This window comes from Spermophilus citellus, assembly GCF_964194105.1.
Source record: "Spermophilus citellus genome assembly, chromosome: 6".
In the NCBI taxonomy this organism is placed as follows: Eukaryota; Metazoa; Chordata; class Mammalia; order Rodentia; family Sciuridae; genus Spermophilus; species Spermophilus citellus.
In genome coordinates this window covers 99,306,395-99,413,758 of record NC_138187.1, presented here as the reverse complement: position 1 = coordinate 99,413,758, position 107,364 = coordinate 99,306,395, and the positions used below count along the sequence as shown (strand labels likewise).

The following is a 107,364-nucleotide window of genomic DNA, read 5'->3' as shown; positions in this document are numbered from 1 at the left end:
CCGGGTGGCAGCCCCTGCCTAGTGTAGATGTCTACCCCTCACAGTGCCACAGCCTCAAACCCCAGCATCCAGGGTCTGCAGACATCAAACTGCTGGGAAGCTGGGATTGCAGCAGCGAGCTGTGAGAAAACGGAAGTGGGGCGGAGCTGAATGAAAGTTCAGGCCAATAGCAATAGGATTTTGCAACCTCATTAGCATAAATTTGGACCAATAGCATTGCCCCCAGACTAGCACACTAGTAGACTAAATCCTACTTTACACTAGTAGAATAAATCCTACTTTAGACTAGTAGAATAAATCCTACTTTCACATGTGTAAATTTTGTTCTTTGGATTTGCCAGATGAGAACCCAGAAAGAAGTTGGCACAGCCCTCCATTCAAAGCTGCCACGCGCCATTCTATGGCATGCATTCTGGCTTTGCTGAACTTATCCTGGCCACTGAGTCGGCAGGCATCCCTGCTGTGATCAGCTAACACCCAAGGGGGCTTTCTCAGCTGCAGAGGCCGGCAGCTTGCACAGACCCCCTCTGCCAGCAGAAGTGCAAAATCAAATTTGGTCTCAAACTCTGGTTTCAGTGTTATGAAGGTGATGGACACCTTCATCCGGTGGGCGGGGCTGAATTAACCAATGCCCTGGAATGAAGAGCCCAGGCAAGACTGTGAAGAGAAGGCTTCTGAGTGGTGTCTTCCAGGTAGACTGTGTGAAGAGTATTAAAAAGGAAAGGTCAGGGGCACAAAGAGACAGAAACAGTGAGCCCCAAGTTGGAGGTTGGTGAAAGTAGGTTGGGTTTTACATACAGTTGCAACAGTTGCAATTCATGTTTGTCTTTTAAAGGGACTTGATTCGAGATTTTAAAATTAGGAGACTTCACCCAAAAGTATGGATTTCTAATGTCTCTTGAAAGGTTGTTTGTGAAAAATGCTTCTAGCAATATTAGGCCTGAATCTTACAGCAAAATGCTGTCGAACCCCAGTGGGCTATGCCCTAAGCCAGACACCCTCAGTCCACAGGTGGGTCTGCATCACCTTGCTCTGCCCCCTTGCCCTCCAGGTGCTCAGTTCTGTGCTCCCCAGGGTGTGTGGGAGGTGAGTGGGTCATGAGGGCGGGACTTTCATGAATAGTCCTTGTAAAAAAGGGGCACCTTCTTCATCACTCAGGGTCATGGGGAGAAAGCACCCTCTCCAGGCACCACCTCTGCTGGAGCCTGTTCTTGGGCTTCCCAGCCTGCAAAACTTGAGAAATGAATTGTGTGGTTTATAAGCCAGTAGTTTGCAACATTTTGTTATGGTGGCTGAAAAAGACAAAGACACATGGTCTCTGTGGTCCTTCGAGATGTTACCCTGTCTTACAGGGTTTTGAGGTTCCAGTGTGTCAGAGTGCAGGTAGGTAGATAGGTGGTGGCAGGTGGTGCACATGTAAAAATGACCTGGTGGGTGAAGCGTGAATGTGTGCTAATATTTTTGAGAAAAGATGAGGTTGATAGGTAAGGGCCACACGTGAATAACCCTTTCAACTCAACTTTGACACATAAACTATAAATAAAGGAGTGTGTGCCACACACCCCATCAGGCAGTGTCTTCACAAAGCACATGAATGAAACTATGGGAAGGAGCCCGCCGCAGACATCTGTCTAAACATTTCACAAAGGGCAAAGCCAGGCCGATTACACACCAGGGGAGCAGGTGGAGGGTCCCATCTGGGACTGTCCAAGGGAGCCACTGCTCATATAATTAGCTAATGGAATTGAGAGCAGGATGCTTTCAAAAGAGATGTGACCAGATCATCAAGCAAGCATCAGCACAGACAGCAAAGAATCAATAAGCAGGCTGTTTCTGCTCCCCGACCAGGGTCGGGCAGAGACAGTCCAGTGTGAATTTCTGATGAAAAGCCAGTCAATAGAAAAGTTAAAACTAAAAATAGACATTCTTTTAATTTTTATGGGAACTGAGAAATGTACATGATGTGGAGGGTTTTACTAACATTAGAATTAATAATAGATATTTGCAGGAAACATCACATAGTTACAAACAGCTCAACCACAGGGAATCCTAAGACTCTTAAGGCTCCTATCAGGTTGTTTTGTACTTTACTTGCTACTAAGAAATCAATCCAGAACCATGTGTGTCCAATAACCAGGCTGTTTGGGCCTCAGGCCTTACCAGTCCATCCCTTCCATGAATGAGTTGGGAAAGTGAAAGGCTTGACAGGCAGCCTCCTAGCAGGCTGCTGAAGGATGGCCACTGGGCCACTGGGCCACTGGGCTCTTCGACTTAGTCAGCTGCCTGCCAGTCAAGCTGTTATGTCACTTAGCATACATTGAGTCACTTATAAATCATGGAAATTCATTTCTCACAGTTCTGGAGGCTGAGAAGTCTGTGATTGGGGTGCCAGCATGAGTGGGATCTGGTGAGGGCTCTCCTCCATGTTGCAGATGTCTGTCTTCTCACTGAGACCTCCTGTGGTGGGAAGAGAATGAGTTGCTCTCCTGAGTCCCTATCGCAAGCACAGTGACGCCACACAGGAGCCTCCCAAAGGCTCCATCTCCTAACACCAATGCCCAGGAAATTGGGAACTCAACATAGGAATTTTGAAGGCTGGAAGCACTCAGACCATTGCCCCAGCCATGGTCATGACCACACTGCATTGAAAATCCACCTTGCACCCAGTAGCTCCTAAATACAGGCAGGCATGAGTTATGCTCACGGGTCCACAGATGACTGTGCTTTGGTGAACAAAGCTGGGCTCTGCCCAGCAGCTCTGCTGTAGACACAGCTCTGCCTGGCCATGACTATGGGCTGTGGGGTTCAGGTCTGTCCACACGTATGTTTTGTAGCCAAGACTGAAAGAGCAGTAGTTATAATAGAGAGTGGGGTTTTGTGGTGGGTCACCTGAGTGCAAGAATCATGCCAAACCATCCAAACACATTTAAGCACACTGCACATCGCACTTCATTGGCCAAAGCACAATCATTGTCTTGGGGAAACTGAGCTAGCTTAGTGGGCAGGAGGTGAGTAACTAAATGCTGAACTATCTGCCAGCACATCAGTTTGGAGATGGGAAAGAAGGAGAGGGAGGGTGGAGATTGGACCTATGGTGGTAGAGGACACTGTGGCAGAAAGACATTAGATGTCAGAAGAAGCCCACAAAAGCCAGGATGTCCTCTAGCTGTCCCACAGTGTCACTCAGAAGAAAATATCTGCAATGCTCATTATCTAAAAGACACAACTGCCCCCAATCGGGCTTTGTTTTTATAGAATGAATTGTCTCATTAATAAACCTGGCTTTAAAGACTATAGGTAGAGTCAAGACTCCCATGTTTATGGCTCTATCTGGCCTCTCAAATTCCAAAGTCCAGGACCTAATAGCCTAACCTTCACATAGGATATGTACCTCAAACTAATGACATGGCTCCCCAGCTGCCAAACCTTGCAACCAGTACATGGGTCCCTGCTGAGAAGCTGAATGGCAGAGTGGCAGTTGGGGGGCGGGGGAAGGAGGGGACAGACTTGGGCACTATGCGGTCACCTGCTGCAGAAGTCCACTCCATTCAGTGCTGCAGCTTGGAATCTGCAGGCATAGACCATCCTATGGCCTCAGCCTCCAGTTTCTGACCTGCTACTAAAAAGGGACCAGGTCAGAAGCCCTGCCCATTGAGGGTCAGACCTGAATGAAAGTTGGGACTGAAAATTTGGCCAATATTAGTACCTTTCCAAACTCTAATTAGCATAAGTTTGAACCAATAGCGGTGACCCAGGGCTATGTGAATCCCTAGACTATTGTACTCTGAGGGAGAAAATAGATTTTCTTTTGCAATGTAGAAGTTCTGCTCTTCAGTCTTTCCCACTCATTCTGGTGTCTGAGTTTTATTCTAAGTTTGTGAGACCGAGAATTCAGACAGAAGAAACTAGTGGTGAGCTACTGAGGTCTGCTGTAACACGGAAGGGCACCACCATGAACAGCGGCAAGATCTCTTGGTTGGAGAGGTCTGTAGCTTGTGTAGACCCCTCTTGCCAACAAAAGCAGTAAATGGAGTTTTATTTCAAAACTTGGATTTCACTAACATCTGCAAATAGCTCTCGATTTCCCCCTGAATGTGCTATTCCCAAATCTTCTCCATCTTAGGAAGTGTAGCTTTATCCTTCCAGTGGCTCAGTAGCAAATATTCAAAGAGAAGCTTGAATTTTCTGAAAGTTAAGACAATAAACATAGCAAGGGGTTTCTCAACATGCAGAAAAAAACTCCGAAGGCAGAGTTCTTCAGAAATAGGAAGACAGAAAGAAAGGAAGGAGAATAACAGAATGCAATATTACAAGGATGCTTAAAGGGAAAAAGAAAAAATCTAGATGCCTTGCTCAAGATTCTTCACCCCATGATGGGCTTTGATTCCAGGTATGAAGCATTTATTTGCAACACAAATACTGTGTTTAGCTAGAGCTCACACAAGCACCATCTCAGGCTACAGCTGAGTCCTTCCTAGAAGAGTTCCCCATTGTGAAAGAGAACAAGAATTGTGTTTCTTTCTCATTAAAAGAATGAAAATAATAGGCCTTTAACACTTCTGGGAATGAATTCTGTGGTGCATAAGCCATTGTTAATTAAATATCCAGTGCTAATGTACTGCAGATCTTGGAATAGTAGAGGACCTGACAGTGCACCTCAAATGTCACTATGTAAGTGGTCACGTGACCTCTCCATGTCCATTTTGTTTCCAACACCAGCATAAATGACATTTTTTCCTAAAGGACTCAGGTAGCAAATCTCCTGATACAATGGTAAATGTGGGCTGTTAGCCACCACGATACTGTCTGTTCTAGTGCATTTGGAAGGCTGTAGGTAGACTAGGGAAGCAGGGGGTTTCCTAAAACTCTATGAATACTTTTTAGCATTTTCCAGTTTTATAGACTACACTTTTACATGTACTGCCTCATTTGGTCCATACAACAACCCTACAAGACACCAGCTCTATTCTAGCAATAGATATGAAGTTTCTGAGAGATTAACATGCCAAGGTCACCGTGCTGGAGTTCAGCAGAGCATGTTGATTGGCTGTCTATGTGCCCACAGGTGTGGGTAGACCATGGCTGGGCATCTCTCCTTAAAGGGGGCCCAAGATTGTCCTCTTTCTTCAGCAGTAAAGTCAAGAAAAATGAGAAATGGCTGATGAGCATCTCAGTCTTGTCCCCTTTTGGAGGAACTTCAAAAGACAAAGAAAAGAGGAAGGACCTTCCCAGGGAATGCTCAATAGACAACGTCCTCTCAGACTCCTGCCACCTGGGCAGCAATAGGCCCCAGGACCCGATGGGGAACTGGGAATGTGCTGCCCCAAAGGTTGCTCTGCATAGTGACTGGAGTTAAAGGCACTTGGAAAACCACAGGAGATGTAATTGCCTTGTGACAAATGCCTCCCTGGGCCAGAGGAAAACAGCTTTCTTATCAAAGACAGGAGCCTGAGGCCAAGGAATTTTGCACTTTAAAATGACTCTTGTTCTGTTAGCTTGAATTACTTTTTCATAACTTGTGTTCTCTGTAGTACACCTCCAACCCAAGCTTTGGGTCTCCATTTCCCTATGAAAGCTTCCATGCCAAGTTGAACTTGTATTAAGTAATTGTGTATGCTTTTCTCCACTTGATCTGATCTGTCAATTTAATTCTCAGGCTCAGATGAAAAACTCTAAAAAGGTAGGGGTAAAATTTTGCTTCTCCTACCTGGGTGAGAGCAGAAGTCCAGTGTAGGCCAAAAGGGTGCCCTGTCTGCAGACTCTTAAACATATACATGTCATAAGATATGCACACATGCCAGAATGAAATATACATACCAACATATGTATACATTCACCCCTTACATCCTGTGCCCTTGGCTTCTGTTCCTGTGCATTTAACCATTTGCAAATCAAAAAGATCTTTTTAAAAATTGTACCCATAGTGAACATGTACAGGCTTTTGGGGGCAATCATTACCTCAACATGGTATAACAACTATTTTCACAGAATTTACATTGTGTTAGGCTTCTATGTCACCTAGAGATTATCTGAAGCACGTGAGAGGATACGCAGGTTATGTGCAAGCACTGCACTCTTTCATAGACAGGGCTTTCACAGACAGATGCAGTATTGATGGGGATCCTGGAAGCAGTACCCTTGGACATCAAGGATGACAAAAGTGGCCTCTCTGCAGAGTCTCACATAAGCTATTTCCCAATTTTCTATGATGAACCTTGGGATTCCACCCTGGGCCTGCCATTTACTGGCTAGGTAACTTCTGGCGAGTGTTTTGCCTCCTAATACTTGTTTCCTATGAAAGGCACCAAGGCTTCAGGGACCTCTCACTGGTGCCCTACTCTCTTGTGAGCCACTTCCGAGGACTGGCCTTCAGGGCAATGTTACACAACACTTTCAGCTCAGGGGTGTCCACAGAAACTCATCCCGAAGCACACCAAAGTCCTGCATGACATGTTCAGTCTCAGTGCTCAGAAGAATGATTACAGGATGACAGCCACACTAAGGTCCCCTCTGCTGACCCCACTGGCAAAAAATGGGAAGAGTTTATAAGAGCTTATCAAACTCCATATAAAAAGATTTCGCAATCAGGAAACATACACCATTTATTTCTCTACAAGAAAATCCAAAATACACCTGGGGGTTGGAAATCAGTGTTGTATGGAGGAAAGAAGACAGAATATTAGCTCCCTCGAGCCTTTGCACATCTCAAGGTGTTTTCCTGATAAGAACAATCACTTTTATGTAGCACAGTGAGAACGGTTAACCATCAGGATCAAGAAAGTTCCAGGTAGGGCTAAGCTTCATCAATCCTTCAAGGATGTTCTCTTATACCATTAAAATAAAGGTATTGCTTTGACACAGAGCCATGTGTCTCCATGGAAACCTGCTCTATTGCCTAAGCAACTAAGGACCCGTACTGGCACTGTTAGATTATTTTAATTTTTTTTTCAGAAAATTCAGGCCTACTTAGGGAAAAAAAATCACACTTCTCAACTCAGTTCATACCCTACTTCATTATTCCCCTGAGTCACATTTAAAATTTCTCATTTTACTCAATAAATGCAATGAAAAATCAAGGCTCTAATTGATCTTTTGAGTTAGGTTGCTTTATGTAATAACCAAATAAATATTAAAGGAGCTACACTTGCCAGAGCATTTTACAAAGGCTCTGTTTGATGAAGTCCACATGTTTTGGTAGTCTATCACCCTTCAAGGGATACAATGGTTATTCAAGTGCCTGAAACAGAAAAGCCCTTTCAAATTGGAAAGAGCCCACAAGAAGCGTCAACAGCCTCAACTCACATGGTACAGGAAGGTTGAGTAAGACAATGAAGGAGGATTGTGTGTCTTGAATATCTAGAGTACAATCAGGAGAAGCTGCCCTTATGTTGACAGTCAGGGGCTAGATGTTCAATATCCTGAATAATCAATACCTAGAAAGAAGGCCCCTGTTAGGGACACGACCAGGACCGTGGCCTTTGCACATTGTATGGTCAGGTTAGAAAAGCACAGTGCAGGTGCTTGTCAAACACACAGGAGGACTGGAGCCCAGGAGATGGCTCATATCTGAATGGCAGACTTTGGATTCCAAGGATCTCAGCAGACTCAGATGATGGGCTAGGGTGGACAAGATGGAGGTCATCCTGTCAATATCGTGTTTAATCACTCTTGTGCCTTTCTCTTGCTGTCCTGAGTCTCGGTGTAGCATCAAATATCCTCTGCACTGGAAATTTACCAGAGCCCATGGTTGAAGACACCAGCCCCAGTGGTCCCAACAGACCAGACTCAGCCATCTGTCCCTATAGTCAATCAAAGAGAGGAGAGGTGATGAGGGTAGACAGATGTTATCATCAGTGTGGCCGAGCCTGGGATAGCTACACAGGGGGAAGGGACCAGAGATCTGTCTCCAAGGGACTGACAGAAAAGGACAAAGAGAGGGCTGGGGCATGCATGACTGGTAGGGTGGCCTCTTGGTCAGGCCATGGTCTGGTTGGTCCTTAGCACTGTTCTGAGAAGCTCTGGAAAGGCCAAAGCACTTAGGGGGCGATTCAATTTCCATTGTGGGGGGACTGCTCCTGCTGGGGGCGCTACTCCCACTCTGGGGGAGCTCATCAGGCGTGATCTGTTCTGCGAAGCTCACTGCTACTCACAGTAGCAGTGAAGATGCTCATCAGCCAGGCTTGAAGTCCCTGAATCCAAGGTAACTGCAGAAAGAAGCAGCTCAGAGAATAAAAGCTCAGAGAGGCAAATGGAGTCAGGAGGGACACAGTGGAGGGGTCTGGCCAGTGCTGGGTCCTCCTTTAGAACCTAGTCTGTGTTTTAAATGTGGTGCCAGGGTTAGAACCTGGGGCTCAGGCACACTAGGCCAGCCCCTGCCCCAGCCTGCCCCTCATTCTATGCCAGCCCCCAGCCTGAGTCACCTCCTCAGCCTATGTCCTGTCTCATTCCAGTCCATGCTCAATTCATCTCAGCTACCTGCCGTCCTCAGGTCAGGTCCCTAACATTCTGTTTCTGCCCCTGAGTACTATAGTCAAGTATTCATGTCCCTGTCCCACAAACCCAAAGGTCACACCTGATTCCAGACCTTTAATCAGGTCCCTAAGGAGCTGATTAGTCCGAGAGGGTGAAGTGTGATCAGTGTCCTTCCAAAGGAGGCCTCAGAGAGCTGCCCTGCCCCTCCACCTTGGAAGACACAGTGAGGAGGCACCACCTGTAAACCAGAAAGTGGGCCTCACCAGACACTGTACCTGCCAGTCCTTGACCTGGGACTTCTTAGCCTCTGGAACTGAAATAACTTTTTTTTATTTGTTTGTTTTAAACACTGAGAATTGAAACCGGGGTACTTAACTACTGAGCCACATCCCCAGCCTTTTTATTTTTATTTTGAGACATGGTCTCACTAAGTTGCTTAGGGCCTGGCTAAATCCCTATGGCTTGCATCAAACTTGCAATCCTCCTGCCTCAGCCTCTTGAGTTGCTGGGATCACAGGCATGCACCACCACCACTGTACCCAGCTTATAGTAAGTTTTTGTTATTTATAAGCCACCACCAGTTTATCATATTTTTGTTCTAGTAGCCTAAGCAGGGTAAGATATAGCTGTTGCTTCCATCTGAACTCTCTCTCTCTCACCTATTTCTAAAACTTCTATTCATCCTGTTGAGCTCAACTCAGAAGATTTCTTTTTCATGACTAGTCTTCCAAATTCAAATAAGTGCCAAGTCTGCCCAAGAGTCACCATCTCATGCCACCTGGCAGCAGAGGCCCTGGAAACTTTGCTCTCTCCTCTTACTAAGGTTCAAGTTTCCTAAAGGCAGGAGTTGCTTCAATCATGCAGACTCCATTTCAAAAAAGTGTTTATGAAACAAATAAATGACACACATGAAAGGCTCTGTGTGTGTCCAAAACAAAACAGCTTGAAGAAAACAAGATGGAGGGAAGACCTAAGGCTCAGCGGGTGCCCACGATGTGGGCACTGAGAGCCAATGTGAACATGGTGAGCCCTGCCAGAGGGCCTGACAATGCACCAGCTCCCAAGTGCAAGGCCCTGTTATCCTAGATGAGTTGACGGGAGAGCTGGAAGAAGGGCTGTAATGGGAGTCGGGGCCAGGAGGGCTCTGCGTGGGGGTGTCCTCACGCTGAAACTCCTCTAGTTGCTACGGTTCTCATGCCTATGGGAACTGAGAAGCTGGAAGCCTATGTCCCTTATGGCTGGAAAGGGGATAAGACTGGCTAGAAAGGGACAACCTCATATTAAGTGAGAAATAATACAGTGTTGGGAGGCTTAAAGGAGGTGATGAGGAGGGAAGAGGGAGCAGCAGTGTGAAGCCACAGTCACTCAGGACCAGGGTGGCCAGCAGCCTCCTGCTGGGCAGCTGTGCTTTCTGGAAGCATCATTGTTATGCTCCAACTCCCTCTTTCTTGTATGGGAAAGAAATTAGCTTAACACAGTGAAGCTAGAGTCTGAGACAGAACTCAGTTCTTCATCTCTGCTACAGGAGGGGATCTGTACGCTGCAGGCCTCTGCACCTGAAGAAAGCCAGTTTTATTGTGAGCAGCTGTTCTAGTCTGCTTTTCACTGCTGTGACTAAAAGACCCAACCATAACAATTGCACAGGAGAAAAAGGTTATTTGAGGGCTCACGGTTGCAGAGTTCTCAGTCTATATACAGCCAGCTCCATTCCCCAGGGCTCCAGGCGAGGCTGAACTACAAGGAGAAGAGTGTGGCAGAGGGAAGCAGCTCACATGATGAATAGAAAGCAGAGAGAGAGAGAGAGAGAGAGAGAGAGAGAGAGAGAGAGAGAGATTGAGAGAGAGAGAGAGAGAGAGAGAGAGAGATATCTCCACTTGCCAGATATGAAATATGTACCCTTTGGGGCTGGGGATGTGGCTCAAGCTATAGCGCGCTCGCCTAGCGTGCGTGTGGCCCGGGTTCGATCCTCAGTACCACATACAAACGAAGATGTTATGTCCGCCGAGAACTAAGAAAAAATAAATATTAAAATTCTAAAAAAAAATAAAATAAAATATGTACCCAGAAGCCATGCCCCCAATGCCCACCTCCTCCAGCCATACCCCTCCCTTCAGTTACCACCCAATTAATCCCATCAGGTGATAATTTACTGGTTGGGTTAAGGCTTTTGTAACCCAATAATTTCTTCTCTGAATCTTCTTGCATTGTCTGGCACGTGAGCTTTTGGGGTACACCTCATATCCAAACCATAACAACAATTCATCATGGCAGGGGAGGCACCAGCATCAACTCTGATAATCAGAGCCAGCAAAGCCAGATCTTTCTCCCCTGTCTGCTATAGCCCTCAAGAGGAGACTGTGCCCTCTAGCATTGCAGCTGACCCCAGAAGCTCAGGCCACTTTCTAAATTCTTGTCTTGCAAATCCATGGAATAATGGAAGGCAAGAGAGAAAGGAGTAGCATTTATTTGATATAGCCAGCAGGTGTGGCTCCTGCCCCCAGGTTAAATTCTAGAGGGCTTGTCTAAGATGAGGAATGGGCCTAGACACAGGGCCATCCCTCCATACCCTATACCCTATCCTTTGTCCCCAAAGAGACAGGTATTGACTAAGTCATAATTTAGCAACTACAGACACGAATGGCCAGAAGATAAGATTAACCAAACATAGGCAACAGCAACACTGTGAATGAAGACAACCAACCCAGGACAGGAAGATCCCAGCAAACCTAAGTCAGTAAAACCAGGTCTGATTAACACTTGCAGAAGAAAGAACAGGCTGCTCAGCCACCCAGCTGAGTTCTGGGTCCTCAATATTGGCTCTTTTTTAAATACATATATGACAATGGAATGCATTACAATTCTTATTACACATATAGTGCACAATTTTTCATATCTCTGGTTGTATATAAAATATATTCATACCAATTCATGTCTTCATACATATATTTTGGATAATGATGTCCATCACATTCCACCATCATTGCTAACCCCCTGCCCCCTCCCTTCCTTTCCCCCTTCCCCCACCCCTCTGCCTTATCTAGAGTTCATCTATTCCTCCCACGATCCCTCTCTCTACCCAACTATGGATCAGCCTCCTTATTTCAGAGAAAACATTCAGCATTTGGTTTTTTGGGATTGGCTAACTTCACTTAGCATTATCTTCTCTAATTCCATTCATTTACATGCAAATGCCACGATTTTATTCTCTTTTATTGCTGAGTAATATTCCATTGTGTATATATGCCACATTTTTTTTTATCCATTCATCTATTGAAGTGCATCTAGGTTGGTTCCATAGTTTAGCTATTGTGAATTGTGCTGCTATGTTTACACTGATGTGGCTGTGACTTGTAGTATGCTGTTTTTAAGTCCTTTGGGTATAAACTGAGGAGAGGGATAGCTGGGTCAAATGGTGGTTCCATTCCCAATTTTCCAGGAAATCTCCCTACTGCTTTCAAAATTGGCTGCACCAATTTGTAGTCCCACCAGCAGTGTATGAGTGTACCTTTTCCCCCACATCCTCACCAACACTTATTGTTGTTTGTCTTCATAAGAGCTGCCACTCTGACTGGAGTGAGATGAAATCTTAGAGTAGTTTTGATTTGCATTTCTCTAATTGCTAGCGATAATGAACATTTTTTTCATATATTTGTTGATTGATTGTATATCATACTCTGAGAAGTGTCTGTTCAGGTCCTTGGCCCATCTCTAGGGTATATAAAGAACCCAAAAAGCTAAACACCAAAAAAATCAAATAACCCAATCACCATTGGCTCTTCTGACTAGCTTAGGTCCACATGCCACAGAGTGGCCTTACATCACCTCTGATGTCACAGTAGCTACTGGGACCTGTGGGAAGGGAGGTAGGTGTGCTTTGCTAAGAGAAGAAATAAGTTAGTTCAACTTCTGTGCTGGCAGGAATGGAATTCCTGCGTAACAAGACACCTCTCTGAGCAGCATCCCCACTGCTATTCCCAGTCATGGTTCTAGAAGTGCTCACAAATGAGTGGATGGCCACACAATTGAGGATGCACCCAGAGACAGAGGACATTTTGCAACATTAAACAATTTATGATACTCTTAAGAGTGTATGCCTAAGATCTAGGTCTAACATGAATGAGCTGTGACACCAGTCTGTTCCGCTGGCAGCCACATAAACTTTATACAATAAGCTTGTAAATAGTTATATTACCATACAAATAGCTATAAGTATTTAATTGAATTTTCAGAATATTAAATACAGCTCCATAATAATGATGATCTATTGTTTCATAGACATTGCCGTTCCTTTTGTCTTTTAGATTTTAATAGATAAATTTGACTATTTTAGCCTAATTACACCGTGAAAGTAAAAACTTTAATTTTTTCCAATCATTCCATGTTTACTTCAATTTACATTTTTATCAACTTGTACTCAAATCTTTTCTATATTCAAAATTTTTCTACTTGCAGCACAATTATGTTTACCCTATAATTATTTTAGATCTCCATACAAATTATGTAAAACTTTCTTTTAAGAACATAATTAATACTTTTTCTGGAATGAAGGCAAGAAAAATACATTTTATAGCGTAAATATATGCTTTTGAATAAGTTATTTTACTATTGAAATATTGCTGACCTATTGACAAATGCAGTATCAGATATAAGTAATAATAATTGAATAATTTGAGACATTCAATTGAATCTTTTGCAATTTAATCATATAAAAACCATATCTTAAATATATTTTTAAATGTTGACCTTATGACAGCACATTTATCAAGGTAAAGGACAGAATATGTTTTATTTTCACCTTGAGTCAACTCTAAATATTAGGCATGATAAAATATGGATTTCTGTTTATTCTCTTGCCTCAAAACTGATTAGATGAGCTGAAATAATTTCAAATAGTTTTCTAATCCTTGTAAATAAAGAGTTCACAATTAGAGATTCTTGCATAAGAATTTTAATTATTACTGTATGCTATATATAAGAGATAAAACTTAAAGAACATGACACAGTGGAAAATAAAAGACTGAAAAGAGATACACTAAGGAAAAAAGGAAAGTAGATGAGATAGTATCAGTTAATGAAATTTAAGACCAGAAATAGTAATGGAATAAACACAGAAAATTCCTTGTTGAAAATAAATTATTATAACTGTATTAGTCTATCTCCCATTAATTATAACAAGATACCTGAGAGCTGGTAATTTGTAAAGCAAAAAGTTTATTTAGCTAACAGTTTAATAGGCTGAAAATCAAAGAAGCATGGCACTTGAACAGGCAGGGGCCCTCTGGCAGCCTCATAATGAAGGATGGCAGCTTGGTAGGAGCATGCATGAGAAGGAGCAATCACCTGCTGAGACAAGAAGCCAGAGAGAGACTCGGGGAGAGCCAGGCTTGCTCTTTGGTAACAGCCTTCTCAAGAGAAGTAACCAGGGACACTAATTTCTTAAAAGGACAATGCACCAAATAATTTCATGCCCTCCTACTAGGCGCCACACTAACATAGCCACAGTGGAGATCAACTTTCTAACACCTGAACCCTTGTGGGATATGCTCAACCATGTCCAAATCCCAGCACTAACCATAGGGAAAAAAATTATATATATAAATTACACACACACACACACACACACACACACACACACATAAATACAGAGTCCTAGTGCTATGTTTTAATAAACCTCTCTTAGTAGTCAATGGATATTTTAAGAACAACAATGAAAATGTGTGTGTTCTGGGTGAATAGCACAATATAAGCTTAGTCATCTACATGGATAGAGGGAAGATGGTTGGATGGATGGATTTATACATACTTATAAAAGTAGATGATAGACATATAGATACTTATGTAGTAAATAGATGACAGAACCAGATAATATTTCAAAGCACAAATGTCACCAACACTCACAGATGAAGTTGGCATATCAGTTGAGAAAGAATGGAATATTTACAACTGGTGTTGAGATGGTTAGACAAAGAATTTATTTCAACTTAAATAGGGAGGATTATTTAGGACTTAGCAAGCAAGGTCCTAGGAGAAGAGGTGGTTGTGAGAGAAGGTCCAGGCAGAAGATCCCCAGGGGACAGCGGGACAGACTCTAGTGAGAAGTGCTAGGAGAGTCTCAGCAGTGAGGCGGCCTGAAAGACATTGCCTTTGTTCCTGGGCTGGTGTCCACCACCTGCTTGCCCGTGGACAGGCCAGTTGACTGAGAAACAAGGTGTTCAGGCAAGGAAGTTTTTTTTTTCAACAGCCAGTTGGTGGAGAAACTGGAGGACTCACTTTTGTTAGGAAATCCATCTTGCTGAGAAGCTGGTTTGGGCGTGGTTTGTCTAGGGGTTCACAGGTGTTTCTAGACTGGCATGCCTTCCTATAGCCGGTGGGCAGGTGCTGCACCTCCCAGGCTGACCACCTGTTCACCTGGCCCTCTTCAGTTCGGCAGATCTCAAAGCCAAGATCATTATTTCCCTGGGCTCTTCCTTTCAACTGATTCATTTGCCCCTGTGCAGTTCCTGACACACTACACAAGGGACAGGCTAGAGGGGTAGCTGTCCCTGATCACCAAACTCACAAGAAAACCTTCTTAACCCAACTCCTATGGCCAAGTAGGGAGTCAGGCGTGAGATCTGGCCTGCTGCTCAGCTTTACCTGCATGGTCCCAGGACTTCGCACTCTGCTCTGCTCCAAGTGTCTCCTTTGTCCCCAATCTGAGAAGCAGCCACTTGGGCTTTATCTTCTTGCCAGCTCACTAGCTCAGTGAAGGTCCCTTGGAGTCTCACAGGAAGAGCATGCTACTGTCTTCTGTGTTTGTTTACAGCCCTGGGCCGAGAGCTTGGTATTACCATTCATCACATTTCGACTCCAGGGTTGGTATCTGGCTCTCCCCACCCGACTCTGGATAAGTCAAAGGCAAGGACTGCATTTCTTTGAGCTGCATTGCCCTGTACCCCAGTTCAATATTCCATGAGCATTAGTGACATTCTATGGCCTTCCATAAGACTCCGTCATGGCTGGTGGGTCAGGTGAGAGTCTGTATTAAGCAGTGCAAGTCCTCTTTTCATGGTGTTTCCTGTCTTTCAGGAAATAGCAAGTGTGTCTAGGTCTCTTCTAAGTGTAATTACAAGGTATCGTACCCTGCGGAATCAGTGTCTGTTGTACAAAGCCTGAGTTGTGAGGGAGCTCCAAAGCAGCTTGAGGGCCAGGACTTGGCTGGGCCATCGTGTGGCCTGTATTGGTGGATGGCATTTTGTGTCTGTCTGCAGTGGATGATGTAAGTGGATTTATAGGAAGAACATGCAAGCTGAGTGGGGTCGAGGAACAGCAGGCTCCTTCTGCCTCCAGACTCCCTGCCTTGCTTGCCCACCCTCAGGCTGCAGTAGCAAGCAGTGAGCAATCCACGTTCCCAAGAGGCCAGCTCTGCCCTAGTGCTGGCCATTGGCATTCCCACTCACTCTGATGAGAAGGGATGACAGAGGACTAGGACCCTAAATATATAGACAGTCTAGGAATACCCTAATCAATTTCTGCTTTTATTTTCCTTCTTATGTATGTACAAGTGTGATAATGATAATAACCATGCTTAAACACATTTATGTTTTACTAAACATTTAAGATAAAAATTCTGGGTAGTAAAAAAAGCATTGTGCTGCATCTAATTGGCAATTGCTTTTCCTTTCCTGGTGGTATATAAATATGATCCGGCTTGTGATCTGATGCAACAGCAGTCTGTTTGTAGGACTTCCCTTCCCTCAGCCTGGGATGAATGGGCTGTGCAAGGAAGCATACAGACTTGCTGTTTGTCCTGCCTTGTCTTCCTGCTGGAACACACATTCCACCAAAGCAAGGGTTTTACACCTATTGCTCTCGGACATCTCCCAAGCTCCTGAAACCTGCCTGCATGTAGTAAGTGCTCCATATATCCATCTTTGATGGCTCAGTGAAATCCTTATGTGCTAGACACCATTCTGTGTGCTTTGCATGGATTATTTGCCTTAACAAGAGACCTATGGTTTATGTTTTTATCCAACTTCTCTGCTGAGGAAACCAATGCATATGAAGGCTCAGCAACCTGCCCAAGGTCCCATAGCTGGACATAGTTAGGACACGAGCCACATCTGGCTCCATAAACTGTTCTTCCCCACTACACTTGGCTGCAACTAATGCCTGTGCCCCTTCTTCTCAGTTCAGGCTCTCACTCCATTTGATGCATGCTGTGAGACAGCTCCGATGACCTTTTACTAAATGATGAATGTTGTTCACCCTCTGTACAATGACCTTCTCAAGGGCAGACACCTACCCTTGTTTGTCTTTATCTTCAAGGCCTAGCATGGAGACTGGCCCTGTGCAGCCTTCATGTCTGAACCAGAGTGGCTCTGAGTGTGGAGCTGACGCATGAGAGGACAGGCAAGGTCTGATTGGCAAGGGACTGACAAGACACAGCAGCTCAGGAGAGGCTGCTCTGGAAGCAGACTGCTGAGTCCAGTCTTGAACTTACTGGAGTGATGGGAAGAAAAGCAAGTGGAGATATGTGCTAGGAACCTGGGAGAAGAAAACTGGAGCAAAGCTTCTTTTAAGGATCAAAAGATTCTTTCAAGTGTGTTCCACAGGAGTGTTAACTGAAGCTCTGAGCGTGATTAACTCACCAAGGAAATAGGAATTCAGAAAAAGAGCAGAATCTCTCTAGTTAATGAGAAGAAGTATAAAGAGAGATCTGAAAGTTTCTCTGGAGCAGTCAAAGAACTCTTCCTCCGGTTTGTGTTCCAAGTAGGTGTCTGTGGCAACGGCTTTGTAAAACAGTACAGATTATAAATAAAAGTCTGTGGGCAGCAACAGCAAAACAACACATTCATTTTCAGTGCTACTGGGTCTTTCTGGCCCTGCCCACCAGCAGTTCGGGTCTACTTAGTTCAGACTAGAGAATTCCAGTTTCCTGAGGAAGGCCTCCACTCCCCATGAGACCTCTCCTGCCTCCTCCCCACTCCAAACCCAGCCTGGGAGATGATGCCCTCTCTTGGAACAGCACATCTGAAATTTCCTAAGGCACTCACATTCTTTTACTGGTTCATAGTCTTTAACATTTTTAAGGTGAATCTGGCCTTTGCAATTATCCAGTATTCATTATTATTATTTTTTCTTATGAATACCTCAAAATTCCTCTCTTCTAGTTGTCTCTGTTCTGTTGGTTAAATCAAGTCTCCCAACTGATAGACTACAGATTTCCTTAGAGTATGGTAGGGAACATTATTGCACTTCTTTGACCTTGGATAATATTTTTATCATCTGTGCCTTAGGCCTACCACAGACTAACAAGAACTGCTGAGCTGCCTAGGTGGCATTTAGCACTAGAGACTATTGACTTTTGACCTTGAAGAGCACATAAGATGCTACATTCATTAACAATTTAGTAATCACACTATAAGTGTTCTCTATGGCCATTATTTTCACCTTCCTGTGAATCTATTCTAAAGATGACACTTCTTAGGCTAATTATTATTCTATTTGTTTGAACATTGAGACATGCTTTCATATAGAAAAGTTGAACACAAACACAATTTACTTAAAGAATAATTATAAAGCAAATACCTAGGTCCAGAAACAGAACCTTGTCCACACCTTGAAGCTCCATATGCCCCCTCCCTGATCACATCTCTCTTTGTGAACTAGAAAGAAACATTTGGAATAATCATCTCTGTGCCTTTTTTTTTTAATGGTTTTACTGCCTGTGCATCCTAAACACTGTGATTGAATTTTGCCAGGTTTTGAGGGTCACACAGAAGGAAACTACTGTATCTATTCTTTGGTTGACTTGCTCCTTTCACCTGTTATTGTAAACCATGATAGTTGATCTTTTTCATTGTATCATACTTCATAGCATGACTGTGGTAAAATTTATCCAATTACTGATGTAAGTTTTGGGTTGTTTGCTGGTTTTTGCTATTACAAATATACATACACACACAAGGGAGTCATTAGAATTGCTGAGCCATAATAAATACATGCCTTCAATTTTACTTGATAATGCTGCTGTTTCCCAGATTGTACCAGTTCATGCTGCCACCAATGTATAATGATTCTCCTTGCTTCATCCTTATTAAAATGTGTTGCTGTCAGACTTTTCAATTATTCTTTGATCAGGTGTGTATCTGTTAGTAGTGCATTGTGATTTACATGCTCATTTCTGTGGTTACTTAAAGAGGATGTTGGCCTTTTCATATATTGATCATCCTTTATGGTATTATCAAATGTTTTTGTACCTTTTTTTTTTGAGAGAGAGAGAGAGAGAGAGAGAGAATTTTTAATATTTATTTTTAAGTTTTTAGCAGACACAACATCTTTGTTTGTATGTGGTGCTGGTGATCGAACCCCGGCTGCATGCATGCCAGGCGAGCGCGCTACCGCTTGAGCCACATCCCCAGCCCTCTTCTGTACCTTTTTAAAATGAGGATTTCTTATTTTTACTGGTTTGTAGGTGTACTTAATATAAGTATTAATTGTTATATATCTTTGAAAAATTCTCCCGCACAATAATTTGTCTTTCCACTTACTTTATATTGGTATTTGGTAAACAAAAGTCATTAATTTTTATGTAGTTGAATATATCTCTCTTTTCCTTTAAGGCTATTTTTTTTTACTCCAAAGTCATAAAAGTATTTTCTCATACATGGTTGTGTAATTTATCTAAAATCCTTGGATTCAGAAGTATTTGGAATATAGACTCTTTGAATATTGGAAAGGTACTACTGAACACAGAATATATATTCTATAAAACTTTCAACAACAACTGGGACCCATAATAAAACACATTAATATTTCTACATCAAAACATACACATAATGACCTAAGTGATGCATAAATAACAACTATAAAGAGCCCTGTTTAGCTTTAAGTCATATTTCTCATCAAATGAATTCCAAAGAGTTTGGTGCTTCCAAGGTTTGAAGATTTTTTTTTTTTACTAGTACAAGCTATGGTAGCCTTATACAGTAAGAGTGAGATTGCTCATTTTGAGGAATTTACTGATGAGGCTGGTACCTGGAATTTGCCTGTAGAAAGATTCTTTACTATTATTTCAAATTATTGAAAGACTTATCTACTTGTATCAGTTACTTATTTTTCCTGAAATCTGTATATTCATCTGATTTTTTTTTTTTTTGCATTTGCTTATAAGATCCTCTAACCTTTGGATGTCCATAGATCCAGTTTCATTACTGATAAAAGTTAATGTATCTCTATTGTTCAGTACTATCAGATGTTAATTTTATTAGTTTTTCTTTTTGGAAAAAATCAATGTTTTTTAAGTCTATTAAATGCAATGGTATGCTAGTGAATTTGCTGCAAACATAGCAGAAACAAAATCTTGGCTTGTCTGTTGATTTCCACAGAGTGAATGTTGTCCTCATGGGAAATTCCAAGCAACTTGTCTGCTGTCACTGAACATGGAGTTGAAAAGAGGTGTGCGTGACTGAGAGGCTGGCTCTGTCCACCACTACTTGTTTCCCATCTCATTAATTTCTGCTCTTCACATTACTTCTGTGCTTCTACTTTATTCAGTCTTATTTTTCTCACTTGTTAAAAAGGGATATTTAGCTCAAGACATTTCAGGCTCTTTTCTAGTGTACTATAAGTACTATAAGTGTATATAAGACTATAAATGTGTTAGTCCTGCTTTAGCTTCAGTCCACAGACATTGCTATTGAATTTATTGTTCAGTTCAAAATATTTTTTCATCATTATTGACTTTGTCCATGGACTCCATAATAACATTTTCACAGTTCATGCTCTCTAGCTTAATAGCATTATGTTAAAAAAAAAACTGAATTATTTCAATCTTTAAAATTTGTTGGTAATTTCTTGGGAATCAATCTAACAAAAGAAGTGAAAAACCTCTACAATGAAAACTACAGAACACTAAAGAAGGAAATTGAAGAAGACCTTAGAAGATGGAAAGATCTCCCATGTTCTTGGAAAGGCAGAGTTAATATTGTCAAAATGGCAATACTACCAAAATTGTAATGCAGATTTAATTTAATTCCTATTAAAATTCAATGACATTCTTTATATAACTAGAAAAAGCAACCATGAAATTCATTTGGAAAAAATAAGACATCCAGAATAGCCAAAATAATCCTTAGCAAGAAAAGGGAAGCAGGAGGCATCACAATACCAGACCTTAAACTATACTACAGAGCAACAGTAACAAACACAGCATGGTATTGGCACCCAAATAGACAGGCAGACAAATGGTACAGAATAGAAGACACAAGAGACAAACCCACATTTATACAGTTATCTCATACTAGACAAAGGCACTAAAAACATATATTGAGAACAGATAGCTTCTTCAACAAATGGTGCTGGAAAACTGGAAATCCATATACAGCAGAATGAAATTAAACTCCTGTCTCTCACCATGTATAAAACTCAACTCAAAGTGGATAAAGGACCTAGGAATTAGACCAAAGACTCTGCACTTAAAAGAAGAACAAGTAGGTCCAAATCTTCATCATGTCAGATCAGGCCCTGACTTCCTTAACAAGACTCCTAAAGTGCAAGAAATAAAATTTGAAAATCAATAAATGGGATAGATTCAAACTAAAAATCTTCTTCTCAACAAAAGAAATAATCATTGAGGGGAAAAAAGAGCCTACAGAGTGGGAGCAAATTTTTACCACATGCATATCAGATAGAGCACTAATCTCCAGGATATATAAAGAACTCAAAAAACTTAATACCAAAAAAACAACCCGATCAATAAATGAGCTAAGGAACTGAACAGACACTTCTCAGAAGAAGATATACAAGTGATCAACAAATATATGAAAAATGTTCAACATCTTTAGTAATTAGAGAAATGCAAATCAAACTACTCGTAAGATTTCATCTCACTCTAGTCAGAATGGCAGTTATCAAGGATACAAGCAATGATAAGTATTGGCCAGGATGTGGAGGAAAAGGCACACTCATACATTGCTGGTGAAACTGCAAGATGGTGCAACTACTTTGGAAAGCAGTGTGGAGATTCCTCAGAAAACCTGAAATAGAACCATCATTTGACCCAGCTGTCCCACTCCTCAGTCTATACCAAAAGTACTTAAAATCAGCATACTACAGTAACACAACCACATCAATGTTTATAGTAAACTGTGGAACCAACACAGATGTATATATACATAATGAAATATTACTCAGCATTAAAAGAGAATCAAATTATGGAATTTGCTGGTAAATGGATGGAGTTGGAGAATATCACTGCTAAGCCAAGTAAGCCAATCCCCCAAAATTAAAAGCCAAATATTTTCTGATTAGTGGATGCTGATCTGTGATTGGGGGGGGGGGATAATGGAGGAAGTTTGGATTGGGCAAAGGGGAGGGTGGAGAAGGGTCAAGTGGGTAGGAAAGATGGTGAAATGAGATGGACATCATTGCCCTAGGTACATGTATGATTGCACGAATGGTGCATCTCTACATCATATACAACCAGAGAATTCAAATGTTGCACTCTATTTGTGTATGATGAATTGAAATGGATTCTGCTGTCATGTATAACTAAGTAGAACAAATAAAAAAAAGGTATGGATAAGAGACAACATAAGACATCACAGGACATCAGATATCAAGGATGGGTGATTCTTATCAAGCCAATTTAGCAGAATTCTTGCTGAAGCCAGGTTAGTAGGGAAAGAGGAATAAGACAGAGGGAGGCCAAGGTCAAGGCCTAGTGGAGAAGAGGGCTCACAACTAACTAAAGTTTGCTCAAGGGGAGCCTTTGTTCCCTCCTTCTCATCTCACAGGAAATAAAGTCTCCAAAGAGGCCAGGGGAAAGTTGACAGGGTAACCCAACTGGGGCTGTAAGGGTAGGGAGACTCCATCGCAGGATGTCATACACATACATGACTCTCGTTTTCCATTTGTTAGCTGGTTATGAGACCCCATTTCCTCCCAGTTACTCTGGTGGGTGTATTTTCTTCCTGTGGCGGCTGTAATGAATTACCACAAACAAGGTGGCTTACAACAACAGAAATGTGTTCTCTTGTGGGCCAGCACTCTGAAGTATGCCTCCCTGGGCTGAAATAAGGGTCGGAAGAGCCACCACTCCCTCTGCAGGCTCTGTGGGAGAATCCTGCTCACCTCTCCCAGACAGTGTTCCCAGGCTGTGGCCACAGCACTCTCATCTCAGCTACCTCCTCACAAGGCCTTCTGCTCTCATCTCCTCCACCTCCCTCATAAGAATAGTGATTGCACTTAGGGCCCACCTAGGGAATTCACGCTAATCTGTCCATCTCAATTACACCTGCAGGGACTTCATGATCTTAATCAAATCTAGAGGTTTTATAGATTTATTTGCAATAAAGTGATCATTGAGGCTTTAAAAAAAAAACATTTTTTTTTTGTTGGCAGTTAGTTGCAAATAGCCAAATATATAGTCAATTTTGGGGACATCTCAAGTTTGCTTTTAAGAAAAGGTAAATTCTGGGGCTAGCGATGTGGCTCAGAGGTAAGACCCTTGCATTCTCGGGGAATGTTCTTCTGAACACATTTGTTACGTCAAGTTTGTAAATCATGTTAAGTTTTCTATAGCTTGATTTTTCTCTTGCTTGCCTTAACATTTACTGAGAAATCCCTATGAAATCTCCACTTTGACCATGTTTTTCTTTGTGTTCTGTCAAGTTTAACTTTCCATGATTCACAGTACGTGTTGCTTTGTTACTCAATAAGAATACCTTCTGAGAAACGCACTATTGGGCGACATCATTCTTGTGTGAACATCAGAGTGTACTTCCACTATGAAAGTCGCAGTGTCACTTGGAGACATATGCAGTCATTAAGTGAAACTTTTCATTAGGTACATATACCTCTTAAATGTATTTTTTCTAGCATGGAAGGCTTCCAGGATCCTCTCGCCCTCTTTGAATTCCGCGGGCGGTACTGAGACGACACACCTTTACGGAATGACGCCAAGGTGCAGGCACGCCCAGGCTCAGCTTCCACAGGCCGGCGGGCCTCGCCGCGGCTCCGTGGCCCAACATCCCGCAAGGACCCGGGCACCCTTTCCCGCGCCGGGGAAGAGATGCGCCGACCAAGGGCAGCGCCGGTCTTGCTGCCGGGTCCCGCTTCCACCCCAGGCCGGGAGGGGGCGCTCCGGCGCGAGGACACCGCCAGACGCGGGGTGAAGAGCCGCGTAAGCCCGCTCGCCGCGCCCTCGCAGGCCGAAAGTCCCCTCAGGGCAGGGCTCGGAAGTCCCGCCCCCGCGCACGGCGACGGCAGCACGGAAGTGCCCTTCTAACCCCGGCCGTTCCGCCGCGAGCTGCGGGTAGTGGGCTAGTCGAGCCGAGCCGGCGGCGCACTTCCGGGGGCGTAGCGCTCGCGCTTCTCCGCCGCGCGTGCGAGGGCCCGGCAGCTCGGCATGGCGGCGCCCTCCAGGAAGGAGCGGCAGGCATGCTGGGGCGCGCGCGACGAGTACTGGCGGTGCCTGGACGCCCACGCCGAGGACGCGGCCCTCTGCCGGCGACTCCGCAGCTCCTTCGAGGCCAGCTGCCCCCAGCAGTGGGTGAGTCGCCGGCCCGAAGGTCACGGCATCCAGATACCTGGGCTGGGGCGCGAAGAGTGCGCGCAAACACCCCCGGGAGCTACTGCTGGGCGGGGCCCGATGTGAGCGTGTAGACCGCTCCGGGACGACGTGAGCGTGCAGACCACCCCGGAGCTACCCCGGGGCTGTGGACTGGCGGGAGCGCGCAGACCGCCCCGGAGCTATCCCGGTGCTGGGGCCTGACGTGAGCTTGCAGACCACCCCGGGGCTGTTGACAGGCGGGAGCGTGCAGATCGCCCGGAGCTCCCTCGCGCGGGGGACGGTAGTGAGTTTGTAGAGCGCCTCGAAGCCTCTGTGGGTTCTCGGACGTTAGCATCGTGGACTTCTCGAGGCTCTACTTCAGGAGCATTGCTAGACGACGCAGACCTGCTGTCAGTGCCCCTCCGAGCAGCGCCTCTGTGGCCCTGCAGCCTTGCAGCAAGCGCTCCCCTGCATGCTGTCAGCATCCCTGCTCTGCTCCATGATCTTGAGCCCAGGCTGTCTGAGTTAGCCTGCCTCTTGGGTGTCCGCCCTTGCTGCATGTTCCCCTTTGCTCTCTTCTTGGTGTCACCTTGTTGAGCTCCTGCCCAGCTGCCACAAAATAAAAGCTGAAAGGTTTTTCCCAAGAGGCATGGGAGAGGGCCTTCTTCCAGAGACATTTCTTCTCTTCCACTGTAATTTTCCTTCTATTTGGGGGGAAGCCATGTTGTGTCTAGAGTAACACAATAGGAAATAAGTCTCAGATTAGCCTAGCAGTTGAGCAGACAGGGAACTTGCCGGTAAGTCTCCTGATCCCAGAATCTGTCTCATGTCTTAGATGTCCCAGCAATCCAGGTGAAGAATGATGAGGACCTGCTCTGTACAGGGACAGTGATAAATGTATAGCTTTGAGAGAAGCTCAGTTGGAGAGGGGCTAAGTTCTGGCCTCTTGGGGCTGACAAGACAGTAGGACCTCTAAGTGGAATTGTATGTTGTGTGGTTGAAGATAGGACCTGAGACTCCATGCTCTTAATTTGCCACAAAAACATGAAGGACATGATCACCTTCATTTGGTATCCTTTCTGTAACAGCCACCCTAGACTACCAGGGATAAGTCTGTAGTGCCGCAGCATATGGACATGTTGTAGCCAGGGAGACACACACCAAAGGACAGAAGCATCTCACCAAACAGGGAAAGAGTTACTGAAGAGTTTAGGGGAAAGATCAAACTTGGGTAAGTTTTAAATGAAGCACTTTTGATGGTGTTGGAGCAAAGCAGAGATTGTGTATGAACAGACCCTCATCATCTCTGGACTGAGAAGGGGACTTGGTAAAGACTGAATGTCAAGGGGCTAGGATTGTAGCTCAGTGGTAGAGCACTTGCCTAGCATGTGTGAGGCCCTAGGTTCAATCCCCCTCCCCAAATGATTGAATATCATTTGCAGAAGTCCCATATTTGAAGCTTGTGCCTGGGGTGCAGATCAGGGATGCTTCTTCATTCTTACTGAAAAAATGTTAAAGTGCAAACTTGTGACCCCCTATGATTTTAGAGAACAGGGTTTCTCAGTGAATAAGAAAGCAGCGCTCAAATCCTAAGACTCAAGTCCTTTTGGATGTTGATGGCTGCAGCCCTTCCTTGGGAGAAACACTTGCTTGACAGCTGTTTCTCAGTTCTATCCTGTGGCTTGATACCAGGCATGGTAGATTTCCACATTCTCAGTCCACTCTAATATTTGCTCTCAAACTCCACTAAAATATTTAAGAATTAGATCCTAAGAAAGGCTTTCAACAAAAGAACTAGTGCTGTCTGGTCGGCCTCATGGTACACACGGGTGGTACTCTGCCCCTGCCTTGCCTGGCAGCAGCTCAGGTATACGCTGTGGCAGTTTTATGGCAGCCACATTTGCTTCCTTGGCCTGCATTTTCTACTTCTAGGATTTTGCCATGTCAAAATATTCTTCAGTGGCTGGGGTTGTGGCTCAGTGGTAGAGCACTTGCCTCACACATGTGAGGCCCTGGGTTTGAACCTCAGCACCACGTAAAAATAAACAATAGAGGTATTGTGTCCATCTATAACTTAAAAATATATATATATATATATTCTTCAAATTCACTATGAAAAGAGGAAAACAAAACCAAATCATCAATAAACTTAACTTTTACCCTCAATTTAACTACTCATAGTTCATAAATGTAATTTTCATATGTCTGTCTCAAGTGTTTGTTTCTGGACGAGTCATTTGTGGGTGATAAACATTAAACTTAGAACCACCCAGCATTTCAAATCTGAAGACTTCTAGCCTAAGCCAGAACTTTGTGGACTCAGACTGCTGGAAGACTCTCAGGTTGTACAGTCCTGTAGAAGGTTCCTGGGCTAGCCAGAGAGCAGGGTCTTGAGCCCCTGAAGGTCTAACTCACCTGTTACCCCACTTCTCAGGGGCTCACTCCCCAGATCACTGACTGGTTCCAGAATACAAATCCCTTTGCTGTTTCTGTATGGATTTATAATGAATAATTTGTTGCACTTAAATCTGCTTTTGCTTATTAAGCTGCATAACTTGCCCTAAGTTAAGCCTTTTTCATCTCAACAGATAAAATATTTTGATAAAAGAAGAGACTACTTAAAATTCAAGGAAAAATTTGAAGCGGGACAGTTCCAGCCTTCTGAATCAACTACAAATTCCTAGGAACTTCCTGAACTTTTCATAAAGGTTGAAATTATTCTTTCTGGACATTAAAAAATGCTATGTTGATTCTGTGACACTAGTAGTTTGACATGGCATACATCAGTACTTGTTCGCTGTGTACAGTACTTCATGACAAAATTGGACAAGTAACAGAAGATCCATGTTTCAACTATGAAGATTTGAAGTACAGTGGTTTAAATATACCTAGTTCTAATTTAGTAAGAAATTTATTTTAAGAAACTATTAAAACCAATTATAAAAACACATTGATCTTTTTTTTTTTTTTTGAATAGATGATGAGTAGTGGGGAAATATTTACAATGGATATTATAAATAGAAGCTGTCACTCTATGTTCCTGGGAAGCAACACTTGAATATAGGCATTACAGCTTGAGGTTGGAAAAGGTTGAACTCAGAACACACAGGTAAAATGTAAGAGCCATCTATTAGAAAACCTGCAGCTAATGTTATACTAGATGATGAGAGAATGACTGTATTCCTAGTTAGTTCAGTGAGGCAAAAAAGGAAATCAAAGACAGATCAGGAAGGAAAAAATAAAGCTGGTTCTATTCACAGCTGATATAATTGAGAAACACTAAAGAATGGGGAAAAAAACCCCGAAAAGGTATAATACAACCTAGAGACAATATTTGTGGATAGCATAGTTAATGAAGGACTTATATATACAAAATATAAAACCAAAACCCCCTTTTATGAAAAATCATCTGGGCATGGTGGTGCACACTTGCAATGCCAGCAGCTCAGGAGGCTGAGGCAGGAGGATCACAAGTTCAAAGTCAGCCTCAACAGTTAAGATTGTCTCAAAAGCATCTGGGGTCGTGGCTCCATGCTTAAGCACCCCTAGGTTCAATCCCTGGTGCCAAAAAAAAAAAATTGGTGGGCATATTATGCAAATAGATACTGAAAGATAATATACAATGGGAAGTAAACATGAAAAGTGCTCTATTATTAAATATTAGAATAATGGAAATTAGTACTTCCATGATACATCATCACTCCCCTCTTAGAATGACTTTGAAGTTGACAATCCTCGTGCCAACAGGAAAGTGCAGCAGTTACTCATTCCCTGCAGTGGGAGTGGGACCTAGGAAAGCCCCTCTGGAGAGCAGTTAAGAGTGACGGTGACCCACAATCCAGCAGCCCCACTCCTAGGTCTTTCACAAATGAACTGCAAATTATATAGGGATGTTTGCTTAAAGCAGCTTTACTCATGCCCAGGTCTGGGTTTCTAACACTGTTCTCCAGTGAATTGTGCCAAGGCTCTTAGAGATGTCCCACTCCACCAAGGAGAGAGATGAAACAGACCTAGAGCATCATGTAGTGCCAAAGAGTAAGGCAGCAGTAAGAACAAGGTCCCAGGAGCCTGCTGAGGACACAGGATGTCCACACTGATAGAAAAAAGAAGTCTTCTCTAACAAGGAATTCCACAGGTGAATAGAGCACCAGCAGTACATGCCACAGAAGTAACTGCTGCAGGCAGTGTCCATCCTGAACACAAACATCAGTGGTGGACAGAACAAAGAGACATTAATAAGTAAGTACAGTTGCGACTTCTCATATGACCATTAAGTATGCAGGAAAAATCATGACTTTCCCAATTAATGCAACTACTTCTAAAAAATAAATCTGTTTGCTCAAAATGCAATGATTCAGCTGTGAAATGTAAACTGTTAATGTTTAATGAAAAACTCCCTGTATTCCTGTCAAGGAAGTTTTTGAGAAATTAAATTAAAATCTAGAGAAGAAGAATTAATGTTAAGAAGACAAATTAGTGCTTAGTACTGGGCAACTTGTTCTTGTTCCTGTGCACAATAGTGTGTGCTCTTACTCTTGTTTGATTAAAATTAGGAGCCTCTTTTTTCAAGTTAACCGCTTGCCGTAACCGTGGCACCGGTTCCAGTCAGTAAGTCAAGAAAGAATTGGGGTTGGGGATGTGGCTCAAGCAGTAGCGCGCTCGCCTCGCATGCGTGCGGCCCGGGTTCGATCCTCAGCACCACATACCAACAAAGATGTTGTGTCCGCCGAGAAATAAAAAATAAATAAATAAATATTAAAAAAAAAAAAAAAGAAAGAATAGTCAAGGTATAGGCCAATAGTTTGGGACATTTTTAACTATTATTAAAAGTTAACTAAGCAGAAATAGCTCAAAGCAAAACATGAACTGAAAGGAAAAATGCTTGCTTATACATAAGCCAAGATACATTCTTCTATTCTAATTGTAGCTACGTAATACTTTGTTTCTTTGACTAATGATTCCTGTTTTGTAACCACAAAGTACTGTGAGCCTGCCAAAATGAAAAGTATACATGATTAACTTCACAAGTAAAGATTGGGATTCAGCACCTTCACTTTGGTGTCTGTGTTGTTTCTCCACCCCTCCTTTCACCGACTCCTCACCATCCGTTCGTCTCCTGAGACCCCCTGTTGGAGCTGGACTCCGACATTAGAGAATTTTTAAAAATATTTATTTATTTTTAGTTTTCGGTGGACACAACATCTTTATTTTTTTTAATGTGGTGCTGAGGATCGAACCCAGCACCCCGCGCATGCCAGGCGAGCGCACTACCGCTTGAGCCACATCCCCAGCCCCCAGGATGTCCTTTAATGACTGCCACAGTCTTGACAAGAGCCACAGACTCCAGTGCTCCCCCTCCACGGGGAGCTTGCTTCCCCTACCCTTGAGGCAGGCTGGGCAGAGTGACTTGCTTTTGACAAAGGCATGGAGAGGGAGAGAGCAAATTTAGAAAACAATGCAGCAGAAGAGGTCTTCACCAGATGGAAATGATGGAGGCGTGAGCCCGCCCCGCTGCCACCATGTCTGTCTAACCTCATGGCAGAAGAGGCCCCTTCACCTACTCTTAGAACCTGTAACCTCCAAGAATATGCCAGACAAACCCAAATCCTGGGACGTTTACAAAACACTGGACCAGCACTCTTCAAAATAACACTTAATGTAATGTGTATCCAAACCAGGAAAAGGACAGTAGTGGAAAACAGGAAACTGGACTCAAGTCTGCAACTTGGTGAAGAGCATCTCGATCAACACCAAGGTCCTAATTCAGATGAATGCACTGTGTTTTATAAGATCACTTAGGCATCACAGTGAAGCAGGTATAAGGAAACTTCTGTGCTATTTTTGCAGTCCTTCTGCAAAATGAAAGTTAGTTTCAAAATTATAGAAGAAAAAGTAAATATATGGGTATGAACTAGGAAATTTGTTACTAAAAGACCCAGATATAATTGAAGGTGATTGCTGGATGGTGATATATGGTTACTATTAAATAAGAAAGTCAAATTACCAAATTAAAAAAAAGACAGAAGAAGCCCACCAACAAACACTTGTGAACTTCATTCTCAGCTTCAGCAGCAATTTGGAGGAGTCATTCGAGTTCTTTGCGTTCTCGTTTGTAGTTTTCTCAATACATACTATTTCTAACCATTACTTCATCTCTCTGAACAAAGATGCATTTGAGAAATTTCCTAAGAACTTAATATGAATGACTATGGCCTACTTCATGGTTTGTGAACTTTACAGGGAAGCTGGCTTAACATCTTGCCAGACAAGGTAGGGAAGGCAGAGTACCGCAGGAGGCCAGACTACCTTCCTCCAGTGCCTTTGCCTTGGTTTCCTGCTTCGTCCCCATGACCTCAGGGTTCCGGTGCTTGGAGGTGAGGGCTGTTCAATTCTGCCTCACTTTGAGTGCACTTTGTATTTCTGATGATACTAACTTCTAGAAGGACTTTTTTAAAAAAATGTTTTATTTTCATAATTATGTAAAATGTTTTATTAATAAGCAAAATAATGTATCTATATAAAGATTTATCAAAGGAGAAAATATATAATGATATATTTAAGGCACATGAACAAGTTTTTGGCATTAAATTGCAAGAACAAAAAAAAATTCATATCCCAATAAATGTCAGAATCTCTTTCATTATTCCAAATAGTTTAAAAAGCAGTCAAGAGGCACCGTGACCACCGAGATAAGGCACAGGCTTCACGATGAGGTTCCTGTACGCCTGAGCAGCTGCTGCCTGGTGTACTCCCAGATCAGCAGGGCCCCGCTCACGTGCACGTTCAGTGAGCGGATGACGCCCTGCTGGGGAATCTCCACACACACGTCCAGCTGCTGTAGAAGGTTGGCAGGAATGCCTTCCCGTTCATTGCTGAGGGAGGAAAATGCAAAAGATCTGAGTTTTCTGACAATAACAATTTTTTCCTGGTTATTCTGACTGTTACCACATCAGACAGACAGATGAAGGAAGTGTGGTTTCAGGAAATAAATAAGACTAACAGAGACCTACAGGTCAATTCTGTGTCCTCCTGACCCTCCTAGACAGGTGAAATAAAAGGAAAACTAGGGGGTTTCCATCAACATTCCAGGCCAAAGGCACAGCTGAAGGGCCAGGAAAACTGCCAGATGAGAAACACATTCCAAGGGCACAGGGAGGCCACTCACCCCAACAGGAGCAACGACTTCTCAGGGAAGCAGAACTGGGCCAAGTCTGAGCTGTGGGCAGTCTGCTCCACGCCAATGACCATGTAACCTGCTGCCCTTTTCTGTTGCAGATAACCAGGGAGCTGATGCGGCTTCACCTGAATGTCAGTTTGTAAAGAGCAGAAAATAAATCAGTTACAGCCCTGTGTGGAGTAAAATGAAAGTTAACAAAAAACCTCTTAAATTAGTTAAAGGTATTTTTAAAGGAAAAAAAAAAATTACAACTATATATATTTTTTAAGAAAACCCTCCCAACTCACAACTTTATAAGAATCATTTCTAAAGCAAGAGTGAGCTGTATCAGGATACATTTTACTGAATATTGAATTATTGATGATTTCTAAAAATAAAACTGTGAAATATGGAAAACAGAGTATTCTTTTAAGTATTGTTTTTAATCTATGAAAGGCTGAATTCCTACAAATTCCTGCAGAAGGCCTGCCTAACACATAAAGACAAAACACTGCACACTTCCCCAGTAAAAGTTCAATAACAGATTACTTTCCACCCACCTCCACCAGAGGAAGCCACTGTTCAGCTGAGACACTGAGGTGCTGAAACTGCTTGTCACGGACACAATGAAGGTTGCTGACCACCAGCACTGAGGCCCCGAACACCTCACAGGTCCGGCACAGGCCTGTACAGAACACCTGTGTCATCCAGATGGTCCCCAGCATCACACCACACTCATCAGATCCCACTGCTTCCCCAAAAGCTCTCAGAGGGCTAAATGTAGAGGACACAACCAACAGGCAGAGGACCAGAGTCCAGGTCCAGAGATTTCAAGCAAACTACCTGGAAAACCATGGTTTACCTCCTAAATTAGTTGGTTTATCAATTAGCGAGGCCACTACAATCAGTCTGCTGATGGACTTTCCAAGTTTGGCAGCACGGTCCTGGAGCACAAGCTCCAGGTCTGTGTCGAGGAGGTCGTGTCCCCACGGGATGATCTTCTTCTGCACATCAGCCTGCTCAGAAGGGCCATCTGCTTCCCTTGAGCCAGTGCCTGGGAAGAGAGAGGACACCAGGGTCCACGAGTCAGGCCCAGTGTCTGTGTGGGTCAAGGAGCACCCACTGAGACCGACCTGTTCACTGACTGACTGAGAAGCTGCTTGGATCCAAACATGTCACCATTTTCAGTAGTAATTCTTGGATTTCAAATTCAGCTCTACTAATCAATATATTATGACATTTCATAAAAACAGAAGATATACTATGGTTCACATTTTCGCATATACAAAATTGGGAAGCAATTTAGAATCATAGTTGTTTAATATTTTTTTCTTAGAGGTAAATAATGGCATATTTTACAAACAAAAACATAATATCGAATTGGAATTTTTATGGAAATATGTTCCTAAAAAGAATATAAATGAAATTTTTTTTCTTAAATTTCACTAGAAGTACCTGGGGTAACTTTCTCAAATGAAGGCTGTGCCATAAAAGAATCACCTCTTGACTCAACTGCTGGGCACCAGATGTCATTAACCTATCTAACTTCAGGGTCTGCTCGAGACAGGACTGAGTCCATGCTGGAGCTCTTCCTTTGTCCCCCCAAATGGACCACCAGCCAATGAACAGTCGTTTGCTGGGGATGGGGCAGACGTGCAGGAAACCACGACAATCCCAAGGGCATGCTCACACAGGAGGGATGAGTAGCGTCCATGGCAGGAGTCAGACCCAAGGGCCCAAGGAGGGAGGTCACAGCTTCCAGGGGAGACAGAGCTGTGCATGTGCAGATGTGGAAGGAAAGTGACCTGGGCATCAGTAAGTGCTATGGCTTAGCTCAGCCTGCACCAGACCACAGGCTCTACCTGTCTGAGGTGAGGGATTTATTCTATACAGAGGAGCCCCTGGGGCATTTGAAGATGGAGGATAATGGCAGTGATGTTGTTTGATTAGAGAAATCCCTCTTGGGAGTGATGTTGGGAAGCACTGGGCTGAGAACGGACACAAGGCTCGTGCACTGGCCATGGTGGAGACAGTGAAGTTGGAAAGTCCTCACCACAGGGGGTTGGAGGGCAGGAGAAGCAGCCAGCTGGCTGAAGCTCCACCACCAAGGCTGGGTGGTGGGTGGATGTGGCAAGAGGAGACCAGGAAAAGAATGACAGAGTGACCATTAATAGAGGGCACAGAGAGGAGGCGAGGTGGACAGAAAGTGGAGTCCAGTCTGGATGTGCTGAGTTTAAAGAGCTTGAGGAACAGCGGGCTGCAGAGGTCCAGTCAGCTCAGGCCAAGAGACGGAGGACTGCAAGCAGGTAGCTCAGAGGGGAGCTTTCAGAAGTGGCCATTGGTGAAGCGCACAGGGAGAGCACTGAGCGCGATGACCAGGCCAGAGACCTCAGAGACGAGGAAGACCACAACACAGATGCTCTACTCCTGGAAGGGGCAGAGGAGATCCATATTGTGGTCCTTCTGGAAACCTGATTTTTACAGATACAGAGCAGTGAATATTAACCAACCACCTATTCAAGAGAACAGGGAAGCTGCTGTCTTGCTGCAGCCAAGCTGCCTCTCCCCTGGAAGACTAGGTCAAGGCCACACCACACTCCCACACTTCCACTGCTGCACCAAGGTGGGCAGACAAGAGGCGTCACCCACCCCTGCTCTACGTGACAAAACCAGTGAATTCATGCACAAACAGGGAAATAAGGAGAAGCAGCTCTCTACCTGCGTCCTGCTGGGACCAGTCCCCGGGATTTAGCTCACAGAGCGGAGTCCGAGAAAGGCACCACAGGGGCCCTGAACCTGAAGGGACATCTGTGAAGCTGGAAAATCTGTCAAGGGTGATCCACTCCTCTTCAATGACGCCTGAGAGCCGTGGGAGGGTGTAAAAGATGGTCTGGAAACAGAATTGTAAAAATAACAAAGAAACATGACATGTCAGCAGCAATACTCTGTCGTTACTGATGTGCTCTCCCAAGCCTTCTGATCTGGTCAGAGCTCTCATTACCAAGCGATACTCAGAACCTAGATTCTGGCCTCCCACGTTCCTCAGCTGTGTGGCATTAAGCAAGTCGGAGCCTTCTGTCTCTAGGTCCCCATAAAGTGAGGACACAGTCAGATTCCAGCAGCAAGTGAAAGGGCTCAGGACCTGCACAGGGGCTGCTGGGCACAGTCACACCTGAGCAGCCCCCCTGCAGCCACTGACCTTTTGAAAGAAAACCCAGCACAGGGGTGCTCACCACAGGGAGGTGTCAAGGGGGCGAGGCCCAGATGCTGTGCAGCTCAAGTAAAACGCTGCCTTGGGACAGCGCTCCTGTCCTCAGGAAAGCTTTTAGCATGAGCATGGTTTTCTGGTGCCACCACAGCTGTGCAGACTTAACTGGCATCCAGACCACAACCGAGTGTGTACCAGGTCGGTACCAAGGCCCACTCCACACAGACCAGACCATTCATCAGGTCACATACAGTCATGACCTGTGTGGCAGCAGGAGGCAGGGGCCAAGGGACCGAGGGATACCACAGATGCAGCAGTCCTGCTGGGAACCTGACCAGAGGAGGCTGACAAGGCCAGGGAGGCCAAAGGGTCCTTCAGGAGACCTCAGGCAGCCCCTCAGGCACCAAGGGATGCAGAGCAGAGGGGTGTGAGACACAGGAACAGCCCTGACAGTACTGGGAGTGAAGCCCCAGAGGATGCTCAGGAATATTCTCCAGTGTGTGGCTCTCAATATGCAGCTCTGTGTTTAGAGGCCAGTCCATGGGTAATCCAAGGATCACTGGCGTGCACACTGGCTGAAGCTACTGACGCCGACCAGACCTCCCAGGGAGTAGTCCTAAGTCCAAGGACTGAACTCCACACAGCACATTATAACTAGAGCTGCAGGAGGGAGAAGATGCTATGCTTTGTTCAAAGTTAGTGAATTACACAGTGAATTAATTATATTAATTGTAAGAATTATATTAATTGTAAGATCGTGGGTCTTAAAATTATATAAGGACTTTCTGTTACAACCAGTGAGGGGGTACATCATTTGCTCTACAATTTTAATTACCCAGACCTAAAATATGCCATGAATGAAAGAACAGATATTTTCCTTTATTACCAGGGGGCTTCCATTCAATAAAAATCTCACCTGCACCTGCTCTTACTCACTGCCTTTTAGGAATCTGCTCTGATTTCTGTTTAGAGTTAGAGTTTCCCTTCCAGGACTTACAAGCCAGACAGGCACATCCCACTGCTGAAGGGGTCTGCAAGCAAGCCTGTTGCCTAAGGTGACAGAATCCTACTCAGGAGTCAGGAGGCTGAGGTGACTGGGAGGACAACTGGCCTAGTCTCCAAAGTTTCCACAGGTGGCATCAGGCTGAAGTCACAGTAGGCCCCTACAGGCGGCTTTCTCTGCTCACCTCCAGACAGTAATCCTCCAGGGGGTGAAACGTGGCAAAGAAGAAGTGGTCCTGGATGCGCTGCCAGTTCTTCTTGGCATTCCTAGGGCAGGGAGCAAGGCATGAGGCGCAGTAAGGGACCAGACGACTCTGCAGGGTCGCACCGTGGGCAGGCGAGGACTGTCACTGTCATCCAGGCTTATACTGCAGCTGGCTTCTCTGGGACCAACCTACTTCACAACGCCCCCCTCCTTTGGCCTTGTTGGGGATAGACCCAGGGCCTTTGCATGCTAGGCGAGCCCTCAACACTGAGCACAGGCCAGGCCATAAAATCTCACATTTTAAAATGGAGCTCAAAGACAAACAGAGCAATTAAGTGACCTTCAGTAACCTGAGAACTGGGGGTTCAACTTCTGTTCTGAGAAGTAGGTCCCTGAGCCTTAGGTGCAGTCACCATCTAGCAGAGCAGGAAGGGGGTGAGAAGCCTCAGGTGGTCTCAAGCAAGGTGGGAAAAGGACCTCTGCCACTGCCTGAGGATGGGAGCCCTCTGGGGGGACCCTTTTCTCCAGGAGAAGCAGCCATTCCACAGTCGTTTCTACTCCTCAGCCCCACCCACTGTCCAACTGCACTGCCTTTGTCACACTAGACACACAGAAAATGAGCAGGGCTTACATCGCAGCCCATCGGTCAGGTTTTAAAAGGCAAAAGTAGAGGTAAGAAGAACAACACAGAGAGACTCAGTTTAAAGTCAGGATCATCAGCACCAAAACCCACAGCAATTCTGGGACCTCTTGCTGGCAGGCCTCATCCGCCTGGCCAGGCGCCTCCTCCGCTCCCCAGCACTGCAGCCAGAGGCAGACCAGGAGGAGGGAGCACCTCCTCCCACTGCCTCCTTCCAGGGCTCTCCAGCGGTGCCAGGGAAATTGACATTGCCTCCTTCCCTCTGCTCTGCGCTGGCCCACCAGCTAACTATTCAAATCAGGTCCAGCATTAAAACAGAACCTCACTACAGTTTCCTTCAGAGGGGTTTCGGGGATACGTCATGGCACTGCCATGTGATGGAATGTTAGGTGCTGTTGGAAGAAACACTGATTTCCCAGCATTACGGAGAGGAAGACTCAAGGACAAGGACACGAGGTGCAGGCTAGGCAGTGTCCAGGGTGGGAGTGGGACCAGAGCACGGTGCGTGTCCAACCACTTGGGGCTTGCTAAGCTACAGGCCCCAACCCCAGCGCCCTGCCTGTTGTCCTGGCTCCTGGGTGAGCGCTTGGTGTGGAGGAGATCTTAGACGAGCCAGAATGGGTGGAACTGGCGGGGCAGAGGGCAGAGGGCAGAGTCTGCGCACAGGGAGCGCACAGGGAGCAAGAGGCCCTAATGGTAGGCAAACCAAGGTCCCGCTGCAGCTCCACTTGGCCCGGCTCCTGGGCCTGTGGCTGAATGTAATCCAAGGAGCGGGTGCCCGCCAGGCCGGGCCTCTTCCGTCTCCCCTGGCTCTGGTAGAGCAGCGAGTGGCCATCCTTACCCTGCACCATGCATGCTCTCCACCTGGCTGAGACTACACTCTATGAGAGCCGTCCACGCGTCACACTCCTCCACGCAGAGGGCTTTGCACACTGCCCAGACCTTCTTCAGAGCTATCAGAGCATACAGCCGGATGCTGAAGTTGTGGCTGAGACCCCACTGCAGTGCAGTGAGGAGGGCCTGCTTTAGTACTTGCCTCTGGAAAGAAAGGGAGACTCTGTGAGAGGTACACAGGTGGGCAGCTCGACCCCAACTGAGGGAAAGGTGGACACATGGGGAAATTGTCCCCACGCCCCCGAAGCGTCTGCTCAGTGCCCTCCTGGGTACATCCGCTCACGCATCAAGCCTACCCAGGAAAACAGGCGCTTTGGGCTGCCTGTTGTCACAGCTGCGGCATGTCCCCTACCCCAGAGTTCCTATGCCAACCTGACAGAGCTACAGTGCTGTAGCTAAGCTGGACTGAGGACATAGCAGCTCCTGTAGGAGCCAACTTGGTGACTCTGATGTGCCCCTAAGTGAGACCCCACAGTGCCGCTCTCCCTGCTCTGGCTTCTGAGCTGTATGTTCCCTGAAGGTGACCTTAAACCACATGGCAGGCATGTCCGTAAGAAGAGGAGAGAACAACGAAATAGTGTCAAGTGTCCTGTGGTCTCTCCCTGTGAACTCTAACCTCACGGCCTAGGAACAGAGCACAACACCACCCTGAATTCTGAATCACCTGGTTCCACTAGTCAATGCTGACAGCCACGGGGACCAATGTACCTTAATGTGGAAGCAGACCCCAACTTTTGACACACCAGAAGCTGCCTGGATGCTCCCACCACACGCTCCCCAAGCCATCTAGACACACTTGCCAGGTGCCCGCAGCTGAGATTCTCGGGAGCTTCTACTACTGAGGCACAGCCAGAGCCACCAGGTGCGTGGTCAGCCCAGGACCACGCCCTGGCCCATGGCTCCTGAGCAGGGCTGAGGCTTTCTCAAGTGTCGTCAGCACTGCACTTCAGAGACACATGCATGGTCACACCACCTGCACAGGGGTCTCCCCCCCACCTCCCGTGAGCAGCACTGTGATGAGTGCTATGTCATCACAGCAGGGGCAGGGCAAAACTCAGGAGGAGGTGGGAGGACACTGAGGAACTCAGTGCTCAGAAAACAGAGTAACAGTGATATGCAGAGAGCAGGTCCCCAGGCCAAAAGGAAGAACAGCTCAGGCCGGGAGCATGTGGGAGCCGAGAAGCCGGCGCAGGCTGCAGGACCAGGCCACTCACTTCAGAGGGAGAAAGCCAGCAAGTGAACCCCACACAGGATGCCACTTGGCAATTGGGAAGGCAAAAAGGGAGCGCAGAGTGCCAGCTACCATGCCTATCCTGCTCAGGGGCACCCGGCACACACAGTGACACCTAACTTGGGCAGCACTGCGAGCCCCCTATGAGGTACACAGACAGCACTGCTGGGTGCACAGCTCAACGGGGGTCACCCACCCTCACAGAAGTGGCTCAGGCGAGGCAGACGTCCCAGAGCAACACACCCACACAGGGCCTCCCTGACCTCAGGACCCACACCTGCTGCTCCCTGGGCCCTGGCCATTGGCTCACTGTCCTCTTTGGGGCCTTATTCTTAATCTTCTTCTGGGAAGGGTCCTCCCGGCCACCCCCACCCCCATAAGGAGTTCCTCTGCAGAAGTCCTTGTCAAACACCCCACTCAAGGAAGGCAGCCCGTTAAAGAACCCTCACGCTGCCAGGCTTGGGCATACTCCTATCCTTCCAGAAGCTAGGAAGGATGGCGAGTTCAAAGCCAGCCTCAGCAACAGTGAGGCATTAATTAGCTCAGTGAGACCCTATCTCTAAATAAAACACAAAGTAGGGCTAGGGATGGGGCTCAGTGGTGGAGTATCCCTGAGTTCAATCCCTGGTATCCAGATATACAAAAAACCTTCATAAAAGCAAAAACCATCCACATCAACAGAATCACCACTAATGTGACTACAGATGTGGTGTCTACTCAGTGTGCAGGTCAGTGCTAAGGTCTCACTGTGGTGCTGTGTACATGCCCACCGAGCCAGTGGAGGGACAGGGACAATTGCAAAACTGCAAAAAACACTTTACACCTCAACACTGGTACAAATACACACAGCACCTGTTTTGAAACTCAAGTTTAAAATCTTCTTACAAATAATATGAACTTACCTTTTCTGGAATATTTTGAATGATAATGTCCAAATGTGACAAAACAGATAAAAATGTACAAATACTTGTTTTAAGTTTTTCTTCACCCTGAAAGAGAATTAGATAAATGACCACAAGCGTCCTGTGAGCTAGGACTCGCCAGCCCAAGGGGGACTCTGCAGGGGAGGACAGCATGGCCTATGCAGGGACAGGATAGAAAGCCAGACAGGACAGGGCTCCCTGGAGCCAGGGTTGGTGCACATGGCCCTTGGAAGGCAGGCACAAAGCCTGTACTGCACAACCCTGAGGTGGGGCGAGCCCAGGGCCCGCCCTGCGAAGGCCTGGCCTGCAGGGTAGGAAGGGCAGCCTCAAGAGGAGGGGACTTGGGAGCAGGAAGGAGATGACCAGGGGAAAGGAATAAGAGAGACAGAGACTTGGCGGCTGAGGCAAGGCAGAGGTTGCCAAGGGCGGGGCGGGGCAGGGCAGGGCCGGGCCCTAGCACCAACACAGTCAACACGGCACCATGGGAGACTTGAGCTGTGGAGAAAGGCCACAGAGGGTGCAGTGGCCAGCGGGGACCTCCCAACAACGGTGATGTGGGCTCAGATGCCATCAGTGATCCTGGACTGAGGGATGCCAGATAGACTGGAGAGAAAAGTGACCTTGGGCAGGAGGACCAGGCTGGAACCTTCCCTGTGGAGCGTCAGAGGACCAAATCCTCCATCTAAGGAAATGACGGGTAGTTTGAAAACTCAGGAAAGTGTCACAGACAAAGTTCCTGTTCTGGTGGAACAGTCCAAGTTCTAGTGCCAAGATGTGGTGCTTACATGCCACAAAGACCTACACCAAGGAGACTGAGTACTGGGGAGGCCCCTTCCTTTAGGAGCCATACTCCCCGAGATCGAAGGGGAGGGTGTTGTCTAGAAGAGGAGTGGAGGGAGGCGCAGTGGCCTGCATGCAGGACTGGCCCAGGACCATTAGAGGCCTGAGTGGTGTGCAGCTCCTTGGTGGCCCCAGGGGACCCAGCCTCCATTCTGCCGCCTCTGCAGGCCCCTCCCCATGGAGGACACTCATGTGACTCCATACTACAAGCACAGGGGACAGACACTGATGGAACACTGCCTGTCAGCAGGCATCCTCAAGGTCAGGCTACCCCAGGAGGGACACAGAGTGAGGCTCTGCAGCCACCAAGGCTGACCCTGCTATTCTCTGCAGCTGGGGTGACAAATGTGAGCAGAAAGGCCATCTGGAAGTCCCTGCAGGCACACAGGGCCCTAGCACCAACCCAGTCAACACGGCCCAGAAACACCAGAACACTGCTGCCTACACTGGGAGGCTATGGAGAGTCCCCGCAGCAGAAAACCCAGGTATAGACATGGGAGGACACAAGAGAGGCTGGAGGCTAGGAGGTTAGGAGGCCAGGAGGCCAGCACTGGGCCTCCACCACTCACCCCAACATGGTTCCCAAGAGTGGCTTCAAGAAAGAAGCAGCGCTGAGCATCGAGGGAGGGGGCAGGAGAGACACAAGTGGGCTCCTGCTTTCCTACTATGGTCACAGGCAAAATGTCCCTACGGAGGCACGCACTTCATTCCTCATCATGCTTTACTCCAACAGCACACAAAGATGGCCTGGTGCCTAGCAACTGCACGGCACCGTGTCCTCACTCCTTAGCAACAAGCATTTCCACTCTTGCCATTTTGGAATTAGACCGGCACTCAAACAGAAACCGTGGCACAATCGGGGTGGACTCCAGGGACTGCTGTCTCCTCAACTAACTCAGAGTCGGCCAGTAGTTTACCACGCCAACATGGCAGGGCCACCCTGGGTCAGACCAACAAAGACAGCAGCTGAGACCATTTCCAAATTTAACACGTTAAACATTTACTTACATAAGAAAAACAATCCCAGAACTTTGGAAGAAACTGAGGGAACTTATGAAGAATCAATATAATGATCCATTCTATAAAATATTTTATAGATGCTTGATTGTTGATAAAACCAGCTTGGAAAATCTTGTCAATAATCTCATTCAAGAAATTCTGAGGAAAAAATAAAGTTCACAAATTCAATGGCTATGTTATTAACTTTTTAGCAAAGTCCCCACTTTATAGAAGGCTTAGTTATTCATAAGTGACTCATGGACTCTCTACCTCTCCAAAAACCCTACAGAGTGTCGCTGCAGTGCCTGTGCCCTGCAGGCTACATTAGTTCTATGGGGCAGGCTCCTCTGTCTGTAGGTTCCAGGGCAGGGGAAAGAAGTGATTACAGGGCAGGCCTGGTAGGCCAGGGAAGGCCAGGGAAGCTCAGGGGTGGCCTCTTACCACTGCTGCTTCTGGCCAAGTCCCTGAGCTCCAGACCCTCCCACACTCTCCAGCCTCTCTCTCCAAGACTGCTCTTCTGTCTGAGTCACGGTACACTAAGGGGCCGGTGGGGAAACAATTCTCTGTCTATATAAGCATGTTAAATATAACATGTTTTACATCTCCTTACGGAAGAACATCTTATTTTAATATGACTTCTACTTGGAAGAGGAGTAGGAGAGTCATGTTAAGCCCTGAGTCTGCCACAGCATCGGGCATGGACCCTGGAATGGGACTCGTCTGGATCTGGCTCCTCCTGCTCACTGGCTACGTCCCTGGGGCAGGCCGCCTGACCTCTGAGCATCCTCACCTGTAAGACAGACATCCTTATGGCCTGCCCTGAAAGTCTGTTGTGACAGGTAATGAAACCACAGATAGGACCTTGAACTCCCAGCAATGGCTGCTCAGGACACAGCGGCCCTCTCTTCCTCAGGCCCCACCTACTGAATTCCCCCACTGCCATCTTTTGGGGGGGCCCTCGTCATTCCAAGAAGAAACACCCAGTTAGCTGTAAAGCTGTAACGCTCCTTTAGATGCACTTCTGTGCTGCAGGAAGTGGGGCACATGGTACTTTGAAAGACAAGTGCTACTAAAAGGCCTACAATGAGGTCAGCAGCTCCCGCCCACTTCCACCTGTGCCACCCCAGAGGTCATTGCTAGCTAGGTCCTCAAAAGTTCATCCAATAAACTCAACATACTGTCACTGAAACATTCTCATAGACAGAAGGCAAGGGTTCATAAAATTGTAATAAAAAGGCTCAGTGATCATGCCTATAATCTCAGGGACTGGGAGGCTAAGGCAGGAGGACTGCAGATTCAAGGCCAGCCTCAGGACCTCTGTGAGGCCCTGTCTCAAAATAAAAAATAGAAAGGGCTTAAGTTATGCTCCACATATGTATAATATGTCAAAGTACGCTCTACGTCATGTATATCTAAAAACAATGTAAAAAGTGATTAGGTAAAAAATAAGTAAAAAAGGCCGGGGATGTGGCTCAGTGGCAAAGGGCCCAGGAGTTCAATTCTCAGTGCTCAAAAAAAAAAAAAAAAAAAAAAAATCTAATAAAAAGAGACTGAGTAGATCCATATACATACTTTTTTTTTCCCCCAAACAATGAAGAGAGGATGGGGAAGATCAGGAAACCAACCTTAAAGTCTAAGGGAATTGTTTGCATTCAAAATGTATTGTTTTGTTTTGTTTTTATGGCCACAGGTCACCTCCACTTTCTCATACTAACAAGCATCCCCTTAACAAGAACATTAAGCAAAGAAAGAAAAACGGATTACAGTCCACTCGAGAGCTGGCTGCTTCTCAGAGAAGTGGGCAGCAACTTGGGGACACAGACTGTGGTGGAGACCCTGGCCTCCACTTAGCTGGTTTAATGTGTCCCCACTATCCCTGAGATTGAGGGGAAAAGACCCCACAGGAAACAATAACCCCACCACTGCTGCCATGAGCCTGGCTTCAAATGCCCCAGCAATGCTGAGCTGTGAAAGGAACCAATGGCAGAGGAGATGTTAGCAGTTAAAATGCTACTTTGAAAGGTGAAGGGAAAACCTGCAGTGAGGTCATGCAAACCACTGATGGCTGGTCCCTAAAAACCCGCTCACGGGCGCCTCTGCTGGAGCCTCTCGGGGAACTGCCAGTCCATGTAGGAAGTGGATGTCTAAGCAGATGGGCCTGCTCAGGTTTCCCGGGTCGCTCTGAGAGACACTCATGTGAGCGACAGTGTGAAGCCGGCAGTACCTGGTCAAACCTGGGGAAGAGCGTGAGTAGCACCTGCCATATCCGGTTCTTCACCCGGTGCTGGAGAGAGTTCTGGTAGTAGCGGGCTCTGGACTGGGACACCTGCTGGTCCTGGGGGCAGGGAAGGCAGTGTTAGGCCAAGGAGGAGCTCGACACTACCGAGAACAGACCAGAAAACTTCAAACCGAAGAGGTTCTGGGGACACAGGTCATTGTCCCTCCAAAAGCAGTTAGGAACATAAGAAAGACACAGAATGAGAGCAGACTCCTAAAGCATCTACGTGGCCTCAGCTCACTCCACTTCCCCTCCGCCATTCTCCCTGCATCCCCATTCCTGTCGCTTTGCTGCATGCCCTTTGTCGTGCTGGCCACCAACAACGGACCCCAAAGGCCCTTCCTGCACACGGCTTTGCACCTTGTCCTCACGCCCTCCCACCTGGCGGGTGTTCATCTAGAGCTCAGCCCAATGTCCCTTGCAGGAGCCTTCCTGGAGCCCATCTGCACAACTGACCATGGGTCACAGTATACTTCTTGTTCCACCTGAGAGCACACCTGCTGCCTCCCAGCATGCATCTGTCCAGGCCACTTGCTCCACAGAACACTGTGTGCATACAGCACTGTAAACACAGTGGCCATCAGCAGGCTCAAGGAACCAACCCGAAGTGAGACCGTGACAGCCAACACTCCGCTAAGAACACAGAATGCCAACCTCATGCTTTCTCCTGGTACAAAATATCCAGAAACACTGAGTAATGCTGGACTTTTCACTTGTTAAAAACAAAGAGAAATAAAGCATATTTACTTTGTCCAACAGCTTGATTGCAAGATCCTCCATGAATGACTTGTGGGCCGTGTTCGAGCAGTCTAACAGACACAGGAATTTGATGGCACAGACCCTCACATAACAGTCTTCCCTTTTAGTACTAAAAACATGGAAGGGTGAACTATGTTACTATGTTTTGATAACAGAAAACTACATTAACTTTTAGTTTCAAAATGCCATGACAAATATCAAATCCTCCCCTAAGTCGTCTAAGATCAAGTGGCACATGCTTAATGACAACGCTCCTAATTCAGGAACAGCAAAAGGTAACAAGGAACACGCCAGGGGGAGTGTGCACACCAGGTATAACCTAGCACCCCCCGTCCAGCTGGCCAGTCACATCTCTGTAGACAGACAGACTTGCTGGGGACATGCAAGAGATCCAGGAAGCTCCACTCTAGAGCAACACAGTCCTGGGTCACCATGGGCACAAAGGCATGTGCATCTCCTACAGGGTGGAGAAATGTCCTACATGACCCATGCATTCAGTCTCCAAACACAGAAAGATAAACTAAGTGAAGTTGTTAGCGGTATTTCCACATTGCATTTTAAGATATAACATGAGTAGACACCATTTTAACAGCAAAGCAGCTGTGAAGCAGAAATCCATGGGACTGGCAAGAACCCGCCCAAAGCCCCACCTATCACTGCACTGAACAAAAGCGAAAAGAACCAGACACTTGAGCAAGAGTGGCGAACGACGCAGCACCGCAGCGCTCAGAGCAACATCTGCTCCGGACAACTACACAGCCACCGCTGGGTGTCTGAAGCTCAAGATCCAAGCAAAAGATCTCCTTTGTAAACACGTAATTATTAGAAAGCAATGGGAACACATGAAACTTGGAAAAAACGTTTTATGGTCTCCAAAAAGTCAGTTAAAAGGTTAGACGAGAATCTCATCAGAGATCAAAACCCTGCAGCCCAGACTCACTCACACCCAGCGTAGCTGGGCACACTTGTCTCCAACCCGTCAATCATACCTCTGCTTGTTATTAGCAGGCGTGGTCCCAGCACCCAGGCTGCTCTGTGGGTGCTTCTGTTTTTGCATACAACATTTTGACTTGTCAAAATGGTGAACTTGAATAATTGATACATTCACTCACAAAAAGAAAGATGTGAGGAATAAAGGATTTAGACTGACGGCTATCCAGGCACCCAGAGGAGGGGCCGGGCTTTTAAATTCCCCAACACCACTTGCTCACTGATACTAGACTTTGTGCTCCATTTTAAAAAGCTTATTAAATTTTAGAAAATGTTAAAGCTGTGAAGTAAATACATTAGCAAGAAAGATGATTTTTCCTTCTCTCTTTTTTCTTTGTGGTTCTGGGGCTAGAACCGAGGACCTCACCCATGCCAAGCAAGTGCTCTACCCAGATGCAGTTTCTGATGTGCCATTGAGGCCTTGCTCCACAGCTTGTCACAGAGCAGATATCATTTATCAACTCGACAAACATAGCACATCTGCCGTCTGGTACTAAATCTGGTGACCCCACGTATGCTAACACACAGGGACCTGCCATACTTACCTCTCCATGACAACATTGGCTGCACAGTCATGTCCCAGACTCTCTATGAAGGTCTGTACATCTTGAATGAGTCTTTCCATAAGAAAAGGGAGAAAGATCGAGTTTAAATTAAAAAATAAATTAAAAAAATCCCAAAGTCCAAAAGTGAAAGCAGCTAATGCTCTACAGTCTTCTAAAGCCTCAGAGCAAAGACTTGTACCCACACAGGTAACGGGATGTCAGGACCAGCTGCAATGATAGCTCTTTACCTCTGATCACGCCTGAACACAGTTCCAAATGTACACGCCTCCAGGATGAGTTCACTGTAGTGCCTGGCGCTGGACAGAGACCCCTGGAGCCCGCTGGCAGCAGACACCAGCCATGACTGGCAGCAGTGACTCATCAGTGTATTGAAGACCCCGGTTTTTACAGCAGACATTTCAATGATTTTGTACATAATCTGAAACAAAATACAATGGTGACTTTATCCTTGGATTGAGTTTAAATAAGTGTTGCTAAAAACTGTTACTTAAATGGGTTCTAATGACAGTGTCAACAGAATCATACTAGTATAAAAAATTTAAAATTCATTATTTTTAGAATAACTTTGCAAAATGGTCAATAATCCCAGAATGCTAATTTTTCATTTCTCAATAATAAAGATACATAAAATTTGCTGATGAGGATACTCGTTCAGAACTCAGGGAAACAAGTGCCCCAGGGAGCAGGATGGGGGAGACACCTCTCTGCACTGTTGGATTCCCTTCAGATTTGGCCACTGGCTTGGCTCCACCTGAGGCAGCCAGGACCCCCATGCAGGATGGGGCCTTGAGCAGGGGACACCAGGACCCCAGCAGGATACACTGCAGGCCCTGCCTCGCAGCGCTGGTGTAACCTCTGCTGTCCCTGTACTCACCCCTCTGCACATCGGGCATCAGCATAGGTTACTGATGATGCCCAATACGATGTAAATGCCACACAAACAGGTTACACTCTCCTGTTTGGGGAACAATGGCAAGAAAAACATCCGCATGTTTAGTACACATGCAGATTTTCTCAGATCTTTTAAACCTACTGTTGGCTGAACCTGCGGATGTGGAGTCTGTGGGCAGAGGGCTGGCAAGACTTCTCCAAGCCAGAGTCTTTTTAAATTTTTGGTTCTGGGAATTAAACCCAGGCCCTCATACATGCTAGACAAGCACTCCTCCCTAAACCCAGAGAGACCTTCTGCTAGATCAGATCCAGCGGAGTATTTCTCCAAGGAAATCCCAGCAGGACAACACGGACAGGTAGTGCCTGCGGTCCATTCCCCAGAGAGACGTGGGAGCACAGGGCAGCCCTGCTCAACGCCAGGCACTAGCTGTCCTGCAAGAATGTGCCACCAGGTCACAGTGTCCCTTGAGAAGGGACACCTAGGTTTTCAGGCAGATTCCCCAATTCCCAAGTGACCAGCTAATTCAGGATTCCAACACTGTGTAAACCAAACACGCTGGCAAGGCAGTGAGAGTCAGGTTTCCTCATCCTGCAACATTTCGGGCCCAAGAACACATTCTGGACTCATGGTCACACCTCAGTCAACCAGCAGTCACACACATACAACTCCTCCCCCGTGCCCCATCGTCACATGCATTGAAATGAGAAAGTCACCTCTTTTATCCTGAAATATGCCTGGCCCTTGGTTTTTGCAGCAGTGGCGAGAATGGTATTATCAAAAACAAACTGAACGAAAGCTCTCAAGTTGGGCCAGAACGTCAGCTGGGTGTTGCTCAAGGAGGTCAGGACTCTCCAGGCCACGTCGAAGGACTCCACACAGAGCGACTCGGAGGAGGTCAGCAGCTGGGGGAGGGAGATGAGGGCGACAGAGCACTTAGCCTCGGACCCACGCTGGCCCCCTGCTACTCTGGGTCATGCCACTCGCTCACCTGGGGGACCAGAGTCTTCATGCAGCAGAACACGGGTAAGACCCGGGCAGAGGGCAGAAGAGAGAGGGCGTCCAGCGCAGCGCACAGGATCTGTGTTGGCGTTCGCACAGAGGGCAGTGAGGGCTCCAGCTTGTCCCCTTCTGCAGCTGGCTCGAGGGGGTGGCACCGTCTCAACAGGAAGGAGAGGCAGACCCACTGATCGTGGACATACTGGGCTACAATCTTCCCCCATCCTTGGCAAGGCGATGACTCCTCAAAAAAACTGAAAGACCCGCATCACTTCGGCAACCCAGTCTCCCGTTTCTTTCACATGCAGTACGCTATCCTTATGAAGGGGACACAGACCTTGTGGTCTGAGTGTGGTCTGTCCCCAGCAAAACCCACGAGGTAGCTCTTTGGTCAGCAGGGAGGTGGGGGGAGAGGCATGGGGGTCCCCTCAGAGCTCATGAGTGGACCAGTGCTGCTTCTAGCCTGGGAGCAAGTTCTTGCTCTTGAGGAACTATACTGGTGACCGCACATAGGTCCCCACAACAAGGCTGTCCTCGTGCTCTCTGGTCCAAATCTCTGTGCTCTTCTGGTCTCTCCGCCATTGGTACGGCAGCATGGGGCCCAGCATGCACCCACACCATGTTCTTAGGCTTTCCAGTTTCCAGAGCCACAAGCCAAAATAAACTCCATAAACTTCCCAGTCTCAGGTTTTGTTATAGCAACAGAAAACTAACACAAACACAGCCATCGTCAAACATCGTGTCTTCTTATACACAGGCAACCTCATAAACCTATTTTCCAACTACCTGAAAGTAGACACTTTCACAACTTTACACGAGTCCCTGGGAACTAAATGCAGAAATCAACACGTTATAGACATGTTCACCCCAGAGGAAGCCCCCCACCCGTCCCACATCACCCTGGCATGTGGGCACTCTCCCGTCACCTCGATGACAGCAGAGGTGGGTTTGAGGTGCCTGGACCTACCTGCTGCTCTCTGGGTCCTCTGCACAGGGCTTCTGCAGAGTCTGGTTAAGTGGAAGAGTGCAAAGCAACCTTTCCAGGGGCCCCATGTCCAGGGACTCCTGCTGCAGGTCCACTATCTCGCACACCCTGGCCAAGGTGGCCATGCTAGCCACTCTCTGGATCTGACGAGCAAGTGTGGGCTCCTGCAAGGACAAAGAAGCAAGCCCCCAGTGAGGACCTATGCTGCCAGGCTGCCCAAACCCCTGCCCCCCAGCAGCTGGACGTGGGGAAACAAAAGGAAACCAACACCCACCACCCAGCGACCACTGCTCCTGACAGGCATGAGAAGGCAGTGCTCCAGAGGAGGAAGACGGTGACCTCAAGAGGCAGCAGCACACACCAGGGCAGGATTGGTGCCCCGCGACCCCTTCCTGCCCACTTGTGTCTGCACACACTCCCAGGGTGCAGTCTTCTTTTACTATACTCTGATGCATTTTTTTTTTAAAGGGGTCCAAATCACAAGTCCTTCCCTTGGTCAGCCACGGGCACAGCAGACAAGAGCCAGGCCCAGGACCCACAGTGCCAGGGCCTGTACTATCAGCAGCACCAGCAAGGACAGGCCACGCCCGAGGTTCCCCACCTGTGAATTGGGGACAATGATGGGATCTACTCTACAGGGCTCTGTAAAGTGTCTCACGACTGGGTTATTTCATGCAGAACACCCGGGTCTCCACACGCATGAATACGAGGTAGGGACTAAGATGGCCTGGCTGCTTCACACAGAGAAGGACAAGATAGTGACCAAGCAGCGGGTTCAGGAGCCTGGAATCTCTAACAGCCTGCAGGAAGTAGAAAGCTGAGGTCAGAGGATCCTGGGGGCTCCAGGGTTGGAAGCTGAAGCACTGTGTGGAGTGGCATCTGCAGAGCCTGGCTGGGCTGCTGCAGGGGACAGGCCGGTGTGCTCTGGCCTCCCTCGGCCCTGGATTGCAGCACCTGAGATCCATGCTAGCAATGGTGGGCTCTGTGTGGTTGCAGCCCATGCTGGCTGCTTGCCAGAGCCAGCACTCCACTGCTCTGGGACAAGGGCTTGGCTTCCATAGTACTGTCACCTGCAGGCACTATTTTAACAACTAAGACTCAGCAAATATTTTCTGTGACTTCAAAATACTGCATAACAAGAGAACATGCATACCTAGTGTGACTTGTCAATAAAACTTGAATCTAAGAGATTACCTGTCCATTGTCGGTCTCCTGAAGGTGCCGAATGCATGCATTCTTCAAAGGAGAAATAACTCTGCAGATAGAGGCACCCGCTTTCCACCCCAACTTCAGCTGGAGATGTATGAGCTCAGTTAAGACCATCAGGTACAAGTGGCAACGGTCGAGATCTGAAACCTAGGACAAGCATTAAAACACACGCAGGCGCAGCCGTGTGGACACACAAGCAGTACAAGCCGGTCTCCTTGCAGCCTCCCAGGCCTTGCGCACACTAACTGCACGCAGCTCTCAGCCCACTTCACCAGCAAAGGCATCATCTGTCCGCACACCCACACGAGACGATATCCTGCCAAGCTATGCGCACGGGACTGCTATGCTGTGTTCAAGGTAAGAACACGAGGCTCACACACCAGCTCTGCGCCCCGGGGCCAGCTACCTGACCTCCTCAAGCCCAGCATCCTTAGCTACAGGTGGACAGCAATACCTGTCCATCACAGGGTTTTAAAACAATGAAGTGAGAGAAAGTGGTGGCCTTAGTCATTATTACAACCCAACAGACTCCACAGGAAGTCTCCACGGCACAGAGTCACCTGTCAATCTAATCTGTTTCCACTGAGCAACTGCCTGGCGCTTTGCTGGGTGCCAGGAAGCAATTCCATGGAGGAAACAGTTGTTGCACATGCTGCAGAATAAAGGACGAGGAGTGGGATGTGTGCTGGCGCGACAGTGGCAGGGGGCAGTGCTTCCTCTGGGAAGGGGCCTGGAGAAGCTCCCAAGAGGAATGATAGGGGCTTTGGCTCTCACCAGGCACACCAGAGAACCTCAACTTGAGCTGCCCGATGTGGGGGGCAGAGGGCAGTGCAGGGTGGAGACAGGGCCTCCTGTGCAGCTGCAGTTGGGGACGAGAAAGGAGGCAGTGCCCAGCTCTGGAGAGCACCAGCTCCAAAGTCCACACAGCAGAGGATGGACGTTCCACCAAGAAAGGGAACCAGGGGCTCAGGGGAGTCGAGAGAAGGATTCACCATCACTAAGGATGGGCAGCCGTCTACAGGTGGCCAGCAGCAGCCCACATGCCAAGATCAGGTCAACAGACAGGGACCTATTGGCTAGGGTTAGGACAGGGCAGTCACAGACAATCTCATCATGTCTGTCGCACGGAGATAAAAGCCGGATCAGAACAGGGTGGAGTCCACACACAGCTCATGGGGGTGGAAGGCATGGGACTCAGAAGGCCTGGGCAGTGAGGGGCAGGGAGGGGGGCTGAAAATCCAGAAAAGACCAGTAGCACAACACCCTCCCAACAGCGCAGGAGTGGCTGGGGGCTGCCCGGTGCTGTGGGCGAGGGAGGTCAGGAGCAGCCCGGGGCCGGGCACAGGCGGGCATATCCAGCGGGCAGTTGCACAGCTGCCCCATCTGCCAGCCCTGTCCTCCTCCACGCAGGGCTACGTGTACCATCGCAGATGGCCACCCTTCCATAGTATCCCTGTTAGGAGGCCACCTTGTGATCTCATTCGGTCATGAGATGCCCAAGAACTGTTGTGACAGCAGGCAGTGCAGGGCCGAGCCATGGGGATGGGGACAGGAGACAGCAGGGCATCCACTGAGCTCTGAGCTCCTACTTCACTGAGACGTAACGCCTGGTTTATTAAAGAGTAAATTCTCAAAAGACTTAAGCACTATCATAAAGAGAGTTGACTTTTTAAAAATCTTTGTGAGTAAACGAAAATAACATTAAGCCTTCCCTTTCTCAAACTGTTTTTAGCTTGTAATCCAAATATAAGCATTTAGGTTATGTAAAGGGTGCATGACAGGTCTTCTGTGTAGGTTTGAAAATTTCCAATAACAAAAAGGTAAAAATATGGGGCTGGGGTTGTGGCTCAGAGGTAGAGTGCTCACCTCGCTTGCATGAGGCACTGGGTTTGATCCTCAGCACCACATAAATATAAAACAAAGATATTGTGTCCACCTAAAACTAAAAAATAAATATTTAAAATAAAAATAAAAGGCTCTTGTCCCCCCATAAAAATAAAAACCCTAAAACAGTAATAACAACACTGAGGATAGTAAAATCATATTGGTGCAAAACTTATAGTACTATTGCTGCCTCATTAAATGCCCTTTGGAAATGCAGACGTGGGGTGCGTGACTTACAACTGTGGGTAAACACCACCCCCAGCTCTGTGCCACAAACCCTCGGGCCTACCTACCAAACCTGTCTGTCTACTTTTTCACACTTGTTCACACTGGAAAGCGCTTAACTGGACTCTGAAATAAAAGTCCTTTAAGTAAGTACATTTTCTCACTTTCTCGACAACCTAAACTTTAATTTACTTCAACATTTGTCCCAACAGGTGTCAAACAACAACAAAAACGAATGGACATTTCTATAAAATCTGTTATTTTTCAGACTATTCCTGAAAGGGAAAAACTCTACTATTTTTAGATGTCCTGGAAAGAACTCACTCTGTAGAGTACAGAGAGAGCAAAGACACAGCGATCACAGAGCAGCCTGAGTTCAAACCCACCGTTCCTAAGGCTCCCTGTAGCTCAGAACAACCAACAGAGCTAAAAAAAATAACCAACGCCCTGGCCCCAACACTATGGCCACCCATCCATAGTAGCCCTGTTAGGAGGCCAAACCAGATGTGCACATTTCAACCACGATGCACCATCTAAAACGACTTTCCTGAAGCCCTGGAAAGTAGACAGGTGTACTGTCTCCATTTGTCAGGTGAGGAAACTGAGACTCAGAGGAGCTACATAGCTGGCCAGGTCATAGACCATGACACCAATGGAAGGACGACAAGGAAGCTCCAAAAACTGTTTTTGCTGCTTCTTGAGAAACTATCATGTGAAGGCAATTTTTCTCCTCGGGTTAATACAATGACTGCCTGTGGGAACATGAAAGGAAGTACAGGTGGGTTACTCACAGTGCGAAGCTCATCCATGGTGAGTCTCCTGAGAATGAACTCGGACACGCTCTCTGAGGCGGACATGAGGAGGCTCTGCAGAAGCACGGACACCTCGTCTGTAGGGAAAAGCATCTGGCTACAATGACAGAAGTAAGAGCCCTGAAACAGAACACCGGTACGACCCAGGGTAACCTCAATTGACAGTACTTTCCTGTGCTCACTCCTGCCCCAGCGACCATCACCAAGGAAGGACAGCCCTTAGCAGGATGGCCAGGGACACGCCCCTGAACACTGAATACAGCTGTGAGCCTAGGAAAAATGCTCACGCATCCTCAGGGCAGTACACAATTCAGAAAGAAGTGACCCTAATGGTCAGGGAGCCCACTGACACCTCCTTCTGCTCATCTATGATTGCAACAGACCCAGGAGCAGCAGGAAAGCAGTGCAGCAAGGGCTGCAGTGAGCTCATCAGAGGATGAACAGAGAGACCCAGGAAGCAGAGAGCCAGTGCTTGGGAGGCTCCAGAGCGGAGTAGCCTGGGAAGTGGCCACTAAGCTCTGTGTTCTTGCTCACCCATGGCAGGTGCTGCACCGCACACCACAGATTCCAACACCGACCAACAGAGACCTCACCACCCAGCCCCAGCAGGGCCACAGGATGGGACAGGTGAGGGGCAGCTCCAGAGAGCACTCTGAGGGGTAGAATCAACACCCACAAGAGCTGGGTAACAACGCGAGGCCAGGACCTTCCCGGGTCAAATGGCTGCTGAGCAAAAGCAGCATTTGTAGCAGGACTCAAATGAGACCCATGGTCCAAGACCATGACAGTCAAAACAGCAAGGGTAAAGTGCAGAACTTTCCCAGGAGACCAGAGAGTTTCAGCTCACAGGAAGGACCATCTACAGACCATACGAAACTGTTAAAGTAGCTCTTATAAAAATGCTTCCTCAAGCAATCAGAACACTCTTAAAACAAGTAAAACAGAAAGTCTCAGCAGATAAATCAAAGAGATACAGAAATCTTAAGACTGGGAAGTGTAATAACTGAAACAAAAGAAGAGACAGGAGTCCATGAACTTAAAAATAAGTCACTAAAAATATACAATCTGAGAAACAGAGAAAAATATCTAAAAAAAAAAAGACTCTCAGATGCCTATGGGGTATAACAAAGATCTATCACTCATGCCATCAGGGACCAGAAGGACAAGAGGAATAGTGTGGTGCTGAAAAAGTATTTGACTTAAAAAAAAAAAAAAAAAACTTCCGAAATGTGATAAAGGATATAAATATACAGACTGAAAGAGATCAGGAGATTTCAAAAGGATAACCTCCCCTCCTTAAAGGACTCCTACCAAGATACCTAACCACATGCTGAAAACTGGGGATGAAGCAGTAATGCTGGAAGCAGAGAGAAATAACACAGGAGGGAAGATTCTGAACCACCCTAGAGACCAGAGGCCAGCAGCTCAACAATTCAACCTGCTGAAAGGTAAGATCTGTCAAACCTACAATTTATACCCAGCAAAAGTATCCTTTAGATAGGAGGTGAACAGAGAGATCCTCAGATGAAAGAAAACTAGTATTATTCATTGCCAACAAACGTGTTCCAAAAGAAATGCTACAGGAAGCTTTTAAAATAAAAGGGCTTCAATGCCATAGGGACACCTGAACATCAAGAATGGAAGGAGAGCAAAGGAAACCTGCAGGCACCAGTGAATAGCACCTTCTTCTCTCGAGTTCTTTAAAATGGCTGATGGCTAAAAGCAAAGATAACACCATCTGAAACAGCTCTGCACAAACGTAAATAGGAGGCCACTGTAAAGGGGATGGGGGTGGGAAGGAGCCTATATAAGGTGGGAAGTTCCTATATTCATTTCAAGTGATTAAATATTAATTCGAAGTACACTACAAAAAGTATGTACATTGTAATTCTACAGCGAGCACTAAAATAGCTGAACATTTAATGCAAACACAATAGTAGGACAAACGGAAATGGAATACAAAATATCGTAATGCTCAAATTGACCAAAAGAAGCTACAAGAAAGGAAAAAGAAAAAATTTTAAAAACATAAGGGAAATAAACAGAATACAAAAAATAAAGTGACAGACCTAAATCCTGACACAAAAATTATTAGATCAAAAGCAAATGGGCAGCCCTGCCCAGTGGCATGAGCCCAGAGTCCCCACTCCTTAGGAGGCTGAGGTGAGAGTACCACGTGGACCCAGGAGCCAGGGGCCAATCTGGGCAATGCAGGAGAACCCACTCCAAAAAAAAAAAAAAAGAGAAAAAGAAAAAGAAAAATATAAAGAAGTGCAAATGATCTACATCAATTAAAAGACAGAGACTATCAGGGTAGATATAAAAAATCAGGCCCTTACCACATGCCGTCTGTAAGAAATCCACTTCAAATACAAAGATCTAAATAGAAAAGAAGCCGTAAGAGAATCTACCTCATGAATTCTAATCCAAATACGCCGGTTCTATAAAGCCTCAGACAGAGGCTTTATAAAAAGGAAAAGGAAACCACAGAGTCAAACCCAGGCGTGCCCAGGGGCAAGTCTGTAAGGACACTGCCACGAGGCCTGCTGGGAGAGTCCTGTCTTCACACTGGTGCTGGGAAGACTGAGCGTTCACCTGCCCACCTGCTGGAAAAGGAAACTCATGAAAACACCCCCTCTTCACCCTGAAGAAACCAACCAAGACGCCCACAGGCTCGGACGGGAGACCCTGACAAGCAAAGATAACATCATCTCAAACAGCTCTAGTGCAGCAACAACAACAGGAAAAGGCTCCTTTCTTGGGCCTCAGTGAGGAGTCCCCATGACACCAGCAGCACCGATGAGCTCAGTGCAAAGTGACGAGGGAGAAGATACAAGAGCAGGAAGCCTGCAGAGCAGAGACAAGCCGTGAAACAAGACGCCCCAGGCTGGGCTCTAGCTTCCAGCCATGGTTCTGAGCCTGAAATGGCTCCGGAGTCCCCTGCTGTGTCCCACGCCTGCCACGTGCAGGGCCAGTGCTGCACGATGCTCCTGTCACAGATGACGGCAGGGCAGAGGAAACCTGGGGATGCCAGGTATTTCCGTGGCCTAAGTGGGGTGGCTCCCTGGGTGCGACACACTCAAAGCCCATGGAATAGTACAGTTTTTAACATCTCAATCACACCTCGATGAAGTGGTTTTAAAAGAGCATCAGTGTCATTAAAGAGCACCAGCATAAGTGGGAAAAACCTTTTCTAAACTGTATGCAGGTGAAAAGGAAAAGCCAAAGCAGGGTTGTGGAGGAGGCCTGAGGAGGCAACAGGCCAGCTCACCCAGGGCGGGCCCAGGGCCCAGGTGGTGCGGTCACCGTGTGTCCAGCACACATGACCCCACACGCTCACTTGTATCAAGCATTGCCAGGACTTTTCAAAGCGCAAGACCTCACCCAGTGCTGAGAACCCAAGGATAAACAGTCACTGTCAGGACACGTTGAAAGGATCAAATTGATTCCTTGAAGGAGCCAAAAATCTGACAAGTGACTGTCGAGTTCATAGCAGCTGGTTTTGCTCCCATTAGAGAGGATATCAAAATTTTGATACTAGACTCAATATTTCATAAACATGCGTTCAAATCTAATCATATCAATATCACTAACTTATATTGATATATATATAAATATATATATATATCAATGAATTTTTAAACAGTAAATTTCTAAAATTACAAATGCAATTGGTCAGAAAAGGTTGGAAGCTGAGGTTCACACATCAAAACTCTCATCTCTGAAGGCCACGAGGTCTCCGCTGTTGCCCGTACATCTTAGCCAGAGTGGAGCAGTGTGCTCGGTGCCTTCACCTACACCACGTATTTTCTACACCATTAGAAGCAAAGCAAGCGCAGGATCACCCCCTCACTCACACCTCAGCCTCCTGCTTCCCACAGCATCTAGCTTGGTGGCAACTGGAAACAGACCCTGATAACCAGATGTGACAGAGTGACCATTTTCAGTGGTCTGGAAATTAACGAGCAAAAGCATAAGTTTTTTAAAAAAGCAAATGAAACACTGTAACATGCAGCGTGACCAGTACCTGTCACTCACTGGAGCCCAGCTCCCTGTTGCCCACACCCCCAGGAGATGCTCTCCTTCTCCTGAATGCAGCGACCCGCCGAGCAGGACACTGTCCTCACCTTCCTGGGCGCTGGAGCCCCTCAACGTGCACGTGTGCAACAACATCAGTAGCAGCTGGAGACACCGGTCAGTCTTGGGCACTGGCACGTAGGCATTTGTACCGAACTTCATCAGGGCTCCCAGCAGGGGATCCAAGAACAGCCTCAACACGTTCTGTGTCCTCTGCTTTTCACTACACGTGAAAAAACATGCCCAAGTCAATCACCTCCAAAGCATACGGGTTATTTCCCATCTGTACTCTGTGGGGTTGGTTAGCCGAGTCACATACAAGGTCACCCTGCAGATGACCAAGTACCCAGTACCCACAGTGAATCTCTCAGTCTCTACTTTCTCAATTATAGTGATTCTCTAGAGCAGAAAGCACAGGGCAGGACCACGGCTGCCACCCCCAGGCCCTGGGGAACCTGTACCAGCTTAGGCATAAGTCATCCTGAGGGCCTGCTTCCATGACACAGAGAAATAAGACACAAACTAGTCAAAAAGAACAGATGTGTTTAAAAAGTACAAAAGAATTGAGGTGGCTTTATCCTTATTATCATTTTTTAAAATTATGTATTTTACAAAGGAGTCAGATCCAGTAATGCCTCCCCCAATCTTACGGGGCCTCCCACAGCCCAATCCTCTAATGCTGGTAGAAAACCAGGGGTTTTTACCTTCTCTAGTTAAACATTAAAATGTTAAATTTAATTTAGTGTTTAACTTAGCAACCTAAAAGCACCAGTAAGTCCCCTTTCCTATGTACTGACTGTTAATTTTAAACACTTCTTCGGAGTGTTACCAATGTCGTGGCCCAGTCCCAGGACCAGCTCTACACGAGGCACTGAAGAGCCTGAACACGCGTCAGATGTCTGATGGGTTCTTGTCACCAGGTCCATTACCTGTATTGGGCCTTCTTTCCTTCCACATCCACCGCCAGCAACACCATCGTGGCCGTCAGCCGGGCCTCTAGCCCATCAGGCATGAGGCCGCCTTCTCCTGCTGAGGGACAGAAGTCGAGGTTTGCAAGACATTAACAAAACCTTTCAGAGACGCGGCTTCAGAGGCAAAACAGCTAAGTGATAGTTCCTTCTCATGTTTATATTAGAGCAACAGCCATGGCCCGTGAGGGTCAGTATCACATGCTCAGGGTGAAAACAAAACCAACTGCACGAGTGCTGCATGCCTCACACTGATCTGCGCACCGACCACACCATGGTCCCCATGCCTGGGAACCTACAGGCAGCACGGGAAGAAAGCTGCAATCACACGCTAGGAAGGACACAGAACCAGAACCCCGAGAAGAGGAGCAGGTGCCACAGCAGGGCACTGCCCTGGAGGGTAGCAGGAGCAGGCTCCCTGAAGAGCAGGCTCCGCTGACTGGATGGCTGAGAAGGACCAGCTAGGTGGGAAACAAGACCTCCAAACAAGGAGAGCGGCCAGGGCTCCGCAAGGGAAGGGCCTGCCCATTCCAGGACACAGCACGCCCAGCAAGCCACCATGGTCTTGGTGGGACCAGGACTCCCAGCAGAGGAGTCTGCCCTCCAGGAAGCCTCTGAAGGCAACCCACACAAGAATGAGGGGAAATGCTTAAGGTAGAAATTAGCATTTGAAAAGATTTCCCCAGAGAAACAGAGCAAGGGTGAGAAGAGGCAGAGGGGAGGCAGGGCGGAGGCCCAAAGGCCAGGCTGCAGGCCTCCACCCACCTCTAAGGGCCTGACAACTCTCAAGGAAAAGCACAACAGAGAGAAATGTTCCAAGAAAGATAAACTCATGCATGCTGAAAGGATAATTATCTGATCATTTAAGACCTATGCCATGATCAGATTAGAGAAATCAGCAAATGAAAATGAGCTGGTTTGAGACAAAGGAAATTTAGGACACATTAAATTCAAAGATGCAATTTTACCAAATTATCGCTAATGATATTAATGAAGGCGAAGCATTAGAAATGTAAAAAGAATTCTAATTAAAGAGCCTGCTAAGACTCTTTCTCTCATACTGTCCTCAAAGAAGGGGTCTTTATAAAACTGCTCTTCAGTGGCTGGGGATACAGCTCTGTGGCAGAGAGCCTGCCAGGCACCTGTGAAGCCTGGGCTTGATCCCCAGCACGCAAACACAGACCAAATCCTGGTCTTCACTAAGTATGTGATAAAAAGAAAAAAATTAACAACACCATCCATTCAAAAAAATTTTCTCTAAAACTGTTTCTTGTAATCAGCGCATGCTAAAGGGAAACTCTGAAAACAAGAAACATCAATCTGTGTCCACATATTTTCCATTACACAGATTCCAAAACGTACGTCTAGCTCCAGGATCAGTGCTGTAGAATAAATTAATCCATTTAATTTATTGCGGAGCAGCCTAGGCATCCAGCAATGGATGAAAAACATATGGAATACACACTAGAGTTTTATTCAGCCATAAAGAAGAATGAAATCATGTCACTGCAGGAAAATGGACGGACTTGAGACCATCGTGTTAAGTGAAATGAGTCAACTCTGACCATCAAGGGTCACATGTTTCCTCTCATGGGCAGAAGCCAGAGAGGAAAAGTAAAAGGGGAGTGGGGGTCATCAAAATGGAAGGGAAACCAGTGTAGGAGAGGGGGAGGAGGAAGGGAGGAAAGGAACACTGGGGAGGGAACTGGCCACATCACATTGTCACACTGTGTGAGGACAGATCCCACCACTGTGTACAGCTACAATGCAGCCACAAAAAATATGGGGAAAAAATTACCATATATGAGAAATAGAAATTATTAATGAAAAATAAAGTGTCCTTGTGTCCAATTCCTACTGTGGTGACTCAGCAGCTTCTGGACGTCTGAAATAGTGTGACATCACAAGTCTCAGAACAGCTGAAGTGTAAACAGGGGGCAGAACTTCTGCTACTCACACGATCAGACTGAAATTCAAGTTCAACATCAGCAAATCATCACACATTTGCTTCAGAATCTGAGAGGCCAGTGAAGCTCTCTTGGAAAGCATCTGGCTCGGTCCACACACAGCCCTCAGACTCACCTTCCCAGGCAGGGGACCTCACGTACTCCTGGACGAGGTTCTTCACGTATGTGGCCAAGGATGCCTCCTGCAGGCCCTGGGAGCTGCTGGCAGAGGGTTGCCTGAAGTACAGCTCGTTCCCACGCAGCCAGTCACAGAGCTGGGAGGGGACACGGAATAGATGGCTTAAGCCTACCTGAACACAGCCTTGCTGGTGTCCCTAAGCCAGCTTCTTTCTTCCATAATAAACTGAGCGTAAGTCCTCAGTACAACGGCCCCGTGACGCTCTCAGGGGACAGCGCAGGACTGCATACAGTCTACATGCATTGTGCGTACAGTTGGTGGCTCAGTCATGAGACACAGCTGACCACCTGACACGACAGTGTCTGTACCACTAACACAACGAAGCATCCCACACAAAATGTACCTTCCGAGAAAGCATTCTTAAACAATGTCTTTATACAAAATAGCACATTATATAAAACAAATCACAATCGTAAATTAAGACTCATTCCAGCTTCCTATATGAAAATAAGAACTTTTATTTTTGAAAGAATGTAAGAGTTGATGAAAATTGTACCTAAAGTTTCCTACCCTTCTCACAACTTATTTACCATGTGTACGTATTAAAAAATACTGACTTAAAAGAGAAATGCCATTGCAGCCCTACTCCATTACATCTCTTAGAAGTCCAACAAAAATAAAAGTCACAGGATTTCACAATTAATCTCTGATCAGATGTAACTGTGAATTTGAACATTAATCAATATGAATTTAAATGCGAACTTAAATATGTTTTTACAGTGTCTTTCTTCATGTACACTTCAATAAATGAGTTCAAATATGAAGGAAGTAGCCTGATGTGGTGGCACACGCCTGTTATCCCAGGAGGTCAGAGGCTGAGGTAGGAGGATCATAAGTTCGAAGACAATCTCGCAACTCAGCAAGGCCCCAAGCAATACAGTGAGACCCTATCTTTAAAATTAAAAAAATAAAAAAGGGCTGGGGATGAGGCTAAGTGTTTAAGAGCCCCTGAGTTCAACTCCTGGGAAGGAAGGAAGGAAAGAAAGAAAGGAAGGAAGGAAGAAAGAAAGGAAGAAAGAAAGGAAGGAAGGAAGGAAGGAAGGAAGGAAGAAAGGAAGGAAGGAAGGAAGGAAGAAAGGAAGGAAGGAAGAAAGGAAGAAAGGAAGGAAGACAGGAAGAAAGAAAGAAAGAAAGAAAGAAAGAAAGAAAGAAAGAAAGAAAGAAAGAAAGAAAGAAAATGAAGAAAATAATTATGTAATCAATCTCCCTTTTAAAAAGAACATTTAAAATATTTTTTGCATCTGTTAAGGGCATCCAAAGTTACATGTAAGAGAGGCAAAATAACTAGATTGTTGACAATAATAATAATACATTACAAAGTCAAGGGTACAGCCAGCTTGACCTAAGACATACTCAGGCCAGGCTGCGGGTGTGGCCTGAATGTGCAACAAGGGTTCCTTTGACAGAAGCGTGGACCCCACTGGGGCAGCCCTGAGAGGGTGGGGACTCTAAGAGTGGGGCTCAATGGAAGGTGACCAGTCAGCAAGGCTTCAATGGTATCAATCTCATGGAGTGGGTTCTCATGACAGCAAGCTGTCACACAGCGAAGCATCGCACAGAAGTGGCCCTTCTGCCTGGGCCAGCTCCCTTTCCATTCCTCTACCATGTTCTAACAGACAGAGGGGCCTCTTCAGAATGCCAGAACCACTCTGTCTGGACCCTCTAGCCACCAGCACTGTGGGCCTAAAAACCTCTTTGTAAAGTACACAGCCTCAGGTATTGTATTTTGTTATAGCCACATAGACAATTCAATACATAAACATGTACTGATTCAGTATATTAAGTACTTTCATTATTAAACAAACAAACAAACAAAAAGAATAAAATTTGGTTCCATCCACAAGCCACCAGACCATAAGCATCCAAGGACAGCCACTATGTTTCTCTTGCTGCCCGGCAGAATGCCTGGCGTACAGAGGAGGGTGGTAAATAGTCCTCAGTAAATGAATTCAAGGTATCAGGAGATCAGCAAAGCCAGCTACAGGAAAGTGAGAGGAGGAGGAGGAGGACGGAAGCAGATGTGAATGGATTACAGAACCCAAAATTAAGTGGAGCAAATAAAGACCTGGATCCTTAATAAAAAAAAAAAAAAAAAAAACATAAAACAGAAAGGCCTGGCTTGTTGAACCAAAGGGAGGACAAGTAGCAGCAGACACTTGGACTCAGCCCAGGGATACATGCGCTTTCCCACTCCCACCTCACGCTTACACCAGACGGCAAGATGAACTCAGGTGGACTAGAGCCCACAGTGTGCAAACCAGACCTGCCAACTGCAGGGCGAGGCCTATGGGGACACCTGAAGAGACACTTCGACCATCAGACCCAAGGACAGGAGACTCGTTTACTGGGTATCTGAAATAAACCACTGCCCCTCACTCAAGTTTTTTAGGTGCAAGGGGCTAAATCTTAGGCCTTATCTTTTGGCAGTACATGATAAAATACTTATAGATGAAATAAAATCTGATAGGATTAGACTCAGAATAATTAAGAGAGGAAAGAAGAAGAGAGAGAGGTCATAGGTGAAGAAAACTGGCCATAGCAGTGATGGCACTGGATGATGACAGACACATGAAAGCTGTTAGACTCTTTAAGGATTTTTAAATTTTCCTAATAAAAAAAAAAAGTTAAGAAAAAAAATGAAAACTAGATGAAGAAGTGTCCAACCTCAACAGACACAAAATCACACTGAGATGACCTTTCTCTTCCACTGGCCTGGAGAAAGTTCAAGTGTCCAAAGAGAAACCCAAGCAGTCTGCAGTGGATGGCACAGCAATACCCAATGATACCCAGGCCCTCATCCCTGGAAACTGTGACTGTCACCTTCTGGGAAAAGGGTCTCAGGCCATAATTCAGTGGAGGATTCCAGTAAGGAGCCCTGCATTACCTGACGACCCCCTGGCTCTCATGAACACCAGGCAGAGACCTGAAGATGCTGGGCTGCTGGGCTGGGAGGGGAAGGGCTGCAGCTCTAGAAGCTGGGGTGAGGAGATGATTCTCCCCGAGAACCTTGGTTTCAGCCCATGAAACTGACTTCAGACTTCCAAGCCCCAGCAGGGAGTGAGACAAACACATGCTATCTTCAGCCACTCCATCTGTGGTAAGAAAACTAACACACATCCATGGGGGACACATGGCCGCACCCCCAGAACCACATATGCACTTCACCTTACCAGCAATCCCACTCCTAAGAACCTGTCCTACAGGCAGATCTGCAGAAGTGAACAACAAGATCACCTAGGCACCTTCTCTGTAAAAGCAAAGACTGGTCAAACAGGAGCCCAGGATTGGGGAGCTGAAAGAAGAGAGCACAAGGACCCAGGGGACACTACACATGCACAGCATGAGAAAGGCCTCTGCATGCTGACTGAAACTCATGAGGGCGCTTTAGTTAAAGTCTGAAGGGTGGCACGCAGAGTCTGCATCAGAAGCTACCACTTCTTTAGGGACAGGCAGGGCAGAAGAGCAAGAGCAGCAAGATGTTCCTGGCCAATGATTTCAATCTTCAAACCATGGAGATTCATTACCTAGTCAGGCAGGTGAAGCTGAGTGTATAAAAACAAACTAAGAAAAGTTATTTGCAAGATACATAACTTATCAATACCCTCAATATTAAAAAAAAAAAAAAAAACATTTATTCAAGTAGAAAAAAAAAACACTAAAACCCCTAAAAGAAAATGCAGGAAGGATGAAAACAGACAATTCACAGAGGATATACGAAAAATAAGAAGCATGAGAGTGTCGAAAACACAAGGAATCAGAGAGAGACAAATGACAATGATAAGTACCATGCTCATCTACCAGTGGTGAGAACTCCCAGGGGGAGGCGTGCAGGCCTGCGGGCTGTGTGGTGATGTGGACACGCACCTCCAGACCCCCAGGCTCCGCTCTGTCCTGCAAGAACGTTAAGATGCTGAGACCCAGCAGTGCCAATCCTGCGAACCCACCCTCTAGAGAGGTGTAGATAAGTCAATGCCTGTGGGAACATGCCATGCTCAGTATGTTTATGAGAGCAAAAACTGCAGCCAGTCCAATGGAGAGCTGATTCAAAACCAAAATATTTCATTAACTGAATTTTTAAATATCACAACTTAAGATTATTAGCAAAATGCCAAAATACTCAGATTTATGAAAACAAAAAATAAAATTCAAAACCGTGCAATCTTAATTACTGTAAGAACATCTTATGTAACAATATATTAATTCATCTTTTTAAAAATACACAATTAGCCAGGCACAGTGGCACACAACTGCAATCCCAGTGGCTCGGGAGGCTGAGGCAGGAGATCATGAGTTCAAAGCCTTAGCAAAAACGAGGCACTAAGTAATTCAGTGAGACGCTGTCTCTAAATAAATAAAATACAAAAAAGGGCTGAGAATGTGACTCAATGGTTGAGTGCCCTTCACTTAAACAAAAAGCAAGAAAGAGTACATATGTTCATGGGAAATAAAATTAAGGAACAAAGCAAAATGTATGGATTCAGTTTGACAACAAACATTACAGGTGGTTTTTGTTTATTTACATGGTTCTATATTTTTTCTAATTCCATATAATTAGTTGCATCACGATAAAGACAGTGAATTCTAGTGTTTAAAGCCCTCTCACTGACCCTCCTTAATTCCAGTTGATCCACACACTGGGATCAACTCATCCTCCTGTACCCGAGGCAGGTTTGTCACACCTCCTGTCACACCATCCAGGCAGGTCCCTCATTCCTCTCCATAAATGATGGTCACAACGGCCCTCAAAAGGAAATCACTCCTCCTCAGTAGTCTCTTAGGCACCGAACAGACATGTTTTAAATGTATGGTTCCTACCCTTAAAAGAGGTAGAACTCAAGCAAGTATATAATAAAAAAGAGCTAAAATCAGTAAATTAATAGTGTGAATTAAGTCCCATTTAAAAAAAAAAAAAAAAAAAAAAGAGGTGGTGGCGGCAGCCAAGCCTTGCAGCATCCCCTGAAAACAGAGGTGGTCAGAGAGGCAGCAGGGCCTCCAGGCCAGGAAGGTCGAGGACTTGTCCTCTCGCGGGGCAGCTTCCCAGGAGTCTGGACCATGCAGGGGAGGAGAGAGTCTAACACTAGGACCTAGAGTCAGGAGAATTACCAATGACCCCAATGTCAGGTCAGGCCAGGGCTACTACCTGAGAGAACTGAGAGAGTCTCCCTGCTGCTCACGCTGTGGGGCCTGACGTGGCCCAATTCTCATGGCACCTGGTCAAGGACCCTCCCAGCTCCCCTGCAGGCAGCCCTCCCCCACAGCCCCAGCTCCACTCGAGGACCACACACAGAGCCACAGAGTCCCTGCTGGCAGGCCACAGGGTGATCCTGGCATCCTACCCACCAATCAGGAGCAAACTCAGAAAGTGAGTTTATAAAGCGTCGAAGCGCTCAAGTGTGGTCTTACCTCTGTCCACAGCAGAGTTCCTCGTCCTAAGGATTCCTCCTGTCTCAGAGACATGAGGAGTGCAGAGACATCGCAGAGGGACACTTGCTCCTAGGCAGGGAGTTTGAAGAGTACTGTTTAGTATTTGTAAGTGAAAGGGATGACCATGACGTGACCTGGTTATGGTAGAGCATCTCCAGTTACTCACTCTGCACACGGGCCTCCCATCCCCAGGACAGGGTAAATTCACCAAAGTTCCCAGGGCCCGCAGAGCTACAGCCTACTGAAGGTGCGGGGCCAGGCTGCTGCTCCTGTCCACAACCACACCCTGAGACAGACCCACAAAGGGAATTTGGAGGGTCACTTACCACGTCCACCAAACGCAGAGCCGCCTGAAGTAAATAGCACTGTGCTGCGCCCCGCAGCAGGACCTGGTGTGTGACCATGGTGCACCGAAGAACATCCCTGCCACCAAACAAAGAGGACCCTTCCACACCCACCACCTAGACACAGGGCAGCCCTTTCCACATTCCAAAGACAATGCTAACCATCAGTGACTACTGATATAACTTTACAACTTCAGTATGAAACAAATCTCTTCTAAAAATAAGACTAAAAATGAAGACGCTTTTAAAGTATGAATTTTACATTTTTTGAAACACACTCTAATCAATATTATGCATTGATATTTTATCTTTAGTTTTATACTTACCAATAAAAAAAATCTTGCTGGCCTTAAAATGGTCAAAGTCCAAGAGCACATATCTTGTACCCGTTTAAAATTAGTAATTCATGAAACAAAGTGAGCTCAACTACATAGTGTAAAATCATTGACTGAGCCACATGCTTTAGACTAGAGGACAGGGAAAAACATGGACAGAAAAGGCAAACGAACAGTCCTGTACCTGAGGGCCAGCAGCCCTTCCACTCCCAGGGCCTTGCACCGCGGGACACTCGCCAGAGCCCTGGACAGAAAGAGCACAGGCACCGCACACCAGTGCCTGCTTGTCATCTTCTGAAGGAACCTGAGCAGAAAGCCACCTGGAAAAAGGGGGAAAGGGCGTCTTTGTCAAAGAGTACCAGGAAGACACTCAGTGCCCTAAGGTACGAGGGAAACACAATGCCACCCCACAGGTGACTCCACACCTGCGAGGACAGCGAGGGTGGCGGGCTCCAGAGACCTGAGGGCACCCGGGGAGCGTGGAGTCTGGACCTGCGCACGGGCGTGCCAACAGAGCAACCACCTGCACAGAGTGGGCTTCTCCAAGACACCATCAGCGTACCCTGTGACCCCACACCCAAGGGAACCAAAACAACAGGCACAAACCATGCAAGTGACAGCCAGCCAACCAGGAGATAGACAAGATGGGCACTGCCCACATGGTGGCATGAGCTAACCGTGGGCAGGAAGGGTGACATCTGCATGAACCTCAGAAACATGGCTCAGGGAGATGGGACGCCTGGCCGCAAGGTCCAGCTACAGCAGCAGAGTGGCTGGCGGCTGCCGGGAGCTGTGGGAAGGAGGGGGGGAGGCCTGCTACCAGCATGGAGGTCACTTTGGGGCTGATGGAACACTCTGGAATCAGATAGGGTGGCAGTCGAACAAGTGTGAGGACAACCAACCACACTTGTTGGTTAATTAACAACACAGGACTGAGCCTGTGAAAGGGCCATTGAGAATTTCAATGAAGCTGTTGTTGCTTAAAAAAAAATGATAATAATCCATGTTCTTTCAGTTTCCGTTTCCTTCCTATCTAGGAAGATGAGACACCCACAGCACCATGGAGACGCGGGTCGCCATGCAGGTACACTTTTTGAAAAAACTAGCAGTAAGGCTTCAGCTGGGGGGAGCGGGAGGCTGGCCTGACCCTGGCCTCAGCAGCACACCTTCCTCATAGCTGTCCTACTGCCCTGGACTCCGACACTTCTCTCCCAAGACTCAGGGATGGTGCTTTCCTTCCTCCTCCTCTGGACTGAGGGGGGTTCAACCAAGGCCCTAGGGCCATGCAGTTAGTGACAGTCACCATTTTCTCAGATCAGCACCGTAGAAGGACTTTAAGAAAGCTCAGAATTGCCCATGGGGGTTATACGTATTTCATATCTTCTAAAGTAACCAACACAAAACTAGATATATTCACAGAAACTGTGACTGCAAAAAACAAAAAAAAAAAAAAAAAAATCACCAAGAACTGACCAAAGATTTCAACTCTCTCTTCTGGGCACACCAACCAAGTTCATGAAACCTCAGGGTGTGGCCAACCTTCACTCAAGACGCCAGGAGACAGTGAGTTGCCTCACGCTCATCCCACAGACTTACCAAGCCCAGCTGAGCCATGAATGCCAGGCACCCTGACCCTACCTGGTGGCACTGGGGTGTGGCCCATGTGGGTGGCTGGAGGCCAGACACTACAACTAAAGCAGGGGTCCAAACTGAATTCTCCATCAACTGACTGTTTTAAAAAAGCAAGCGAAACCACTGACTTTCTGTAAAACTTATAATAATGACTGAAACAGACCGTGTTTCCCTTTCTCCTGAGTTTTAAAACTGAAAGAATCATTGGTCATCTGGTCATCTGGCTTGCAGATTAACTACAAAGGACAAAAAAGCATCCCACAGCCTGGGTCAACTTCTAGCTCACGGAGCAGGACTGAAGGAAGGACCTGAAAGCACAGCATCCGGCTGCTCGGCCAGGGACGCCCACGGTACCTGCGCCTGCGATGCTCACTTCCTTGGGAAGAAGAGCAAACCCCCAATCTGAGTGGAAGGTGGCTTCTAGGACACAGGTCTCCTATAAAACACATGTATTTTTTCTTATCTTTCTAAGCCAGTGTCAACTGCAGGAAAACGGCCACAATGGATATTCTGTTCATAAGTGTTCTTTACAACCAGGGCCTGTCGTTGTTCCATACAGTTCACTAATCTTGAACTGAAGAGCAGAAGGTCACAGAAGACCACCAAGCGCAGCACCCCCACCTCACAAAGGCTGATCATGCCAGCACCTCAGTGCCATATCTGCCAAGGCAGAGCGCCTGCTGGCTTAGACAGATCCTGGATGACCGTGACCAGTGGCTCGTCCTAGAGAGCACCAATGACAGGTAACATGGCAGTGCACACACCAACAAGCTGATAACATCAAGAAACGGATGAAGTGTTCGAAAGTTGAAAAACCTCTTTTCTGACACATACTCTTTATTTCTTCTGGAAGAAGAGAAACATAAGTGACTAAAAACTTCTGTAACTTTAATCCCAATGGAGAACCACTTCCTACCAGCTGGCCTGGGGACCTACAGACAAAGAAGGGAGAAAAAAATATATTTAAATCCACTTACAAGTGAGTATATGCAAACCAGTCTACACAGACTTCGGCCCTAGAGTCTTTCTACGCTAACATGATCAGAAAACCTGCTTTTTCTGAACCTGCCCTGAATTCTTCAGCGAAGTTCTGAGGCTGTTTCTGGTTACAGAGACGGCAGGGCTTGTGGGAAGGTGGGCAGCTGTCACGCCCCGCTAGGGAGGCAGGACCCACCAAGACAGCCTCCACTTGGCCCCTGTACATCTAGCTAAACGGCCCCTTGAAAAGCAGTAGCCTAAAATGGCAAATGTAAACTCTATTTTATTGCTTCCAACATTGAATTCAATGACTTTAATTTTTAGGCCTGAAATTAAAAAAATTCATAGCAAAGACAGACATCGGTAATAAATGACGTCTGCTAGAGTGTCTAACTCTTGGCGTCTGCTGAAGCCACGTTTCTGCTCCATGCTTCTGCCAGGAGCACTGTCTGCTAACTGGACCCTGCAGCGCTGGGAAGAGCTGTGTCCACTCCTGGCAGCACTGAGACTCCCTCGCTGGCCTTCCTGCTCCTCAGCTGTGCTCAGCTCAGAGCACACCCTACAGCAAAGACTTGGGCAAAGACTGAAGCTCACCAGCACATCAAACACTGCCATGCTCCCTTAATACTTACACACAGACACTGAGAATCAGCACAACGTGGCACTGACATCAGAAACTTTTACAGAAACTGGCATGGGGGGGTTCTGTTTAGCAGCATACCAAACAGAACACTTGAGCTTTAAATTTTGTTAGTTGACATTAGAAAGACACACAATTCAAAAGCAGGGCATTTTAAGACATAATTTAGGAGAATAGATAATTCTTCAAAAAACAAGGCCAAGGCACAACCCTGACCAACACTACTCACAGCTAAGTTTCTCAAAAGGTAGAAGTGGCAAATAAGTGGACATTTTATGAATTGTGACATTCACTGTCAAAGGTGGAAAGGAAAAAGGTCAGAAGTGACCCTGCAGTTCTGGACTGAAGTTGGATATACTGGAATGAATCCATGGTTCTTAGGATGGACAGACAGGTAAATGGATGGGTGGGTGGATGGATGGATGGACAGACAGGTAAACAGGTGGATGAATGGATGGATGGGCAGATGGGCAAATGGATGAATGGACAGGTGGATAAATGGATGGATGAACAGATGACAGATGGATGAATGGATGAATGGGCAAATGGATGGACAGGTGGATGGATGGATGGATGGATGGGCAAATGGATGGATGGATAGACAGGTGGATGAATGGGCAGGTAGATGGATGAATGGATGGATGGATAGGTGGATGAACAGATAGATGGATGAATGGGTGGATAAATGGATGGACAGCTAATGAAATAAATCTATCTAACTCTGGTCAGCAAACAGACAAGGAAAAAGCTGCACACACACACGCACACAGGTAGAGGTAACAATTGAGCAAACATGGTGGAACATTAACATCTGGAGAACAAGGATGAAGATAAGCGGGAATTCTTTATATTATTCCCAGAACTTTTCTACTGGTGTGAAACTTATGGGAAAAGAAAAAGTTAAAAGAAAAAGAAAAAAAACAAGGTTCAAAGTGTTAGTTGGCCAAAGTCACCACAATTTTCAGAGCGGCAGAAAGCAGGAGCAGGCAAAGAGAATGAGCTATATAAAATATGGCTCTCAAAAGCCCAGGAATGAAAGAGTTCATGGTAAAAGGAACAAGCAAGAAGGAACATGTGATGTAAATAATAGAAGGTCAGAAGAATAACAAATACAGCACTATAAGATTTAGGGGAAAAATGCTGATTTTCCATAAGGCAACATAGGTTATGCACCAAACAGGTTAAACAATCTGGTTATGCTTCAAAATGTCAAACCTATATGTCAATACGTCGTCCTGCATTACTGCTAGGTGACAGAATGCTTACCTGCCATAGAGAGAGCTCTCTGAAAGGGCATCCATTAATGGTCCAATAATAAACTGAAAAAAAGAGAGAGAGAGAGAGGCAGTGGAGTTTTAACTGCACATGTGGAAGGTGACACCCCCCCCTTGGGGCCCACGAGGAGGCAGAAGAACTGTGGTCAGCAAAGGGACTCTCATGCAGCAGTGAACTCAAGAGGGTCCTGGGGGAACCCTAATTCTACCAGAATGACAAAAAAAGGACAGAATCTTCCCACCCATAAAATCCTACAGCACACTAGGGAGTTCACACTGTGGGTCAGAAAGAAGAGACACCTGGGAAACAAAGACAGTAACAAGAAAAACAGAGACACTCAGGGAGGACTGAGCCCCACGCTCAGTGGGGAGATTCACATCCCAAAATCCTACTTGACACTAGTCAAAAAAGCAAGCTCATGTGAATCGGGAAGGAGACACAGAAAAATGATGCGTGTCCAACAGAAGAGCACAGACCCAGGGGACTGGAAGAACTGACCGGGCCACCTGTCAATCAAAGGGGCTTACGTGCCCCAAGGCAGGGATCTTGAGTCACAGGGACTATGCCATGCTCCACTGTGTGGCTCCTAACAGTCGGAGGTCAGACTCTAAGGAGTGAAGCCAGGAGGCCAGCTCTGTATAAGACAGGGCAGCAACACAGCTGGGGGACACTGTCACACAAAAGCGTCAACATCAGCTCTCACACTCTGGACTGGTGGAGTCTGAAGAACAATGGCAGAGGACTACTTCCTTACGAGGGCCAAGTTGCAGGCGGCCCCTAGTCAGTGTGTCAACAGATGACACAGCTGTTCCCAAGCAGGGTAGGGTTACCATTGGCTCCCAGGAGCCTAGTTTGAAAGAGCCATGGTCCCCCTATTCTTCTAAAGTTAGAGCTGGTTCAGAGAAACAGGGTATGCTGTGTGCACTCTGTAACTGAAGGGCGCTGATGCGGTGTCCCAAGTGCTTTCCTGAGACCATGGTGACACGACAAAACAAATGCGTGTCCCTCTCCTGGCAAGGCAGTGAGGAGGGAGAAGGTGTATTACCTCGGAAAAGTCTGGTGAAAATGGAAGACACTCAGATTCATACAGCTCCAGAAAGTGGAGAACACCTTCTTTGGTCAGGATTTTATTCTCACTTTCAAACATTCTTTTATAAACACACATGTGCCAGGAGGGGTGAAAGAGCCAGCAGCCTGCGGAGATAAACATTTAATGCTGACACTGGGCCCTGTCCATGCACAGATATGTGCAGACACGTTGCTTCACTATCGCTACGGAAGTGAGTTTGCTTTACTACATCCAAGGGCGTCTGCTAAATAACCAAAATAATGTTGGTGTTCAGAATTCTGTATTCAGATAGGCTCATTTAAAAGACTACAAACAAATGTGAAACATGCTTCGGTATACAAAAATAATGTTACCCCTCGCGGGCAAGGGGGAGCTTTAGATCTGGGGTGCTTTCAACCAGCTCTCTGACCCACTTCAATCCATTTTTCCTACAGGAATCTGAAACCATCACTTCCTTTGCTTAAACCCTGGAGCAGCTTCCCACTGCTCTCAGGAGGCTGGACGAGCCACGGACTGACAAGCCACAGTTCCAGGGGCTTGTGCTGTCTCCCTGTGGGCGCTTAGACAGCACACCCAGCAGAGGCCTCCGCTGAACACCCCGCACCCTACACTCCACCCTCAGCCTTCTCTGCTCCCTCCAAAGGACCTAAAATCAAACCTCATTTCCATAGAAGACAAAACTCTAGTGAAAAGGCACTGCACCTCTCCTACCACTCTGTCCCCTGTGCTTAACATGAACTGCCTGCTAAGTAAATATCTATTAAGTGAAAATGTAATTGGGTGAGCAAATGAAAGACAGAAGAACTGTGTACTTTAGAGATATTTTTATGACTCATGAAATTTCCTTTAATTCTAGTAGGAAAAAATATCCAGGATTTTTAATTCATGACATTCTATAAATAAATTAGTCATTATTTGTAATTTATATGAACATGCTTGTTCAACTCTGGCGGTGGTAATTTTTCAAAATCGGTCACTGCTATATGATTTGGTTTGCCAAGAGCTGTGGGCAAAATGTGGTAATAAGAGCATCATTTTAATAGTAAGTGCATGAGTGCAGCCACAACAGGATCCAATTAAATGCTAGCCCCAGGTGGGGACATGGATGCTTATGGTCTGTGAAAAATCCCAGCATCTCAGGAAACAGCTACTGCAATCAGCAGAGAAAAGCTCAATTCCTTGGGGGTCAAACTATTAAAGTCATAATTATCTAGAGCAGGCGCTAAAACCCATTTACCCAGGTTAATCCTCATGTGTAAACACAATAATGCAGCACTTTATCATTCTTATAAATATAAAACACTGTTGGCCTGAATTTAGCTGTTTCATTGATCTAAACTCAATTTCACAAAATAATTTTCAGAAGCTCAGTTTCACCGTATTTCTCCTAGAAAGTTCTCCTAATGCAGCAGCAATCAAAGGCTTAAAAAACATGTTTACACTTATATTCTAGAATTTTCTTTTCCAAAGAAGGCTAAAATACATGACTATAATAGAACCCCAATGCTTTAACAAAAAGATAAACATATGTTTATATATGTAATATATATATTGAGAATAAAAATAGAGGGGCTGGGGATATAGCTCAGTTGGTAGAGTGCATGCCTAGCATGCACTAAGGCTCTGGGTTCAATCCCCAGCACCTCCACAAAAAAAAGAAAAAAACAAAAAACCCCAAAATGGAAAGCAGTCAGGGTGTATATTCCTATCAAAGAGCTCTTGTTAACATACAACACACACCATCTTTAAAGCTCTAAGAACCATCCCCGTCTTTTAAGGACCTACTGTGAAATGCCTGTGGATGCCAGGACTATGGCACCTGGTTGAGGCATAGGACACACATCCGCAGTAGTGGGAAGGGCTTCATCCCACAGCTCTTTCCCTTATAGACATGCATGGAATTTTTCATGACCAAAAGTTAAAAACCAAATTAATCCTAGCTCTGAACTACAGAAAACCCTGCCACAACTTAAAGCTATTTAAGGAGATGGTCAAAGGTGGCACAGACACTACTGAGTGTGACGAACCTACAGACAAGGGGACCTAGGGTCTTATCTGCCTGTCGACAGCTGCCATCACTCGGCAGCAACACTACAGATGATTCATGTTTTCTTCCTTACATTATAGTAATTTTTCCCAATTTTCTACAATAAATAGGGATTAGTTATAAAATCAGGCGGTACAGGGGGACTAGAAATATTAGTTAAAAAAAAAAGCAAAAAGAAAGTGATCATTACCATGTTCCTCTGACACTGCATATTCAAACAGATTGTTTAGCTTTGGTAAGACTGGCTTTATAACATGTATCTAAAAATAAGAGCAAAGAATCACATGAAATGGAAATATCTTTAAAGACTCAGGCGTCTATTCGTTGACAGCAGACCTTGTGACTTTACCCTGGTGAAACTGGCCTTGGGGGCCTGATCCCTCCACCTCTGGACCATGGCACGACTCCAGTCCTCCGGCCTGAGGTGGCAGAGCCAACCCGTGCAACCCAGAACCCAGTTAGGGTGGTGCCTACACTCACAGCCAGCAGCCCATGTGATGGCAGGGCATCCTGACTGGCCTGGAAGCAGGTAGGGATGGACCCAGAAGTTGAAAGAGAGGTACTGAAGCTTTCTCCAGTAACTCAAGTTGTGCTAGGTCAGCCTGCAGAAGTGCAGACACTTCCCAACTCAGTGTTCCTCCTGCCTGGGGCCATGCTCTGGCTCCTTTGCTAGATTTGACTTAGATGTCCTTCAAAGTATGCGCAAATCTGAGTTTCTAAAATAAGTAGTGGAGGTTTTATGGACCTACAGACCAAAGAAACCCCACAAGTTTACTTGATTCAGAAATGCTTCTCACCCTGGATGTCCAGCTCCTCAGCAACTGAGTCATTCTCCACTTTGATCCACCAACAATGCTTGGTGCACAGGTGGACTGACATCTCACAGGACTCTGCAAGGAAGCTGGCCCCTTGGACTGCGACTTACAGATTGGACTTACACACCAGGGGACAGCGGCAGAGACACTACCTGGGAGCTATCTCAGACCTACTGAATCAGAAGGTCTAGGGCTGGGGCAGTAGTTCATATTTTATAACAAGCCCTCCAGGTGACGTTGATGTTGAAGTTTGAGAATGCCAAGGGAAGTCAAAGATGGTAACATGAGTCAGCTGAAAGTATTCTTCACTTTCCTGAAACAATTTACATGCTCTTGTAAATTGCATTTGTGCCAGAAAACAAAGGACACCTGGCTTCTATCATGCTATCTCTAAGTTGGTCTTTCTTCCCTACTTTTAATGTTTGAAAAAGAGAAAATCATGTGTACTATGGGATTTGCAAAAATATGAGAACACTTACCTGATTTCCTTCTAGAGTTTCCATGATTAAAATATAATTTTCCCAAAATTTTAGAAGCTCATCTTTTTTCTTCTCAGACCACCAAAACAGACTTGGGCCTAATACAGTTAAAAAAAAAATTAGTTATTTATTTTGCAAATCTAACAGTTTTCTTCATAATAGCAATTCTTACACTAATGCCATTATTACCAAATGTACTCTCTAATAAAGGAGGGTGTCCCTGCACCTAAACCTGGATAGGAAGTTTGGGAATCTCAAAAGGAGAAGTGTGCTGCTGTCCTCTGTTCATTAAGATAAGAATGACAGATCTGCACATATAAACTCAACTCCCCTCCCCAAGACCCTCACTGTAACAGGAAAGGTTTTTCAAAGGCCAACATCCCAGAAGAATTAAAAAAAAGAAAAAAAAAAACCGAGAAGGAAAATAGCAATAAAACTTAGAACTTAAAAATCAAACTGGAGAAAAGATAATTTCAAGTAGACACAGGGAAACAAGCAACAATTGGATCTGCACTGCACGATCCACCATCAAAGGACTTGGCTGCTGCAGGAGCTTCTCCAGGTGCAGGTGAGCAGCTAGGTTGAAGAGGATCCCATATCCAGGATTTGCTCACAGACTTAGGAACAGGATGCTTTAAAAGGGACATTCCAACAAACAACAAACAGATCTCATGAGAACTAAACTTGATAGCAAAAACAAGAAAGGGCTGGACATGAAAGAAATCACCCAGGGAGTAAAGACACAGAAAACCCTGGGAGAGAAGAGATGTTGGTAGACCAATCCAGGAGGTGCCCAGAGCAGAAAACAGCAGGAGGAAATCAACAACAGAAGCACTCAGTAGGGACCCAGGAGCCAGCATCAGCATGAAAGCAGACCTGTGGCCAAGCAGGGCCCAGCGCCTGACCTCCCACACAGGATCCAGGATCTCCTCCAGAGACTGTAGGTCTGCATCTTTTAAACAGAATTCTGCCCTCATGGAGCCATCAATCAAACGTGAGGACAAAATGAAGGCATTTAGACAAGTACGGTCTCCACTTCTGCACAAAATGGAGACAGCCAAGAGAAAACACCAATGCCATGGAGAGAAAAGGCTGGATAAGCTACAAAATCCAAAGCTTCTAGGGGGGCCGCCAGGGGAATTCCAAAAGACTCTCCAAGAATAGAGAAACCCTACACTGCTCTGCTCTGGCTGAGCACCCAGGAAGCAGCAGGCACCAAAGGAGCACTTTCTAAAAACAGCATTTTAATGGGTTTTAAAGGTCAAGGGTGGGCTGGCACGACAGCTTGGAAGCCCTGGGAACCCCTAAGAGTCCATACCCACTCCCCTGCTGACCCAGCCTCCCCAAGTGCTCCAAGAAGGACCCTGGCAGGGCAGTGATCTCTTAAGAGTGGGTATGCAGGCCTGCCTTAGTCTGAGGGGCAGACTAAGGACACTACAGTGTCCTGCATGCACTACAGAAGAACTGCTGGGGAGCAACGCCAAGACCCCACAGCCACCCAGATTTGTGGCCGCAAGCCCTCCCATGCCTGCACCCTTGCCCTGCCCTGATGCCACAAAGACTGGCAGCCTCTGGGAAGAAGACCTGCAGCCTGAGCCTGCACTGAGATCTGGAGAAGGTCCTGCTCCTGCTGGCCACCTGACAGGGAGGGCAGAACACTGGTGCCCAAGGCCTCCCAGAGAACCAAGCAGAATGCAGCTTACAAGGAGAGGGCACAGAAATTCTAAGCCTTCGCCAGGTGGGAGGCAGTTATGTGCCACTGAAGAGGGGGCAGAGAGAGCAGAGGAGCTGGAACCCCAAGGCTGAAGCATGCAGGGTCTAAGATAAGGCTAGAGAAGAAAAAACAGAAAGGCTGCCCCACCTCAAACCCAGCAGCCAGCAACAAACACGGGTAACCCTGGGGGCCTCAAAAGACCCCTGCTATGGCACAGGCACATGGCTGTAGAAAGTTGTTGAGCCCTCCAGGATCCACACCAAGCACAAGGTGGCCACAACCACTGCCCGAAGGCAAGAACAAAACCAAACAGGGTGGCTTCGGCCGCACACAGGGCCTAGGAAGCAGGGGTATACCCATCTGTCAACAGACACTGGCATAAGCTCTACTGATCCATAACACAGAGAAGTGGCTCCATGCCCTAAAGGTTAAACAAGCAGAACTAAACTCAGCTGTCCAGGTGTCAGACTGGCAAATCACTACACATTAAAGAACCTAATTGGAAAGGTGACCAATATGCTTAAGCAGATGAGCAGACAAGGGTCTTTAAGCTCAAGTGGAGCTGTGATCTCAGACACTTGGAAGGCTGAGGCAGAGAGACCACAAGTTTGATGCTACCCTCAGCAACTTAGTATGACCCTGTCTCAAAAAATAAAAAATATAAAGGACCAAGGATGTAGAACCCCTGGGTTCAATCCCTAGGACTGCACAAAAATGTTAAAAAAAAAAAAAAGGTAAAATGGAAATACTAGAAATAAAAATGTTATCAACTGGGCTGGGGCTGTGGTTCAGTGGTAGAGCAATTGCCTAGCACATGTGAGACACTGGGTTCGATTTTCAGTACCACATATAAATAAATAAAGTCCATTGACAACTAAAAAATATTTTTTAAAAAATGTTATCAGCCATAAAGGATCTTTTGATGGAATTACCAGACATGTCACTTTTAAAGATTTCATCTCAGGAAACTACAGAATGTACCATGGCAGTGAGTGAGATACTAAGTACAGGAAGCAGAAGCACCAACACAGGACTCAGGGGAAGGGACCCACAGGATGGTGGAGACAGAGCTAGAAAGCCAGCTGTCCCCAGGCACAGGGAGACGCAATCCAGTGTCAGCAAGTGGAAGACCCTAGGGCAGCTCCTCAGGGAAACCCAAAACGCCTTCAGGTCTAGCTCTGGAAAGATCTAGACACCAGGCTGAGAACTCAGGGCTGAATCACGATTGGTGTGGAGAGAACCAAACACATTTTAAAATGACAATTATAAGAGAAACTTGCAGGAATGGAAGCATGATTCAATTTCCTCAAAGTGTGATATAATGTACTACACTGATCACCTGTGAACAGCACCCACCACCATGTTAGTGCGCAACACTAATTTAACCAAGAGCTTCACGGTGGGTTTTACAATCTAAGAAATGTTATTTCAAGTCACAGGGGTAAATAGCAAAATATTCAGGATAATAAAGAGATAACAGTGTTTTCTTTCTGAAGCTGAGAAAGTGGGGTATATTATTAAAACCCCCTACAATAAATGAGTTTCACTTTGATAACTTTTTAAAAAAATGTCTTCCCAGTCAAAACTCTTAAGGATTGAGCACCCATCTGCAGATTGCTCAAATATTTAAAATGTTTTAAAATTATATGAAAGTCTAATTTCACAACTTTATCCAAACAAAAATTCTTTGTTGCAATAAATGAGTAGTAATTACAGTTGGAAAAACAAGTTTCTATTAAGACAATTCAGACTTAGTTTTTGACTTAGTTCAGAAACTTGAGACCACTGGATAAACCAATCAAAAGTTACCAACCCAAAGAAGGCAGGCCATGCTAGCGCATCTCCACTTGTTCAGTAAACGAGAAGCAAGGACTCAAATGTTTAAAAAGTACCCTTAAAAAGCTAACTTAAGAAACCTGTTCATCAAATATCAGTAAATCCTGCTCCTGAGAATTACCTAGTGACCTTTCCAAAGAATGATGCTAATTCTAACACACACGCCTCCGTTCATTTCCCGAGCACAGGTACATCTTTCAGTGTGGAAAGTCCCATCACGATACAGTGCCCACTTGGGTCTGTAGAATCCTGCATGGGTTCAGCCACTTTCCCAACAACTCAAAGGGCGTCGCATTCCACATTGCTTGGGTCGACTGCTCCGAGATTTGTCACTTGGCAGAACAGCCTCTGAAAAGAGGGTCCCAAGGCTGCCAGGCTCTATGGTGCCATGTGGAATGACCGAATTCTGAACAGCTTGCGGAAGCTAGCGGGATCGGGCTGGGCCAGGGAGCGAATACCTGTTCCCCCGTGGGCGTCGCAGGTGCAGTCGGCGCCCAGCTCCGCGGACACCTCCACGGCCCTCTGCAGCAGATAGCGCGCGCGCTTGCGAGTCAGGGCGTCCTCCGCGCGGCCCAAGCCCGTCTGCACCGTCCTCCAGAAGCGTCCGCAGCGCCGCGCGTCGGGGCCCACGTCGCGCGCGCCGGGCTGAGGCAGCAGCTTCTCGGCCAGGGCGCTCAGCACCTGCAGCTCCGGCCCGACGCGGTCCGGTTCCCAGGGGACGCCCGGCTCGGCCAGCGCGCCCCACACGGCCCGAAGCGCCGCCCCGCCACACTGACCCAGCGCCGGCAGCAGCCGCGCAGCCGCCAGCGCCCCCGCGTCCTCGGCGTTCCCGGGCCCGTCCGCGCCCAGCGCCAGGGCAACGGCGGCCTGCGCCACGCGCTCAAGCAGCGGCCCGTCTTCGTGGGGCCGCAGGCAGGGCCCGACGGCGGCCAGCACCTCCACCGCAGCCTCGACGCCCGGCGCGCACCGCCCGGCCCGCAGGTCCCGCAGCGCCTCCTCAGCCAGCGCGGCAGCCAGCGGCGGGCCCCTCGCGAGCCGGGCGCACGAGCGCAGCGCCGCGCCCGCCGCCCGCAGCACGCGCCGGCGTTGGCTCGGCTGGCCGGGGTCGGGGTCGGCGCCGCCCGGGCACCCGCGCAGAAGCGGCACTAGGTACCCGGTGGCGACCTCGCGCGCCGCCTCCGGGAGCGCGCCCGGGTCCGTGCCCGCGTCCTCCAGCCGCTGCAGAAGGAAGCGCAGCGTCTCCACGCGCTCCGCGGACGCTTCCCCTCGGCACAGCGTCCCGAACAGGGCCCGGGGGTCCCAGCTCTGCTCCAGCAGGACTTCCGCGAGCACCCCTTCCATCTGCCGCGCGCGTCGCCGACACCAAGCTCTGGGAGGAAGCCGAGGGCGTGCGCGCGCACCGGCCGCGCCGCCGGGACGTGCGCGTGCACAGTGTGGCGTTCCTGCTAGGCCTTCACTGTGCTCTTGGGCTCTCACCAGCACTGTCCAGCCCTGTTGCCCCTGTGCCTTACTGTTTTGTAAGAGAAAGGAGAACTTCGTTAAACGTTAATGTAGTATATGTTCCAGGTGCATCGCGTTGTGATTGGAGTTTGGCTCCCTGGGGCCCTAAATCAGTCAAGCATGCCTGTGACACAGGCCAGAAGGTGTCACTGAAGGTGGACTTCACTGCCACCTCAGAGCCTACTTTCAAAACTGTGCATTCAGGGAACCTCCCACAAAGACACTGACACATATCAGAAATGTATTCTGGACATCCGCTTTAAAATAGATAAGGAAAACACAAGACACAAGGATGATTTAGCATTAAGGTGGGGTGAGTTCTGCTATGCATATGTGCTGGGAATACAGGTAGAGAGAAGATGCCCACACTGGCCCTTGCATCCCAGTGCCCACACTCCAGAACAGAACTTCCCTTACAGTGCATGTGCTCACTCCCGCTGTACAACTCAAAAACAGTCCATGCATGTGTCTGTTCTGTACTTATGACAACATCTACTACTAAATATGGAAATAGTCTTTCATATGTAAAGTCAGATGACTTTAATCTTAATCTTATCCATTATGTTTATCCTCTATCAAGCTCTTTGAAGGTTGGATCAGTCTATACACTAAAGGGCAGATCTTTTTGGTTAGAAGGCAAAGAAAACCCATGTCACAGATCCAGTTAATTCCAGGGTTGAAACAGGAACCAGATCAACAAAGTGCACTGCAGAGGTGAGGTTTTCTATTTCAGTTATTCAATTTTCCCATTGACGGAATGCATAAATGGTTCTATTTTAAACCCACTTAGAATGTTAGCAAATACTGATGCTGCCTGTTATGGGTGATGAGTCCTACTTCCTCACATGTTGAAGTCTGAATAGGACAGAAGCACACCGAGGCAAGCATATAAAGCAGGATTTATGTAAAAAAGAATAACATGGACTTCTCCTGGGAGGGAGAAGGGGGCCATAGCTGGTATCCTGGTATCCCAAGAAGTGAGGTGTTCTGCCCTTTTTATATGTCCCAGGCTTCCTATGTTCTCCTGCCTTTTTCCTCTAGTCTTCCTCCTTCCTGCGTAAGTGACTAGGCCCAGGAATGCTTGGTGGGATGGCCCAAAGGTGGGAATCGGGTTAACAACATTAACAACCCTGTAGGGAGGGGCAATTCCTGGGACAGGTTACCTTGGCATCAGGTTGGAGCAGGGGCAGGTTCTTGAAAAGGGTGGAGGAAGGGCTCTGAAGGAACTAACATTTCAGTCCACAGCCTCCAACTTCCCAGACTCACTCAAAATTGGCCTCTTTGATCCAACCTGACTGGATTTATCTATCTATACTGACTGCCTGTCTAATTCTGGCTACAATACCAATTGCTTCCAACATCTAATGTGCCAATTATCATTTCCCTCAACATATACATATATCAAACATAAATGGGAAATAGTTTTGAGCAGACATTTAACAAATGAAGATAATGCAAATAACAAGCATTTGCAAAGGTGTTCAGCATCTTTAGTCACCAGAGAAATGCAAATTAAAACCACCATGAGATACCACTTCACGCTCCTGAGAATGGCTCAGATTTTGAAAGACTGAATACATGATGTGGAAAAAACCAAGAAGGTGAAACAACTTGAACTGGAACATTAATGGTACTCATAAGTGACAAGATTGCTTTGGAAAACTGTTTCTTATAAAATTGAAATATACTTACCTTATAATATATTTGCACCCCTTGCTATTTGCTAAATGAAAATATATGCCAACAGGTCTTGCAGAACAATGCTTTGGCAACATTATAGCCAAAACCTTATAACAAATTAAATGTCCATCAGTAGAAGAATGATTAAGCAAATTGTACTTTATATAATAATGCTCTTTCAGCAAAAGAGAATGAGTTGCTAATTCATTCAACAAATATGAATAAATCCCAAAAACATTCTGTTGTTCAAAAGAAGCCTGGCGAAGTCTTATGTCCTCACAGTCTAATTTATATGAAATGTAAGAAGAGAAAAGTAATCTGTGGAATAGGAATGAAAAGAGCAGCTGCTCCAGACATGGAGAGTCATGAGAACCAGGCTGGAAGGAAGCTTCTGGGTGACAGAAGTACTTCAACCTGGTCCTGTGTTGGTTACACGGTTTCACATTTGCCAAAACCCCTTGAATTGAACCCTTGAGATCCAGACATTTCATTCTATGTAAATTTTACCCCCATTTTTGCAAATGACTTATACTAAAAGAAAAATAATGAATTGGCCTGTGTATTTATTCCCTGTTGCCTACAGCACAAAGCCCATGCCAGGCAGAGCATGAAAGCCCATCAGGATCTGGTGGCCAGCCCCACAGCCTCATTCCCCGCTCAGCTCTGGTCCAGACTCACAGAACTCTCCTCTCTCACTCTCTTCTCTGCTAGAATGATTTCCACATCCACTTTCTGACTCCCTAAGATGGGCAGTGGTCCAATCACTAAACCTGCCCTTTGTTGTTCTTATCAAAGCGGACTCTTGAGCATTTCTTCTCTTGAACCATCTTCCTCTGGTCCCCTCCTGTGGTTCTCTCCTGTTTTTTTTTTTTTTCCTTTGCTTCCCAGCTGTTCCTTCTCCATGTTGGGCAGAGCCCATCTTTCTTCCTGACCTGTTGGTGTTCAGGTTTTCGAAGGTCTGTCTTTACATCTCTTTTCTCCTAGCTCTGTACTCTTTCCTTGACTAATCTGACTGACTACCTTTTACATGCTAATGAAGAAAATCTACATGTCCAGCCCATGAGACCTGTCCTGGGTTCAGTCTCAAACCTGTCCATACAACATGTGTGGGGGTTGTCTTGAAAGAATTCCCCACGCAAAGACACTTCGCCGGGAGAATTCCAATTTTATTGCAAAAGCTGTGTGCTTATATAGAACTAAAGGGGAGATGGTAGGGCTTAGATAAATGGCAGGCCACCCGTTTATTGGCAAGTTCTTCCAGATATGAGTTCCCATGCCCAGGCATTAGTTCTCATTGGGGCTAAGGTTCCCCGCCAGCGAGGTTTGAAATTGGCGCCAGCGGGAGAGTTCACAAGGGCGGGAACTTTTCGCGCCACTGCAGAGAAGAAGAAGGTAGGAAGGAGAAGTCCTTAGGCGCCATGTTGGGGTTTTTTCTCTGGGGTACGGCTGCCGTTTATACTTTTCCCAACATTCCTCCCTTTTTTGTTTTCTTAGGAATTGGGGCGTCGTTAGTCAGCTCCGGCTGCTTCCTGCTGGGTGGGGGCGCCGTAGGGCCTAGAAAGGGAAGTGGAGGAATGTTCGGGGGCAGGTCTGGGGATATCATGGCAGCCAGAAATAAAACCCAGTGGCTATAGACAGCTACTTCCGTAGGGGTGAAGTCTATGAATGTTCCCTGAAGCCACAAGTCGTCGATGGCATCGAACCAGTCCTGGATGGAGAAGATTGTTGGTATCAGCCACTGGTCCTGTAACAGAGACTCTAGGAAATACTGGAAGCGTTGCCTGGACATGGCGTCACCAGCACCTGAAGAAGATCAGAGCGAATAAAAACAGAATGAAGATAAAAATTAAAGCAAAGGTCAATTTTTGGCAGAAGTTCCATGTTGGGGGACTGACAGAGAAGAGGCCAAGGGCCATGAGGAGGCTTAAAAGGACATAAAGACTTATGGATCCAGGATGGCAGATTAAGAGGTTCTTTGGGCTCGTTGTCTCCCGCTGTCTGATGTCCGTTGCATTCCATCGTGCCTGGTAGGGAGCCTCAGCACTGAGTGAACTGTTCTCTTGGAGATGTTGGGGGTTCATCGGTCATCAGAGGCTGGTAGTGCCTAAGCAGAAGCTGGTTGAAAGTTTGATTAGAAATTTTCTGCAATTGAGTTTGAAGGAACTTTATTATGCAGGGCAAGAGAGCACAGAAAAGGAGCATCCCAATAAGGGGTCCCAAGATAGGTAGTAAGTACGTGGCAAGAGAGGATTGGAAGAACCCCGTTATGGGATTAGGGGAGGTGGGTTTAAGCAATTGGGTCGATAATTCCTGCAATTTAACAACATTTTTCTCTATTAGCCCAGATTCATTAACATAGTAGCAACACTCCTCTCTGAGGAACAAGCATGTACCCCCTTTTTCTGCAGTAAGAAGATCAATCGCTCTTCGGTTCTGTAAAGCCACTTGTGCCAATGAAGTAACCTGGCGCTGCAAGGAGCCCAGAGACTCAGCAGTGGTATCAAGTGCTTCCTGCAGTTTTTGTTGCAGGTCATTGGATGCCCATAGAGCATGACCTAGAGCTCCACCAGAGAGTCCAAGACTCGCCACTGAGGTTGTTAAAGTGAGGCCTACCAGAACCGGCAGAAAGACTGCCCTACGGGTGAGGGAAGGCAGGGCCAGCTGTCGGAATTCGGTGGGAGTATATAAAGACAGCTGAGGAACTACAGTAACCAAGAAACAGGTGCCAGAGACATTGATTGTTGAGGTACTTAAAGACCCGTTACACCAGAGGAAATGTCCAGGTTGCATAAACACAGGGCTCGATGGGGTGCTATAGCTCAAGGAACAAATGGGTAAAGGATTCATTGTTGGCGGGTGGAAGCAGATGAAAGGAAATGAAGTATTGGTGGAATAACTTTCCCATAGTGGGATACGTGTCACGTGTAGGGGTTGTCCTTTCTTAGAGAAATTGTAGGTTTCTGCTGAAATATTTCCTTTTGCTAATGGGACTGCTGCTAGAAGTGGACGACTAAGTGAAGCACAGAGAAAGCACTGAGAAGTAGGCACAGAAAGAGGGGTGGAGTTTAATAATCGAAGAGTTTGGTGTAGCAAATTGAGCCATGTGGGAGGGAGGCCTGAGGGGGCTGAAGGCTCTGAATCCTCTTTGGATGGGCTATGGATAAGATCTCGAAGTTTTGATTCTGACTCCTTGATGTGCTCGACTACCTGGATGGTTGCCTTAGGTGGCGTAATTAGGGTGCGGCCGACAGTCATCCACCCTGTGGGTTTGGCTGAGGTTGTCTGAGCATAGACAGCAAACTCAACATAGTCCCAACGTTTGGCCTTGGGGTCAGGTATATCTAAAGTATACCATCCATGGTTATCTGATGAAGAGCCTTTATGCCATTTTAGGTAACTAGAAGTCCATCCTACAGGGTAACAAAGTGAGTGGTAAGAATACCTACCACGTTCATCATGGAACCTACATGACCAATAGGGGCACCCATTATATATCTCAGGCCACCAATGGCAATAGCCTTTGGTTTGATCAAAAAGGAAGCAAATGAAAGGCCAGTTCCAGTTACCAGGGACGAAGGTCCTGGAAGGTGACAATTTTAGGGAAATAGAGGTGCAGTTGTGGATGAAGCAAGTAGTTGCATCCACTTCGCGGACCTTCAGCATGCCATGTTCTGAGTATCGTTCCCGGAGAGTGAATAGATACATGGTAGGAGAGGAGGGTAAAGACCGGTCCCGACAGAACACAGAAAAGAAGCAGAGCACAAAAAACAAGCAGAGAGAGAAGACTGGGGTGTTGGGAAAGCTCATTGTGCCTTTTTTCTAAGAGGAATGGGGCTGCGGGGAACACTGTGTGAGCCGCAACTTAAAGGGGTGAGATGGGTGTGGAGAGCAGGAGTAAAGGGGAGGTTCAGGAGGTGATTCTTGGAGTTCCTCTGGGGTGGTCCTGTCATCAGCAGGTGGGGCCTCCTGATGATATGGCTTCAACCTAGAAATGTGAATCCAGGGAGTGAGACGGTTGTCTGGTAAGGAGAGTTTGGCAGCGGTGGGGGTACAGAGAATGACAGGATAGGGGCCTTCCCATTTTGGGGTAAGAGGCCCTTTCTCCTCTGGGGTATTATAGTAGACTAAACTTCCAGGTGTTAAGGGAGGAGTGTTTGGAGAGGAGACTGGGTCCGGAAGAAGCCAGTCCTGATATTTCCAGAGTTCCGAGCGGAGATGAAACAAGAGAGGCAAAGACAAATCTCGGGTGAGAGGTCCTTGTGAAATGACTAACCCAGGGGGTATGAGAGGTCTTCCATACATTATCTCAAAGGGAGACAGCAAAGATGGTTTCTTAGGGAGAGCTCTGATTCGAAGCAAAGCCAAGGGAAGGAGTTTGACCCAGTCTAAGTTTAATTCCATTGTCAATTTGGTAAGGACTTCCTTTAGAGTCTGATTTACCCTTTCCACTTTTCCTGAAGCCTGGGGGCGATATGGTCAGTGGAAATGCCACTTGAAGGAGAGGGCTTGAGAGACCCTTTGTGTGATTCTAGAGATAAACTCAGGGCCATTGTCGGATTGTAGGGAAGTGGGCATACCAAACCTAGGGATGATGTCTGTCAGTAAGATCGAAGCTACAGTGGAAGCCTTTTTATTGGAAGTGGGAAATGCCTCAACCCAACCAGAGAAGGTGTCCACAAAGACAAGGAGGTACTTAGTGCGCCGTACTGTGGGCATGTTGGTGAAGTCTACCTGCCAGTCAGCAGCAGGAGTGTGTCCCTGAGCTTGGTGGGAGGGGAAAGGTTTAGGCCTTAAAGGAGTATGAGGATTGGTCCGCTGACAGATCTGACAATTAGAGGCTATATTCTGTAGCATGGCTTTGTCAGAGGGGGTGAGGGAAAAGAAGCTCTGTAAAAAGAGGGTCAAAGACTGAGAGTTGGAATGGAATAGAGTATGAAGGAACTCGAAAAGATACTTGTTCTTACTGGAAGAAGTAGGGGCTTCAGATGAGCTGTCTAAGGTGGCCATTATATGTCCCCCAGGGGGGCCATAATTGGAAGTGGTAGCAGCCATGCGGGCCGCCTGGTCAGCCCTGGCGTTGCCCTCAGTGATAAGAGAGCCGTCCTTCTGGTGGGACCTACAATGGACGACTCCCAACTGGGTGGGTAAGTGGGAGGCCTCTATCAGATTGGTTATAAGAGCCGAATTAGTGATTGCATTACCTTTGGTGGTAAGTAGGCCTCGCTCCTTCCATATTGCAGCATGGGATAATAGAATATGGAAGACATATTTTGAGTCAGTATAAAGGGTGAGGGATTTGCCTTGAGCTAGAAGGCAGGCACGAGTGGCTGCTATGAGTTCAGCCTGCTGGTTGGTAGTTCCTGAAGGCAGAGCTTTGGCCTCTATAATCTTAGTGGCTAAAACTACAGCGTATCCAGAGTAATGAGTGCCATTCTGTCTAAAGGAACTGCCATCAGTGAACCAGATAAGGTCAGGCTTGGTGAGTGGTCCCTCAGAAATGGAAGGATGACAGGGGAGGAAATCATCTAAGGTTTCCAAGCAATTATGAGTTGGCGTGTCAGACGTGGGAGTCGTTGGGAGCAGTGAGGCAGGGTTCAGTGCAGAGCAGGGGAGGAACGTAATATTAGGGTTTTCCAGAAAAGAAGTGAGGAGTGACAGAACTCTGGATGGAGGAAGGGTTTGAAGGCCCTTATAAGCTAAAAGATCCTTCAAGTGATGTGGGGAGTGGATAGTTAAAGGGGCCCCAAAAGTCAGCTTAGAGGCTTCTTTGTGTAAAATTTGTCCAGCAGCCAGAGCTCTTAAGCAAGGGGCCCACCCACGGATGGTAGGGTCTAGTTGTTTGGACAAATATGCCACAGGTGCAAATGTAGGCCCATAGTTTTGACCTAAGACCCCAAGTGCTTGCCCCCTTTTTTCATGGACATATAGATGAAATGGTCTTGAAAGATCAGGAAGGTGAAGGGCAGGTGCCTTTAAGAGGAGTTGCTGAAGCCTACGGAAGTGGTAGTTGGGGGAGGAGGCAAGAGATTCACTAGGGGGTCCCTTTGCTAGGTCATACAGGGGTTTGGCTAGAAGAGAATAATTTGGGATCCAGGCCCTAAAATAACCTGCTAGTCCTAGGAATGATAGTATTTCGGCTTTCGTATGGGGCACTGGAAGATTAGAGAGGAGTTGCCTCCTATCCAGTGTTATTTCCTTTTTCCCGGGTGTAAGGCGAAAGCCAAGATAGGTGACAGAAGACTGGGAAACCTGGGCCTTGTGGGGAGACACCCTATATCCCTTTTCTGCTAGGAAATTAAGAAGCTGGGCGGTGTGGGATTGAGAGTGTTCCCAAGAGGGACTACATAGAAGAAGGTCATCGACATATTGAAGGAGAGTAGAGTCAGGACAGGTGGGGTGAAAGGATGTGAGGTCCTGGGCAAGAACTTGGCCAAAGAGATGGGGGCTATCCCTGAATCCCTGTGGGAGGACAGTCCAGGTAAGCTGACGAGAATGGTGGGTGTGAGGGTCAGTCCACGTAAAAGCAAAGATATCCTGAGATTCTGAGGACAAGGGAATAGAAAAGAATGCATCTTTCAAATCTAGGACGGAGAAGTGGGTAGTAGTGGCAGGGATCTGAGAGAGGAGGGTGTAAGGGTTGGGTACTAGCGGGTGGATAGGGACCACAGAGGAGTTGATAAGGCGAAGGTCTTGAACCAGCCTGTAGGACCCGTTAGGTTTTTTAACTGCCAGAATGGGGGTGTTGAAAGGAGAGTGTGTAGGCCTAAGATATCCCTTTCGTAATAAATCTTGGATGATGGGTTCTAATCCGAGGAGGGCTGTGGTTGTGAGTGGATATAGTGGCTGACTAATAATATCTTGAAGGGTCCCGTAAGACAATATGAATAGGACTGCATTTAGCTATAGAGGGTGTAGTTGTGTCCCAAACCTCAGGGTTAACTGGTTTAGATAGTTGTGGAAGAGTGTGTGAAGGAGGTGTATCTGTCCCTAGGAACATCATGAGGAAATGAGAGGTTGCCGCAGTCTTGGCTGGGCACAGAATCACGAGCCACCACACAGCTTTGTAGATTCAAACAGCAATTTTTTATTCCCGAACTCACACCGGCCTCCACACACGTTCTGGGGCAATCCCAGTTCTGCTGCCACCCAATTCACCTACTCCACGAGGCTTTCTTTCCCAAAATGCTCTCTGAATCTCACGAGAGCTCCATGGGAGCTCAGGCAGCAGGAACGCCCTAATTCCAGCAGCAATAATCCTCAACATCGAACTTCCCTAAAATCCAAGGTCTAAAACTGGGAACGCCCTTAACCCAAGGACCGGGATACTTCCTCAAACCTGATCAGCTCTAAACCCGGATCCGCCTTGGTCTTTGAGCAAGGTCACCTTACATGCAATGTCAACAGCGAAATCATTAACATGGGGTACGCTAGCAAGGAAATTTTGATGCGTCATTTCTACTTGGTAATGGCCCTCAGCAAGAGGTGGGAGAAGTGTGGGGTGATATGTGAATGGTGACTTTCAATAGTGAGAGTATGTCCCTTCCCAGAAGGGGAGTGGGGCAATGGCTCATAACGAGAAAGGAGTGTGTGAAGGAAAAAAGGGATCCCTGCATATAACATGATAAGGGAGGAGTTTTTCGAGGGAAAATCTGTTTACCTCCTACCCCGACAATAGGAGTTTTTGAGGGTGTGGTAGGACCCCAATACTCCCTCAAGACCGAAAAAGTGGCACCAGTATCTAAGAGGAAGGTAATGAAGCGTCTATCCACCAGGAAGGTGACCCTAGGCTCTTGCTTCTTGATGGTAATAGTCGGGAGGGAAGGCCCAGGGCTCCGTCAATCCTCCTCTGCCAGGCCCAGGAGAGGCTGGGGTTGCCGGGTGGCTGACCAACCTCCCTTCCGGGTTGTTGGGCAGTCCACCCCCCAGTGTCCCCTTTGGTGGCACTTTGGGCAGGGGGTGGAGGGTGTCCTTGGCGAAGGACAATCCTTGGCCCAATGTCCCTCCTTACCACATTTGAAGCAAGCTCCAGGGGGTGTCTTATTAGGATGGCGTGGTGATGACCTTCTCTGAATGACCTGGGCCAACATTTGGAACTTGGCATTTTCAGCCCTCTGCCTACGGCGTTCGCTTTCATCCTCTCTACCATGAAAAAACTTGAAAGCGACAGCGAGGATTTCGGTCTGAGAAGTAGCAGGGCCCTGTTCAAGCTTTTTAAGCTTGGCTTTAATGTCAGGGTAGCTTTGGGCTAGAAAATATGTCATTAAGACATGACGGCCATCAGGGGTTTCTGGGTCGAGGTTTGTGTACTGTTGAAGGGCCTTGGTTAGTCTATCCAAAAATTCTGAAGGTGTTTCTTCCTTTTTTTGAATGACCTCCTGCACTTTTTGAAAGTTAACAGCCTTGCGGGTGGCCTTTTTCAGGCCCGCCAAGAGGCAGGATGTAAAAAGGTCACGAGACTGCAAGCCTTCAGGGGTGTTGTAATCCCATAGGGGATCCTGCTCTGGGACAGCATGAGGGCCCGTGGGGTGGTTGGGATTGGTCCTATGATTTTCATCAGCATGGGCTTGGGCTAGCTCCCAGACCCATCGCCTTTCCTCAGGGAGAAGTGTATTGGCCAAGAGCATGTATATGTCATGATGAGTGAGGCTATATGCCTGCAGGACCCATTGAAACTCCCGAATGTAAGTGGTGGGGTCAGTGGTGAATGAGCCTAGCTTTCTCTCTAGCTGAGTAATGTCCGACATGGAGAAGGGCACGTGGCCTCTGATGACACCCTCGGGACCAGCTACCTCATGAAGGGGTGCGATTATCTTGGGGGTGGGAAGGAGTCCCTTAGACCTGGTAACAGGAGGACTGAAAGAGGTAGGCGGCGGACAGGAAGGAGAGGGAGGGGAAGGGGGTGTCTCTGCGGAGAAGGAGGTGGAGCAGGCAGAAGAGGGCGGAGGGGAGGAGAATGAAACGGAAGGTTGAGGATCCGTGGAACCAGGCGGAGAAAGAGGAGGGTATAGCGGGAGAGAAGGAGCAGATGGGGCTGGAGGATAAGGTGGGGGTTCATCTGCTGCGTCAAATGAGGAAGAATCTGCAAAGCCAGGAGTAGAAGTAGGGGAAGGGAGGGGTTTGCAAGCAAGGAGGTCTTGAGAGGGGGAGCAGGAGGAGCAGAGAGCAGGGTGTTGTGGGAGAAGGCTAAAACCTTCAACGCAGGGAATCTCCCTCCACTTTTTCAGACGCTGGCAGTAGTTAAAAAGGTCTCGAAGTAGGTTTGAATCTAAGGAGCCTTCTGGAGGCCAGTGATTGCCATTATCCAGTGGATATGTAGGCCAATCTTGGGTACAGAATTTGATTAAAAGTTTGGGCTTGATGTCTGGTGTGAGGGAGAGTGTGGCCAGATTTTTTATTAGACATTTGAGAGGTGAGGCTTCAGGTATAGACGAAGAGGTGCCCATAGTCACAGGGAGAGATGGAAGAGAGAAAGAGAGAAAGAGAGAATAAGCGTAAGCGAGAGAGGCAAAGGGAAAACCCCGGCTGAAACGGCTTCCAGGAAGCCCAGGGCGAGCGGGGGTCAGGTGGGCGTCCCCAAAATGACCAGCCGCCGCCAGGAACTGCAGATGGCACTACCTGGTCGTCACCAGTGAATTGCGATCTGTGAGACCCAATGGGGTCGGAGCCACGGGCAACCTGACGTCAGGAAAGTTTTCGACCGCAGCGGAAAAAGTCAGTAATGAAAACAGAACTCCGGTTCCGGCGGAACACAGTTCCAGGCCGGGAGTTCAGTTTTCCCCGAGTAGAAAGGCCAGATACAGTAACCCGGTGGGAGATAGTAGCAGCAGCCGCAGCGGGAGGAGAAAAAAAACCACAGAACCTTTCGTGTAAACTCAGAAGCCTCACGCCCCAAAGGGAAATGGATCACCAGAGGGTCCACTGCGGCCAGTGAAGGCCTTAGTGGAGGGAATTCCCTCCCCCCAACGGGCGTCCGGAGTGTGCCGGGCAGTCAACGGTCACAGTACCAGCTGTAGCCCGAAGGGGGTTGGCGAGCCAGGGTCAGGGGGACCTTACCTACGGCGGAATCAGCAGTGAGTGCAGGGGAGCTGGCGTCTGAGAACAGCGGACTTGGGCGGAGAGTCTTCGGCGGGGCAGGGGACGGGGCTCTTGTTGGAAAGTGCTCATCTGGATCCTCACACGGGGCACCAGAATGAAAGAATTCCCCACGCAAAGACACTTCGCCAGGAGAATTCCAATTTTATTGCAAAAGCTGTGTGCTTATATAGAACTAAAGGGGAGATGGTAGGGCTTAGATAAATGGCAGGCCACCCGTTTATTGGCAAGTTCTTCCAGATATGAGTTCCCATGCCCAGGCATTAGTTCTCATTGGGGCTAAGGTTCCCCGCCAGCGAGGTTTGAAATTGGCGCCAGCGGGAGAGTTCACAAGGGCGGGAACTTTTCGCGCCACTGCAGAGAAGAAGAAGGTAGGAAGGAGAAGTCCTTAGGCGCCATGTTGGGGTTTTTTCTCTGAGGTACGGCTGCCGTTTATACTTTTCCCAACATGTCTAACCTCCACTGACCTCATTCCCTCCACCACATTCCCATCACCAATATGCCCCACCAATGCGTTTCTTCTGGGGAATCCCTGCTTGGCAAAAGGCTGTCCTCACCAAGTTGCCCTGGTTGAGAGTAAGACTTCCCACTCTCCTCCTTGATCCCCAAGTCGATCACTCACTTCTGTACCTGAAACTTTCTAAATCTTTCTCTCAGTAGCTCCTCCCTTCTGTCCTCCATGAATGTCTAAATTTTAGAACTTCATCATTTCTTACTAAGTGAACAAGAACTCCTACCTGACATACACCCCACTGCGGTACCTACTCCATATTGCTACCACAATGAACTTCCTAAAGTTAAACCAGAAAGTGAAGGGCTTTTGAAAAGACAAAGAGAAGTGAGAGCACATGACATGTTTTGGAGATTTAAAAAGTAAGCCAATGGGACTTGTAAGGAGGCAGCCTGTAAAGAAGGCCAGGCCCCCTCTGGAGGCATCTTGGGTACCACACTAAGAAATTCACACATTATGGGAACCAACGATTCAATTTTAAAAACATCACTAGGTCCAGTTGACTGCCTAAAGAGTCTCAGTCCCCCATGTCTAACACATAGCAGGTACTCAGTGAATTACACTTCACGAATGAATGAATATGGATAGTTCAGTGACAGCTTATGATCTCCTTAAGATTAAGACAGTGCTTTAATTCAATTCATATCCTAAGTGCCAAATAGTACCAGCAGTGTGACAGTTACTCAGTAAGTTTTGAATCTGGATGATAAGAATTCAGCATTTTAAGTGATGGTATTCCAAGTAACTGTTGGAGAATTTCCAGGGCCATAATTACCCCTGAAACAGGGGCATTTGCAAGCTGAAATGCTTGTTCCCTGGTAAACAATGTGCCGCTTTGATGGATGGAGGAAACCTGGTGTGAGAATAGCCAGGGACCCCTCCTCATCCTCCTAGAGGTGGATATTGCAGGGGAGGGGATATGGGAAGGGGGCTAGTATGGCTTGCTTTTCTCCTCCCCTGCAATTTTCCTGCTTCATCGTGAATGAACAAGGGCTGCAACTAGCTATCAGAGTTTTCCCCACCTTCAGTCCTATGGCTGCTTTGCTCCAGCTCAGGTAGCCTGCACACCCAGAGCCTGCCCCCTCCTCGGTTTCCCTGGCAACAAATATGTTCAATTGTGAGAAAGAAACTGCCTAACTGCCTGTGCATTTGTCAGTGTGGATATGTGTCCAGCAGTGGCCTCTAAGGAGTTGTTTTCATGAACTCCTTTCCCCAATCTTTTTGGGTCCCACAGTTGAACTACCCTTATGCTTGGACTCCGAAGACTTGGGCTCCAATATACTGCAAATGGGTGGGTGTTGGTTGTCCATACCCTACATCTGAGATCTCTCCAAAGATGGATATCCCTGATTCCCTTCTAATCTGAAATGCTTGCACCGAGAGATGAGCTTGCTCACCTGCACCTCTGATTTTAATCTTGACACCCTTCATTTTCCCAATTTGAAATGGACACTGCTTCCCCTTAGTAAGGGGAATGGAGAGAGGAGTAAGAGTGAGTGGGAACCAGGCACGGTGGCACATGCCCATAGTCCTGGCTACTCCAGAGAAAAGGCAGGAGGATTGTAAGTTCAAGGCCAGGCTCAGCAACTGAGGGAGACCCGGTCTCAAAATAAAATATGGGCTGGGGATGTGGCTCAGTGGTAGAACTCTTGCCTAGCTTGTGTGAGGCCCTGATTTCAATCCCTAGTATAAAAAAAGAAATGAAAAGAAAAAGTGAATTGAGAAGAGAAATTGTAGTTAGGAGGTTGGTCCAGGCAGATGGATCCTTCCTTTCAATGTTTTCTGTGGACTCTGTTTGCACCCGTCAAAGCATGCTGCAGGTACTGAATTTGGTCCTTCATAAAACTGCCAGAAAAGCAATGGGCAAGGGCATCATGATACCATAAGTACTACAAGACCAAATAAAAATGGGCAAACATGTTGACCTGAAAGAGGTAAAAGGGCTTCAAACCCCTGAAAAGATTTCTTCTTAGATGCATGGATCCTATTTGCATTAGGTTCCAGAATGTATTGGCAACCAAAAATAATGGTCTGTTCAGACGCTGACATTTCTTAGACAGAAGATGGGGCTATTGTCAACATGGTGAACTTTTTCCGTCCTTCTGACTTAATGCTCACAGTTGCAAAGTGGAAAACAAATACAAGAAGAAATAAAACAGCCATCATACAGCAAGGCATCTACTGGAGGCTGAAGCTGTTTGCCTCTGGGGTCTAAGAAGTCAGGGAGCTGCTCATAGGCTAAGATTTTTGCCTTGTGAGGTCTTCCCTGAAAGCCTCAGAGAACCTCCAAGGAGAAAATTGCAGCAATTTTCAATAATAGGTTTATTTTAAGGGTATATCTAGAAAACTCAAGTTTCCACTCATTATGCAAGAGGCACAGGGGTGGAGGAGATCTGTAGCAGGCACCATTATTCACTCACCAACAGCCATCCCTCTTCTCCCAGCTGACAAACTTGGATTTGCTTAGTATGGCAATATGCTAACCTGGGGCAGTAACTCAGGCTTTCATGGCCAGTGGAACAGTCGTGTTTTCTGCTTGCACATCCTTACAGCAGGGGAATGGAGGTGGGCAGTGTCCCAGACCTGGACAATGAAACTTAAGCAGCAGTCAGGCAGAATGTGTCTGGAAAAGCACTTGCTCTCTGAGGAGAGACCACTCCTGCCACAGGCCCCTCTACTTCTTCCCAGGACACACTGTGCCCTGCTGGACCCATGAGAATGAGCAGACGAGGATCTCCACCCTAAAGATGGCAGGGACAAAGATGTAGAATAGCCCATATACCTCAGAGATGCAAAAACAATGCTGCAAATATCTACTTCTGGGCTTGCTGTTATAGCAGCAAAACAAGCTCGTATTCCTGCAATCTTCTGTTACTGGGCTTTCTGTTCTTGCAGCCACATTTCTACCAGGTACAGAATTCCTGACCAGTGCACATTGTGTGATGTTATTGGCTCAATCCGTTTTAAAGATCTCTTTCTGGTCCACGGCCACCATAGTTTTGGCCACGAAGTCCACACTCACTGTTGCCAGCCCTGCTCTTACTGGCTAACCCTCTGCAAAAGGAAGGACAACAACTTGATCCTTAGCACCTATCTCCCCTTCCTTCTCTATGGATGGTGCTGGAGTGCATGATCAGGGTCAAGTTCATTAAGGACTGCTGGCAGCAGCTAATAAATTGCCGCAGTCTTGGCTGGGCACAGAATCACGAGCCACCACACACCTTGTAGATTCAAAGAGCAATCTTTATTCCCGAACTCACACCGGCCTCTACACACGTTCTGGGGAAATCCCAGTTCTGCTGCCGCCCAATTCACCTACTCCATGAGGCTTTCTTCTCCAATACTTTCTGAATCTCAGGAGAACACAACGGGAACTCAAGGATGGGGCGTGCCTGAGGCAGCAGGATAGCCCTATCCCTCCTCCCCCAGGGTACACCTTAAACCTGGAACTTCCCTAAACCCAAGGAGGGGATACTTCCTAAAACCTGATCAGCTCTAAACCCGGATCCGCCCTGGTCCTTGAGCAAGGTCACCTTACTAAAGCATACATGCAATGTCCCAGCGAATGTCCTCTAAGCAACATGGGGTACGCTGGCAAGGAAATTTCGAATTTTGCTTTTGTTGCCAGGCCCAGTGGTCCTCAGCCTGGAAGAGAAGCATCCCTGGGAGCCACATGTTCATCCTGAATATCTGAGCCTCATCCCGGATGATTACTACAGAACTCTGGGCATGCAGCACAGACATCTAAGTTATCTACTAAAAGCTCCACTGGTGCATCGAGAACTGCTGGCATTGCCCATGCCTCTTCTCTCTCCTGGAAGATATTTGTCAGTGGGGAGGGAAAGGAGGAAAACGCAGATATCTGGGGACAAGAAACTCTTCAACACTCAGCAATATCACCCTTTTAGGTAGTTACTGTCTCACCTCTACTTGAGAGCTTCCTTGCTCTGTGGGAGAAGCAAAGAGAAGACCACTCTGCTACTTAGTGAGTTGCTACAGCAACTAAGGGGATGGAGTGAGAAGCTGAGTTGGAGGAAGAAGGCCCAGGGCTCCCGTCAGGTACTTTTATTCTTCCATCTTTGACAGCGGTGAGCATCAGACCCGGCCACCTGGAGACTTGCTTTGGCTTCTGCACCTTCTGTCTGGGTCCATCCCAGCTGACTCCACCCCTAAACCACTGTATGATTCCAGCCCTCTGCAGCCCCTCAGCTGTCACCAGTCAGGTCCACAAGGAGCCCCCTTGCCTTCCCATGACTAAGCAGAAAGTCAGCCTATGGCAGGACACTGTGCATGCGAGAACTGGCATGTGTGAACTTTATAAGCAGCCCCTTCCCCTTACCAAGCGTTCCTGGCTGCTTCCCTCTGTGCTGCAGTATAGTTCCTGGCTAAAGTCTCTTTTGTGTAGCTTTATTTTGCCTGTTGATTTCTATTTCAAGCAGAGCAGGCTGGGCTCTCCCTACTTGATTTCTATGTAAATTGAACTAAAAGAACTCATTCAATTGCTGACAGTCCCACGGTGCTCATGGAGAGCACAAGGGGATGATGACCATCCTACCTGCTCATGTGTGTCACCTGAGATTCTAGTCAAACTACCACGAAGGACTGGTTTTGTTCCCAACACGATCTCAGCATTCAAAAAAGAAAAATACTAACACCCTACTCCACCACTAGCTTCTTTCTTTTCCTTTATGGCTTTTCCTCAAACAAACAAAAAAGGGCCCTGCTTCTAGGGGCTTCACTGTCCCATAAGCCTACAATAACCTGCCAGGGTTGCTTCAGCCCATGGGCCGGATTTCTATGGGCTAGAGTCAAATCCACACAGGTTGGACAGGCAGAGCAGAGGTCTAAACCTCCTCAGCCAGTCTGAGGCAAAATCAGAATTCTCAAGTTCTTTGCCACTGTCAGAATCTCTCACTTTCTGCTTCTGGCACAGGGAGAAGATGACAATGTATTCAGCCAAGTGAGGATTCCTGTTAAATGATGAATTGTGATTCCATAGCAGGCGGCCCATCGCAGCAGGTAGATCATAAGCTGAGGGAGCTCCTGCCAGCGTGAGCCTGATGGAGGGACCCTTAATGGCCGCATTCACAGTAAAGAAAGAGGTAAAACCCATTACTAGCTGGCCGTGTTCTGCTAGCCCGCTGGCAAGCGACTGAGCCTCGCAGAAAGCTCTTCCAGCCTCGTCCAGCCAGAGATGTGGTGTAGCAGGCTGGCCACATTCTTCCCAGTAAGAGCAGCCACCAAGGAGATTTCCCAGGAAGACTGGCAGCTCCTTTTCCTGCCCTGTAAGTAGGCATCTTCAAAGAGAGTCTGTCATATGGTTTAGACTTTTTACCTGGCTCAGTTGGAGGATGCACACTGCCTTCCAAATAGATATTGCTGATTCCCCTTTGGAAGGATAAGGGGAAATCAGGCCCGTTCATCCAGCAGGCCTCTGATGCAGTGACGTGCAGTGCTGGGGCAGTCCCTGCTGTCCCTGTCTCTGGGAAACTTACAGTCTCAGAAGCAGAGTGCCACAGTGTGGGTGGAACATCAGGCTTTACTACTTCTTCAGTCTGCTGAGGGCCTGGCCCATTCACAGCTGACAGTCTTCAGTTCACAGCTGACAGTCTTCTCACTGTGACCACGCTGGGTGGAAAGGACCAGTGGCTCTCAAATGGCACTGATGTCATCATGAGGGCTTTACCCTCAGGGTCTAATGGATTCCACAGGCCCCGCCTCCTAGATCATCATGGGGTGGGGTGGGGTCAGGCTATGAACTGTGGGGCAAACACTTTCAGTCTTTAGAACAGTCCAGGTGATTTTATGGACAATGAATTTTTAACAACCTCTGTGCAGGAGCAGCATAAGCCCCTGACCTGGGCTACAGGATAGGCTTCCCTGTTATCTAACAGTAGGGAAGGAGCTGGGCTAGAGCAGGGAAGGCCTTGCCTCAGGGAAACTACCAGGACTCACCCTGCAGCAAGGGGCTAGTGTGAGTGGAGGGAGGGAGGGGAGGGGTGGGGAGGAGGTCCCCCAGGGAAAGCCCCCCAGGCAAGGCCGGACAGGTCCTGGATTTTGGACTTGACTCTAGGAGGACACGCTTGTTCCTTTGGGGGAGGAGGGGATGCTGAAATGATCCGAATCCTGTGGGACTGGAGGAGGGATCAGGCCCCGAGGTCTAGCAGGAGTCCCTCACCAGTTCCTGGATTCAGCATTCGACCTTCAGAAGCCATGTCCGTTTATTTCCTCTTTATTAAAAATGTGGCAAGATGTCCATGAAATTTACCATCTTGGCCACGCTTACAGGCACAGTTTCAGGCACTGAGCTCATGGACCCTGTTGTTCGTGCATCTTGCAAAACTGAAGCCCTCCATTCACTAAATGCTGAGTCCTGTCCCCTGCCTACCACTTTGTTTTCTAGGATTTTGACTCTTATATGGAGTCATGTAACATTTGTCCTCTTGCGGTGGCTTATTTCACTTGGCGTAATGTCTGTAGGGTTCACACATGAGGTAGCATGTGTCAGAATTTCCTTCCTTCCTAAGGCTGAGTGACCTTCTGTAGCATGAGTACCACACTCTGTTCATCCATTCTTCCATGTCGATGGACACCTGGGCACCGTTGGCCGCTGTGGATACTGCTGCTCTGGGCACCGTGGGCAGATGCCCATCAAGGTCCTGCTTCCAGTTCTTTGGTGCATGTACTCTCAAAGGTGCCTCTTGAACCCAGTTCTGGGAAAGCCACTCTTCCAGACGGTGGGGGCACAAGTTGAGGAGCACAAGTGTGACATCATTCCTGCCATCCCAGGGACACAGGAAGGTTCTCCTCGGTCTGCAGCTTTCAGTGGAGCAGGTGATTCGTGGAGTAGGTGAGTCAGAGTCAGCCAATGCGGTTACAAAGAGAGAACCAGTCGACAGCCCGGGTGAGCAGTCAGATAAAGTCAGTGGAAGATGGAGAACCAGTCAAGGGGTTTTGTTTGTTTGCTTGGTTGGTTATTATTAAAAATCAAATACTTATAGTTTGAGTTATTCTTTACCTATTTGTATCCCTTTAACTTCTTTCTTTTGTCTAATTGCTCTGGCTAGATTTTCAAAGATGATGTTGAATATAAGTGGTCAAAGAGGACATCCTTGTCTTGTTCCAGTTTTTAGCAGGAATCTTTCAATTTTTCTCCACTTAGAATGATGCCGGCCTTGGGCTTAGCATATTTAGCTTTTACAATGTTGAGGTATGTTCCTACTATCCCTAGTTTTTCTAATGTTTTGAACATGAAGGTGTACTGTATTTTGTCAATTCTTTTTCTGCCTCTATTGATTCTTGTTTTTAAGTCTATTAATATGAGGAATTATGTTTATTGATTTCCATATGTTGAACCAACTCTGTATCCCTGGGATGAATCCCATTTGACTGTGGTGCACTATCTTTTTAATATGTTTTTGTATGTGATTGCCGCAGTCTGGCTGGGCACAAAATCACGAGCCACTCAAGCAGGAACAAACTTTATTTCCAAAACTCCCGCGAATGCCAGGCACACGCCCTTCTCCCGGGACACACCACACCAACCGCAAATCCCTTCTCCAGAAATCCCTCCTACCGCACTTCCCCAACCAATGGGAACTCTCCGGGAGTCCTCTGAGCTCCAAAGTAGCAGGCCAAGGCAGACGGCAGGGGTCTAAAATCCAATTGAATGCACATCTTAACATAATCATTATCATCTCAATGGCTTGCTGGCGTCACCTTTCAACCAAAAATGCCATGCTTCATTCCTACTATGGCTCTTAGCATGTGAGTTGCCAGAATTTTATTTTTGCATCTATGTTCATGAGGGATATTGGTCTGAAGTTTTCTTTCCCTGATGTGTCTTTGTCTTTGGTTTTGGTATCAGGGTGATATTAGACTCATAGAATGAGTTTGGAAGGGATCCCTCTGCCGCAGTCTTGGCTGGGCACAGAATCACGAGCCACTCAAGCACGAACAAAACTTTATTTTGAAAAAGCCGCCAATATTCTGTAGGCGCCGGCAAGCCAAACCCGGTCCTCCCACGCGGGCGTCTACCGGAACCTCCCGTCTCCCGGAACCGGGGGTCCCCCGGACCTCCCCCGGAATTTCCTCCTACTATCCTTCCCCAACCAATGGGAACTCTCCATGAGTCCCGTAACATGAGTCCGGTAGCAGGCCAGGGTGAACAGCGGGAGTCCAATTTCCATATGAATGTAAATCTTAACATAATCATATCTCAGTGGCTAGCTGGCGTCACTTTACAACCAAAGGTGCCATACATCGTATATTTGCTTGTGGCTCCTAGCATCTGCCCCCTTCTGTTTAATTAAGCAACAAGCAATGTGGCTAGGGACCGTGCCTGGTAGGTTGTCCAATTTAACATATGGTTCTTACCCGTCATGGGAGAACTGACATTTAGGCGTCAGATTCCTGTCTTAGGTTGAATCCACTGTAATCAGATCAACCCGTCACTGACTACCAGTCCAGCATTCAGCCATGCTTGTGGATAGGCCTATGCACCAGTGTGGGGGGGGTGAGGTTCTTGCCTCACCTCTGTTGGCCCCCAAATTTAGCCTTGGTGCCAGTGGGGGGGTGAGGTTCTTTGCCTCACCTCTGTTGGCCCCCAAATTTTAGACCATCACTAGTAGAAGGGAGGAGGATACAGAAATGCCACGACACCAAGCCAATTGATGGCTCCTTTGGAAAAATTGCATCACTGGTGACACCATCAGCAAAGATATGCCAGTATTACCACAATAAACATGGGGTGAGCTGGCAAGGAAATTGCATCACTGGTGACACCATCAGCAAAGATATGCCAGCAGTACCAAATTCGGTGCACCAGATGATATTTCACAATGTATGCAACTGATATATAGTCCAGGCAAGTTCTGCAAGCAGTTCAAATTGGAGGAGTCTATCAATATGTCCATTTCCTCCCAAAGTAAATCAAGTCCTTGATTGAGCATTACTTGTTGAGTTATATTCATTGATGCATCAGTTTATACAGTTTACTGTGATAGCTATCATAGAAGCTGTAGTTTGGTTTTATCTCAGTCTTCACCGGAATTGGGATGGAGATGGAAATTCTGGCAATGATGCTAAAGAGACATTATCCTGAACAGAATTATTAAATATAATGAAAAGGAAAGGTGAAAGTAAACAAACAGATCTGTTAAACTCCTTTAAAAACAATCCTTATCAGCTGTTTACCTAATTTAAATTAGTAAACAAACAGATCTGTTAACCATCTCTAAAAACAATCATTAACAGCTGTTCACCTAATTTAAATTAAACCATATAAATCACGTGAATAAAGAAAAAATTTGGATCCATTTTTTCATGAGCGCTCCTCATATAAGAAATATGGACATACACACATACAGACATACAACACAAAACAGAAGTGTGCACACAACATACAACACATAAGACAATAGTAAATAAAGGCCTTGTAACTATACCTAGGTGAAATCTCCATTGTAATGTTTAAAAACTCCACAGTCAAAAAAATAAAACACAGTCAAAAAATAAAACTGATCAGAAAAACATTAACCTAGGTTTGTATGAGCTCAAAATTAAAATAGAACTTTATGATGTGGGAAAAATGCAATAATAAAATAGATATTGAAAAAAAAAAACACCTTGGTTAATCACTGTCGCAGATGTAAGAATAGCCAAGCTGGAGCTCTGGATGTCAGCTGTTATGGATTTGAGTCAAATCATCTTCTTTTTCTGTAGAAATTGTTTTAGTTAATCTCTCTGGAATCCAAATCGGTTGCTGTTCATCCTGTGGGAAAACACAGACAGCGCCCCGATTCCAGACTATCACTGGATCCGGGCCTTTCCATTGTCCTGTTAGAATATCTTTCCAAAGTACCTTAGGCTTATGTACATTTTTTGGGTACAAATGTCTTTCCGCAGCACTAAGTCCCGATGAATCCAAATTTAAAAAGTTTAGAGTAAAAAGGGTTATTTTAAGTTTATCTTTGGGGGATATATACCCCTTTCCAATTGCCTCCTTTTGTTTTAATAAGTACATTTTAATAGTTTGATGAGCTCTTTCAACTATGCCTTGTCCTTGTGGATTGTATGGAATTCCTGTTATGTGAGTAATGCCAAATGATGAGCAAAATTGTTTAAAAGAGGTGGAAGTATAACCAGGACCATTGTCCGTTTTTAACTGTTTTGGAACGCCCACAGTGGCAAAATTTTGTAAGCAATGAGCTATAACATCTTTAGTTTTTTCTCTGGCATGAAGGGAGCCCATCAAAAATCCAGAAGAAGTATCAACTGTAACATGTAAATATTTTAATTTTCCAAATTCTGGCAAGTGTGTGACGTCCATCTGCCAAATATGGTTAGGTATCAGTCCTCTAGGATTGACCCCAAGATTAACTTGTGGTAAAAATGTCACACAATTTTGACATTGTTTTATTATATGTCTGGCTTGTTCTTTAGTTATTTTAAAACATTTTTGTAAAGTATTAGCATTGACATGGAACCTTTTATGAAAATTCATAGCTTCTTCTATTGTGGAGAAAATATGTATGTCATGTGTAGATTTATCTGCTAGTTCATTGCCCATACTAAGGGCTCTAGGCAATCCTGTATGTGCCCTGATATGACCTATAAAGAATGGATCTTTTCGGTCCCAGATTAGACTTTGTATAGCGGAAAACAAAGAGAAAACAGTAGAAGAAGGTGAAATCCTACCAGCATCTTCAAGGGATACTATAGCATTAACTACATATTGACTATCAGAAAATAAATTAAATACAGAATCTTTAAACATCATAAAAGCTTGTAATACTGCATTAAGCTCTACCTTTTGAGCTGATTGCTTGGGTACTAAAAATGTAAAAGTTTGATCAGGAGTAACTACTGCTGCTGTACCATTGTTTGACCCATCAGTGAATATATTTGGAGCATTTATGATAGGGGTTTTTCTTGTCATTTTTGGAAAAACTACAGGATGCTTAGACCAAAAAGACAACAAAGGATTAGATGGTAAGTGATTATCAAATGAAACACTAGTTTTACACATGATTATTGCCCAAGTATTTAACTCATTAGCTAACTCATCAATTTGATCCATAGTATATGGAGTAATAATTTTATTGGGAGAAATCCCAAATACTCCCTTAGCTGCTTTTATTCCTTTGAGTATCAATTGTCCTACAGCCTCAGGATATCTAGTAAGAATAGTGTTAGGAGAATAAGATAAATGTATCCACAATAATGGACCTTCCTGCCAAAATACTCCTGTAGGAATATTTTTTTGTTGGTAGTACAATAAATAATAAAGGCAAACTTATATCAATTCTATCCAAATGCATATTTTCCATATATGTTTCAATGATTTTTAATGTTTTTCTTGCTTCAGGCGTTAACATGCGGGGTGAATTTGGATCTGATGGACCTTTTAGAATATCAAATAAAGGTCCTAACTCTCCTGTTGGTATGCCTAGATAAGGCCTTATCCAATTTATGTCTCCCAATAACTTTTGAAAGTCATTAAGTGATCTGAGTTGATCTACTCGTATTTGAATTTTTGGTGGACAGACCATGGTTGAGGATAATAGAACTCCTAAATAATTAATTGGAAGATTTAATTGTACTTTATCTGTTGCTATCTCTAGATTATAATTTTTCAATAAGTTTGTAAGTGTGGCATAACATTCTAGTAATGTGTTTTTATCTTTATGTGCCAATAACACATCATCCATATAGTGAAATATTTGTAGTTCAGGATTTTGATTTCTAAGTGGCTGGATTGCTTTATTAACATAAATTTGACACATAGTTGGGCTGTTAGCCATCCCTTGAGGGAGTACTTTCCATTCATATCTCTGATCAGGACCTTCATGATTTAATGCAGGGATAGTAAATGCAAAATGTGGACTATCCTCGGGATGAACTGGAATTGAAAAGAAACAATCTTTAATATCTATAGCTAAAACATGCCAGGTTTTTGGTAAAGCAGACAATTGAGGAATCCCTGATTGAGCAGGTCCCATAATAACCATCTCATTATTAATGGCTCTTAAATCTTGTAATAATCTCCATTTACCAGATTTCTTTTTAATGACAAAAATGGGAGTATTATGGGGGGATACGGAAGGTTGTATATGTCCTTCCGCTAATTGTTGTCTGACCAAGTCATGGGCTACTTGTATCTTTTCTTTAGTCAGGGGCCACTGAGGAACCCACACTGGTCTTTCTGATTTCCAAGTAATTTTGATTGTCTCAGTGGCCCTTTCTGAAAACCCAATTCATGTCTATTTATTTCTTGATCTATTTGAATAGGTGCTGTCATACCTTGTTCTTGTTCTCTTAATCTTTTTTCTTTCCTAAAGCCTTGTTTAGCCCTAGTAGTGGGCGTGTTAGGATTGATGTTATTTGTTAATGTCAATCCTAATTGATCTAGGACATCTCGTCCCCATAAATTTACAGGAAGATGATCTAATACATAGGGTTGTATAGTTCCTTCACATCCTTCAGGATCCCTCCAATCTAATACCATTGCGCTTCTATCGGGATTAGTCGCCACTCCTAGGCCTCGAAGCGTTTGAGTGGCTTGTTGTAATGGCCAATGTTTTGGCCATTCTTGATGAGAGATGACACTAAGGTCAGCTCCTGTGTCCAGCAGCCCATTAAAGTCATGTCCTTGAATATTTAATTTTAGCATTGGGCGAGAATCTAAATTTAAAGACAGCATAGCCCAATCTACACCTGTGGAGCCTAATCCCTTGGAACCTCTTTCTACATTACAACTGGAAAATTTATCATGCAGGCTGGGTATTATTAATAACTGTGCTATTCTATCTCCTGGTGAAATTACTGATATACCTCTTGGAGAACTAGCTATAATTTTTATTTCACCCTCATAATCGGGATCAATTACCCCAGGACTTATCATAAGTCCTTTTAGTGTAGAAGAACTGCGTCCCAATAATAAGCCTACTGTTCCCTGGGGAAGAGGTCCTTTTACTCCTGTGGGAATGATTTGAATTCCCATCTCTGGAGTTAGTACTGCTCTGGCAGAGGCGCAGATGTCCAGCCCTGCGCTCCCTCTAGTTTGTCTGATGAGGGATTTAATGGATAATGCGTCCTGGGCACTACCTTGATGGTGCTGTTGGGTTCCTTCATTGCCCCATATATTTGTGGTTTTGGGCCCCGGGGCATTGGGCCCTCTAGTCCGTTTTTTGGCAATGGAGCCTGATACCTTTCTCCACGATATCGTGGGTAAACACTTGGTCCTTGTCCGTTTTTTGATAATGGAATACCCTCTATGGTGGTTTGAGAACGGCATTCATTAGCCCAATGTTTCCCTCTATGGCATCGTGGGCAAATACCCGGTATTCTATTCCTTTGATACCCAGCTTTGTTAAACCCTCCTCTTATGGGGCAACTCCTTTTAAAATGTCCTGTTTGATTACAATTATAGCATGTTTTTGGCCTGGCATCTAAAGCCTGTTGTACTGCTGCTAAGACTTGCCCTTGTTCATTAATGTCTCTACATAATTTAATATATGTGTTTAAATCTTCATGTCTCCATGGTCTAATGACCTCTCTGCAGCAACAATTTGCTTGGTCATAAGCCAGTTGTTTTATAAATGGCATTACCTGTTCTGTATTACCAAATATCCTAGAGGCTGACTGAATAAGTCTATCTACAAATTCAGCGTGAGGTTCATTAGTTCCTTGTATTACCTTAGATAATTGACCTTGTAAGTCTCCATGCCCCTGTAAAGTTTTCCATGTCCTAACTGCATCTACAGCAATTTGTGCATATACGCCAGGGTCATATTCAATTTGCTGTCTTTGACCCTCATAAGGTCCCTTTCCCAATAGCATATCTATATTTCTTTGAGGGTAACCAGCTTCTGCATTTCGCCTAGCTGTCTCCATGCAAAATTCCTCATTGGCAACCTTCCATAACAAATATTGTCCTCCGTTTAGCACAGATCAACACATGTTAGCCCAATCTGCTGGTGTCATGTCCAAGTTGGTAACAGATTCGACCATGCTTATTGTGAAGGGAGCTTGCGGCCCATAGGTTGTTACAGCCTCCTTTAATTGCTTTATTGTTTTGAAATCTAAAGTACGGTGAATTCGTTGCCCTCCTGCCTGCTCAAGTACAGGGCATGCTAATCTTTGGGGTTCTGTCTCAGAATTCCGTCCATCAACTACGGGAGTTGAGGGCCGCTCAGCGGTAGATGGAGCTGTTGGTTGAATTACGCCCTCTGGTGATAGAACGGAGTTGGTAGCAACCTCCTGTTGTAATTCTCCACCTGATGGCTGCTTTTCCTCTAAGCTTGCTTTCTTTAAATTTTCCTCTGTCTGACTAGCTTGAGAGACCTTCTCTTTTGCTTGACCTAGCGTTTTTTCTACCATAGTCTGGACCTCTAACAATTTACTTAACAGTTTTTCGGTTTGTTTTTTACTGGATTCTAATCTACTATAAAGGTAACGTAACCCAATAAGATAGGATAAAACAAAGCCGAAACAGAATGAAACAAAAACGGAGCAGAGAATGGTTGTATCGATTTTCTCTTTCTCAGGGCCGAATAACTTCAAACCTTGAGCCAACCATTTTTCCCAGTTCGCCTGAGAAAATTCTAGGGCTAGGGAGCTCGAAATAAAAACAAAATAAATCAAAACAAGAACACATTGTTTTTTGAGATGGTCACCCATCCTGTCGCCTTCCCTCAGGGGCGAGCAATTTTACTCACCTCTAAGCTTCAGGCGTTCCCCGCACAGGCCGCCAAATGCCGCAGTCTTGGCTGGGCACAGAATCACGAGCCACTCAAGCAGGAACAAAACTTTATTTTGAAAAAGCCGCCAATATTCTGTAGGCGCCGGCAAGCCAAACCCGGTCCTCCCACGCGGGCGTCTACCGGAACCTCCCGTCTCCCGGAACCGGGGGTCCCCCGGACCTCCCCCGGAATTTCCTCCTACTATCCTTCCCCAACCAATGGGAACTCTCCATGAGTCCTGTAACATGAGTCCGGTAGCAGGCCAGGGTGAATAGCGGGAGTCCAATTTCCATATGAATGTAAATCTTAACATAATCATATCTCAGTGGCTAGCTGGCGTCACTTTACAACCAAAGGT

At 46.4% G+C, this 107,364-nt stretch overlaps 2 protein-coding genes across 3 annotated transcripts; one reads left to right on the top strand and one right to left on the bottom strand.

Annotated features, from left to right (window-relative positions):
* Window positions 1–23,752: 23,752 nt before the first annotated feature.
* On the top strand, window positions 23,753–26,955 carry COA6 (cytochrome c oxidase assembly factor 6). The gene is made up of 2 exons (XM_081297207.1): window positions 23,753–24,007; window positions 26,596–26,955. Exons 1-2 carry the CDS (start codon window positions 23,864–23,866, stop codon window positions 26,689–26,691), a joined length of 240 nt encoding a protein of 79 aa, XP_081153333.1. The 5' UTR covers window positions 23,753–23,863; the 3' UTR covers window positions 26,692–26,955.
* A 1,828-nt stretch (window positions 26,956–28,783) lies between these two features.
* On the bottom strand, window positions 28,784–79,915 carry TARBP1 (tRNA guanosine 2 -O-methyltransferase TARBP1). 2 transcript variants are annotated; one of them, XM_081296952.1, is made up of 30 exons: window positions 78,938–79,915; window positions 74,930–75,027; window positions 73,826–73,895; window positions 71,565–71,713; window positions 70,511–70,563; window positions 68,461–68,558; window positions 66,179–66,314; window positions 65,642–65,738; window positions 65,295–65,384; window positions 59,829–59,967; window positions 57,708–57,807; window positions 56,829–57,001; window positions 52,681–52,778; window positions 49,766–49,927; window positions 48,554–48,735; window positions 47,579–47,840; window positions 47,304–47,492; window positions 45,926–46,116; window positions 45,678–45,749; window positions 44,131–44,251; window positions 43,330–43,440; window positions 41,115–41,264; window positions 39,246–39,332; window positions 37,060–37,256; window positions 35,559–35,640; window positions 33,882–34,053; window positions 32,026–32,217; window positions 31,724–31,848; window positions 31,173–31,309; window positions 28,784–30,879 (listed from the first exon to the last, which is right to left on the bottom strand). In XM_081296952.1, the coding sequence occupies exons 1-30, from the start codon at window positions 79,818–79,820 to the stop codon at window positions 30,711–30,713; spliced, it is 4,785 nt and encodes a 1,594-aa protein (XP_081153078.1). In that variant the 5' UTR covers window positions 79,821–79,915; the 3' UTR covers window positions 28,784–30,710. The 2 variants fall into 2 exon arrangements, with proteins under 2 accessions (XP_081153078.1, XP_081153077.1); XM_081296951.1 differs by having other exon boundaries at window positions 57,708–57,804; window positions 78,938–79,911.
* Window positions 79,916–107,364: the final 27,449 nt, after the last annotated feature.

What these genes read in the sequence shown, in the direction of transcription:
- COA6 (XM_081297207.1), top strand. Translation starts at nt 23,864, where the DNA reads ATGGCGGCGCCCTCCAGGAAGGAGCGGCAGGCATGCTGGGGCGCGCGC. An exon ending in CCAGCTGCCCCCAGCAGTGG is followed by an intron (nt 24,008 to 26,595) that starts GTGAGTCGCCGG and finishes TCATCTCAACAG; the next exon opens with ATAAAATATTTTGATAAAAG.
- TARBP1 (XM_081296952.1), bottom strand. Translation starts at nt 79,820, where the DNA reads ATGGAAGGGGTGCTCGCGGAAGTCCTGCTGGAGCAGAGCTGGGACCCC. An exon ending in TTTCACCAGACTTTTCCGAG is followed by an intron (nt 70,564 to 71,564) that starts GTAATACACCTT and finishes TCTTTTTTTCAG; the next exon opens with TTTATTATTGGACCATTAAT. An exon ending in TGAAGACTCTGGTCCCCCAG is followed by an intron (nt 47,493 to 47,578) that starts GTGAGCGAGTGG and finishes TCCCTCCCCCAG; the next exon opens with CTGCTGACCTCCTCCGAGTC.